Source organism: Melospiza melodia, chromosome 1 (assembly GCF_035770615.1).
Source record: "Melospiza melodia melodia isolate bMelMel2 chromosome 1, bMelMel2.pri, whole genome shotgun sequence".
Taxonomy (NCBI): Eukaryota; Metazoa; Chordata; class Aves; order Passeriformes; family Passerellidae; genus Melospiza; species Melospiza melodia.
The window spans coordinates 155,900,717-156,024,658 of NC_086194.1; the positions used below are offsets into that span (position 1 = coordinate 155,900,717).

Consider the following 123,942-nt stretch of genomic DNA (forward strand, 5'->3'; position numbering starts at 1 on the left):
GCATCTTAAAAGTCATCAGTATCTACGTTATTATAAAGGAAGCAATTAAATACCAAGATTCATGCAAGAAATCAATCTCCTTTTCTTCTTGTCAAGCACTATCCCAGCAATTAGTAATAACTGACATTTTGATTACATTCATAAATTAAAAGAAGTTACAAGCTGAATTGTGTGGGATTAAAGCAAACTAATTTTTACATTTTTCTATTCTGGAATTATCAAAATTGTGTTTTATTTTGGGCCATTGGGATAAAAGTTAAAGCCTGTGGCATTGCTGGAACTGTTACCCTTTTTATCCAACAGGATAGTGGCCAGGCATTTATCTCAGATTCCTTACAGTCTCCTCTTCTGTCTGGAGAAATTTAAATCTGCATCTCTCTCCTCCCAAGATTTTGCTCTAGTTATATATTCATGGTGACATACTCAGTCTTTTTGTTGGTGCTATTACACTTAGTAAAAAATTAAAATATTTCTTGTAAGAGTACTGGGTCCTAAATATCTTACAATTCAAGGTGATTACCACCAGACAAGGGAGAAAGCAGACATCAGACAACATTTCCTGCTAAGTCTGCCACCAAATAGGATTGTAACTCCACAGGACTGTGATGAGTATTCCTTGTTCCCTCTGGGCAACAAAAACTAACCAAGGAAATGCAGTTCATTTCTCTATTGATATTTTGGATACAGTTCTGGGAAGGAAGACATATTATTCCTATTTCCTTCTTCTATCATGGAGAATCTTCTCTAGATTAGAACAAACTGAGTGGCAGAAGCTGAAATTGTTTCCATGCATCATTGCACAAATTAAGAGTAGAAAGAGAGACTCCAATTGTACCCTCCTGAAAAGATTGTGCTGTAAGTTCAATATGAATTTGCAAATAAATTCACAAAATTGTGCTTTTTCAGTAAATAAAGTACAGTGACCAACTTCTTCACCTGTAATGCAGCAGAGCAATTGAAACTGCATGTGTGATAAATACACCAGCAACACCACCCATTAATCTTTCTGAAAATAAGTAATCTTGGGAAAATGTCTGTGATGACAGAAAATAAATAAGAAATAAAATACAATATGTGGTTCTTTGTATATGCACTTGTCTTTCTCTGCTTTAGTTCAACTGTTGCTTTTTCCAGAACTGCTACATGTAAATGGCCAAAAAAATGATATAGTCATTATGAGAGAAAGCCATAAAAAGAGATACCATTGACACATTGAGGCGGGGGCAAGGATAGGGTGAAAAAATAACCTTCAGTTGCCTCAGCAGAAACAACTTAATTGCATTTGAAAACTGTGTTGAAAAAATAAAATTAACATGACTCTTACAAAGGAGATAAGAGCTGTCAGGCTCAGACCTGCACATCAATGGCAGTACACACATACATGCAATAAATGCAAGGAATTCTGGCAAATCTGCAAGAAAATGCCAACAAATTTGGTGATCTGGTAACATGTTTAAGGTGAAATAAATAAAAAAAAAAACAGAAACAACAACTTTTAGTATTAGAATCACAAAGTTTATAATGAAGTATAATTGTTAAAGTACACCTAGAGATTAAGTTTATTGTAAATGATAATGCTAAGTGACAATAGATGCAATATTGCAGTTCTCTGCAAATAACTCCCTTCAGCAGCTGTATCCATGAAATAGATCCATGGATTGGTGCCTTAGATCATTAATTTAACTGAAAAACAGTTTGGAATGTATTTGCAATGCTATTTGAGCTAGTATCATAGGAAGAGAGAACTTAGGACCGGCCAGGAACTGCACCATGTAGTTCCTCTTATCAATACAGTTCCTTCTTAAAACTAGTAACATTTTTAATCTCCCTTACACTGACTGGGAGCCTGTTCCATAATTGCTACTAGTTTCTTCTCATTTTAGGCTAACTAAATTTCTGACTCTGCTATGTGCAATTTTTTTTGGCCACTGTTGTCTTCAAATTCAAAAAGCTTTTAATTTCTTCTTGGTATTGGCCCACTGGCATATTTTTTACAGAGCAGTACCAATAAGACTATTAACTATGTATGCAAGGATTGATAAAAAAATCACCTTCAACAAGAATAGTTGCAGAAGTGAGGAGTTAAATATTTAATTAAGCAAAAGAAAGTATCATGCCCCACAGTAAAATGTGTCATCTCTGGTGCTATGGTTTGGCATCAAAACTATGCCAAAATATGAATCTGAACTACTGATTCCTGCTTCTGTGGCTTTCCAGCTACATTATATCACAAAAAAAATTTGTTTTGATACCTTAGTCTTAATGTTTTCAATTTCTTCAAGAATTCTCTTCATTTCTGGTTTGGGAGTTTGCCCAACCTGTAATGCAAAGCACAAATCCTGTATGTTTTTCATCATGTTCCACAGTATTTGAAAGAGATTCAGCACATCCCATCTGCCACATTAGGCAGCAGCAGTCTCAGAGAATCCAGTAGGGACTGACAGAAAATTATGTGTTCAGAGAACATCCAAAATAGCAGACTCCAGTGGCTGGCTTTGCAATTTGGACATGTGCTGAAGGATGCTAGAAGGCATCACGCCTGTCTGAGGAATGTGCTGCACACTCAGTGTCACTACCCAGGGCTTAGCCCTTGGCTCCTGCTTCAAAAGAAACCCCCAGCCACCGTGGGATGTCTGAGCACTTGGCAAAGTCTTGATAGCCTGAAGGGCTGCAGTTCCTGCAGACACTTCATCCTGCAGCACGCACGCACACAGATCAGACTTGATGCAAGACATGTAATGAATTAATGTCTAGATGACCTCAAGCTATAAGGTAGAGGGGTAACTTTATAGCTTGTATTCATGACATTTAGTACTTGCAAAAGCTTTGACTTCCCAGAAGAGTGAAGGCAGTATGAGTAAGATGTACAGTTATTGCCATGTCTTGTTCCAAAATCGATTAACTTCAATTTCTCAGAAGGCAATTCAATCCTGTTTTAGTAGTATCCCAAAACCCAGTAATGGAAAATGACAAATTCAGAGAAAAACAACCACTCCTTCATCAAAGAGCAAGAAGGAAACAGGGAAAGAGGGCCAGAGAAGACAATGATACTACTTACTTTTCAAGATCTTTTAGCTGACCTTATCATGGTTAATAGGAATATAGTGGTGTGCTTTTTAAGTTGTGTTTGACAACATAAAGCTTTAGCCTAAAATAGACCAAAAGGAATGACAAAAGAATTGAAAGACATAGCATAGGGGAGAATCTGGACAGGTGCTGACCTTCAATTTTGACTAACCACAAGAGAAAAGGTCAGGTTGGCTCACAGTGTAATAGAATTAAAACAACACTGCATCCACTCTGTCCAGGGACACTGTAGCAAAATTAATTACATCCACTTGCTCTTGCTTTTACAAATGCCACTTACTAGTGATAAAACAATAAAAGGACACCTCTTCCCTGATGTGTTCAAGCTGAAATGCCCACCTGCAGCTGAATGGACTGAAGTTTCTGTACTTTATCACTATTAGGCTGTGTGCCCGTTAGCATTTCTCAATGTCCTAGACCACATGTAGATCTGATACAAGGATTACTTTCTTTCTGTTGAGTTTATAAAAAATCGATCTGAAAATACTGGTGCAGTATTATTTTGTTTAAAAATTTCTCTATTTCAAGGTTAGAATGTTGAGTGGTCTTATTTTACCATCAATTCTTTCTTTTTGGAGTAGGTTCATTGAATTCATTTTGATTCCTAGCTTGTGTGGGAATCAATGAGAGACCAGAGAAGGGAATCAGTCAACATAACCTTGCTGACAGGCAGATACAACACCTGCTAGCAGCCAAAAGACACAAAAGATGAGAGGAAACACTCAGCCTATGCAGACCCTCCTCCTCACCCAGTCCACACCACAGGAAAAGGCTGCAGTGCAGGAAAAAACAATGGTAACATTTCCCCTGGCACTAGAGAAAGAGGAAAAATACAAAAAAATTACAAAGACTGAATATTTGCTACTTACTTTCAGAAAAATTCCCACAACAGCTACACCATCAGGTTGTTTTAAAGCTCCAGCAAAATTACCGTGTTTTGGGTTCCAGTGCACCATATGTAACTGAAATCATAATTAAAAATCAGTTAACTAAAAATCAGTTAAACCTCAGTTTTAAATACAAGAAATTGTCAACAGCACAATCTTCACTTTAAATTAAATTAAGAAAATATTCTGGTACACAGTAAGTAAAGGAATGGACATGAAAAAGAAAACTCAATGTAAGTATTTCTTACTGCTGTTCCCATGCTTTTATATGCTTTTGCTTTCCATAAAGCATTGCTTTGCATCTAATTGAAGCATAGAACAAAGAAAATTGAGTTTACCACATAATATCAGACAATGCAACTATAAATAGTTTAATCCAAGCACATGACATGCACACATGCAGTGCATAAAACACCTACTGACATGCACTTCATCTCAAGTACATTTTTAGATCTTCAGGTTATGCAGATGTCAGCTCAGGGATTTACACTGGGTTGTATGTAACGCATACGTTATTGGTTTGTACCTCTTACTACTGTCAGCACATTGTACTGGAAGGGAGTGGGGATATAATCTGACATTTCTTTCTCATATCTACTGTGGGATATAATGTGCCTTTTTTCCCTCATATTTACTTTCAACAATGCTGTATTCTCAGGATATATTTCAAAATTTTCAAAAAATTTGAAAAATATTTTCAAAAAATATTTCAGAAAATCCCTGTCCAGAAAATCTCTAGCTCATGCATAAAGCTCTAGCAGTGTGCAACCTCAGATTAAGGTGCATTGGAACACAGTCATATGGGGGAAAAGAAAGTATTTTTTAAAAGTTTATTTAAAGTAACAAAAAAAAAATTGTCTTGAATATGAATGAATCTATAGTTCTCTGTTTCTTTTCTCTTGAGAATAAGGATTTCAATGCTAAGGATAAAGCTGGAGCAACCATATATCTTTGGTTGCAATGTAGCCACTGGAGCAACCATATATCTTTGGTTGCAATGTAGCCAAAGTACATATATTCCAGGCTTTCTTCCCCCATCAATGAGTACTGCTAACAAAAGTAAGATAAAAATCTGCGCTTGAACTAGCCAAGAAATAGTTTGAGGAAGCAGATTTTCTTCTCTTTGGTTGACCACAGAAAGCAGAATACCAGCAAAGATTAGCTGTGGTTAAGGAACAGAAAAAAAATCCTAAGCCATCACCGCAGTCCTCTCTGCAATGTCTGCGCACATTGACCCTGAAAATATCTGCCTCAGTTTTGTCCTGTGAGAGGTGGGCAAAGCTTCTCCAAGCTCTGGGCCTTGAGAGTGTAGCTGGAAGGCAGGAAAACAGCACTGCAGGATTTTTGTGGGCATAGGTATGTATTTTGAGCCTGTTCTCAAATAAGGTGGAGGAAGGAGGCAGCCTTTGCTCACAATTCTCTACCCTCAATAGCTAATTCACTTACATTTAGGACCTGAAAAAAATCTTCAGGGTCTAAAGCATTCATGAAATTTAACAAATTAGGACAACAGCCCTGCAGTGGTTTACATAAAAAAGATTAAAAAACAAATAAACAAAACCCAAACATATTTTCTGTGGTTCCTGAAAAGAAACCCAGCTATTTTAAAGCTGAGATGTTCAGAAACTAAAACATGTTCTGAACCAGTTTTAAGACGGATCTGATTTTGAATGTCAGCTTATCAAATGTGATTTTGGTGAGTTTTTCTATTCGTTTGAAACTAACTTGGTAACTCAAGCTATACCAGAAATGACTAAAAGCCAAAAAAACCCTTCAGCAGCTCTTCCTATTTGGAAATAACAGATTGCTTCGTCGGAAATATTTTTGAAACATTGTAAAATAGCAGCAATAAACTCTGGCGTGAAGAAATCCGTGTTAGTAGATACTTGCAGGGATGCATTTGTTGGCGGATGCGACTTTATCCCACTGCATGTTAAGCAGCATGCGCGAGTTTCACAGGCGCAGAAAAATCAGTGGCTAAACACTTCCAAGAGGGAGCATGGTTAAAGCGTTCAGATGCGAAACCAGTCGAATTCCAGCGCGGAGCGCCGCTGTTGGAGCTGTTGGAGCCCGCCCTACCTCTGCCGCGTACTTGACGCCGTCGATGACGTGCTCGGAGCCGTGCTGGTCGCAGGAGCCCCAGTGCAGGTGCAGCTGGCGCAGGCGGTAGGCGCCGCTCAGCGGGCCGCCCCTCAGCACTGCATGGGGGACACGGCGGCGTCAGCCCCGACACCGGCACCGACACCGGCACAGCCACCGATACCGACACCGCCACAGCCACCGACACCGATACCGACACCGCCACCACCCCGCGGCTCCCTCCTGCAGCCAGCACGCTCGCCACTTTACGTGGCTGAGGCTAAATTGTGTTATCGGGAGTTCTGTTCCATGGGAAAACTGTGAGTCAAGCACAGAGTCAAACCCCAGCTGCCCAACCTTCCCTTTTCTCCTGGCAAGTGGACGCACTGCGGTTCCTGGTATGGAGAGAGAAGGGGTGTTCACAGGTGATTCTTGTTAAGAAAGGGTCTTTTAAAGAAAGATTAGTGTTAGGGCCATTAAATTAACCAAAAGGTGCTTCAGAAAGTATTTCCAGTCCATGACTGGCATATTTTTTACAGGTCACCTTGTGCTGCCCAAGGTATATCCGTTAAAGCTTTCTAATAAGTACCTACTTTATTCTTTAGCTCCGTCTAGTGTCTACTCTAGGTCAGCCTTCACAAGGCATCAACACAATGGTTACACATAGTTAGCTGTTTCTAAAAACATATTAAAAATTTAAAATTATCTATTTCTTGGAAGTGAGGGAAGACAATAAAGTTTAGGTCAAGTGAGTTAGAAAATTGTTCTTGAGTCACCAAAAAGGGAAATGAAGTAGCTGTTACTTCTGCTGTGCTTAGCCAAATAATGCTGACCATGCATCAGTCTGACAGTTGACATCAACTCTGACTTTCAAAACATCACACCTGCTCTTTCAGCCTGGAGATTCTTTTGAGCAGGGACTGCTTAGAGGATAAGCTCTCAAATGTATTTTTCATTCATTACCTAAGGTTGGAATGAGTCGTGTTTCCTTACACAGAAAGCTGATAATGTAGTTCACAACTGCAGTGCCAGAAGGCCTTGTTTAAATAGCATTCAAGTTTGAACTTCTACCAATAGCTTTGAAGTTCAAAGTTAACATTGAAATCCTCTTTTGCCCAATGGTCTCAAATGAATTCTTGATATCCTACAAGTTGGAATACCTATACAGAGCAAATGTTTAACTTTGCAGTTTCCCTTTTTAGTTGTTAGGTGTCACAACCATCAAGAGGAGGGACAGAAGAAAAACACTGTTGAGACTTAAGCATGTAGTTCCTCTTACTTTACTTCTTTACTTTGTTCATACATAAATAATCATAATTCAGTATAGTATTGAGTAATATATTGAGTAATATTGAGCAAAACTTCTGTAGAAGCCTTCAATGGAAAAATACTTGTTATTATTTGACCTTCTAATATAGGACAAAAAAAGGCATAGAATCTAAGGCCCAACTCCTCAAAAGGATTTGGTTGCCATTTTACAGTGGAATCAATGGGAGGCAGGAGTTCACTTTATGTGATCTACCTACGTTTAAAAGCTAAGTCAGTGTAAGGTTTGGAAACTCATTTACCACTCATTTCTAACAGGTTGCCCTTTCCAGAGCTAAAATACTGTGAAGAACTTGAAAACATCCCTTCATAACAGCATACAAATCTCTCTAGCATAAAACCAAATCTTTCTGACATTCAAATACTTCCATGTGTTTGGAAAAAAAATTATCTTCAACTATATTTCTTTTTCCAATTTAAATGGAATCTGTAACTGTTGCTTATCCTCATCTCTTAGCACTGCAGAAGCCAAAAAATGAAGGTAGTAAAGTGGTATTTCAGAACTGTCAAGCATTGTATTTGATTCTGATCAGACATGTGCCTATGAAACAACTGAGTCTAAATTACTGCCCAGCAACGTGCAGAAGGTAAGGGCAGCCAGGAGTGACTGCACACACTGGAGCAACAGAAGTGACTGGGAGGGGAGAGACAGGGAGGAAGAGTAAGGAAGGTGATTTAGAGGAAGCGCTGCACCAAGGGCTGCCTTTGGTTTGGCCAAACTGGAAGCAGTCAACTTCTTGAGCAGCCTAAAACATTTCAGCCTCTAGGAAAGACGCTGTAAAGATAGAACAGAGCCACCATGTGAAAATGTTCATTACCAATTTCATTCCCATGCTTTCAGTGATGGCATTCATTTTATGCAGAGCTTTTGGAGGGCATTCTGGCTTTTAAACAGAACTTGTAGATAGTGACAGGGCAAAGAAGAATGTCTTCAAACTGAAAGGGAGTATGGTTACATTGGATATTAGGAAGAAATTTTTTAGTGTGAGGTTGATGAGGTACTGGAACAGGTTGCATGAAGAAGCATGGATGCTCCATCCCTGGAAATGTTCAAGGCCAGGCTGGATGCATCTTTAGGATCCTGGTCTAGTGGAAGGTGGTGATGAGGGAATGATCGGAACTAGATGATCATTAAGGTCACTTCCAATCCCAACCATTCTGTGTTTCTATGGTAATAAAAGTGCAATTTATGAGGCCGCTGTGTAGAAACTGTGCTAATGAATACTAAAGGACCATAAAAATACACAACTTAGGGACAGTTCTCATTCTAAATAGTTGAGATTCCGTCTGAGAGACATGGAACAATAACAAGCAGCTGCAATGATAAATAAAGAAATCCAGGAAAAAAGGGGACCATTAAGATAAGCAGGAAAGTGATCTTTCAATGTACTATGGATATATTTCATTAGTGATATAGCTGACTACGAACAAAATCTCAATACAAGTGCAATCAAAGCAGATGCACAAAAATACAAAGGAAAGTAGCTGCTTTCCATTAATTAGATTGCTTTCCTTCTTGGTGAAGGATGAATCAATACTGCATGCTTTTGAGATGTCTTTGCATTATATGATATTGTGAATTTATTATTCATTTTGACAGTTGTTGCCTGTCTGCATCCAGAGCTACACAGATAGAGCTCTGCAATCAAGTTTTGAACAATTTAATTTAGATCTATGAGATTGCTTGCTCTCAATTAAATAACAAAGCTGTTTCACAGTTTTCCAGAAACTATAAAATGGTATTTACATAAATGCTATTTTCATAACTTTTTCAGGCTTTGAAGTACCTGAAGAATTGCCATGCAGAAGAAATCAAGATCATAGTCAGCAGAAATGCATATACAAGTTTTTGGTTTACAAAGTGCCTCAGAGCTTTCTAAACCCCTCTGAGCCCCACTCTTGTCCCTTACACAAACCCTGAAGATGTGGTGTCTGTGTGGAAGGACGTGACATAGGGAGAAGTCCACCATCCAGCAGAGTCTGTATTTCAGGAGCTCCCCTGCAGCTAACAGCCTTTCTGTCCCCCTTCAGATCCACCAGAATAAACTCCCAGAGCACATTTTTTACGTTCCCAAGTGACTTTTCTCTGCTGGCCTGCACAAGCTGGATACTAAAGGATGCTTTTGATACCCGGCGCTTTGCAAACCTTGATCCCTAACAACCCTCAAAAAATACAAACCGACCTGATCGATCAAAAGTGTCGTCGAAGACGACGCGGCAGGTGCGCCCGTTGTTCAGGATGGTTTTCGCAGCCCCGGGGTCATAGCTGGCGTGCCAGGAGGAGAGAGAGGAGTCGTGCTGCACATCCTTGCTGTTGATCTCAATGGGCGACTGCTTGTCGCCCTTGGCCAGGGGGTAGTTTTCGTGCCAGCGCTCGGGTCCTGAGGGACAAAGACACAGAATTGTCGCCCCTGCTCAGCCGGGCCGTGCTGGCCCCGCGGTTCCCCGAGCCCGCTCACCGTTGTCGCTGTCGTAGCCCCACACGGACTGGGCCATGGTGCCGCCGCCCGCGCCCCGTCCCGCTGCCCCGGTGCCCCCCTCCCGGCCCGGGGCTTTTATAGAGCGCCGCGGCCTCGCGTCCTCCCCGCGGGGCTGGGCAGGGCAGGGCAGGGCTGGGCGCGGGCCAGAGCCGCCTTCCCCCCGGGGGAGGCCGGGGGCTGCCGGCGGGACCCCGCGGCTCCCTCCGCGCCCGCCCCGCTCAGGCCGGGACACAGCGAGCCGGGCCCGGGGCCGTGGGTCCCCGCTCGGGGGAGCAGAGCTGCCCGGAGCGCCCAGCGGCTGCTGCAGCGCACGGAGGGAGCTCGGTCCGTGAGGCAGCCCCGGGGATTCGGGACGGGCTCCCAGGGCGGGCAGGCTCCCCCGCTGCCGCTTCCCCGCTTTCACAAATGCTCCCGTGCAACAGCTCAGCCAGGCCCTGTGTCTGCCTGGAAGGATGTCTCACAGCCTGCAAAACCACCGAGCAAAGGGACACGATGGCAGCCCCAAGGAGGCCATTGCAGACCATTGGCTCAAGTTTGGGTTTGATGTTGTCCAGTCAGTTCTTCAAACAGGGAGCTTTACACAGAATATATTTCTCGTGTTAGGCAACTTAGCGGTGGGTATTTTAGTCAGGAGAGCATTTGGTTTTCAGATGATGGGGAGTTAGTGACTATGTGGTTGTGTTATTTGGCTTTGTCTGCACATCTATTTTGGACACTCAGAGCTTTTCTCTCAAATGCCAGCTTCACTGTGATCTCCCATAGCTTTGTCAGTCCCTCCTAACACTGCTGCAACTCTGTCTACCTTGAGCTAAAAACTCAAACTACAAAACTCCAACTAAATACTATTCCAAGATAAATATTTGAGAGTCAGTCAAGAAGCATCACAAACCATGGAGGTGCAGTGAACTTGTTCAAATGCTCCTTGTACCTATCAGCACTGTAATGCAGTATGGAAATAAACCTGCAGCTGTGAGAGGTTCTACCCTTTGTGTTGGTGAGGTACAAGAAAAAGGTTGAGAAGCTACAATATACAGAGCTTAGGACTAACTTGGTCCTATTTGATGTCCCAAAACCAGATGGAAGATAAAGTTTCCCCTTCTAGTTGTGCTTTGTAGCTAAACTAATAAATATCTAAATATGGACTTTGTTTAGCATAACTAAAATTGCTTTATTAAATTTGTTTAGTAATTACTTCTTCTCTGAATATAATCATAAGTAAACATCCTTAGTCCTTTGAGTCAAAGGTTGGACAAGGTGTCTCACTTAGGAATCTACATTTGAGAAAATTTCTGTAGTGATGTACATAGTATTTTTACATAGAGAAGATACATCAAATTGAAACTCGATGAACCTTAGCAACTCACACAAGATCCTTTTACTATCTTTAAAGGAACAGAGACGCATTCATCATCAAAGTAGCCTTCGAAACATAGTTCCTCATATCTTCTTTAGGTAGAATTCAATTAAGAAAATACAAGGAGGTGACTTGGGTACAATGGTATGGAAGAATACATGTTTTTGATTTCAAAAGAGAACTTTGGGACAAAAGAAAAAGAACCATTTTTTTTACTGTGTCATCAATCAAATGGATAATGTCACATTTGTTGGAAGGGCAGGCATGTACAATTGACACCTGTTGCAATTTTAATTCAGAAAGCTTAGACATTAATCCTTTTGAATTGGTTTTTACCTCATCTGCCTAGAGAGAAACACTTGTGAGTTCATAAAATTCTAATTGGAGCAGCTCATTTTCTGTCTGTATAAGCAGACAGATTTAGTGGACATGTTCATGGAAATCTCAGAGAGACTTCTAATCAACTTCATACACACAAAGAATGCTTATTTGAGCCCTTTGTGGAGGTGAGGAACATGATTTTTATTACACAGAAAAAGATGCAAGTCAGTTCTTCCCCTAGTATTTAAATTCATTTCTCCGTGTGAGAATTTTTACATTCTTCTTTATTAAAGAGTCCCATCCAACAGTGAAAGTCTTCATATTCTAGCTTTCCAGTGAGCTGGTCCTGTTGCACCCAGAGGAGCGTCTTTTTGTCAGCTACTGCACGTTGTGCCTTCCAGGCAGTAACTTACACACAAATGACAAATGTTGGTACTTGGAGTCAGCCCCAGGCACTGAGTCATCCCACAGTGTCTCACCAACTGCTTTCTTTTCCTGCTGCTTTCCTCGTCAAAGGTAGAGCAAAAAGCAAATGTAGTAGCATTATCTGCCTTAAGAGATAATCAGAATAACATTATTTTTGCATTCCTTAGGATCTACCTTTATTCTTTTCTTTTGATATTGTCTCAGAAATTCATTATTATCTAACTTGTAAAATGTTGCTTTTTCCAAGAAATAAACACTTCTGTCATATAAATGCCACTTTAATTAAGAAAAGGTCACACCTTCAAACATTTAAGAGTGGTATTATCTAGTGCATTCACAACTTTATTACAGTGATTTCTTTCTATTTTGTAAACTTTGGACATGTAAAAGCTATCAGCCATCTGAAATAGAAAAGGCAAGAGCATAACAAGTTCGATCTATACCATTCATAAAGTTCAGGATTTCAGTAATTACAGAAGTGGTCTTGCCCAAATCTGGCACTCAATCACAGAATCACAGTTGGGCACCTGATGATAACAGCTTATTCAAAAGATTATCAAAATAAGTAAAAATACCTAACTGTTGGATACCTAACACATAAGGTACTCTTCATCCAAAAGAAGAGTTTGTACATTTGTTACCTAAATGAAATTTGAAACAGAGGCTTCAGTACAAATAACACGCTACACCTGTGGAACACCATCTGTTGGATGTGCAGTTCAGATGCTGCATATGCTTCTGCTAAACAAAAAGCATAATCATGCTTATCTCACTTACAAAAATACCTTACCTTAAGTCAGAGAGTTTCTTTTTTGAGAATGGAAAGCAGGAATAAGAAGAGTCTGGAAAATGGCTCAGAGCCATGGCTTTACCCAGAGCACACAAAGCATGGACAAGAGAATGATGCATGGAAAAGTGACTGGCAGCACTTTTGAGGTCTGCCAGCCATGACTGACTTGGCCAATAACTTGAAATAACTAGAACAACCAAAATGCTGCTTCACCTCAGCGTGCCAATTTCCAGCTGTCTCCAGGAGCCAGCATGAGAGCTAGGAATGGCTGACTGTGAGGGGACACACAGAGGTAAATATTCCAGCTGCATGAAATTCAAAAATGTCTCTGCTCAAAGCTAAGGTTTTCCAAGTTTCACCATGCTCAGGGATATTTCCCATGGGTGATTTCATCCAAAGGGCTTTGCTGGAGCACAGAGTGTGCCCACATTCAGTACACTATTAAATGAGCAAAAGCATTTGCTCAGTGCCTGTGGCCAATCTAAATATAAAATATATTCTACTATATTTAATAGCTTGTGGAAGAAAACAGTACAACAAAAAGGAATCTGGTAATACACAGTATGGAAGGGGCAGCAGTGCTTTTTGACATATTGCACATTGCATGCCAGGCAGTGCAAGAAAAGCATGTCACTCAGTGCTTTTGATTGAGGGATGCCATGGTGGCATGCCACAGCCAAAAAGCCAAATTGTCATATGCCTCCACTGACATGCCATGCTATGGAAAACACTGTAGGAATGAATGGAAACCCCTACTGACAGCCAGATCTTACTGGAAGATCTGCCAAAGCAAAATAAGAATCATATTGGGTTAGTTTTGCTGGTTTTACACAAAATTAGGTTTTTAGCTACATTAACACTTTTATTTGTGTAGCACCTCTAGACAAAGATTAGGCAGACTTTTACTGCATCTTCCAGTTCAGAAGGTGTGTAACTCAGCAGTCTGCAGTTTGGACTTTAGGACCTTTCCCATCATCCTTCTGTTGTGGTTTAGAACATGCATACCATTTGCAAAACTTAATATTTAGTCTGCGAGATACAATAAACATGAAAATAATCCAGACTGTAGATTTAACAAAAGGAACAAAAAGATGAACAAGCTTTCCTTGTAGCAGTCTACTCAAATGAGCACAGATTGAGGGACAAGTACTAGCATTAAAAAAAGAAAAAAAGAGCAAATTTATTATTTATCACATACAAATCTGATACAACAAAAGTATAGTGTGTATTTCAGACATCTCTTCCAGATCTGAAAAACTAAACAGATAAACTCTGCAGGAATATGACTCTCCTCTTGATTCCCATAGGCTTTTCTTGTATGGCACTCACACTGAAATCCAAATCTGAGCTGGGCTGTCTACTTTTATATACACTGGCACAGTCTGACTTGAAATAATCCAGGTACAGGAGTTTGACCTGTACTGTTTGCTTTTATAAGGTTCATATGTGCCTGTTTGGAAATTCCAGCAGATTGGCAACTCTTCTATATTGAGGTAGAGTTTTATGTATGACCTTTATCTTGCATGATACTCTGGCAGTAGCATTTGCCTGGGAACAGTCCTAACCAGGCCACAGAAATGCTAACACGGCTGGAGGAGTTCAGAAAAGTTCTATAAGAGGCATCTCAACAAAATATATCATATAATTAATGATGCACCAAACCAGAAATACTTCATGCATATTTTCCAGTGAGATGCATCCTCCTCCAAGAGAATTTTATGAGAAAATCATGTGTTTCCAGCCCTTGAAATATGGTCTTTGCAGGCAGAAGAGTTTTCATCTCAAAGATATTTTCCAGAAATTCCGTGAGATGTGTGTTTCCCAGAGTTTTGAGAAAGTTAGTCCTTCTGAATCCATACAATTTGTGCTCCTTTGAAAGGTCAGAGCATAACATCCCATTTATCAATATCTGTGCTTCACTTCAATGGAGTCAACACTTCACTCTGAGACCACAAAGCACCTTTGAAAGAATCATCTGTCAATAACGAAAAGGTAACTGGATGTGTGTAAGTATAAACATTTTATGTGCATTGCAAGAGTAAGCAGTATGTAACAAAAAAGGACTCAGTATTAGGAAACCCATGCTTGTTACACTTACTGAGCAGCAGGTATTACCAGAAAAGAGGGGAAACAAAACTGTAACAAAAAGCCTTTAGTAACCTAGAAACAATATTGGCTGGGAGTGTTAATGTTCTTTCCAGAGCAGTGTAAGAAAACAACAAACTGATTCTATCATGAATTGACAGAAGCAGATTGAAAGAGTGATATGCAATGATCCTAAGATCTAATCTTTAAAAATCGATCTGGGGATACAATAATAGAGCAGTACCCCATTTTGCAGTTGGTAGTGCATTACAGTACATTACAGACAAAATCCTCAGATTCCATCTTCTGCATTCTAAGTCTCATTTATCTGAATTTATACTGATGGATCTTGATGGGCTCCAATGCAAGATTCAGCTTTCTCTATTAGAACCACATACACGCTTGGGCTATGGATTCTAAAATACATCTCTACTGGAAAGATGCCAGTGCAGCTAGCAGAAATACTGTTTGTCTCACAGTTTAGCATGACTCAGCACAGTAGTTTGTCAGTGCAAAAAAAAAGGTTTTGCTAGTATGTCTTTCACTAGTCCTACCTTTCTGTGTCTTCATGTTCCTCAGTCTCTTTTCAAAAATTTCTCTGTGGTCTTACTCTCCACAAATGCGTTGGTTGCTTAATGCATCTTTACATTATGTATTTTGAAAAGAAAACCACAATCCTACTCTTTTCTTTTAATCACCTGAATGGAGGCCAAGATTTCATGGCTGGTTTAAGATTGATGTCAGACATATTTTAAGTGATCCAACCAAATGTTTTCATTCTCATAGTAATTTCAGTGAACTTAGATACTCACAGCAGTGCTGAGGTGCAGAAGTATGCTTGAAGTACAGGGACAAAGTACTCAGACATTTTCAGAAGTAAGCTCTTTACTCTTGACCTTAAGGATGCTTCAGGGTATCTATAAAAGCTGTCAAATGTAATAGGCCAGTATGAATATTCTGATTGAGGGGTGTGTTTTTTGTTAGCCTTTTATGTCATTGTGGAACTCTTCCTCCTAGGCAAGGGCAGAATATTTTCCCGCATGAATTCTCCAATTTTCCTAACTTCCTAACTGTGTGCAAAGATTAGTAAGGGCTTTGATATGACAAACTAGAGGTAAATAAGGCAATTATACTTCATCCTTGTAAGAAAAACAGTGATTATTGTTGCACTAGGCTGCACTTCAGACTTTTTTGAAAACAGTATCTGCATCATACCAAGGAGTGACTCTGAGTGGTGCCCACTGATATTTGCTATTTCACTGCTACTGCAGTAGTAGTCATGGCTTATAATCCAACACATAAAGAGTTCAGTAATAATGAACAATGAAATGTCTTTTATTATCCTAGCTTGGAACTGCTAACCCAGAGCACACTGGTAACCATCTGGATCTAGAGACTTTGGCCCTCCCAGCAATGGTGATTGTACATCCTCCCCAGATTGTCACAGGCACAGATCCTGGTCACTGTCATTGGAGGAGAACATGGTTTTGCCTGTGGAAAGTAGTTGAGAATATAAATAATTCTCTTTGGCTCTTCACATTTGCCTGATGCTGGCTTGATGTCTTTCCCTCAATTCTAGTGATGCCAAGAAACTCTCTATATAGTCCACCATTCCAGACTTGCAAAATGTTTTTTATTTACTCAGAACTGAGATCAATGTAATGTTTGTGTTCAGGTGCATTCTCTGAAGACATGAATAATGCACCAGTTCACTACTGCACAACCCAGGTACAAAATGAAACAGACCTCATTTGTTAGTAGACCTTACTGGTTAATTTTAATAAATATGCTCAACTGAAATGGAGAAATAAGGATTAAATATATAATAATGAAGAATCACAGGTCAGGAAATGCCTATGAGAAGTCTCAAGCCCATCAATCCTGGCAGTTTGTATAGTCAATCAGCATCTGCCAATTTCTCAAACACCCCATGTGGACAGAGGTCTCTCATCTATTCAAAATACAGATTCCTCCAGGACAGCACAACTGTAATAAAAGGAATATGACAAAAAATTAGAAGCCATTAAATTTAGTCCCATCTCAAACAGCAATGTCCTCTGAGGAGCTGTGGTTGTCAGTCCCAGGCCACTGTTCACATTGCTGCAGCCTTGCAGACAGTACAGCACCCTATTCTCTACCTCACAGGACTGTGTTAAAGATGAATGATATGATTCTTGCAAACTGTTATTCATCAAAACAGCCACACAAGTGCTAAATGTTAGCTAACTACTCATTACAGGAACATCTTTATTGAAGGGGTAAATCTGGTCTATTCTGGGTGTCTCCATTACAGAACATCACCAACCTATTTCATTATTTTCTTGCAGAGAAGTAGGTGGTAAGCAGCATGCTGGATGGAACAAGCAGCAGATCAAGCACGCACAACAACCTGAAATTCGAGTTAATACTTGTCAGTTTGTGTCCCTAAACACTGGTGTTTGTAAAGTTACTTTCACTATTCAGTCTTCTTCCATGTGCTTCTGGCTGGGCATTCCAGCTTTAACCTAAACATGTTTTTTGTAAAGGCTCTCTACATAAATTACAGCAAAGTATTTTAAGGCATTAGACACGGAACATATTTTTCTAACCTTGCATCACTATACCTTTTTTGAGAGGGGCAATGAACCTAGTGTTTCAATTATAGGTCTTACACACACAATTGGGCAACAAGCCAACAATTTTCGACTGTGTATTTCAAGACCAATACCATTTGTTTAGCTATAAATTTGTTTAGCTATGCATTCAGAGATGCTGAATGCATTGTGTTTTTACTTTTCTGAGCTCATTAAAGGTCTGACAATGTCTTTGACAATATCTTTGAGTATAATAAAATAATAAATTGCAATCTTGTAAAAAATACCAAAAAATATTTATTATGGTAAAATAACTGATAATATACCCAAGCCACAAGGAAATACAAAGAATTTCACTTCAATAGCTGGATGCATAGTCCATGAAGTCAAGCAATCCTTACCCAACACAATTTCTGAGAGTTTAAGCACTCTCATGTGGGCTAGCAATGATCTAACCAAGTCTCCTTGTTTCATCATAGACAGACAACACCTTCATTAAGCCCTTCTGGATTTATCAGCTTTGACAGCAGTCTTTTGCTTTTGGCAATATTATGACTTTTCTTTTCTGGGTGGTAGTACACAGACTAAAATCTAATAACACTGGCTACTAAACATCCTGTCATACTGAAATACAGACATTCAGGATGTGTTTTTCCACAATAGGTTTATATTTTATATAGTCAGTCATGCTTATATACAGATCCCAATGGCAAGAGTGAAGATAAATATGAGCCATTTTGTATTACAAGAGTTCTGCTGGTTTTCAGAAAAATGATACATTAGAAACTGATGTCTTTGCTTCAACAGTCACCACTATAGCTTTTGTGCCTCCATGAAGGCAAGACATCTTCCTGTGGAAGGAAACCTCCTTTTGGATTACAGATAGAACCTGTATTTTATATCATTCAAACAGAAAACAACTCAGAAAGACTAAGATTTGCTAGACAGTCAAATATTCAGTGAGTCACTTGGTTCTATGGCATAAGAACTGAAGCTTTCATTTCTGTAGTACAATGGGGGAGGAAAGAGGAGTTCAATGGACCAGTGATACACTGCAACAGTGCTGTGCAGGATGAAATGAATGCAAGACCTTCCTCTGCTTCCAAACTGCTGCTGGAAATCTGAGTGTTCTAGTACAAAAGCCTAGCCTAACCAAGAATTTAAGCACATGAAGGATTTAAAGTTCATCACCAAATCCTTTGTTTCAGCTGGAGTGCTTATACTTTTACACTTTTTAGACACGGTTCAGGTAAATAACATCCTACTTACTCCAGATATTGGAGGTTTTTTAAAATAGCAGTTGTCTGTTTTTAAAGTCGCATAAAGCTTTGCATTTGAAGAAACTATGCATTTATTTTAAAAATTAGTGTAACTTGGTCTTGTTACTGAATTAACTTACCAGATGTTCTTTGGGTGTGCTGGGGGAGATGTGGGAGAATCAAGCCTGAGCTTCCCTGTTTATTCTATGGATGTCTCAGCAAGGCACTCTTTGTTCTCTGACAACTCTAGCAGATGGTAGAAACTGCCTGTCCTTTGTAAGACAGCATTAACCAAACTTCTGAAAAGCCTTGGCATTGCTCATAGTCCTCCTTCTTCTCTGGTGCTTCCCTCTGTTATCCATGTGTTGACAGTAAAGGGCAGGACACATTTGCTGGCTCTCTGTGAAAAGAAAGATCTCCCATGCCCCTTCACTTAGTCAGGGTTTGAACCCTTGCATATTTGCAGACTTTGAAAACTCTCTACACACAGAATAAGATTCACACAGAGGAGACACAGCCATTCTTCCTCAAGGTTTTATGTTAAAACGTGAATATTTGTAAACAATAAATAAAACAGCTCTGAAAACACTCCTGAGAATACTAAGGTTGCTTTTACTAGACAAAGGATCCTGGTTTTTTTCACCAACCCATCTGCCTTCTTCAGAATTTACAGCACAATCTAGAGATTAAATCATCATCTATAAGCATGTAAATAAAATCAACATAACTTGGTGACATTTAATTGCAATGTGTTTGTTATATATAATAAGTAAACAGTCCTTCAGCAATTGCAGCGTCATTAAAGGAAAAGTATCTGTTCCAGAAAGTTTAAAAGATTGCTCTGAAATAATTGAAGACAATACTGTTTGTTTAAGATTTGGGTTTTTTTCTGTACTTACTACATGATATGTGATCTCTGAATGGTAATGCACTTTGGAATGGAAAAACCTCAACAGTTTAAGTTAGGCCTTTGGGAAGCATTAGCTAATTATAGTTTTTATAATCCACTTCATTTAGATCTAGCCTCCTGTTTGTAATAACTCAGATCATCCCCATCTTGCAACATCCCACACCATCACTTACTGGATACTCTTTTATTCTGTAAATATACATGTCTGAACTCTCAATTTTATTAGTTTATCTTAACAAAATGATAAGTTTTGGACTGTTGGCTGTTTCACTTTATTCACATGATGGTTTTCACCACAGATAAAAATTCAGAGAACAGCCATTATCTATGTATGTTCTAATCCAAATTAATGAACTATAAAAATCATTGCACATCCATGTTCAAAATTCCTGAGGCAATGCTCACATCTCTGACTCATTCTTCTTGTCATTAATTCTGGACATATTCTCCATACAGCACAATCTAACATTCCTGAATCTGTTCATAGAAAATAAATAGAATAAACAGGAATTCAGTAGTCTTATCTAGTGTTCCAATATTTTTATAGTGACAGAGAAGTATTTTATAACATTCCAGTCACAGAACCATAAAAAGACTCAGATTAGAAGGGACCTGAGATAATTAGAAGTGACCTGAGTCCAACTTCCTGCAGAAATAACAACCTCCAAATATCTCACATGTATTTCAGAATTTCAATGTGTTTGTTATATATAATAAGTAGTTATATATAATATTATATATATACTGTTATATATAATAAAATCGTTTCTATTCTTTTTACTTTGCATAAGAGCTGCTTTCATAATTAATTATTAAAATGCTTGCTAAAATTTAATTTCACTTACTGATATAAAATTGGGAAAGAAGTAGAAGAACCAGTGTTTTCAGTAGTCTCTGGATGAAATACACTTTCAAACTGGTTTGCCATGTAAAAAGAAATGTGTAGGGGTTAATGTATATGAACAATTAATGTACACTATATGCTGATGTTTAATAAGAGTAAAACGGCAAGGGAAAATAACATATCTGAAGTCCAAAGTCTTGAATTAGACAAGATTAACCTTCCTGCAAGGACAGCTAGTTTTAGGGCAAAGGCAACAATAACTTCATATGACCAACTAAAAAAACATTGAGAGCAGTACTTCTGTAAGAAAAACAGTGGACCCAAATTCAGTGGTTGCTGTATATGGCAGAGACCAATACAAAGATGAGAAAAAGAAGGGTCATCCTTCATATAAAATTAGTATCTCCATCAAAGTACAAAAGGATTAATGTAAAGCTGCGATAACCTTGTTCTGTGTATATACATTAGAGATACTCAATGTGTACAAGTGAGGCAGCCACAAGTTAGAACTCTGATCTCACCAGGTTGTCCTAACATACATTTCATTTCTATCTTCCCACATCTTCCGATCCAGTCTGGTCCCATATTATTCTACACAGATACTTTCCTATAAATCCTGCATTTCTTGTTTGCATCTTACGGCCTCCTCTTCACTTGTTTTTTTTTTTTTTTTTGTTCAGTTTCTAAAAAACAGAAGCCAAAATATCTTTATTTAGATCTGTTTTCTTGTCACTTCAAAAAGCTGTGAAAGACTAATGTTATTGAGATCATCTGAGTGGTTTTAATCTTCCACTAAAGAAACACAAGGGTATAGTCCTTTCAAATAAGAGTGGGCATTTTTCAAGACACTGTTACTGGGAAGCATGAAATTGGGGTAAACTGCAAAGAAACAGACAGAATATTAATTCTTCACTAAGGCAAATCTTTTTTTTTTTTTTAAAGATTTTTTAACCATTTGTCCTGTCAGGTAAAGATGTTCTTCAGAGCAGAAGTGAAATGGTGGGGAGAGCCCTTCATGGTCTCCCACATTCCTGCTCTGTCAGCCTGCAATGGGATGGACAATGGCCAGGGAGATGGTAAGGGAGAGGGAGATTTTTTTCAAGATTTCTTCTTTTCTGAATAGTTAGGAGCATGAATGTGCAGGAGTGCCATCATGCACCTGTCTCCATTCAGCAACACTTTTGCTTTCTGTCTGTTGTCAAACTGAGATCAACTCCTTGGCTGCTTGCCTCCATCTTAAGTCTGTTCACATTGTTTCAGGTTTTCAAGGCCATCTCTGAGAAGAAAACAGATGAAAAAACTTACTTTAAACTGAAAGGAGACCCGCAGCCTGCTCTGTTGACCTGGGACTCACACAATTCACTCTGATGCTTTGGCAGTATACCAGAGTTTATACTGCAGCAGAAACTCAGGGAAACTGGGCAAACATGCCATATTTTTTGACATTTTGAGACACATCACAGTTTTATCAGAAATTTGCAACAGCAGATGTTCATTTAAGAATAGAAAAAATATCATGATTAATCGATTAAAAACAATTAATTCTGCCTCCTGTTTAGGAAGGGAAATCACAAAGATAGGGAGTAGGCATCACAAAGCTCACTCACATCCCAGTGGGATGCCCACTGTCGAAGATGGTTATGGAATATGTATGATTTCTTGCAAAAACCTTGTTCAATTTCTCTACAATTTTCATCAAATCTTGATCATTCCTTACATTCTCAAACTTCAGTTTACATACTAGAATTTCCCAATTGGGAATCTTGTTAGTTGCACATCTATAAGAACTCTACACAGGGCCAAGGTGGAGGGGTTTTTAGTGCAAATACAGACATGGAGTGTCTGTAGGTGACAGAGCTGTTCTAATGTCTCTGGGGTACTTGTGAATTCTGTGACATTCCCAAAGCTATTTCTGGTTCTTAACAAATATGATTATTGGATTGCATATGCAGTAGATTTCAAACATGCCCTAGTGAAAAAGGAAAGGTACCCACAAGTCACATTGTGCCAGGCTGTCCATGCACCATCAAACAAGTGGATACACTTATCATAGAAACATAAAATCACAGTGTTGGAAGGGAACCTTAAAGATCATCTACTTCCAACCCCTGTGCAATGAGCAGGGATATTTTCATCAAGATCATATTTCTCAGAGCTCTGTTCAACCTTAAGCTGAATGTTTCCAGGGATGGGGCATCCACCACCTCTCTGGGCATTCTGTGACAGTTTTACAGCACTCTCTTTGTAAAGAACTTCTTCCTTTTGTCTAATCTGAATCTACCATCTTTTACCTATAACATTACCCATTGTCTTACTCCTACATGCCCTACAAAAGAGTTTATCCCCATCTTTCCTATAGGCCTCCTTAAAGTACTGAATAGCTGTAGTGAGGTCTCCCTGGAGCCGTCTCTTCTCCAGACTGAAAAAGCACAACTTTTCCAGCCTTTCTTCATAGGAGAGGTGTTCTAGCTCTCTACTCATTTTTGTGACTCCCCTGTGTTAGACTTGCTCCCACAGATCCATGTCCTCCATGTGCTGGGGTTCCTGGGGCTGTACTCCAGACTCCAGGTGGGATCTCACGAGGGCAGAGGGGTAGAATCACCTCCCTGCTGGCCAATCTGATGCAGCACAGGATATGGTTGGTTTTCTGGGATGTAAGTGCACATTGCTGGGACATTTCCAGCTTCTGATCCACCAGCAGCCCTAAGCCTTTCTTGGCAAGGCTGCTCTCAGTCCTTCATACCCCAGTTTATATAATCCTAGGGTTTGGCCTGACTCAGGCACAGGACGTTGCACTTGGCCTTGTTGAACCTCTTGAGGATCTTGTGGGCTGGCTTCTCAAGCTTGTCCAGGTCCCTCTGGGTGGCATTCCATCCTTCAGATGTGTTAACCCTACCAATCAGCTTGGTGCCGTTTGCAAACTTGTTGAGGGTGCACTTGATCCCTTAGCCCATGTCACTGTTAAAAACCATGAAACTGTACTTGTCCCCATTTGGACCCCTGAGGGACACCACCTGTTTTTTACTGACATCAGGATATTGAATCCTTGACCATTGCCCTCTGGATGGTACCATAGTTCCACCAATTCCTCACTCAGCAAATAGCACACCCACCAAATCCATCTCTCTCCAACTGAGAGTCGGATGCTGTGGGGCACTGTCCCCAAGGCCTTACAGAAGTCCAGACAGGCAACATCCATGGCTCCCCCCTTGTCCCCTGGTGTAGCCAACTCCATCACAGAAGGCCACTATATCTGCCAGGTGAGACTTGCCCTTGGTGAAACCATGCTGGAGGTTGTGATTCACCTCTCTGTCCTCCATGCAGCAAAGCTGCCATGAAGGTCTGTTCCATTATACTCCCAGGTCGTAGGGCTGACAAGACAGTAGTTCCCAGGATCCTCTCCTTTATGCCCTTTAGGAAAATGGGTGTGATGTTTCCATTTTCCAGTCACTTAGGGCTTCATTTGACTGCCATGATTTTTCAAATGTCATGAAGAGTGGCTTGGCAGCTACATCAGCCAATTCCCTCAGGACTCTGGAATTTATTTCAATATCCCATAGACTACTGTATGTTCAGGTTCCTCAAGTGGTCACAAACCTGATCTCTAACCATGAGAAGGATTTTACTCCTCTAGTTCCTGTCTTGCAGTTTGGATACTTCTACAACTTGCACTATGCTTGTGGAGTTTAATGTGGAACAAAACAAGAGAGAACACTGCCTGTGTAATAAAATCTTAGAATAGAAATCAGCTAAACTACCACTGTGATGCATAAATATGCTTATTTGCATAGGTACAAATCTGCATTTTACATTTGCAACAAAACTTTAATGCGTTGTTTGTGAAGGTGTGTTTCCAGCAGCTCAGTAACTCAAAGAGAAAAATAGAGTAGTACCAAACAGTTGAAACTGAAATGATGATTTTTTTCCCCCCCGTTCCTTTGTTATTAAGAATTCTATTTGAGAAATTGTGAAAGAAGCACTGTATCCCTCACTGGCTCATAGATTTTATTCTTTGTGACTATCACCAATGTGGACAGTAAAATTAAAAGGTATGGCAAATTACAGGCAGAATAGTCAGCCAGTAATATAGACAAATAAGCTTTGAATTAGGTTTCAAGCCGTATTTGATAAAAAAAAGGTTCAACAATAATAAAAAGAACAATAACCTTTCCAGTAACCATATACTTTTTGGTTTTGTACTTCTGTTTTGATAGAAGAGTTAGTACTTTTTATACCAATTGTTTCAGAAGAAATTGTGAATTTTAATGCTTGATCACTGAGAAAAGAAAAAAAAATCCATCTCAAAAGTTCCTTTGCTCCTGTTTTTCACTGATGATGAATCTCTCAGGTGACGAGAAACAAAAAATATTCTTATCCACCAGATGCAATTTACAATGAAAACTGAGTTAAATACTCTGTAGTATTTTGACAAAACATTTCATATCACAAAAATGTTTTGGACAAAAAAATTACCTGATAAAAATTGTTATGCTAGAAGATGTTTTTGAACTGTTTCATTTTAACTATGTTTCAGGTCAAAAGTATTCAGGCTGAAGCTTATTGCTATTCCTTCACTGTGCTCAAGCCAACAGCAGAGGGCACAGCTCCCCACTGAAATTCTCCAAGCTGGAGATAGTGTAACTCTGCCTTATTCTGATTAAAATATATTCTATCAGGAACAACGTTTTGATTAAAACAATGCAGTTTCAATAGTCAGTGACACCTCTGAAAGAAGGCATTTCTCTTGCTATTTATTCAACAGTAAATTCTGTACAAAATAATGAGATTTGTTAATGCCTAATGCAACTTCCAGAATAAATGCTATCACAAATCACTGAAGTATCATAGAATTATGGATTGGTTTGGAAAGAACTTTAAAGACCATCCAGTTCCAGCCCTTGGAACTGGATGGTCTTTAAAACATGAGCATGGGCAGGGAACCTTCCACTAGACCAGGTTGCTCAGGCCCACATCCAACACTTGATCTTGAACACTACCAGACATTCAAAACCTTTTTGGACAACCTGTTCCAGTGCCTCACCACCCTCACAGTACTTCCTAATACCTGATACAAACCTACCCTCTCTTAGTGAACAGCCACTCCCTTTGTCCTGTCACCACACATCCTTGTAAAAAAGAACTAAAATTTTTGGAACTACAAAAATTGAATACATTTGGTTACCTTAGACAAATATCTGCTCCATGCATACAGTACCCCAGATACAGCTCAATTAGATTCTCAAACAATAGCAGTGACATATATATATATATATATATATATATATGTGTGTGTGTGTGTGTGTGTGTGTAGTTATGTATGTATGTACATACATACCTGGCAAAACTATGTTCAAACTCATCCGCAGTTCCAGCTGAAGTGTCCAAATCATGAACATGTGTCATTCAAGCAACAATTTTCAGCAAACTTCTGACACAAAAATATGATTTTCAACTTCAGGTCCAAAATGGATTCTTTTAAATGTGACAAACAACCAAGAAGGACAAGCCTGCTTGGTGAAAACCCCTAATGTAGGAAAGGTAAAATATACCAACATAACAGTCTGTCTTTCTCTTTTGTAGGTTATATCTATAAATCTGTGAGTCTGTTTCCACTATATATGATGTTTTCATGTTAAGATACAAAGTTAAAAGGAAAATACAAAAACATAAAACTACCCTGTCATTTCTAATATTGTTTAATGTTTTGTCAGTACAATATATGGCAAAATATTATTTTGTTATAATTTCCTGTCCACCTACAAATCTCTTCTGTTATCTAAACATACATATTAGTTGCAATTTAATATATTCCCTGAATTTGAGGTGCATGATGACAGCAATGAAGTTTTGTTGCTATTTGCTTGAAAATATGGACTAATATTCCTAGTACCCAGTTACAAGAAAAGATAATGAATACTTCAGTATTTGGACACAAGTTTATTCCTTGCTTCAGACTTTGGCTGTTCTTTTAATTGGGACAGGGAGTTACAGGCTGCAGTTCTATTGTTTTTATATATATTGATGTACTATATTTCATAACTTAAAATATATGCTCAGTTAGCATTAAAAGCCTAAAACTATAGGCCATAGCAGATAAAATTCCCCAGTTAAGAAGACACTTTCCCTGACACAGAGGCGCCAGGTTTGATCCTACCCGCAATAGCCAGCTGTGCACACACAAACTGAGCTGTATTCTGACATTAGCAAAGCCCAGTGCATGCAGCAGGTGTGGGGTAATATGAGACAACAGCTCTTCCATAACCATCAGGGCCCTATCTCACACCTTTATGCTGCAGACCAATGTTTACTATGACTTATTTTATTTTTAAGGTGATCCTTATCTCCTGCACCAGGATGGCCAGAGCTTCCTCAGATCAAGCAGTGACTGGTCGCTTGGAAGCACCCTCCTGTTTCACCCCAGAACTTTCATGACTTTGCAACTTTTCCCCACTGGTTACAATAGCTGTATGGGAAGATTGTCTAATACAATATTTAATTGTGACCAGACCATTGCAAATAGCAGTATCTCGATTCTCTGTAAATGTTAAATAAAAAAGGTCACTACAAGAGCTAATGAAATATTTAGCAAGAATGTTTGCAGAGTTTTTTTCACAAACCAATACACTATTGAGATATGTAGTATCTGAAAATTTAAAAATGAAAAAATAATTTCAATGTAAATATGATAATATAATATAATTAATATAATATTTTTCAGAAGAGCTTTCTGTTTTTTTTCCTGACTAGCATCCTTAAAATAAGACTACTTTTCATTCATTTCTATACTATGTTCATTTTTAACTTCATACTCTCAAATAACACCAGTAGGTGTTCTGCTGTGCATAAAATTAAACACATCTATAATGTTTTGCAGGTTCAGAGCTTTAGACATTAAAATTTTGCACACATTCACCCAGAAAGCCAGGGATCCACTTCTATTTATACTGTGAAGGCTTTGCCAAGGCTATCACATTTCATTAATCCCAGTTTCCTGGAAGGGTGCTAACAATTTCCCTGCAGAGTGGGGTAGCCTAAAATGTGTAGACAATAATCAGTGGTTGATGGAATACAGGGTTGTGTTTGAAGAAGTGTATTAACATTCATTATCCTCTGCCTTTCTATGCCCTGTTCTGCTGGGACATTTTTTGTGGTTTCTGTCTCAGCAATTTAGTCCCATAAGTTCTAATGTATTGGAAAAACATGACAACATCTGGACTACAAGAACAGTGGAAGAATGCATAAGAGCCACAAAAATAAACTGCTTTAAAGCATACTATTTTAACTTAAATATTTTTTAAAATTGCTTCCATCCTTATGGCAATTTACATAAACCTCTTCTTTTGGAAAAAATATTTCAGTGCTCTTTGAGTTCAGGTATTTCCTCCTAGCGTGAAGTTGCTGTAGAAAAAGCCTTGAAATTAGTTTTGTCAGCTAGATAAGGGATCTGAAAGAGGTTGCCCAAATGGAAAGAGCTGTGCAACAAGCTTTCAGCCACTCCTTCTAAGCTGCATTTCTTGGGACTTCTTTCTTTAAAGTCAAACCCAATTTCTTTGCCATCTGGAGAAAGTCTTATTGCACAACCACACTGTAATTTCAAGAATTTAAAAAATTGAGAAGTCTATTCAAAAAAACACAGGGCTCTTTTTCTTTGAATCCTGGCTCTTGGACTTTGCATGAGGTCAAGAGATCCTTCATAACATTAAACTTACTCCCTGCATTCATACGGAAGAAAAATGAAAAGGAGTTGACAGACAGTTTTTTATTTAAAGTTCTAAAAATCAGCAGAATCAGAATTAATTTTCTTTAATTAAGAAATACTTGTAATTAAATATTTTAACAACAGTGATAGGATCGTGGCTAAAAGCTGAAGTGCACTTAAGGATGTAGAAAGAGAAAACAGTAATGGCAGGAATCATAAGCCAGTTGTGTTGGGTTTCAAGAAGCAAAGCAGTTGTTGTGTCAGTCACACACAAGCTGCTGCATTAAACCAGAGTCTAGAATTACTTTATAGCCAGGCTGATGTGACAGTGAAAAGGTCACAGTTCTGAAATCTTGGCTCCTCTTCCCAGAGATCATTTTACCAAATGTCTGCCATCCTCACCTCGTACAGAAAGAATATTTTTCATAGTCATAAAATTGACATTGATTATCTGATCAAGCAAGAGAAACTGTGGTAATATTTCCAAATTATATTCCCATTGCATCTGTATAACAAGATAATGTTTATATTTCCTTTAGTATTATTCCTAAAACTTCATTCCTTTCTTAGAAAAATTAAAATTACCTTGCCCCACTCTTCTGTATTCTTTGTCACTGAATTTCTTTATATTATATTGTCCATCTATCATGCTGTAATGCACCATCTGTTTCAGACAAACCATAAATAAACCATAAATAAACCATAAATTTTCAAATCTCTCTGGGTTAGTCCCATCTAACTAGTCACTTTCTTTTCCAGTAGTTCAGCTGATAGTTCTTGACTGCAGGCAGAAGGTCTTTGATAACTACATATAACTCCATATATAAAGTTATAGATAGATACATAACTATAGAACTTTTATAAGTCTATATAATCAGCTCACAGTAACAAACAGTCTACAGACAACTGATGGCAGACAAGAAACTGAGGGGTCTCTCTCGCCCTGCCATGAGTGTGCACAATTGCAGATGATTTGGTGCTCTAGCTCTCTTAGAAGTAAAGGAACTTTTCTCCTCTATTATTATCAGGAGCAATGATAATTGAAATCAGATCTGGTCAAAAGTCAAAATTTCTGTTCTGCAAGATGCACATTCTGTTTCAAAATAGCTGATATCATTTTAGTAATCTGACTTGGATCAGAGACTAAGCAGTTGAAGCTGTCTTTCAGCTGACATTTGTGGTGTTAATTTTTCTTTGAACATTTTCTATTGTGATGAAACATAATTTCTGAACAACCCAAAAAAAAAAAGAACAGAAAAATGCAATCCACCTATGACTGAGAGGTACCTGAAAGTTGTCATATCCCTAATCATCACTGCAACAAGTTTTACAGGTTAGAACACAACTTGCACAATGGGGCCTGAAATTCCTGACGTCAGCTGCGGACATCTGCAAAGGCAGATATCAGTTGTTTCCCATTACTGAGAATAGCCTGTAAGAAAAACAGGAAAATGTCAACAGGTTCCAGTTTTGCAACTCAGGATGACAAGGCAAGTTTACATAATCTATGATAAATTTTATTTTATATAGAAATAATTACTCCATACACTCTGTTCAAATGTTTACAAATATGGATAATGCCACAACCACTTAACTACACTGCAGCACTTATCAAGCATAAGGTCCCAAAAATGCAATCCTGCTTTTAAGTATGCATGAGGCAGAGTTTAGCCAGGAAAATACCATATGTGTTAGTAGAACCTAGCTTTAAAACTGCCAGGTATCAATCCCCAAAAGATTGCATTGAAGATACCCAGCAGTATAAAAATGGCATGAGATAATTTCCAAATCATCTGAAGCTGGTAGGACTTGGTAGGTTTTGGACCTTCTTTCTAATTAAGAGCATTGCTGGTTGTATTACTGTAGTATTTAATAATATATTGACCATTTTCTTGAACACCGATTGTTGTTTACCACCACTAAGAGCTACGGAGATTGACTATTTTTAGTGATTTTTCAAAATCAGTATTGTAAAATCTTCTTATAAATTTCTTAAATCACTGGCATGGATTTTAAAAAAGGCTGAGCATCCACTGCTTTCTTTGTAGTCTTCATTTTTATATCATAATTATCCTTTGGGTTATTTAGTGTAAAGCTCTTTCGACAGTATATGAACAGTTAGAATGATTTGTATTTTAATTTGGCATCTAACTCACATCTGTTTTAATATTTGTACTGAATCAAAAAGTAAAGATATTCTGTAAATAAAGATAAGGAAACCACACTGTTTCCTTATTACAACCATATTACAACCTCTTATCATAGTTTCTCATGCCATTCTGGAGTCATGTGAAATCAATAAAGGCTGGTTAGAAAATGCTAATATCTTTACTGTTTGAGCAGACATATAAAACCCATTACTTAAGCTAGAAATTCAGAACAAATTCAAATCAGAGATCTTTTCTTAACAATTTTCATTGGCACCAGTAGTATTTTTTAAAAGAGGACAGCACCTTGCAAGGAGCAAAAAAGGCAAGTTTGAGCTGCAGTTATCAAGGCAACAATGGTAAAAGTAATCTTTAAAAGAAAACCAAATTTTTAATGATATATTTATTTATTTTAATTGTAACAATAATAAGTTACATGGATTATATATCAAGTATCTTTATTATGTATACAACTCCATGGGAAAGTGACATCGATTTAGTACTGGTACAGAATTAGAAGCAGAAAACTTCAATTACTTATTTTTCCTGGGACCTGAGCACTCAGACATGTTATACTCTATTGTCAGTGGAGACCTTCAGTCTTCTACAGATACTAAAACTAAATATGTTAAAGAAAAGATCTTCTGTGCATCACTTGGAAACCTTCCAGATGCAAAGAGATCATCGGTGTTGGACTTTCATTCCACATGAAATTTAAGGATAAGGACAACCCCTCCAGTTTGTAAAAAGGGGACCTGAAAAGGGGGATACAAGATTTCTTTTTTCATTCTCTTTTTAAAAAATTTATATAGAAAGAGTATTTACTTTTCAGGAGTATTTATATAGATTAGGAAATGCTTTCTAATTCTGTTATACTAGTTGGCAACACCTTTTAAATGTCAGAGAAGATCCAAATTATGTTCTTTAAGACTAGGACATGTTGGCAAGTGTTCTTGTGTCAATGGTAAAAGGTAATTTCCCAGTAGGAAACCTCCAGGATATTCACTGGTTTGGGGGGGGGAACATAGGAGGAGACTTTTTAAACATAGTTACTCAATTGTGCCTTTATTTTTTTTTAATGTACAGCTGGAGGTTTATACATATGCAAAAGTTACACTATTAACCCATAAGAAAACACTCTGGACTAAGGGGTGTCTTTCCCTTTGGAGAGTCTTATTACCTTGATAGCAACGGAGATTTCTTTCTGCAGATGTGTGATGTTGCAAATGCAACTCCAGGTACATATTTCTAAGCATCATGCACAATTACAGGTGCCTATCACTGCAGTGGAGATCAATACACTTTTATGTGCTTGTAGGGAAGGAATTAATGGTAATAACCAATAAGCAATGTCAGTAACATCTGAGTACACCTGGGGCAGCTCATACTCTAAATTCAGAAAACATCAAATACCTATAAATGTTACCTCTGTGAAGAAACAGACCTTTAAACCACTGTCATACTCTCTGGAGTAGAAGATGTATTCACATATATTTCACCTGAATTTGGAAACTGTGTCAAGGAGACTTTCAGATTTACTCTGACTGATGCACTCATATACATACCCAGGATTAAAAACTTCAATGACTTTGTCTTAACTGCATAAACTGTCAGGGTTTTTTTCTCTAGATACTTAAAAATAATCTCATGTAAAAAATGTGAATAGAGAGAAAACTCCTTGCACAGTATAAAAATCTTTGAAATCTATAACTTGGCTGTCAGAAAGACTTTATTGATTGATAAAGTTTTTACCATACTTCATGCAAGGCTGACTGGAGGACCCCTTTCTGGATCATAAATGTTGCAGCAGTTTCATTTCCATTCCAAACTAATGAGCAAGACTCAGAGCACACAGTGGATGGAAGGAAATATGCCTCAGAGGCAATGAAAGAAAATACAAAGTCAAGTTTTTAAGGTTGTTCACATACATCATCCATGGGGAAAAAAAAAAAAAAAGCATTTTTAGATAGCTTTGGTAGCTATTTTATTTTCCAAAAGCAATACCATCCCTGCATGTGCAACGATGACCTTGCAAAAACAAATTGGGCTATGTTGACTGTGCTTATTAAGCTAAATTTAAATAATCTAATCCATATTTAAATAGTGAAATAGGGCTGTAAGGTACAGGTATAAAAGTAAATAACCTCTGGTAAATGTTTTAAAGGTCACTGTACAAGTACATTGAGCTTGATACTACATCATCTGCTTTTTAGAGAGCCTGACCACCCGATGCCCCACTATAACTGGAGCTGGAGCTCCTCAAAGCTACAAGCATGCTGATCACTGCAAGGTGGTTGGGTTTGTTGGTTTGGTCCTCCTGGCTTTTCAAGGAGAGCAAAAAAGAAGGCAACACAGAAGAAATTAATGATGCAAAGAGGGGGAAAAAAGTTATCTAGAAAGGGCTCCAGCAGCTGTTCCAGTACATTAAATGTATCTTCAGATAATGAAGCAAGGTCTGTTTTACAAAAATTTAAAACCATCTCTAAAATAACAGGTTTTGTTTTCCAGTGCTTTAAAGTCCTGCTAATAGTCATCAGCATACAGAAATTATTAATGCTCTTTCTATGTAATATTATCTTTGGCAGCTTTTTAGATTTTATGAACATTCCAACATGAGAAACTAAAGACATGGATTATACATTTTCTATCCAGGATTAGGAACACACAGTGAGAACCATCTCCCTTTTCTCTTGCCAGAGTGATCAAGTTATCTCACTTGATACAGCCAAGATAAGAAAGGGGTGTCCCCTTAGAATTGCTTTCAGTTGCAAAGAGATAGTGCACTTCAGCTGTGTATAAGCAGTGCATGATTAAGTGTTTAATAGTTAGTTTGGAATCAATAGTTTAAAGTATGTTAAAACAATAAAGATATTAAGTTGAAAATATAGCAATTCTGATTTAAAATTAAACAGAATTAGAAACAAAAAGGGATTGAAATCAGAATTTTAAGATTATGTCTATTACATGATAATTCCCATGTTCTGTTTCTATATTTTAGAATCTCTTTGTATTTTAAGAAGATTTTATATTTTCTCTTGTGATATTGCTGAAACATTATACAAGTAATCCAGGACTAGTCTATTGCCATTACTAAGAATTGCTAAGCATATTCATAGGTCAGATGGCATTTAAAGAAATTCTTATGCTTTCCAAACTGAAAGTTCATATTCCACAGGAAAAAAAGGGGGGGAAAAAAAGCTCAAGATACAATAATACAATATACAACACTAGACTAAACATAATTCCTTTAAACTCTATGACATTCATGGACATACCATCAATATTTTGCAGTAAATGGGACTATTGTGGGTAAATATGACACCATGTGTAGCAAAGTGGTTACACTCCTCAAAATGCTATTTATGTGCTACATTTTTAAAGGCATGCACTGCAAACTGTTAGCAGCAGAGTTAGAAAAATGTCTGTCTTTTGTAAGCTGTGCTTGTCCACATCTCTGTGTACTTACCCCTTAATCGTCTTCAGGAATCCCTGCAGTTCTGCCTACCCAGGGCAAAGCCTGAGTGAGTCCTGAAAATGCCAGGGCAATTCATCTGACCACCATAAATCTGCAAGCATTCACAAGCACATTCTCAGTTTCCTCAGACCCTAAGAGTGCAGTGGCTTTTCTATTTCTCACTGATTGTGGCATTCCTTTGTAATAGAACCAGCAAAATTGATCCTGTTAATTGGTTTTTAGCTTTATCTCATTCACTGGAAGGCAGACAAGAATTTGAATGCAGCTGAGGCTTTCAACAAGCTGGATAGCTTGGCAATTGTCACTGTTTTCATGGAGGCTGGTTACTGACATACTGAAAAAAAATATCTTTCTCTTCCCTTTCCTTATCAAAGCTGCAATGATGAGGACTAGAAAAAATACACCTTGGTGTTAAGCAGGGGGAGTTGATTGACTCTTATGCTGATACAGCAAATATTTCCACCTTTGCCCATGCTTCCAGATGGATGTTTTACCCAAATGCCCACAGACCCCTCAAGAAGAGCTGTATTTTAAAACATGGATTTTAGTGAACTTGTGTTGTTTGATTTACTTTTGTAACAAGAAATGTTTACACCTTTCATGTTTGTTTTCCACCTTATTTACAACAATATGGACTTTCTCAGACTCCACAAGAACAACATAAAGCATTAAGAAAGAAATTAGATTTCTAGTCAACCCCCCGCTATGTAATTGATGTGGTTTTTGTTTGAAATTAAGTACCTGCCTTAAATTATGTCAGCAAACACCATGTGTTAGGGTTTTGTAGCATGTGTTGCTACAGACAGAGCTACTTCTTTTACATTTGCATGCCTCTGACTATATGGCCATGGTGTAAACATTTACAGGTCTTCACACTTCCCCTATAAACTACAGTGAAATTTCAAATTCCTGTTCCAAACATATTCAAAAGCTGAATTGTTTTAAATAGAAAATAGCACCTCTGCGGCAATAAGCTTCACGCAGTGAGCCATACTCACAGGACCACCTTTTCAGCTAACCAGTGTATGTAGCCAGCAACTGGACCACCAATGCCTTGGCCAGAGACATGCTACCACAATGTAGTAGCACAGGTATAGCAGAACCTGTGAAATGAATGAAATTATGTTATATCTGGTTGATTTGTGTAGCATTGCTGTCCTGTGCCATTAGCTTATTAAGCATGATGAGAGAAGTCAATAATAACTTAATTCAATGTTATGCATTTGTAAAATACACAATGGAATCATACTGTGCCCTGTCTTTATTCTATTCCAAAACAGGCACTATTTTATGAATAATTTTTCATATGAAATAGATTTTGAGATATCACAAATAATTTACACCTGGAAAAAAAGAAAAGGAGAGATCATTTAGTCTTATTCTCCAGGCTTGGAATTAAAGAAAAAAATTGTTAATTGGAAATGCAGAAGAGAGAGCACAAACTGCAGATAAACACATAGCAGCTGAAATGCAATAATTCAGCTTAGCCTTAGACCTCCACCTTTTTTGTCAAAAAAATTGTATTTTCCTAATAATATCAATCTCTGATGCAGAATCATGAACAAAATGGGAGCTCATCTATGAACATGGGAATGAGGAACTCAGTATTCATAAATATTCTCCACTTCTATACTAATTAAAAGGCAGACAAGTAACATTCAGTCAGCTATTCCTGCAATACTCATCCTATTACCTTATTAAGCAAAACCTCTTTCTGTTTGTAAGAAAACATAATAAAAACAGTTATGAAGATACCCATAATTCTCTGATATTCTCTGATATAATAACTGATATCTTCTTTATGAGCAATCCTGAAACCACAGTGCTTTACTCTGCCTTGCAGCAGCATCATCCCTTTAACTGCCAAGAACCAAAGAATGATCATTTTCACGCCTCTCAGTTCTTCAGAAAAAAAGCTGATGGTGCTTGTGGGAAAAATGAGAACAGGACGCAGGTATATAATTTTGCCTGGTTTCAAAGCAATTACCTTCCTAATGATGGCAAAAAAATTAAACTCCACAAGTGGAACGCCATTGACAAATGGGAACAAATTTGTTAGGCAGAACAGCAGCTTTCTATACAGAACCGTTTAATTTATAACCCCTTTAAAAATGTCTCTAATTGGCTATGTCCTGTAATTTCTCAGATTTAGAGTGGACCTGAGCTGCAGAGCTGTGGGTTCAATAATTTGAAAACCTTTGCATGCGTGCACAAGGGTGAAGGAAGTAGGTAGCTGCACCTACTGGTTTGTCTCAAGTTAATTTCCAACATAAAGACTTCACCCTTCATCCTTAAGTGTAACTCCTTCAGAAATGACCTTTAATAAAATACAAGTGCAAACATTAGGTAGAAACAATTTTGAAAATCAAATAGACCTGATTATGACAAAGAAAATGAATAAGTGATTGACAGCCTAGGAAATAGTAAGGAAAAGGAAATGTCCTTAATTTGATCAAGAAAAGGCAAGCTAATTTCACAAAATGTCCAGACTTTGACTCACAGAGTAGAATATTTATGAGAATAAATCTCATTTATAAGAGATAAAGTCTCTTATCTTTATAGCAAAGAAGGATGATAAAATACAAACAGGATTGCAGTTTAGCTATCACTATATTGACATCTAATGGGACTTACTGGCAATATAAAAGAGTAAAAGAGATGGAAAGGAAGACTACCCAGTGTAGTAATTTGAATGGGAGAGGAGAGGAGAGGAGAGGAGAGGAGAGGAGAGGAGAGGAGAGGAGAGGAGAGGAGAGGAGAGGAGAGGAGAGGAGAGGAGAGGAGAGGAGAGGAGAGGAGAGGAGAGGAGAGGAGAGGAGAGGAGAGGAGAGGAGAGGAGAGGAGAGGAGAGGAGAGGAGAGGAGAGGAGAGGAGAGGAGAGGAGAGGAGAGGAGAGGAGAGGAGAGGAGAGGAGAGGAGAGGAGAGGAGAGGAGAGGAGAGGAGAGGAGCTGGAAAAATACCATCAGGATTCCCAGTATACAACTCCCTGTGTTATAGTAATGCATTTTATCTTCCTTGCAGGCCTTATCGAAGTTTTTCTGCATTAGCAGAAAGCTCAGAAAAAAACATTGGGTTTTTTTTTTTTTTTGACTGTTTAAGTCATTAAGTCTTTTGTAATGCTCTGAGGTAACCAAGTAAAAACTGCAGCCTGAAATGAGCACTTCCCTTACCACCAATGTATTGCCACCTGATGATCCCCTTTCAGATATCCATTACCTTCACCTCCCATTTTTTCTTTGGAGAGCTACTGCTCAAATTTGACAAATCTGTAAAATCTAGAAGCTGGAATATCTTAGAATCATAGAATGGCCTGGGTTGGAAGGGATCTTAAAGATCATCTATTTCCAAACCCCCTGCCATGGCCAGGGACAATTTCCACTAGACCAGGTTGCTCAGAGCCCCATGCAACACGGCCTTGAACACTTCCCAGGATATCCATTATGTCTCTGATACCCATTGAGTTGGGTGATGCGTAACTTCCGCTTAATTTTCTCATACACATACACACACCAGGGTGGAAATCTAAGACTGAGCTGGGAAAAGTCCCAGACCAGACATAGCAGGGCAGGGGAGTAGCATACATCTGCCAAAACTCTGCCACACAGCCATGGTGACCCAGGCCAGGCCCACAACACCGAATTCAGCCACAGCTGAGCCTGCAGGGCCCACCCTGTGGAGACCAGTGCTGACTTTGTCAGCACCAGGTGAGACAGTTTCCTAAGCACCATTTTTGACCCTTTGATCACAAAAGCCTCAGCTATTCACAGAAAACCCGGTGGCACAAGGACGTGCCTTTCTGAGGCCATAGATGTGATGTGTGGTGGTGATTTGGCCTTGTTGCCACGAAGGAATCTTATTGCCACTGGAGTCTTTGGCAAACTGCTCATTAGCCTCAGCTGAACAGGATAAAGAAGCGAATGGGGCCAAAAGATTGCAAAAGTCTGGCATGACTAATGCAATTAAATATTAGGTGAATTTGGGACATTCAGCATCCAGACCAATGTTATAATATGAATCTCTAATGGTTGGAACTGCTGGTATTAGAGGACTTTTCCAATGTAAATGATTCTGTGATTCTAATATGAAAGATCAAGACATGCACTGCCAATACTTTTAGAAGTGGCACCTCAGAGGATATCTTCTCCTGCCCTGCTGTAAGCTCGATCCTTCAGCTGGAGGGTGTTAACCAGGAGACAGCTGAGGCCTGGGGCAATCTGGTCATCTGGGCTGTCCCTTGAAACCAAACTGCTTCCTCAAGATAAGAAGATACTAACCCTTGGCACCCCTGCAATGTGACACCAGGAAATGTTTAGATTTACCCTTTAAAAATGTGTTAGGACAGATTTGGTAGTAGTGGCGCAAAACCGCTGTCAGCAACTGACGTGATAGAACCACCCCTGTCTTATCAGGAGGTTCCCCATGAGGAAGAGCAAGGAGGGGACATCCACAGCCCTTTCTGTGCATGTCATCAGGCTTCCCTGCACTCCTCAGGGGAGGTCAGATCTGCACATCCCCTCTGTCCCTCACCAAACTGTGAGCTCTTGCATTGATCTGCACCATTGTGAAGTGTGGTCTAACAGCCTCTCAAGATCCTTTATTCTTAATTATCTTCATGGAATTATCCAGGTTGTTTCTGCTCCATATTTTGGAGTTATGGTCCCATGGATCCATTGTGTCTTCTGTCTGTAAAAATGCACGTATTTAAGAGAAATGCCTGAAAACAGCCACCCTCAGCTATTCTGAGTGCTTTTAGCCCTTGAACAAGTCCTGCAGGGTTAACGTTAAGGCAGGATTTCCCAAGGCTGTCAGCCAACAATCTGGTGCTTTGCATTTCTTTTACGTATCCCGCCACAAACTTTGTAGCATGAATTCTTTTGTTATTGGGTCAAGAGAGAGAAAGGTTCCAGGGATAGCCTCCAGACAGCTTTAGATAACTATTGCAAAGGAAAGCTCCACCAAGACCTACAGAATTGTTTCCTATTTCACTCACTGTGCCCTGCTTCACCTCCTAGGTTCCCCTAGCATGAATGTTGCTGTCCTATCCTGTGATCTTTTAGTTCTACTTCCAAGCATTTGCTGTAGACATATTTCTTTCCTCAACTGACATTTTAACTCATTTGAGAATATCTGATTGATGAGAGAGAAGTGGAGAACAGATACTTGGCTCAAGCAGTTGCATGACCAGACCTTTATGTACAGGAGATCAAGCTCTAGATATACTTCTGAAATCTCATTTCTGTGGTACTACAGCAAGTTGTGTCAGTTGTGAAAGGAACATAGCTGGAATTCAAATAAATTATTCAACAGTATTATAATTATAAAGGACTATATATTAAGACTTAATTGTATTAAAGGCTGTGACATATATTGTGCTCTTACTCATGTTCTTCTATATATCTGCAAACATACAGGGATATAGTTATTCCAGCGAGATGGTTAGACTAATAATAAGACTCAGCAGCTACTCCTGAGCTCTTGTTCTTAAAGGTTATGCCTTAAAAATCTCTAAACACCATAACAGAATTGATCCATAGGGCTGGGGTGTCTGTTAATTCAGAGATCTTCTAGGTAGTCAGTACTTCAAGGAAATGAAAAGCTTCTTTTTAAATGGCTAAACAAGGAGTTAAGTATCCAGTTGAAAGTACTGACATAATGTGAATCCTGCAAAACTACAAAGAAAAGTGGTGAAAAGTTAGAAACAGAAATGGATTCCTGCACAAGACTCCCATCCTAGACATGGCTCAGTCCCCTGGAGCAGACCTACCATTAAAATACAGCTTTCTAAAAGCACCTTTCAGTGCTCTCTCTAAAACCAGTATGTGACTTGTCCTGGCATATAATCAACTCCCTCTAAATATCCAGTTTTCCATGCTGCAAACCTTTGCCCAAAGAGAAAGAAGAGGGGACTCAATTTCTAATCCTTGGTCCCACCCTCATGCTCCTGGCTCAGAGCACAGGAACAGCTGATTCTAGTTTGACTGCATACCTCACAAAGACAGTGGGTAAACAGCATTCACATAAGTGCTGGCTTCTGTGACACAAAAGTCACAAAAATCTGGAATTTCTGATGAAAGTCAACATGAATGACTTCATGCTAGACAACAGTGAATGGGACAAGCATTAACTGCAAAATTTTGCAAATAGGGAAAGGCACAAGAAAACATACAACAGGTTCCAGAAGATGCATTTTGGCACCTGTAATGAAAGTTAGGATGAATGCCAGTGGCTAAATTCAGTAGAGAACTCCAGAAAGCAGACACCAGGCTGCCTCTCTCATTTATGAGACATCTAAATACCCCTGTTGTGCAGGAATGCCATGCACTGCTCACACAGCAGCCAGCTTGTGGAGACCCAAGTGCCCAGACAGACTGGGGACAAGGTGTCACACAACCACTCCAGGGGGATTTAGAAAGAGGAGAGGTGGTGGTGAAGTCCTGGGTCACACTGCTGTATGTGGCACCCTAAGCACATGTCAGAAATGTTAGTTCCCAGAAATTTTAGTTAGTTAGTGCCTATACTAACAGCTGGAGAATGAAGGATTTGGCCATGGTCTAGTGGAAGCTCCCCAGTGTGGTTTTGGCAAATGTCAGCTAGAGCTCTCTGCAAGAGAGCCTAAATTCACTAAACCAAGTGAGATGATGGTTTCTAATAGATTGTACGGAATAAAATGTGCAGAAAATTCAGCTGCACAAACTCAGGACATGTTATGGCCCTTATTCCAGGACCAGAAATGAGTCCTGACTTGTTTTATTTACCCTGAGAGGCACAGATAATAAGTTCCCTGCAAGGCACAGCAGACATTCTTGATTCCACTCTGAAAAAGCAGGGAGTGTTGGTAGCTAGCACATTAATTCAAGAAGTAGGTGGCTCTTCCCTGCTCAGCCTGAGGCATCCCTGTTGCCTCTGCAAGAGCCTTGATGGGCAGCTTTTGAAACAGCTACACTGTTTATTAACAGGAACTGTTAAAACCTGTCTTTTTGTCAGTCAAGACACTGATGTAACTTGGTAGTACTTACATGGTGAGTGTGATTTCATGCCTTGCTGTCAACTCAAAAAAAGTGTCAGCAGACAAGAATATACAACTAATTATAGTTATTTTTAGCCATCTAGCATCTCTTTTGGTTAGTGCTTTTATTTTTTGCTTAAATAGCTTTTCCACAGCCAAATGAGAAAAGTAACACTTAGTGCCAGTGAGAAGAATTAGCTCATGTGTGTTCCATGCCTACCACAGTGCTAGGGAAAAGTGCCAGGTACTGGAAGTGAAGCACATCTTAGTACTCAAAGATGTGCAGGCTGAAGTTGTCCCAGGCTGGGATGGCTACTGATTCTAAAGGGCTTTAAGCCATAAAAGAAAATTAGTTCACTATAGACATTTAAATAACAGTATGTAAAGCACAACTAAACTGGAATATACACTCTTCCGGAAAACTAAATGGAGCTTTCTCTATTACAATAATAAGTTGTTCAGTCAGTCTTGTTTTCCTCCTGCATGAAATACTGGATGCAAGATGCAAGAGACCTTAGTTGAGTTGTTTTGTGTTTTTTTAAATCTCAACCCAGTTCAGCAGGAACTTAGTGGGAATGCCTCTACAGGCACCTCTGAACACAATGTTGGGATGCAATGCACCAGTCACTAGGGAAACCTAGTGCACAATCATGAGACTTCTGTATTATTTATGCAATATCACTCCTAAGCAGCATGTTTACCCAAGTGCTGTTCAGCTCTGATATCCTGGGTGTTCCCACTTGGCCATGGCTGCACTGCAGGGGCAGATTGCTGGATTACATCCTGATTGCCATAACCCAGAGGAGGGGCCATGTAGGCTGTGTATACCCTCTGTATGCTGACACAAAGGAGGAAATCCAGAGCAGTATAAATGACAGATATGCAAATAAATTAAACAAAGAAATGCAGCCAAGGACACATTTGGCTTTCTGGGCTGTGGGTACACATTCCCAGCTCACATCCAGCCTCTCATCCATCAGGACCCCTAAATCATTCTCGGCCAAGCCGCTCTTGATGTGTTCATCCCCAGCCTGTGTTGATACTAAAGGTATCAACCTGCCCTGGTACAGGTGCAGCACCTTGCACTTGATCTTACTGAGCCTTGTGAGATTCCTATGGGCCCACTTCTTCAGCTTCTTCAGGTCCCTCTGGGTGGCAGCCCATCCTACAGCTGTGTCAACTGCACCACCACTCAGCTTGATGTCATTCACAAACTTACCGATGCCACTGTGTCATTGCTGGAAACACTAAACAGTACTGGTCCCAGTATAGACACTCAGGGACACCACTTGTCACTGATGTCCATCAGGACATTCAGCCATTGACCAATACCCTCTGCATGATATGTGAGCTATTTTTCATCCACTGAACAGTCCACCCATCCCATCAATCCCTCTCAAATTTAGAGTGAAGGGTGTTGTGTGGGACTGTGTCAAAGGTACTACAGAAGTACAGATAGATGACATCCATGGCTCCTCCCTAGTTCACTGATGTAGTCACTTCAACCTAGATGCTGGGCATCTTAAATTGCCTCCCTGTCCTCCCTGTGCCTCAGAGGATCTCTTCCATGATCTTCCTAGAACAAAGGTGAGGCTGACAGGTCAGTAGTTCCCGGGGTGCTCCTTTCTACCCTTTTAAAAAATGGGTGCAGTCTTTCCTTTTTTCCAGACACCAGGGACTTCACCTGACTGATGTGACTTTTGAAATACCAAAAAGCTCTTTTAACACACATTTACATTCACATTTACAGTGTGCTTGTGTGAACCAAGGAGCCTGCCTTGAGTCCTTACAGTGGTATTTAAATATCTCATAACTGAGAGAGACAGGTAGAGAAGCCCTTTGTGGAACCTCACACAGAGAGTGAAGCAACAATGGTGCCATAGCTGAAATGAGCACCACCATTCATCTGACTCAGAAAACTGAAGCAGAATCTGGTTTAAATAACTGATCAGATTTTCCATATGAATCTTCACTGAACCTTTTTAAAAAACCCCACAACTGGTTAATGATGATTACCTATGTTCAGCTGTATTTACTGTATGCATGAATTTGTCCTTGCCCAGAGCTTGCAGCCAGAATTTAAGGCACTGGCATAGTCTGCCCTGCTGCCCATGATTTGCCCAACAGCTTTCCATGGGCTCAGGGATGTCCAGCTAAGCCAGAATGTGCCAGACCTACAGAGCCTGCTTGGTAGTGCTGATGTGGCCGTGCACCATCCAGGCTCCCTGCACACAAATGAGTGATTTCTTTTTTTATTTTAATTCTTTGGGAAATTTCTGGCACGTGGCTTTAGGCATGTGTGAGACTATGTAACAGCAATTGCTTATGGAAAACAGGGGAGCATTTAAATGCATAGGTTCACCTAATAATGTTTGGGTTTTTTTTAATCTGAGTATCTTTTGTTATGCAATTTTTTTTTCACAATCTTGTTTCACTTTTAAGAAAGGAAGTAAATCACTATCAACAGCACATCCTTAATACATGAGTTATATTGCATACTCTTCTTTCACAGGCTGAGCCTTCAGGACAGCATGGGTCTCATCCAGGATGTGTGTTAGTGGGCAGGTGACCATTGCCTTATTCACAGTGACATCTATTGGCAAAAGCCATGTGCAAAGGGCTTCTTTTCCTATTAAAAGGCTTTTAGAGTACCTCTTTTATCTTTAGCATTTTTCTTTATCATCTCCAAATCTCACCACTCAGTTTTTCCCAGTCAGTTCAGAATTTTAGATTACTTACTACAGCTTAGTCTGTTATCATTTTCTCTAACACAATATCCCTGTTCTCAATCAATCATTCATCTGTTTCTGACAGGGGAAGATTTTATATAATCAGCACCATTTGCCAGTTTATTAATGAAAACATAAACCATAAAAAAAGTGGAAGCTTCAACAGACCAAAGGGAAAACATAAATCAAGAAAAAATTCTCAGAAAAACACCAAGAATGACTTGGTTAACTTTTTTCCTCAAAATCACCAAAGCGCTGCTAAAAAAGAAGAAATATTAAGGCCACATTTTTGTCTGTTGTTCATATAACTGTAGAAAGGAAAAGAATGGAAGCAGTGTTGACATTTAAACAGCTGATACTTCATTCAAAATATTTACAAACCAGAGACAGAGAAATAATTAAGTCAGATATTCACAAAACATATATTTTTTCTACCTGTTGCATGCAACCTCCATGATTTTCATCTGATGAATGAAACTGTCAGTAGTATCTACAAATTATTCAAATTTATCTACCCAAGTATGTGGGTGAAATTTGATAAAATAGAAACAGACACAGAAATCAACAGTGCAACATATCATCTCTGTTAACCAGAGGCCGAGAATCTTTGTTTTCACATGACAATCCAGTGTCTCCTGTCCGAGACATTCCCTCTCCTCAAATTCTGCTGCACAGGAGAAGAGACACAGATCACACATGCAAATGTTTCATCACAGTAAAAACTTGGGCTTGGCATAAATGATGGAGAGGTTGATAGAAACAGAAAAAACCCCATGAATTTAGAAATATTTTTGTTTCAGCATTTCAGTATTGTCTCCTGTCTCACAAAAACAGCAGACATACAGAGAAGGTCCCCTGTCACTGAGTCAGCTACTTCACAAATAAGATACACAGAAATAACAGTATCTAAGAGATTAAATCACAGAGCAAATCTCTGTATTTTGCATCTATAACTAGAAAGCAAGATCAGATTGGGTGGGAGAACAAAAAAATGTAACAGGTAACAGGTAGGTCAGAAGCTAGCTGCAGTCCATTTAGTCACAGAGTGATAAGGGAAATTGTCACCATGGTTTTTTTAGACTAATTAATAGACAGTAAAAGAAAGAAGCTACATCTCTTGAGCAAGATTCCTCTGGTATTCATACTTTCATACTGAGCTTACAACCTAAAGGTGCTCCAAGTTTCTCAATTATTTGCAGCTTTTAACATCTGAAGATTTATCTCATAATCTGTCCCTTGCCTATGTAAAGCTACAAGAATCTAAATCCAGAATTTCCTTTCCATTAAGTTTATAGAAACTGTATAACATATCTATTTCATTGATGTTATTTTATTCATATGCCATATTCCACTTTTTTTTCTTTTCTGTGATATTTATTATTTGATGACTTGGGGTTTTTTTCTTCAAATTCATTCTTAGAATTCCTTTAGGTCACATTTCATGTCTGGAAGCAACTGAGAGACAAATCTCTAAACCAGCAGAGAAAACATAGGTATATAGCAAATGGGTGTATGGCATCAAAGAGATGTCTGGTGTATCTTCAGCCCACTGTACTCCAGAAGGGAAGAGCGCTACTTCTCAGGTTTTTGTTTGACATAAAGAAAATTCCCAGCTGATGTTAAACATGTGCAACATTAAAAACATAATGAGAATGATGGCAAATGCTATTAGCATAGCAGAGCAGACTGCTTCCCTCCTGTGCCAAAACCAGCAGAGCTGACCCCAGGGCTCTGCTGTGGCTTATTTAATTCTGAGAATAAGTTTATGGGTGATCAACCTTCCAGCAGTCCACAATTCTTGACAGCTACTATTTCCAGCAAATACACTCTATGTTTTGTTTTTTTTTTTTGGTCACTGAGCATTTCGTTCTTCTTAATATAAAGGCTCCAAGTGTGTCAGAGAGTTAAGAGTTGATCAAAGGGACATGTGGCTGCAGGGGTTTTGGGGGTGATGACATATTTCAGCCTCAGTTGCTGTAGAGGACAATGTGGAGCTCATACTTGAGATAAGATTCTCTGGGAGCACACTGAGTAGTCTGCTTGAGGTTCGTTGTAGCTTGGGCACACAGGAAATTAGTGACTGAGGTGCAACCAAGGGCTCAGAGCTGAGACTGTGTCCAAATTCTCACTTTACGGTTGTAGGGGATGGATAACCTGAGAAGCTGTTCCCAAAGGATTTCAGGTAACTGAGCATTTCTACTCTTTTTCAGATGCCACCACTAACTTTCAGCTAGGCCAATCCAACATGAACATGGAATCTCCACAAAAGGGGAATTACTTGAACGATGACTTCCTCTAAGACTTATTAGCATAACTATAAAAATCATCAATAGTTCAAAAATGCACTATCAGAAACTTGAAGAATGGATTACATGTCTTACCACTACCAAAAATATTTTATTTGGAACATAAAGACATACCTAATACTACACTACCCAAAGACAGGCTTCAAATGATGGGTGACAATTTTTTCCAAACCTAAAGCTGCAGCTGTTAATTATAAAAGTATAGACTTCTCTGTAAAACTTTAGTTTCTTCAATAGAAAATACAAGACACATTCATAAAATCCATATTTTATTTTGATAAAACCCTTATAAATATAAAAGAATTAATCAACTCCACTGTTTACAATATGTAAGAAATATGTAAAACTTCTGTTTACAATATGAAGAAGTAGCCTTATTCCTTTCTCTTCTGAGACCAACAAATCCTTTGTATCCTTCCTGCAATTTGTAAACATTTTTTCCACATTCTGTAGCTACTCACATAACAGGGAAACATATGAGATCCAATCCTAAGTCTAAAAAAGAGAGTGAAAACATACAACACACGCTCACTTTTCTTTTTAGTGCTGCTAAATGCCTTTTTTTTTCTTTCAAGTTTGTGTTCTTTTCTTCAGAAAATATTCAAAAGGCATTGGGAGGCCTTGCAGAATATAAAAGCTATATTCTGGGGAGGAGAAAACAAAGAATTCCACATATCTTCAACTACGATAAAATACCTATATCTCTATATCTAATTTATTGTTCTAAAACAGCATATAAAGTCAATCCCAATTGTGATTTCCCTCATGTTTGTATATCTAAGATCAAATGACCCATTGAGGTAAAAGGCAGAGCATATAAAACCTATTTAAAAATTAATTAAAGGAGAGCAGTTATGGAAGATGAATTTATCAGAAGTACTACAGGGATTGGTGTTAGTTGCTGCCAGTAAAACCTCTAGCTGCCTCTTTCAGCTATCACTCACTGGATTTCACTATAGTTCTCACAGTTTGAGAGTAAATCTAATTCTATCCTAAGCTACATCCTATGGCATGTTCATTAATAAAAAATATTTGGTGTAAAAAACCCCAATTATATTCAGATAAAAAAGGCTCCTGAGAGAAACACTGGCTCAAGTCAACTTATAGAGACAGAAGTTTCAACATATAGCTACCAAGGGCTGAGCTTTTTATTAGATGTTGACTTGATTCCAATTTCTTTGGCTGTCTCTGACTATTCTCTTTGGTCTTAGAATATAAGTGCAACCACTGAAGTTCACCTATGACAGCAGAACATCAGCCAGCACCTTGACACATTCTATACCTGGGCAGTACTGTGCTGCACAGTGAGATGAGAGGTAAGCAGCATGTGGGTCACACTGCAGCGTGCAATGGTCTGGAACAACAGCTACCCCTGCCTCTTGATTTTAAGGGGCAAAAGTGTGATGCTACATGGATATAGTGTAATAATCCCTTATGTTTCACCAAGTGCAACAAACTGGGTTTAGGCACAAACAGCTCCCTCTATACCCTTCCACCTTGCAGTTTTCAGGTTTCAGGACAATTTCATCTTGTGACATTGTGAAATTCAGGAATACCTAATCTACCTGACATAATCTTGCAATATACAAAACCTTTACTATTTGCTTTTTAAAAAACTATCAATCATTACATGATTACTGCTATGAAGCAGCCAGAATAACAGGATCATATAAATATCTGTCTTACTTAAATGCTGCTAGTCATTACTACTTTTTGTAGGAACGTAAATACAGTATTGCAGAAGTCAGCAATGAAATTACATCATCCTTGGAACTTTTTTCCTTGAGAACTGCAATGTGAGGTTTATACAGAAGCTAAATGTTATGTTAGAGACCAGAGGAATAATCCCAGAACATCCCAAATTGTCAATAATAGCAAGGATCCTGTTCAGTAATTTGGTGGCAAAATTTGGGCAACTCCTTCACCATTTTTTTAGCAGTGACCTCTGTGTATGCAATGCTGATGGCTCAGTACTTCCAAGACAATGCACTCAAACCCAGTCAGACCTGTTAACATCAATGAACCTGTGACAATTCCAGACATACATGTGTGAGAAATGACTGCATGGAAACCACTGACAAAACAACACCTATTGGTTAAAAACAACTCACAAAAAGAAATTAAACATCACAAAGTATATTAACTATTAAAATGAATTTGGTCTTTGGTTTCAGAGGGAGCCTACTCTGGATTTACTCCTTCAATTCCTTCTGACTTCTCGTCCCCTCAGGGGCTGGGGAGGCCGGAAGTTTCTCAGCAAGCAGCAGGCGACCTCATCCTCAGCAGTGCTCAGGAGGCTGCGGAATTTGGCCAGCTGTAACCAAAAGACACATCAGGTTCAGCAGAAAACCCTCATGCAAATACTCATGAAAAAGCATGTAAATAATAAAGACATTTGTAACTTTTTTCCACCTGAAAGAACAGAACTGTATTTTATTAAGTCATGGGGGAATGGCAATTTCACCATTTCTATCCTTGTAAATGAAAAGGGGGATTACTACTGAGAAAATATCCCAAAATACATGAAACTGTGTATAAGGATTACTTGTTTCCTTTATTCACACTTTGTCTTCCACAACCTGATCTAAACCAGGGGGTGTTTTAGCTGGATTTCATAGTTTGGAGATTCTGAAATGCTTTTTGCCAAAAGATAAGATTATGTTTCTTTATCATACAAACATTCTGTATATGTTTCCTTCTTCAAAGAGGATATTCACAATTAACCTGGAATTGCAGGTGTGGTGCTACAGAAAGCTTCTGCCACTAGCACTTACTCAAACCAAAAGAGACTCTAAATTCTTCCCTTGTGAAGAACTTATTCATAACTTCCAGGACAAGCACTTACTCATAACTCAGCATATGCTGTTCTCAGCAGAAACCCCATCAGAGCTCCACGTCTAAACCTTGGGAAATCTGAGGATGATTTCTGACCTAAGTATAGAATTTTGTTTAATTCCTAATCTTTACAATAGTTACTATTTCTATATATCACTTTACTTCCCTCCTAGGTTACCAATGGTAGGACAGTACCAAAACCATTCCATTATAATACGGCATTTAGTCGTAATGGCACATTGCATCATAATGACATTAAGAGCAAAAAATATCAATGCTACCTTGCTTCACCCCATTCTGAAGCTAACATTTGTATTCAGAGTCCTGTAAGTTTTTAAATAGCTTAAAATCTATTTTAAATTTCTTTCAACCTGAAAAGTGCGACAAAAAGTATGTAGTAAACTCTAAAGCCCTAAAGAAATCCAAACTTGAGGAATAAAATTAAATGGTAGAACAATATCAGTCAGGTGCTGACTGAACAATCACAGTGGTGGACATTAGTGGAAACACTTTAGCTGCATGCATGTTTATATTGACAAGAATATAGCAATTTCTACTTTAATACGTAAGATATAGCTAAAGTTTATGAAAAATTACTAATAAAGGATCACTATACTGGACACTTTCCCACACCATGTTCCTGAGCCTGTTACATGGCTGTTTGTATGCAGCATTTCACATTTTAGAATGTATTTATTACAGATTTGCCCAAATAGGAAGCTTTTAACCTGAGAAATGGCTTATCTTTGGAAAGTTGATACCTTAACACAAGTTTCCAATCCTAGATCCAAACAGTTGCAGCAAGCCTTACAAAACCAGATTGAGGGGAGTAAGGAAGAGATATAGGTGAGAAAAATACACACATTGAGCAAATAAATTACTTCCAATCAGTTGTAAACAGAAATTTGAGGTTTCCCAACCAGCAACCCATTCAGGGAACTGTCTTAACACTTATAGCAAAGACTGAAGTCACCATTTCTGCTATGTGTTCTCTACTCAGAAATACCTTACACCTAAGAGGATCAGCCCGCTGGGTGTCACTGTTGCCAAGTTAAGATACAGCATGAGGCTTTTACAAGAATTGCAAATAGACCCTTTTTTGTGGAATCACAGCTTTCCTAAAACTTCAACTTACCACAACAGTATTCCCTCTACATAAATTCATCAAGTTATATGTATTTAGAATGGAAGAAGACATTTACTACTTGTCTGCCAGATAAAAATGCCAAAGGCGAGGTTTGAGCTGGATATACAAATAATTAAATCAACTGGAATTCCAGAATTTCTAAGCATCATCTGAACTCTTTTTTTAGGTTCCATATGAATTATTTTTGTTTCTTAATTGTTAGTGTATGCAGATTCTTTTTAAAAATTAATAATAAATAGCTGTTACAGCAAGAAAGGCACCTAGTCAGAATAAATTTGATAGAAAAATTTTGACTTTTGAAAATCTTGTAACATCTGCAGTGCCACCCATAATATTGGGTGGCATTTACAATTTCCATTCTTACAAAAGCAACACTTCTATAGCAGTGAAAAATCCAATGATACCTGTTCAGAACAAACACTTATGGGCTCTCTCAGAACAATCCAGATGACACTCTCAAGAAGAGGTGGAACAGTGAGAGAGCCAAAGTAAGTCCAGTAGTCCAGGGATGTGGGAAGCAGACAGCTGGGATCAAAGTTTGTGAATAGTGCTTTTTTCCCCTGGAAAGAAATAAAAGAAAAATACCAGGGCAATATTATTTAAAAGCAAGAGGCCAGGGTAACTAACACCAAAGGAGGTAGAGCTTGTTCCACTATCAGGTGGGCTGGCAGCATCTTGGGTGATGACAGGAGGTCCTCATCACCGCCCTTCTGATGAGGTCTTACCTCAGAGACAGCTTTGCTGTGACTTTCCTTGATGCCAGCAGGACACCATGAGAGGTGTCACGTTAGAACAGGCTCCCCTAAGTTACAGATGACCATGAGATGGAAGTGGTGGGGAGAAGACAAAAGATGTTAGACTTTCAACATGGTCTCTGTGGGGCTGGCAGAGTAACCCCACAGGTTACTGCCACTAGCTTCCCTCCTCGCTCCTCCAAGGAATTACTTCTGTTTCCCCCTGTACTGGACACCAGACCACAGATGTCTGTCTGAACATCATGTTGGGAGTCTGGCTAATTTCTCTTGCACAAGCAATGGGTTATTTCTCATCCTGTACCTCAGCAAAACAAGGAAGGAAGTATTTTCCTCATCTTTTTTATAGCTTTCCATAAAGTATGTTTTTCCCCTGTTACTATCTTCATAGCAACAGATATATCAGAGACTGGGTTCTGTGAGGAATTAGCTGTTTCCTCTGATCTTTTGCTGTGTAAAAACTATGTTTTGTCTACTTAGTTTCAACTTAAACAGAATGCACATAAACTGACTCAAATCAGGTATCAATCATTGGGGATAAGGAAACATGAAGGTACAGGGAGTAGCAGCCAGGTTTCAAAAAATAAAAAACCTGACCAACAAAAGCAACTACCAATATTAGCTAGTATTCTTTTAGAAGCACTTGCTCACCTTGATTCTGATGGTGTCCAAGCGGTCAGTAATCTTGTTCAGCTGAGGGTTGCATTCACCAATCTATTAACACCAAAGAAAAAAGAAACACTGGAGCTCCAGAGAAAAGCAATAAAAATTAATAAAAAAGCAAATGCATAATGAAACAGTTTATATAACTGGAGTGACTGAAATATCTGATGCATCTGCTGTACAAACCCGTGACTAGCTGGTCCTTAGAAATAATACTGGTCATAAAGAAAATTCAGTCCCTTGCTAATAGTATTCTGGCTACTCATAGTAATTGCTTCAGCCACAAAAGAATTACAAACTTTTCACTACAGGGGTATAGAAATTATTTATCTTTCATGTTTTAATATGTGGGACATTAAAAGTTACAGACTGACATCAGAAATTTAAACTGCTTATAACATTGAAAACAATGTTCTTACATGAGAACATTACAAACTGAATTTGTGTGCTAAGAAATCCAGTGACACTTCCTTTGAGTCATTGTAATGCAAACTGGAAAGATGGAATTACTGAACTGCTGAAGCAGTTCTTTGCAACTGTGGCACGGAATGGCTCTCTGACTGTGCCAGCACCAGTACTAGCTGTTCTCAGGAAGCTGTGTCAGCCACCAGAAACCACAGAATTTACCAAAGCCCTGTCCTTTGCCATAGATTGTGAGAATTCCCCATCTGCTTCTTCATACAGAATTCAGTGAAGCTGCTGCACAAATCTAATCTTAGAACAGGGAGAGAAGGCAAAAAGGTATATAATAATTATTAGGAAATTCTCCAGTTTCTGGCTCTGCATTATTTAGTTATTATTATTTTCTAGAAGAAATGACCAGCTTAGAAACAAGCCATTAAAAAACCATTTAAATCAAGCTATCCCCCTAACTGAACATGTTAGTCAAGAACAAGTTACTGGGATCCAAATGGGGGCAGCTGAATAAAGTTCCACATCTAATGTTGTTTGGGCTTGCAGACTAGGCAAACTGAAGAGTCTGACTGTCTTGAAAAATCTATTAAGCTGATATTTTTATTCTTAAAGGCAGCACAGCTTTCTATATTGGCAGGTAAACACTACGAAGGAAATAAATATAAAACAAGTTTCTCTTTAGCGATGCTTACACAAACCATCACTGTTATCTCTTTGGGCTTGTAACGCAGATTTATTATGAGGGCTGAAGCATTCTCTTCTTACCTTCAGAAATACAGCCATAACTGCTAGTCCATCTGACTGACAAGCTGCTTCAACAAAACTGGAATACTTCTCTGCATTCCAATGGACGACATGAAGCTGGAAAGCAAAAGACACAGACAGCATCAACGCTCACTGAACTCAAGTAGTGGCAAATAAATATTACAACTTTACTGGGTTTGACACCCTATTTCACTCTTTTGTATGCAGAATCATTCAGTGTTCTAAATGCAGATAATTCATGAAATCAGTAAATATGTAGTTCACACAAACGGCAAAAGCATTTCCAGTGGCTAAGATTATTAAAAATTTAGTAGCAATCGGCATACCACAGTGCCTATCAAATTGCTGTTGGGTCCCCAGATTTTGAACTGAGAAGTTAAGACAAAAAAAAGCCAATGATTATATAACTGGAGGTTTAAAATCCATTTTTAGTACAGCTGATTTTAAAAAATGATTGGAATTCATGAGGATGTCATTATTATTTTACTCTTTTTCTTTAATCAAGCTTTCAGCAGCATTAATCATCCACATAAATAGCTAGAAAATAGGCAAATACACATAAAACTTGCACTGACCCCTTTTCCCTTGTTTAGCTTAAGGGAACATCGGCATTTCATTTTTGACACTTTTCAGATGTTATTTTCTATGACTACTAGTAGTGATGCCCTTACAAGCAGCTTGATTATCTCAGGTTTGAGCATTTGCATTTCCAACATGCATTATTCTGGAAGTGTCCCATGATATTTGCCTAAGAAGCTTAAACCACCCAGCCAGGAGGGAAGATGAAAAGCTTGTGATGTCTATTTCCATGCTACTTAAGTTTAAAAATTAGGTTTCCTAATTCCTGACCACTCTTCATTACGAGAGCTCCTGGTTCCTAAGAAGTTCCAGGTTGTTCCAGCCTTGAGCAATGGTCTGGCTGCCAAACTGGAGAGAGCACACTCACACAGCACTTAGGTCTGACTATTTCACAAACATTAATTACTTTCACGAATCCTCAATGGATTAGTAAATCTTATTACACATAATTTTTAGTTAAAGATGCTCAGAAGCATGGCATGAGATTGTCTTTTCTAAAATTGGTGACCATCTTTTCAGATTTTGAACTTCAAGAATGAGGAAAAGCAACTCATTGAATGACTTAAACTGGGACAAACCCATAAAAAAAGGACTTCCTTTTGGAATACAGCACGTACAGGACAAGTAAAGTAAGAACAATTTAGGAAAACTGAAATCTGCTTTAAAAGATTTCCACATGAAGCAACATGGCTGCATGGCTGAAATACGGACCTGGAAGTATGAAGACTTTTATTCTAAATATCAATTCTTGCTTAACTTCTATAAGTTTCAATTTTCCATATCTATAAAATGGAACTCTTACTTGGTCTTACTTGACATCAATATTTTAAGCATTTGGGCTTTAAAGTGCTGAAACATTACTTGCAGCAAGTAAGGAATCCCACTGTCATCAATAATAATACATGTACAGCTATGATGACACCCATGCTGTCTCACAGCTTCAGAAATCCTTGAAGGAAAGTTGCTATGAATATTATACACTAAGCCAGGAGGAGAACATAGTCCACTAAACCTTTCTCAAGTGCATTAATATCCTGGAGTTCACAGTGTCTGCACTGCTCCCTATTATAAATTCACAGAACCTATGCTGAACAACTTTTAAGCAATTACATTTTTTCATACACAAAAAGGAAACAGATACTCTCAGTCAGAAATTACCTTTATTGTGGACTTGGGAAAAAAAAAAAAAAACACCATCAAAAACAACCCAACAAAGAGCAAAAAGGAAAATTCCCACAGCTACTAATTCCCACTCCCTCATAGCTTTGCCAAAAAACCCCCAGAAGGTAACCCACCAAAAACCAGAGCCCCTAAACAGAGTGTGAAACACTTCTGGGTACAGACACGTTCTCAATGGCTTGTGACTTCTCTAAGGAATATATCCTGTCTTACCACCGTGGTGTCACTGCAGCTTGTGAAGAGACCTTGATCAGCCTGTATGTTGTCACAGAGAATGGAGCCATGGGTCTCTTCTGCTTCCTGGAGGGCTTAAGGGGCAAACCTTGCAGTCTTCTTTACCTGTACATGAATTCTTTCTTCAATTCAGCCAATGCTTTTTCTTCAAACCTTGCACATCTTCCTTACAAAGGTGAGCACTGAAAACATCTTCATGTCTCCTTCTGAGGTATTTTCTTTTGTGTGAACAATATTCAGAAGCCTTGGTTTTAATTCTGAGTTTCTTATCCCAAAGCCAAAGTGACATCTAGAGAGCTTCTTGTGGAGGGTTACCCAACCAACAGGTAACAGAAAGGCCTTTAGACTGGCTAGAAATTCAGAGATATTTTCTCCTTCCATTTGGTTTCTTAGATGGGAAACATGTATTTTCTCAGCTAGAAATTTGGGTTTGGTACTTAATGGTTTTAAAGCACCTCTATTAATTCTTTATATTCCATCTCACCTGGTTCCTGTGGAAAACATAAGCCTTTAAACACTGCAAATGTCACTTTTCCCCATTAGTGTTAGAAAATCGATCTTTTTTTCCTGACCAGTATCTCTTATAGCATTTCCCGTAAAATCTGATCACACCACAGTGCATACATTACATTTATTTCTTCTGTAGTATTATGCCTTTTATTTGGCCATTTATTTTTATACTTTTTACTTTTTAACCCCAGAAAATTCTGACACTGTCTGAATCACATGTTTTTAAAGACCTCAATCTCCTGAAAATATTCCATGGTACTTCCATTTGCAAAGAGGAATGTCATACTGAGAACTTCCTCCTGCAGATTACTCAGATACAAAGGAGACAGAGCAGGAGTGAATGCTCTATGCCAGAGCAGATGGTGCACTTCTCCCTTTGGCACACCACCTCCACTGAAGCACAATCCCCACAGACAGCAGGCATCCCACAGATATTAAACCATGGTTCTCAAAGTCATAACCACCACATTGCTAAGACAAAATGCAACATTCCTATGCCTTGCATAAACTTTACAATACATAGGCCCCAAATCCAATAATTCTGTGGTTTGTCATTGAAGATGACTTTGAAAATATTCTCCAAGGAGGAAACAATGAAAGACAAAGTTTAAAATAACTCTTGAACATTAAGTCTCGCTCTTATCGAGCTCTTGTCTTCTGTACTCCTTTTTTAATCCTCTGCAAAGCTTTCAAAGAGGTTCTCCTTTGAGAAAGGACCAAACAAGCAACACTTCAGGAAGACCACTTTTCAATAAAATGAGGTGAAGATGAAAAGCAGGAAGAGGAAGGGCAACATTACTCTTGTAATGGAAAACTAGTCACAAGCTTAGAGGTACAGATGACTCCATGTAAAGCCTTACCTCTGCCGCATACTTCATCCCATCCACCGTGTGCTCAGAGCCAGCTTCATCATTGGACCCCCAGTGGAAGTGGATCTGGCGCAGCCTGTAGGTCCCGCTGAGTGGCCCCCCAGTCAGCACTAGAAATCCAAACAGAGGAAAAGGCTTCACTGAGAGAATGGAGTCTCTATCCATATCCTCTAACCTCACACCAGACTTCAGTCTTCGGACACTCCTCTGCTCCTGCTCATAAGTTGTCTCAGATGGCTTTCCATTTCTTGGAAGTGCTACAGAAACCCTCACCTGTCGAGGATATGACTATGAAAATTGCATTTATGGGCAGATTAGTGGGTTATGGTCCACTAAAGGGTATGCTGTTATTGTCAAGGTTGGATATTTCTCTGAGAGTGGGAAAATACTTCTATTTTTCAACACTCAAGAGTTTCCTTTCTTGATTATATTCAAAAGAATCACTAAGAAATTAAGCTCAAAATATAGGTTTTATGAATAAGGAGCATGATCATAAAAAATTAATGTCAACAGAATTTATTTTAATCTTTGAAATTTGGTGGAAAATAGGAGGAGCTTAAATTTTCAGGGCTCTTTCCTTCATTTGCAACTAGATCCAGTTATATCAGATTGAAGTCTGAGGAAAAGGAGTTTATATCAACATAAATAAAATTAAGCCAATGCTACATGTGCATTACACAACTGCAACATTACTGACAATTAGCCAGGGCTGGAAAGCATACCGTATGAGGACCAGCTATGTACTTTGGGTTTTTCTAGTTTTGAGTAAAGGAGGCTGAGGGGTATCCTCACTGCTCTCTGCTTCTGTGGAGGGCAAGCAGAGAGGGAGCTGCAGGTCTCTTGTCTCAAGTATCCAGTGACAGGACTCATGGGTAAGGCTCAAAGCTGTTCCAGGGAAGATTTAAACTGGATGCTAGGAAGCATTTCTTTACCATGATGATGGTCAAACACTGGAACAAGCTTCTTAGAAAGGCCGTCAAAGCCCCAGGCTTATCAGAGTTTAAGAGGCATTTGGACAATGCCCTTAACAACATCCTTTAACTTCTGGTTAGCCCTGAACTGCTCAGGCAGTTGGACAACACGATCATTGCAGGTCCCTTCCAACTGAAAGAATTCTCTCCTCTCCTCTCCTCTCCTCTCCTCTCCTCTCCTCTCCTCTCCTCTCCTCTCCTCTCCTCTCCTCTCCTCTCCTCTCCTCTCCTCTCCTCTCCTCTCCTCTCCTCTCCTCTCCTCTCCTCTCCTCTCCTCTCCTCTCCTCTCCTCTCCTCTCCTCTCCTCTCCTCTCCTCTCCTTATTTCTATTTCTATTCTGTTCTGTTCTATTCAAACTAACATGCATATGGGTGGGTTTTTCATTATTTTGCTTTTGCAAGCACTCACAATTTTCTTGTCAGACTTAGAATCAAAATATCTCCTCACAGAGCCTGGAATGTGAATTACAGTACCCAGAGAGATTCCTTATTCACAGCAAAACAAATCACTCCACTCGCCCAGCTCTGTATGTCCTCTGACTGTTTGGGATTCAGTCTGGAATAGTTTACTGGCTCATTACAGAAATTTTAAGGGGAAATGAGGGGAGATTTAACCAGATGCTTTTTTTAAATTAAGAGCAGAAGGGATGACAATAGCAATTTTTTCTCTTCTAGGTTTAGTGCAAAACCTACACTTTCTTAGGAACAAAATCAACCAAATAAAGATAAAAGAAGAATTTTTAAGTTGCCTATTTGCTAACACAAGTAGCTTGGATAATGAAAAAGAACTGGGACTGTTTGTTCTGGGGAAAAATATTTAACTTCCTTAAAGCTTTAACTCAAAAAACATGCGTTTACACAGCCTATAAACTTAGCAAACAGAGGAGATGGGGCAGTGGCAGTTTAAAATTCTTTCTTTTAAGGACTGTAAACTTAGATGCAAATGATCCCAGAAAAGTGTAAAGATCAGTGTTCTAACTGGCTGAGGAAAAACTATTATGTAGAAATGCACCAGCATGAAATATTTATGCTGAAAACTGTGGAAAATGGCCTGTTGATGTATTTGTGCTGCATCACACAGCAATGGTAAAACCATTTAATTTCAACAGTAATTAAGGAAGAGGGTACTCAGAAGTTTTTAAGGCAAATATCAGTATCTTGAATTTTTAAAAATATTGGAAGAAGATCAATAGAGCAATTTCAAAGAATGGAGCTAATGTGGTACCAAACAGCATAAACAGACTTACACAAACAGTTACAGACTTCAAAGCCCAGTTCCAGTGTTGACCAAAGTGAGGAAATGGTTCGTATGGGAGTCAGTTAATAATGCATTAGGAGATGCTAATGTATTTAGTACCAATTAATTTGATTTTGTTTTCATGAAACCAACACATGGCAGGAGTTCTTACTTCACAGAGGTGCCCCAGAAGCCAAATTTGGGCCCTAGAAAATTCAGTATTTTTTGAGCAATGACCTGAAAGAAAACAAAAACAATACTGATAAAGTTTGTCAGTGACAAATACTAGGGGAAATAGTGAATTACTCCATTTATGTTTGTGGACTGAAGAATCTGGTCCATGCATAGAAGACATGGAGTCTAGTGAAGGAGACTGGGTATTCCATCTGTTAATTATCTGATCAACATCTGTCAGTGCTTTGACACAATATGAACTACATCCATGGAGATACGACCTGGGGAAAGCAGTGAGAGGAGGATCGCATTACCATTGCTTTGGTACCAGGAGAAGCCTACGGAAACATTGCTCAGGCCCTGTCACTTCATGAAAGGAGTTAAGAGAGTGGAAGAGGTTCTTGGTGTATTCACATTCATTAACTTTTTTTTCTTTTAAACTGTGAGGGTAATTAACAATTAGAACAACTTACCAAAGGCTGTGGTAGGTTCAGCATCGCTGGAAAATTTGAAATCAAGATTGTGTATTTTTCTAAGAGATGTGCTTTAGTTCACCAGCATCTACTAGGCTCGAAGCAGAGATTAATTCTGGGAAGTTCCGCAGCATCTGACACAAGGTCAGACTGATCATTGATGGTCAGCTGGTGGCTTTCAGGCAACATCCAATGTTGACAGAAAGTTTAAACCTAAGACTGTTCAGGAAACAAAAACATGATGCTGTCTTCATCTATGTCTCTCCCTCTTGCCACTATGAGCTAGTAAGTCCTCAGGACTAAGGGGTCATCAAAAAATTAGTGTCTCTCTGGCTTTGATGCTTTTATGAAAGCACTATGGCCTTGAATCCTCAGCTAAGCCTCACACAGCCACAAAATTATTTTATTGCTTGAAGATTCTGCACTCCTACAGCTTGAAGAGGTGCATGCTACCTTGCCCAAAATCCAAGAGAAGGTTTCAAAGATGAAGGCAGTAACATTACAAAGACTATAATACATCAGAGAACTTCTAAATAAGAATTATTGTTTGCAAAAAGGGAAGCTACATACTCCTGGAAAAGACTTGGGCAATAATACTTTTCAGAGAAGAAAAGGGATTACTTGGGATCTATTTCACTTGTTCTGTATTCGCTCTTATTGTCATAAGAAGGCCGAGTATAGGTGATAAAAAGGGGGAAAACATATAACCAAACCTGCAGCTAAATTCACATAAGAGATTTGAGTGATTCAGTTGGAATGAACCTGTAATGAGACACAAAGGATTTATCTGCAGTGAGAAAGAGAGAGCAGCATTTGAAAACTTGTGCACAACACTGTTCAAACCGGGAGCTGGCACTATCCAGCTGGTGCGGGTGGATCAAACCATTCCTGTAAGTAGGGAATCCCAACACTTGCTGAGAAACACAACCTCGAACTTGTGTCCAAATATGTTCCCACTCTGCATCATGCTGAAAGGCAGGGAAAAAGGAATCTCTCATCCAGAGGAGTAAAACCTTACTGTTTATTAGGAGTTCACACCCAGCAGTGAGACGTGTCCAGGCTGTAGGCATTCTATTTAGGAACTGGTGGAGAAAGTTACAGCGCAAGAGTAAAGGAACAAACCTGATTTGTTGACGGTGTCATCAAACTCCACACTGGTGGAGTGCCCGTTGTTAAGGATGATTTTAGCAGAAGCTGGATCATAACTGGGATTTAGAGGACGGAGGGAGGGATCATACTTGGTTTCCTCAGTTTTGATGTCAATGGGTGACTGACGGTCTCCATTAGCGACAGGAAAAACCTCCTTCCAGTGGGCAGGCCCTGCAATGCATTGGAGAAGAAGTCTAAATTGCTGACAGCAACCTCATTGTTATAAAAGAAAACTCTACTTGAATTGTCCTCATCTGCATCTTTTAAATTCAAAAAGGATGCATCAGGAAAACACAGATAAAACATTCAGCTACTTTTGCTCATCATGTTGCAATAGCTGTTCTCCAGACCCCTCCACGTACCTTGCATGCACCTTTAAACAAGGCCACAGTATGTAGACAATTATTCCCAGGTAAGACTCAGCTATGCACAAGACACAACAAATGCTCACTCAAATCAGGCATCCTGTATCCATGGGCACTATGTCCCAATAACTTTTTGACATGCCACTTTTGCCAAATATCAAGTCTCATTGTGTCTTTAAGGATTGCCTCTTTTCTAGGCAGAAATTTTTATGCCTTATTCATTTACTGCAAAAGACCTGAGAACACATCTTGCACTGATCACTCTGAATGAGATGGAGAGATGTCAAAAAATGCTGAGTGGTTCCTGGAGCCTGATGGCAGTGCCTGGAACCTAAACATACTGCTGCACCTCTGATCATCTCCTCCCAGCCCACCAACTGTGCACACCAGCTGTCACAAAGAAGAGAGACTGCCACCCTCTAATCATGAAGTGTCCATGCACACAGGCACACACACACACACACACACACACACACACACACAAGTTTAGCACTGCCAAAATCAAATAACAGGAACACTCAGGACAGTGGTGCCTGCATGAGGTTTGTATTTCTACTGCCTTCAGCTGATGAGAGTAGGTCTTCCAGACACAGAGCCATTGACCCAACTTAGGTAGAAATTATAGGACTAAAGAAACTGTTAATCAATACCAGTCATCTCAACCTTCCTCTCTCCAAGCAGGCTAAGCCAACTTTTCAGCCAAACCTGAAAAGTTAATAAATCAATAATATGGATATGAGAAAATAGCAAATAACATCCTAAAACAGTAAGAAAATCTTCACTGATAAGATGTGTGAGTTATCTGTTGTTACCTACTAAGCATCAGAGAGTTCCCAATAATTCACAATTAGAGTATATGTGCCATTGTTTAACTATATTTGGATAAGAGGGTAAAGAAAAATATGAACAGCCTGGGGAATATATTCTATAAAGACAGAAAATAAGGTTTAGGATGGAAAGGAGGGGACAGCAAGGGGAAAGAAGAAAGGAAAAAGAGAAAGGTGAAAGTCTGCAGGGCAAACGATCTTTCAGTATTAAGAAGAACACAGAACTTGTTTTTCCCCCAGGCTTATAATGGGTAAAAAGCATAATAAATCAATTGAGAGACTGGATATTTGAAATACTTAATATGAGCATCAGAACCTGGTCAAATAAAATCTGCATCACTGGAAATCCTCATAACTAACTCCCTATACTGAAGATAACTGACCTCAGTGCAAAAATTGGGTTTGGGTCTTTCTGCATGGCTTAGCACTTAAATAAAAATGATGACAAAAAAGGACGAAAACGTACGATGCAGTGGTTAATAGCCTAACGTCAAAAGCTGTTAGGTATTTTTCTTTCCTTGACTTCAGTAGAAGTGAAACTCACAGGTGCTAAAAGCACCCATGCACCCCGGCAGTAAATCAAGGAGGAAGCGCCCACAGCGCCGGGGGCTGCAGCTCACACAGCACCTGGGCAGAGAATGATTCTCCTCTGAGCAGCACTGAAAAACAGAAGGGGGAAAAACTTTTAAAGAATAGCCTAAGACTTAAACCTCAGAACAAAGACAAAGGCCTTCAGTCCTGATTTTAAAAAAAGTACTTTTTTAAATTACTTCATTAACTAAACTCAATAAAGAAATAGATTCTAAGGCAGAAGATAAAAATCCTACTGGTTTGAAACATAACACTGTTTAAACTTAATTCCTCTCAGTTCACAAATGGTCATCAAAGCTATTCAATATTCTAACTACTTACAGTTTAGAATACAATTTTAATTGTGTTTTGATCCTAATACCCTGTAGTTAGGGATGCAACACAAAATTTTATTTGAAGAAGCCCTACTCCATAATTTATACCTCACTACCATGATTTGGAACTCCTAGAAAAAGTTTATTGCTACTTAATTTTAATAATTCTAACAATCCTTAACTGAGAAAAGCCAAAAATATATTTATGTGCTTAACTACTTGATCTCCTATTGCTCTGTCTCAGAAATAACTGTAGTTACTTTAATTAAATTATATGGATGACTTGTATTCAGAAATAATACAAAGTTGCCAAAAAGAGGACCCAAGGCTGTGATTCTGTCACTGCCTAATTACTTAACAGTAATACAATATTCAGTTCTAAAATGACATTATTGTTGCTTTGGCACTTGTTCTTGGCTCAGATGACCAAAATACTGGTTTGCTATGGTGATTAAACATCTACCAGTAACCAAACTACCAGACATCTGACCTTTCAAAACATACAGGAAGGTATCAAGAAACTTCAGCCCATTTTATACCACTAGGTTATATCAACAAGTATTACTTTCTATGTAATCTATTAGCAATCTAGTACAATTACCATGCTTTTGTCCCTCTAGGAAAACTGTGACTCAATTCATTTCTACAGATCCCAGCCCAATGCAAACTTTGTGTATGACTGTTGTAAAAAAAAAGCCATTACTATTGAAAGAGATACTCAAATACATGTCTATAATCAGATTTAAGCCAGCGGGATCTCCAGGGTGAAAATTTTTTTCTGAATTAGATGCCTCCATATTAAAATAATGTACACTTCAGTTTTCTAAATATGTACTTTCAGGGAGTATAACTCATTAATTCACCTCCTTTCATTTTTTCCTTTACTGAATGAAAGTGATTAATATACCAATTTTTGAACTTATGAAATCCTCTCCTGTTGTTGGGAAAATGTTCTCTTGCTAGAGGCAATTTTCTAGTAGCTCTTAACAATCAAAGCTATTGTGACTGAGATTTATGACTAAAAACTGAACCATCTGCTCTGAAGATTTCATGCCTTTATTTTACACACCATTACCACAGGCAATGAATTGTCTGACACTTTTAGGTCAGACTATTGCTGCACATACCACTCACCAGCATTGCACACGGCCAATTCATGAAACAGGTCTCACAGTGAAGGCAGTTAGGAATTTGGCAGGAAACAGAACTCACTATAGCACCTCACAGTGCGGCGTTTTTATCCAGCTAAAGCTAAATATTAAAAATTTCATCAACAGGACAACTTGAGACAAGCCTAGTGAACACACTACAGGATACAGCTGAATTCTAATGAGCCTCTATACGCGCATAAATGGAGCATGTACAGGTAAAAAGGGGTTTGGGTTTGGTTTTTTTTCACAGTTTATTATATATAGAAAATTCATTATTTTAGAATGGTCTGGCCTTGACAGGATCATATCCTCATTTTGTCGCAGACATATTTTATGAAAAATCCTTTTGCCAGGATCTTTTCTCCTGAGAAGCTGAGAAGCTTCAGCTTCTCCAGGTTTTGCTGCTTTGGAATGTGATCTGGAGAGTTGTTACCCAGCATGTAAAATTGTTACTTGATGACCAATGACAGCCACCTGTGTTGAGGCTGTGAGCAGTCCCAAGATTTTATTATCATTCCATTCCCTTTTCCTTGCTAGCCTTCTGATGAAATTCTTTCTTCTATTCTTTTAGTAGTGTTAATGTATCATTTTTTTTAATATATATCATATAATATATATAATAAAATTATAAATCAGCCTTCTGAAACATGGAGTCAAGATTGTCTCTTCCCTCTTTCCCACCACATCATTTATTTCTAAAGAGAATCCATTGCCCAGTTTGTCAATCACAGAGTGTTTAAATTTATAAACTTAGGTTTGCAAGTAATACAATTGCATATTAGGTTACAGGAAGATGAGCTCAAACAAAAGCAATTGAAAATTCATTATGGGTAAAATTAAGCACCTTTTAAAAAGCAGATATTGAAATGACGTAATTATTCTCAGAAAAAAAAGTATAAGGAGTTATGGCTCAACTGAATTATCTTAAAAGTCATTTGCAATCTAAATGATTCTATGAATTAATATCCCTTTTATTTATAAAATGCCTCAGCATTACTGTAGTAACTAGATCAAGAGAAATTTTTGCTGTAACAGACAATACATGTAAATAATTACCATATATTTCATTAAATGAATAGTAAACTGAAGTCAATTGTTTTCCCACTGTGGTCCCTTTCAACTTTACTCATTCTTTGATTTGCCTTTTAACTAAACATGTAAACAAAAAAGGACTCAAGGGGCAAGAATATTCCCATCCTGATAGGAACCTTGAGCAACAGTGAAAAGCATGCATGATACCACACTGAAGCCAGTCTTCAAGATTTCAGTATTATGCCTCTATGTATAAGCAACATCAAAACCGTGAGATAAGAAAAGTGGCAAGAAAGCAAAGGCCAAGGTTTTCACAGAAATAAAATAATGCCTTCATTTATTTCAGAAATAGGTGCATCAAAGTAAAAGTAATCAAAGTAAAGAGAACTTCTGCGTTAGGGGTGTGTGACAAGATACTGGTAGCACGGAGGCTGCAGGTGTGGCTCCTGTGAGAAGCTGCTGAAGCTTTCCCCGTGTCCAATAGGGCCAGTGCCAGCTGCTCCAGGATGGACCCGCTGCTGGACAGGGCTGGGCCCGTCAGGGACAGCGCTAGCACCCCTGGGTAACAGATTTAAGAAGGGGAAAAAGTTACTGTGCAACAGCAGCTGAAAGAGAGGAGTGAGAATATGGGAGAGAAACAGCTCTGCAGACACCATGAGGAAGGGGAGGACGTGGTCCCAGAGCCAGAGCAGATTCCCTGCACCATAGTGAAGACCAGGGTAAGGCAACTGTGCCCTGTATGGAGGTGCACAGTGAAGCAGAGATCCACCTGCAGCCCATGGAGGGTCACAACTGGAGAAGGTGGATGTGTCTTGAAGGAAGTTTTGACCTCATGGACAGCCTACACTGGAACAGGCTCCTGGCAGGAGCCCATTGGAAGCCCAGGCTGGAGCAGGTTTGCTGACAGGATTTGAGGTCCCCTGGGGAATCCACACTGGAGCAGTTTGCGAAAAACTACAGCCTGTGGGAAGCCCTCACACTGGAGAAATTCATGGAAGGCTGTTTCCATGGGTGGGACCCTATGCTGGAGCAGGGGCAGAGTGTGAATAGTCCTGCTGCTGAAGAAAAAGGAGAGGCAGAGACAAGACGTGATGAACTGACCACAGCTGGTGCAGGAGAGGACACAGAGAAATCCTATGGAGTGAAGGAGTGAAGTTGGGCCGAGGATAAAGGGAGGGTTGGAGGGAAGGTGTTTTGTTTTCTCATTGTCTGGCTCTGATTTGATAAGCAACCAATAAAACTAATTTCCCCAAGTCAAGTCTGTTTTGCTTATGAAAGTAACTGGAGAGTTACTTAACCTCTGAGCATTTCAGTCTATTTTCTCTGCCCTGTCCGGCTGAGGAGTGATACAGTGGCTTTGGCAGGCACCTGGTGTCCAGTCAGTGTCAATACCTAAATCTTTTAATTCTTTACCTAACAGTGAGCCCATGTCCTTAAACATAGATATTTCATATATGCAGACATGTATGTTTTAATATTTGCCCGTTTACTTTATGCACATAATGATTTATGTTGTGACTGTAGTGAGTAGCAATTGCGGAACTCAGAGTGAACACAGATGTCTTTTCAACTCTTCAGGCAGTCAACCACACTATATAACTGCACCACATTTAATTTATTTCGCTTTATTTCTGTCTGAATTGCAAAAAGTAATCTTAGTTTCAGAGAAACTATTTTCAGGACCACAAAGGCAAACAAAATTTTCAAGAATCAGAGAAATTTCCTTCACTTGCCACTCAATCAAACAATAATAACAAGAAAAATCAGTAAAATAAATGCAGTAGAAGAGAAAAAGCTAAGAAATAAAACTGATGCTAGGGAAGAGCACTGAAGTGTTCGATATCCATGCCTCCCTCCTCTAATGTCCTGTGAAAGGTGTGGTGAAGGGCGTGGACTGATGAGGAACTATCCGCCCCACAGCTGCTCTGGGGCTCCAAGAAAGGAGTGAAAGGCAAACTCCCCCTCAAATATGTTACCAGGCAGGCAGCAAAAAGAGTTTTATAGGAGAGACAGGGCCCCAAGCACGGTCCAGGGCCACCCCAGTAGAAATTCTGGTCGCTTCCCCTCTCTGTAAGTTGAGAATAGCAAACAAGAAGAGACAGGATAAGGGAGGGAAAGTGGACTTCTTATCTGGGCAGTGCAGGTGAAGCTCAAAGCATAGAAACTCATGGAGAAAAAAAATTGAAAAACAAGACCCATTTACGTCTTCAGGGGAGGGGTAAGGTAGACTGCACAACAGCAGATAACACACCCAATCATTGCAACATCCCTGTGATCCACCACCACTACCCAGTTTTTCAGGAAAAGTAAATCCATCCAGAAAAGATGGAACATGAGGGCCAGGAAGGAAAGATAGTACTTTCTATGCACAAGCAGTATTCCAAAGTCTAAGTAATATGCACAAAGTCTAAGAATATGCACAAAGCATATTCTTATAGGCATTAGTATATGCAAATATATAGCTGTCTCACTTTGCTGTCACAGCATTTCATTTCTTTGTGTACAGACAACATAAGATATTCCACGTATTTTATCAGAGTTGAGCCTACAATTTACAAAAACACTTTTATTTCTACTTGCATGACTTGTGAGACCGTCTGCACACTGGAGCAGCGTTTGCATGACTGAAGATGCAAAACAGAGCCAAGTCTTTAAGCCTGCAGATGAGCCCATCTTGGGACTTCAAAGACTGACAAGATGAAGGAAACCACTGAACAACTAAAGTCCAAAAGCATCTCCTCTTAGGTGCATAGTTATATATTTAAATAACCCAGTCAAGTAACTAGGATTTCCCACCGTGTAGTACAAGCAGAACAGAGCTGGAGTCAGAAAAGCACGGCTGGAACAGCAGTTCCGATCAGTGCAGCTGTCAGCCACGTACTCGATCTGTGCACGCAACTGTTCAGCTGAAGGAGCGAACGAAATCGCAAGCGGGAGCGCCACAGACCGGACCCGGAGCCAAGCCCGGCCCGGCTCTGCAGGCAATGCCGCACGCATGGACACCTCTCAGCCGCCTGCCTTGCAGAAAGCCGAGACAAAAATCGGCTCGCTCTCACGCTGCAGAGCATTTCAGCTCATCCAGCTCTCCCGAGGGCGCTGGGCTGCCGAGCCCGGCGGCGGCAAGCGCTGCCCGCCGGGCCCCGCTGCCCGCCCCGACGGCCCCGGCTCGGCCCCGGCCGCTGTTCCCTACCGTTGTGCTCGTCGTATCCCCAGTGCAGCATGGCTCTGCTCTCCTGCCGGCACGGCACGGGACAGGACAGGACGGGCTGGGATGGGACGGGATGGGGCGGGAGAGGCGGCTGCGCCCGATTTGAAGGCGACGGGGCGGCGACGCCCCGATCCTCGGGCGCTGATAACGAGACCTGCAGCGCTCCGGCCTCCTGGCCTGTCCGTGCCTGTTGTCGCCTCAAGCCCTTCGTCACCCAGGCTCTCCCCAGGCTCCCCCCAGCACCGTCGGGGTGGCCCGGGGGACGCAGTGCCATGTCTCAAGAGCCCGCTCTAACAGAGGGAAGGTGGCTCCACCAGCCCCCGTCCCGCCAGAGCACGAGTTGTGCGGCAGTGCCCATTACTGGGGTCACCCCCGCCACTCCCGAAAGTAAAGCCAGTCCGAACCGCTGCATCCCCTCCCGATTTTCTCCCAGAGGTGTAAACCAAATTCCCTTTGGAATAGGTCGCAGGAAGATTTCACGTTTTCCGAAGTGGGGCCGTGAAGGCAGAAGGGTGTCCCACTACGCACTGGGAATTTATCCAAGCGCCGCGTGTGCCGGGAGCTGCCCGCGGGCAGGTGCTTGAGGCAACGCGGAGCTTTGGACTCAGCGCTTGGGCTACGGGCGCGCGCCAAGGAGCTCTCAGCTTTCCCGTGCTGCAAAAGCTGGGTGCGAAGGCGCGGGAGAGACAAGCAGCGCCGGGGCGAGGCTGACTCCGGGACCAGACAGGGACAGGGACAGGGACAGGGACAGGGACAGGGACAGGGACAGGGACAGGGACAGCGCCACTCCGCCACTCCCGCTCCCCGGTGCGGCTGCACAGCGCCCTCCCGAGGTCGCGCACGCCCCCTGCCGGCCCCGCGCGGCGCTGTGGGCCTTTGGTGGCTCCGTGCGTCACAGCCGCCTGTGACGTCACCCGCCCGCGCGCCGCTGCCGCCGCCATGGGCAAGAGCCGCGGCGGGGCCGCCAAGGCCGGCAGTGTGTTCCGCATCGCCCGCAGCGGCGTCCTCAAGGCCAAGGCCAAGGGCAAGGCGCGACCCGTCACCTCCGGGCTGAAGCAGGTGAGTGCTGCGGCAGCCCCACCACGGGGAGGGCCCCTGCCCTGCTGCGGCGCCGCGGGAGGCCTCGGCCCGGCGGGGATTCCTCCCCTTCGACCTCGGTGCGCGGCGCAGCAAGCGCTCGGAAGTGAATAAATCGAGCTGTTTTAGGGGCAGTGTGCGTCCGGGCACAAAACGGCAAAGTGCACGATTATCACCCGAAAATTAGGTTTGTACGTGGATGTCATCTGGAAAAAGAGGATCACAGGAAGTTCATTTGACTAATCCGCAGGCATATGCCACAGGAGGCATCGGGCTGTGCTTGAGGGTGCCGTCTGGGAAGAGTCTGACAGTGTCGCGCCTTGTCCTCGGGAATGCGATGCTGAAGGGCGCATCCGCAGTTCAGCGAGTTCGCCTTCACCGGACTGCATTCACAGCGTCGCTGAGGGTGTAATTCAGGGTAGAGTTTAACAAAATGCCTTGATCCGAACCACTGGCCATAGTTAGTACTACTAACAAGGGGAAGTCCTGCTCCTTTCCATCACGTTCCTTGTCCCAGGAAGGGATCCCTGTGCCAGGCTCTGGGCTACATTCCCACAGCTCTCCTTGATGCTGGCTCAGGAACTCTACGCCCACTAGGTGACTCAACTCGCTAAATCAGCAGTAAAAGGCATTAAAAATACATTTTGCATTTTTATGTGCTGGGTTGGTGAGTTGAACAAAGTTAATTTTGAATGAATGAATGCAGAGAGAAGCATTTTGGTGGGGAAGAACCAGAAAGGATGGAGCCTTTTCTGATCCAGTAGCTGTTTATTTGCCTCAACTGTCAAGTAAAACTGTCAGTGAGATGCAGTGAACATAGGCTAGGAGTGTGCATTGCTGGATGTTTTGCTCTTAATTCCTCTCTGCCCCTTTTTTTGCCCCTTATATGGCTGTGGTGCTCTGTAGATGCTTCTGTACACCAGTTTAACATATTAAAGCAATAGAAGAATAAAGAAGCAAAAATAATGTTGTTATTTTGGTGTCTGTAGAAGAGCACAGCCCAGAAGAGAGAGAGAGTGGGTCATGGAGTAGGGAGCAGTGCAGGGGAAGAGGGATGGGGGTGATCTAGGCAAGAGTTTTCCTGTTGTGAGCAGTGAGTCATTATATGTTTTCTTCTCAAAGCCTGCCTCCAGCCTGAGGTGTGTGTTCTGCAAGAGTTCACCTGTCCTTCTAGAAAAGCATCTGGTAATAGAAATAATAAAAGCAGATAGTGGCTTGTTTTCTCCATTTGATGCAGTTGCAGTCTGCTAGGGAAACACAAGTAAATGGCTTTTTAAAAAAAGGCCGTTTCAGATTTTCTCCTGCAAGCTCCACTTGACAAATTAATCTGGTGGACAGACAGGAGCAAACTTTACAAAAAACAATTTCATGTTGCTGGCGTCACATCTCCTCTTAGTCTAGACTGTTCTGTATAATAAAGGGAGAAACAGGTTTAAAATCATATTCATGAAATGTCTGAGTTTCATAGTCTTGAAAAGCTTATTAGGAGTAAAATTTTATTCTCTGTGTTTGAAGCTCTCTGTGTTCTTTAATGCATTAAGCCTTTGGGCTTAATGTGATTTACTTATTGTTAAGCAGTATAAGAAGATGCTCAGAAAAAAAAGTTGCTAAAATGAATTTACTCATTAATAGCTATAAGCTCATTGTAACTGTTCAGACAACTTTTGATGTAGGTACCATGCTAGCTATAGAGCTTCTTTCTGTGAACAAGTCCTGCCCGACTGCTTGAGGATATCACCATTAAAACTGACTGGAACCTTCTAAAACCCCTGTGAAGCTGGAAGATGGTGACAAGCCCTGACTGAACACGTGGTCTTTGTACATCATATTACCAACAGTCCATCCACTCTGATCAGAGCTGGGAGCTGGGGCTGTATTTCTCCAGTCACTGTCCCAGTGAAAGTGTTCATCTGAGCAGGCCTGTTCTATCAGCCTCATTGCCCACTGCTTCTTATTTCTGGTTTTTGTGGTCAGTGAGAATGGAATTGTTACTGTATAGGTGCTCTGAAATTATGGAGGCTTTGAAAGTAAAATGAATATGTGTAACCATTCACAGTTTGCTCCTGCCTGTTTAAATTGCTCGGAGATGAACTATGGGGATGCCCATTGAACAGCAGTAGGTATGCTGAGATTTGGGGTTGCAATAGGTTATTACCTGGCTGTGATCCTGTTCCAAACTTTGGAAGCAACAGGTGCTAGGGCTCAGATCAGCTGAATCTTCCTTTGCTGCAGTAGTGAGAGTTTATGCCCTCTTGCATCCACCCTGCTCTTCTACCACAGACAGCTGTCCCCAGAGTGCAACACATGTCCATATTCTAGCACTTCCTCTTTGAAAGTAAAATCTTTGATGAAATAACTTATAAAGGCAGACTTGGGCTAAAAGAGAGGCTGCCCAGAGATACACATTCCACTCTGCTACAGCTGCAGAGTTTCCTTCAATGCTGTGGCAAAACCTGGTAGACACTGTCGGCCAGACCTACAGTATGAACAGTTAGGATGCAAGGTGTGATGGTGAAGGTAAGCTACTGGAAGAAATTCAGCATACTAAAATAATTTACAAATTGTATTTGGTTTGAGGGGCTACAGGCTTGGCTTCTCTAAAAAGCTGCCAGAAGCTTCCCTTATGTCTGAAAGGGCCAATGCCAGCTGGCTTCAGGATGGACATGCCATGGCCAAGGCAGAGCCCATCAGGTACTGGCAGTGCCTCTGGGTTGATGTAGTTCAGAAGCATACCACCAGCAGCAGTCAGAATAGGGGAGTGAGAATTTTTTAAAGAAACAGCCCTGCAAACACCAAGGTCAGTGAAGAAGGAGTGGGAAGAGGTGCTCCAGGTGTCTGAGCTGAGATTCCTCTGCAGCATTTGTTTGACAACAAATTAAATTCATTTTCCCCAAGTTCAGTTGAGTCTGTTCTGCCTGTGATGGCAACTGGTGAGTGATCTTTCTCTGCCCTTATCTCTACCCATGAGCCTTTCATTATATTTCCTGTCCCCTGCCCAGCTGGAGAAGGCAGCGATGGAGTGGCTTTGGTGGGCACCTGGCATCCAGCCAGGGTCAGTTCACCAAAGAGAGGAAGGAAGGAACCCTTCCTGGGACTTCATTCCAGCTAAGAGGAGCTGAGGCTGGTGTAGCAGTGTAGACTTTTGTTTTCTTTGTGTTCTCCTTCTGGATCACTATGGGCTCCCATTCCCGTAGAGCAAGTTTAACTCTTAATTTTGAATTTATTAGTACACAGCTAGATGACCTAATGAAGTAACAGGTAAAACACACCAAAAAGCACGTAACACTGGCTGCATAATAATTGCACAAAAATGGGGCTGTTTCACATCAGTGGAATTTTTGCTAAAAATACTAACGTATGTATTTTTTTCTCTCCCAGATAAACATTAAAAATGCTGAAAAAGTTAGCACAATAAATAAAGCATTTGCTGAAGTTCAGAAAGAAATCCGGCAGCTATCAAAAGGTACCACAGCAGAACCTCAGAACACTCAGCAGGTAATTTCCCTTTGTAAAAATCTGAACAGAATGAAAAGAATGTGTGTTTAAAGCATTATAATGTGTCTCTTAGGCTGCAGGCAATAGCTCAGTTGGTCAGTGTGGTGCTGTGTTACAGGGCTTGCAAGGGTTCCTCAGGGGTGAAGAGACAGACGAGAATCTTGACTTCATGATCAGAAGGCTGGATTTATTAATTTATGATATATAATACATTAAAACTATACTAAAAGGAATAGAGAGGAAAGTTCAGAAGCTTGCTGTCTAAGAATAAAATAGGAATGAATCAACAACAGAGCTCTCTCTGATCTGTTCCAGAGAGCGCTTGGCCCCTGATTGGCCCTTAATTGTAAACATGGAACATGGGCCAATCACAGGTGCACCTGTTGCATTCCACAGCAGCAGATAACCATTGTTTACATTCTCTTTCTGGGGCCTCAGCTTCCCAGAAGAGGGAAAAATCCTAAAAAAAGGATTTTCCACAAAGGATGTCTGTGACAGTGCTGGTAATACAAAGGTGCTGAGTTCAACCCTTTTAATGGCCATTTACTTAAGAGTTGGACTTGATGATCCTTTTGGGTCCCTTCCACTTCAGAATATTCTGTGAATTCATGCAGTTGATTTAAAGCTAGAATCTCAGTTTTATGAATTTCATTTGTGTGGCAATGCTGAAACCTAGTTAGCATGTTCAAATTCTACAAAACTACTAAAGTAGAGCGAGAAGAGGGTGGCAGCCATGCTGAAGCACACTTCAAAAGCATATTTTAAAATTACATTCTAGCTGATTTCTTACTGTTTTTTTTAGTCCCAACTCCATCCCTTGATTTGAAACTTGTATCTCTACATGAATACACACAAGGAGGACGAACCTGGCTGTTCCCTACCTGAAGCTCCTGACAGTGCTTTGAAACAAACAGTTCTGCCTCTCTTTGTTCCTGATTCCTAAGCCTTGTATTACCTCATCAGAAGGACCAACACCTGAAGCAGCAATTTCTGTAGTAGAGGTTTTGCCTGCAGCACCTGGGGTTCAAGACAGCATTTCTCTTGCCTTTCTCTAGTTTTTTTTTTTTTTTAATGCAGGCCTACCTGCAGTCTTGCACAAGAATTAATTCATAAAAGTTTAATGCCTGACAAGTTCCTCCATGTAAACTCCTTCTGCTGACTGATGCTCTAGGCACAGTTTCAGGGAGAGAAAGCAGTCCTTCAGGATGAGATGCAGATGAATCCATCCTGCTGTTGGGGGAAGCTGGAGTTTGGAGAAGTGGACATGAGTTGTCAGTATGCCTGAGGTGATCAAGTTTCTGTACAGCTGGGAGCAACTAAACAAGTGTCAAATACCTTAAGGAGAGGCTGAGGGAAAAATGAAACATAAGTGACAGTGCTGTCAGCACAGGATGAAGCCAAGCCAGGATTTCAAGGCTGTTGGAGCCAGTGGTCCTGTCCCTGCTGGCTTGTTATTTATTCCTCCAAGAATTCAGACTGTACTACTGCTCCTGTGCTAGTAGGGCTCTACACCACTCAGGCTGTTACAGTACTTTCTCCAAAGCTGCAGAAGTGTTGAGAGCAGTTGTGTTCTAAAAGCTGAGCCTGTCTCAGTTGGGCTGTGTGTGTGTTACTGGTACAACGCTCCCAAAGCACAAAGCATTTTCTGCTTACATATCAACTTCAGTGTATCCTGCAATCCCCCCAAGTTATTGAAGTATAACTGCAAAATTAGCTGAAATTAAATATATAAAAGTCTAATCTTTTGGCCAATGGATATTTATTTAGTCTGGTTTGTTTTTTTTTTTTTCCAAGCAGAATAAAAAGAAGTTGTTTTCTGCTTTAAACTGAAACTCTTTTTTTTTCCAGGTTTCCACAAATCTGGAAGAGGAACCAGCAAACGTGGATGCTGCCACAAACCTGTTATCTCAGTTGTAATGCAAAATGGACAATGAAGGGGTTGCAAGAAATGAAAGACCACAAATACTGATGGCTTTGTTTGCACAATTTTATTAAAAAAATCTTGTTAATATACAAGTATTGGCACACTTCAATACAAACTACAAACAGACCTTTCCTATCATCTAGGAAAGTGGAATGTCAGAAGTCAGTGTGAGAAACTTAAAGTGCTAAAACAGAAGGCACTTCACAAAATTGGTTCACTGAAACAATTTAGCATAACTCAAGTTGATACCCTTCACTTTTCAACTTGGCAGTGAAAGCTTCAAAATTGTTTGAAAAGTTAAAAAACAGAAAGCTTCTTGGCAGTAAAGCTTCAAAGAAAATGCTGTTAACTGTGAGCAAGAAGACTAATCATTTTTTAAAAAATGATCAAAAAGTTATGAAGTATTTTCACTTTTCTTACTAAAGAAAGCTCCAAACAGTTGGCTTAGACAGAAACACACTCAGGTGAAAAAGTGCCAGAATTTTTGATAAGAGCCCTTTTTTAATGTTCTTGAATTTGTTTTGTGAAGTAGTTAAAGGAAGCAAAAGGAAATATACTCCCAGAGTCAGTGAACTAAGAAGTTATACATTCATTATTCAAATACTTAGGTTATGAAGAAGTCTAGATTGTTACAGTTAGAGGTAGATAAGTAGTCTGGTTGACATAATATCTAATAATTTAGTATCTGCACATCAAAGAGATCACAGACTCCTTCATTATCATCCAGGTTAAAGTTGTAGTCATCTCCGGGAGTAGGAGAGAGTCGTAAGAGAGGAAAAACTGTAAAGCAGGAACAGTTTAGTTTAAATTAAAACACTTGGAAAATCAGCCCTATCACATTTCAGTACGTTTGTCATAAGGGTTAGTCTTAATAATTAAATAATCTTGATAATCTGACAAGCTCACTGAGATACATACCATGAAAACCTGTACTGTATTCAAACTAAGGCAGTAAGTGATCTATCTGCCATTTTTGGCTTGGTATTTTAGGTCAGTTTGCTGAAGTGGAGTGATAGCTGTGGAATATGGGTTTAATTTCTTCTGCAACAGAGTTCCTGAGGAGCTTTTGAAAACTTTAACCATCAAGCCATAATTTATATTTCTTTATCTATATCCCTGCTCTAGAAGCACAGCCTCTTTCCATGTTAACCACATACTGGCACGTTCACAGAATCCCATCTTGCCCCTTGGATCTTACAACCACATCTCTTTCTGGACGAGCCCAGAAGTGGTCTGCTTGAGGGGCAGATATTATTACAGGCCTTAAAGAATACAGGGCAAAAGGAGCAAAAGCAAGTTGAGTTCACCTCTTTGCCTGCCACATCAGTGACAGTGGCAGAGAGGTAGGAGCACATGAATTCTGTAGTAGCTGTGGTTCAGTGCTGCACTCATGGCCAAAGACGTGCAAGAACAGAAATGGGTGACACTTGTTCTGTTAGTGCACCACAGATAGACATGTATCAGTCTGCATCCAGAACTATATTCTGAAATACTTATTCAAAGCACAAAGCTTTAGGCAGAATAGAATTAAACCAGATTTATATTTTAAGGCAGCACACTAGTCATCAGCTTGTTCTTTCTTTTTCCCTAAATTAAGTACTGGTGGGTTATTCATGCAAGTAAGTGCTTATGGATTAAGGTTTTCCTGTTTTGTCTGTTAAATAAAACTTGCAGGGAATAGAAAGGGGAGCAAAGACAAGAGTGACAGAGGAGGCAACGTGGGAAAGAAGTAGTTTCATACTGACTCTTGGCATCAGATTTAACAGATGCCTTCTAAGTGCTGTTCACACAAAAATCAGGCTGCTACTTGTGATTATTAGAAAAGATGCTAAATACTTACCATCAGAAGACATGAGTTCATCAATAATATCTCCGCTGATATTTCCTGTGAAAGACAGGAGCACATGCTTTATGGATGTGGGGTTTTTTACTATGTGTTTATAGCAGTCAAAACATTGTTTGCATTAAAACACTGAATTGACAAGTACACTATGGCTTGTGCAGTGTAGGAGCTGCAGAGAAAGTATGCCATGTACATGTAAAATATACTTATCTTTGTCTCCCTCAGTTTTTCCCCCCAATACATTTTTCTGACTTAACTCTTTAAAACTCAAGAACTATATATATCATGGTATACCATGAGGCTTATCTGGTGGCAAAGAAACTCAATTGTTCAAAATTAGTATGCTCCCCAGTTGCTTCATTAGAAGATAAACAGAGACCTGGTTTTTTCCTCTGTGTAACTCACTGGTAATTTGGTCACAAAGAAGGGCTCAGGGAACCAGGGAAATCTTTAAACAGGAACTACTGCTTCCTACCTGCAGGCTCCTCCATCTTTGCAATGTCAAATGAGTTTGGCTTGAGAATGCAGTTGACATCCAGAGGCAGCAAGCTCTGGTAGTCACTGGAGCTGGCTGAGGCTTGGGCACTGTCTCCAGACAGGCTGGGATAGAGCTCTGGCTCCGGAAGGCTGGAATAAGGGGCGGCAGGGGCTGTGCTGTCCTGCTGGGCGCTGCCATCTACACGGACAGGAAGGCATGTTAAAGTCTGTTACAGTGAAACAGAACGCAGCACCTGCCCCCAGCTTTGTCTTTTGAGGGAGAACATGGCCAATGTCTGAGATCAGGTGAGAGGAGTCTTCCCCTTCTACAGTCACAGTCACAATTTAATTAATTGTCAATTAATTGAAGGTCAATTAAAGGTCAGTGAAGGTAATCAGGACCCCTCAGGAATGCAGTTGCAATACAGCATTTTCTTAAATCTTTTCCTATTACCTATTAATTTACTATTACTGTGAAAAAAGTACCTGATATTCAGGCAGCCTCTTACTGTGGCTATGTGGAAGAAGGTAAGCGACCTTGTGGTACAATAGCTGGAACTGGTGCCTGCATTATCAATCTCATTAAAAGGTACGCGTTCAAATCATATCCTCCTCCGTCAAGAGGTTTGCAATTTTGCTTCATAATGCATTCTGGAGAAGCACCTCAGAATAATTAACAGGATTACATCCAAAACCTGTTCAGTGTAAGATGGTAAGATGTGAGGGAAGCATCTCTTTCATCAGACAGAAGAGGTGTCTGTAACCTCCTGAGAGCTGTTAAAAAGGCCCTGGAGTAGTTTTTTAATGGACAGCTGCTATAATTCTTGATCTTTGTCTACCACCTTTCTTAACACTTTCTTTTTTCCCTCCGGCTGCCTTCCTCCCCCACCCACCAGAGACAGGAAAACCCGGGGATCCACCTGATGGTGTGTCCGCAGCTGCTGCTGGTGGTAACTCCTGCCCTTGGTTCAGCTCACGTTGTTCTGGGGGATTCGGAGGAGCTGCAGCTGGTTTAAGTGGAGTCACTGGAGCTGCAGGCTGAGATGGGGGCTGTGCAAGGTCATCAGGTGGAGGAACTGGAAACACCGTGGGCTCGGAGGAGCTTGATTCTTTGTTTATAAGCAGCACATGGATAGGTCCTGAACTACTTTTAAGATTGATCTGGTATTTATTCTGTCCATTCTGTCCCTGTAAAAATGGTGTATTATGAAAGTTAGTGTTCTTTGAGAACTTGGAACTCTACAAAGTGATGAAGATTAAGATCAGCTGTTTTAGTCCTCAACAAAAAGAAAAAAAACCAAAATCCAACATCACAGCTGCTAACGTGGGTCCTGCAGAGAACCTTACCATTGCCTGAACTGATTCAGCAGAGATGGACAAAGACAGTACCACTGATCAGCTTCATGGCTCTAGCCTTGAATGCTTTTACTGATATTAAGACTGTGCTTAGCCTCGCTAAAAATAGCTTGTGAAACTTCTCAAGTGAATTTCAGCCTTCTATAAGCACAGTGGCTATCACGCTTCCTACCATGCTCTCTCCCAGCTATGTAAACACTATTTAAAATCAAGCACTGCAACAACAACAAAAAAAGTTAAAGATGGACAGAAGTAAATAATTTGGCCTCCTACTTTAATCTTGCCAATTTAATCCTTTTGGCTAAAGTGAGATTGCAGTCTGTTTCTCTATCCAGTCTAGTACCATGAGACTAAATCTAAATTATATTAAAACTAAATCAAAAAGGCGTTTTCCATAAAGAGATCCATTTTAACAATATAACAGAGAAATTTGACACATAAAAGTCACTGAGTTCTCAAGAGAATTCAAAACAACTATGCATTATTTTGAAAGCTGCAACATTTTAAAAGCAAGAGAGAAGAAGAAACCCACTTGTGTATTTTGGTTTTAATAGAAGGCAGGGTTACCATTAGTCTATCTAAGTGTACAAAACTCACTTTTCTCTGTCTGGCCTCCCTCTTCTCAACTTAAACAATGCTACTCCTTTCTCCCCTCCTCTTGGACGTGGATAGAGATAAATCCTCTGCTCTGAAACAACTCTTCTTTGCCACTATTGTTCTAGAACACTTAGGTAAACGAGAAACCAGTACATACCATTTCAGGTCTAGGTACTTCTAATTGTGTACCACAAGGTGCTTGAATTGCTAGAAGTGTATCTCCTGGTTAAACAGCAATTTTAAAGAAAGTGTTAAGTGTATTTTTCCCAAGTCTTGTATAGTATCCACTCAAATGAGATCTGGAAATTGTGTAAGGTCACTTAAAGTACTGTGTTATTTAGCATATGTAAACTTGTGGTAGGACATGTGCAGCCCCTCTAAGATCCAAGTACATTGCATAGTATAAATCAGGGAATTCCAACACTAAGATCATAGCTGCAAAAACCTTTACTCACAACAGTACAAGATTTACCATATTCTTTACCCATTTGTCTTCTAGTTGTACATATAACAAAAGGTGAAAATATTTAACTAGTTCCTTTTTTCACAGAACCAAAGAATCATTTAGGTTGGAAAAGACCTCCAAGATCATTGAGTCCAACCTTTGACTGATCACCACCTTGTCAACTAGACCACAGCACTAAGTGTCATGTCCAGTTGTTCCTTGAATACCTCCATGGATAGCGACTCCACCACCTTCCTGGGTAGCCTGATTCAATGCTTAATCAGTGTTTCTTGAAAAAATTTTTCCTGATGTCCAATCTGAACCTCCCTGGTGCAACTTGAGGCCATATGCTCTTGTCCTATCACTGGTTGCCTGGGAGAAGAGACTGACCCCCACCTGGCTACAGCCTCCTTTCAGGTACTTGTAGAGAGTGATAAGGTCTCCCTTGAACCTCCTTTTCACCAGGGCAAACAACCCCAGCTCCCTCAGCCACTCCTCATACAACTTCAGCTAAACCAGCCCTCTGGCCTAGCTCAGTTTATGACTTTGATGACTGGTGGTACTACAGAGATTTAACAAAAGGAAGAAGAGGGGTTAATGTTCATCTTCAGTGCCAGTACTTCCAAATATCTAAGCTCATGTCTTCCACAGCACATACAACTGGGATCCAACAGCTGTCTGTCACACTCACCTGTGGCTTACTATGCACATGAAAATGTGTTGGTTAAAATTAGGGGACCACACTGATATGCACAGCACTGGCACAATACTGCAGGTTACTTGCTTACCTGCACATGATTTCCTCTTTGTTCATAACTAATTTGGAGTAACATTTTTCTTTCTCTGCTTCCTAAGAAACACTTAGGTGAAGTACTATGTGAGCATTGTGCCAACTGCCTCCATGTTTTGTAATGACTAACACCTTTTCAGTAACAGGCCATTTTTGTTAAATTCTGCAGTAGTTTTCTAATCTTGCGTTTTTATTTTTAAAAAGTCTTCCTTGTGGCAAAGAAAAGACAGTTTTGAGCCTAGCTGGAGGCTGAACAACAATCTTCCCTTGGGTGCCCCAGGATCAGGAGATGATGTCAAGGGAAGTAACCTCTGCTAGCACTTCCCAGCAATTTCTTCCAACCACCTGACAGGAATCCTTTAGATTTAGTAGCAATGCCCCATCATTGACCTTCTGCTGGCTTATTTATACTACACCATCACAAGCTCTGTCTGGTCACAGTTGCTACCAGAAAATGATGCAAAATTTAGATCTTCCTGGTTCTTCTGGAGGATTGGACCAACAAGTCCTGTCTCTGGTTCCATGAATGGCCCATGGCAAGCTGCTGAAAAGTATGAATACCAAAAAAGAAACCAAAAACCAGGACTCCAGCTGAGCTTCCATTCTATTCAATCTATGACTACAATTAGAAAATGCCAGAACCTGGTAGCCATGAACATTATGAGACCTCAACCTAGTAATGATCACTACTGAGTATTTCTTAATTCAAAATACTTGCAGGAAAAAAGCGAGTTAGTTAGCAAGTTATTTTTTAAGAAATCGCTCACTTTAGAAATACAGTCTAGCAGCAACTTACCATTGAAGCAGTTGCAGATATCTTCATGGGTGACATATGAAAATGTAATTTATGTCAAGGAACATTTTTCTTAAAACAATATAAAACTAGTATTTGCTGCCCTTCAGAAGTTTGTCCAACCTAAGCCTAAACTATAGCATTATTAAAGGTTAGAGGATTATTGTTAGAGGTGTAATCAAGGCATTATTTTTGACTTTCAGAATGGCTCATTACAAATAACAAGAGTTCTGATAAAATACAGAAAGAAAAATAGTTGTGTAGCTTGAACAAGAAAAGATTTTTCTAAAAAAGAAGAACATGTAAAACCTTGTTTTGAAGAATACCATTACCTGGCTAATTTGACAACACAGAATTCAGGTATATATCAGCATTTCCCAGAATCACACAAAAATACTGCTAGAGGGAACTTCAGAGTTCATCTACCATCCTCTGCCTCAGGGTAGGATCAATCCACTGTTCAGACATTCCAGACAGATGTTTGTCTTTCCTCTTCTGCAAAACCTCCAGTGACAGATATTCCACCACCTCCCTGGCAGATCAATTCCAGTGTCAGCTCTACCAGAAGTTTTTCCTCACCTTTAACTTCAGTCTCCTTTGCTACAAAATCCATTTTACAGAAACAGTTTCTGAACAGAAATTCCAGTAATTTTTAAGTACTTATCAGTAGTATTATAGATAGGAAGGGCACTTTACTGCTGCCATTCTCAGGTGTCTGTTTTGCAAGACAGCTAGACACATGCGTACAAGCAATGCAGCTGCAACTCTCTGCTATTTACATACAGCATGTTTTTTTTTCAGTTTGAAACCCAACAAGCTTCAGGACTTTGTTAACTCCATTTATCTTTGGGTGATAGCTTAATCTTTTCAAAAGAATGAAGCAGCAAAAAAGATTAATGTAAAGCACTGGTAACAAAATATAAATTTAAGTTCTGGAAAGCAGTATCACTAATTTCAAGTAAGACACTAGGATTATGCTATTGACTTAATAGTTACTGCTGTATATATATATATATATATATATATATATATATGCGCTAACTTATTTTCATGTTACCAATCACAGTCATGGAAGTTAAAAAGTCACATAAATAAGATTTATATCTTCTTTTGTTGAAGAAAAACCTGAAAAAATCTTGCCTTACCTTGCTAAATGCGTTACATTATGCTTTATCCATTACCTACACTTTAACTGTTGCTTTCATTCTAGATCCAAAATGCACACAATTAATTTAAAAGGATATTGGTGGTTTGTAGAATCATCCATGACGTTCTTGATACTTTGCTGAAGCCACAATTTCTGCTGATCCAATTCTTTTTCTTTTAGCTCTAAATCTTCAATTTCAGCTTCCAGATACCTCAGCCTGTCTATGACCTCTTTTGTATTGCAGCCAGCACCTACTCCTCTTAAAAAGGTACAAGGGTTCATGAAACCATAGGTAAAAATCTAATGCAAACATCCAATGATAATTTCTTAAGACTATTTTCAACATTTGGAAAATCTACTAATATTAAATATGAAGGAAATGCACATTTAACCTCCCAGTAGTTTTTTGACAGGAAAATGAAAATTCTTTAATTCAGATCAAATTTAGAATTTTCTTCTACAAAAACTTATCTTCTTTTGGAACTGTTTTGCAGGCCCTAGCTCCTTCCCCTAGAATCCTTATCTTGAGCTTTTACCTTCAGGACCTAAGAGAAAACAGGCATGGACTGTGGTAGGGCAGGTGGGCAGAGACAGTGTGTCTTGATAGGTCTCCCAAATTCCTTCAGGGAGAATTTTTCAACTACAAGTGCTAGTTATAAAGTAGCACTACAAGATTTCTGAAAGATTCCCTTCTGTGGGCTTTAAATTTTGTTTTATATATCACAGAAACAATTTAAAGGGAAAACAAATACAGTTAATTTGCAAATTTATTGTACTTCTACAACATCACATTGCTCATTGATTAGCAGTGTTAATTTTATGGTGTCATATCTAGTCAGAAGAAGTAGAGTTAATTTTTGTTGCTCTTAAGTATGTGAAAATTTGCAGAACTGACATAACTTACTTCCACTGAATGCTGTTTTTTGACTTCTTCTCAATGAGATCAATCCCCTCCAGAACGTTGGTGATATCATAGATCCTTCTCTTCTGCCTCACAGCCAGCGTATCGGCAGCCTGTTGAGAGAACAAGTATCAGCAACTTGCATGCTGAGGGAAAGCCACTCCCTTGGAAAAATGCCATCTAATGTAATTTCCAAAGGAGAAGGCTCCATTCTACAAGAGCCCAACACCAACAATGAGTTCTGAAGTTCAGCACCTGCAGGCAGTGCTACAAAGCACAGGCAGCAGTCCCCTGGCTGAAGGCCAACAGGCTATCCCCTAACAGAGAAAGGAGCTCACAGGGGTGCAAAGACCATGGTCTGTATCTGGAACATATTCAACTGCATGGAGGAGCCTGCCATGCTCTTTCTGGAGGGCAGGAAAAGGTATGGAAGGCAGGCAGCAACACCTTGCAGTGGGGCAAGCCTCTGAAGCTTGAAGGACATAATAAGTTTATCATTCCTTCCACTGACATTCAAGGTATTAGAGCCTTTGTTTGGATTCAGTGGTGCTAGGATACGAAACACGGCTGTAATTTCACAAGGTGGCTGCAGGAGAGCTGCAGTATTTAAGGCCAGCATTGTCCCTGCACAAATGCCCCTTGCAGGGCACAAGGGCTCCCCTGATGCCACACCGAGCACCAGCAGCCTGGTACAGCCGCCAGGGATGCTGCTGCTGCCACACAGCCAGCTGTGCAGTGCCTCTGAGGGCTGCCACACCTCGCCCCTCTGAGCAAAGCACCATCAGGCAGAGGCAACCACTTCATGCTTTACTTCCTTCTCTCCTTTTGTGCAACTGATGCAAGGAGTTAAGATAAAATAAGCAAGTGAGCTACTCATGCCTTCCACAGCTGTAGTTACTTGGGACACTTAAATACAAACACTACATAGGATTGTATATATTAAACAAATAGATGAAAAATAAAGAGAAGAGTAGGCAGACTTCTGAATTTGAACTAATGCAAAAACGCAAATAATTTCTGCTACAGGAACATAATGATTTATTTCAGTTTGTCCCAACAATCTATAAATGTACGCTTTTTGTAAGTATATGTGAAAGGTACAGCTTGAGACAGCCATAACCTGGAAGGAAAACGAAATTTCTTTGCTTAATAGTACAATTACCTTTTGCAACTGAAATAAAGTTGAAAGGATAAAAAGAAAGAACAGAGATTATCAAAAATACTCTTATAGCCATGAAGTTATTATAAGCACTGCCCTTCCTCCGTGACAGTAATGTACCCACTAAACACTGTTTCCACTGACACCATTAGCAGCATATATCTTTTGTATGGTCTTCTGTATAAGTCTTTTAAAACATTTTCTTAACTAACAAAAGATGCATGCAAACACATATTGCAGTTTAGTTCCCTCCAAGGAAGCAGGCTCTTTGATCACTTGTTTCAGTAGGTATGCACCTGCTATCTTAATCTGCTATTTCTGCTGCATATGTACACCCTGCTTCCAAGTGCATATGTACACTCTCAGCACCCCATACATCTCACAGCCTTCAGTTATTCTAGAGGCTGTTTACATTATTCGGTGCAAGGAATGGACAGCACACACAGATGCTATTCAACTTCCTGCTTTTTTCCCACTGCTCCACATATTTACCTAGAACTTAGTATATTACTCATGGCTTGAACAATAAAGAAACTGCTCTGGAGACAGATTTCATTACCTCTTGAAATTTTCCCAAAGGCCTGTCTACAAAATATAAATGCTTTACTAATCTTAATGTATTTTCAAACTGTACTGGTAGCAAAAGATACCAATGTACAAATCTGGAGCTATGAAACCAAAGCTTAAGATATTAAAAAAAAAGAAAGAAAAAAGAAGTTATTTCTTCTGAGTGTCCAATTTCAAATTTCAAATGTTTCAAAGTTGAAGTAATTGTTCCACTCTAAATGCTACTGCATTTTGTATGCCCAAAGCACAGCTCCCATGCATGAACACCAGCAGCAGATTCACCACGACCAGCTCCAGATCCCCAGGACAGGGGCTCATGTCATAGGAAAATGAACAGCACAGTTACATAGGTATTTGACTTGACTATCCCTGTATACAATTCAACCACTTCTATGAAATTCAACTACTTACAACAAGAGTTCCAACACAAGCTGGGGCCAGTTCCCAAGCTGAGAAATTTAATCCAGACATTCACTAGCTTTCTGGTACAGACCTTGTAATCTAATTATCTTTTAAAAATTTCACAGATATTTTAAAAAGCAATTGAGAAGTTCCTCCTTGACATCCTAGCAGTTTTCAGTGTGATACCATCTGCCAGGTACATGGATCAGAAATTAAGTTCAGTCTTCCGCAGAAACAATTCAGTAATAATTTAAATAATTAAAAGACCTTTATGACACAAATCTGCTGTCAAAAAACACTGTTATAACTCATATCTTCTTAGCCTGTGTCAAGAAAGGGACATCTGCAACAATGGCCCTGCTAACATGGGTGGACATAGCTTCCACATTCAGAGCTCTTTTATAAAATTCTTCTAATGTTAAGCTGCTGAAGTCTATCCTTATTGCTCTAATATCTCCTAATACTTTGATTAAATATGCATTCAAGCCAAGCACTCATGAGTGCATAGACAGGTTCAGAGCTGGAATAAAGTATCTAAGCACAGAGCTATGGTTCTGCATACATCCAATCGTGCAGCTCCTGGAACACAGAAAACACACTGTACAGCACAGGTTCAGCTGCAGGCAGGCACACATACCCAGAAATAAGCATACCTAGGAAAACTGAGGGCTTGTAGCCGCCCCACCAACTCGTTTGCTCCCTGGGAGCTGACAAAAGGCAGCAGAAATCATCAGCTGTCAATGTGCTTCATTAGCCCTAGAGAGAGGAGGAACTCAGAGCACCAGGCAGAGTCCTTACTGAGAACCCTAACACAGCACAAGGGCCAGCACTGCCTGCTTGCTCTCTCCATGTGTCTGTCAAAGGAAAGAGGTCCTGCATCTCCTGAACTCTGCCTGTACCACAGGACAACATTTTCTCCCTAAGAGGGCTGTCAACAGTTTGGTGAAGAGTTTTAAAGTGAATGGTGCTCTTGCCAAATTGCATGTAGAAGTACTGAATGTCATTGCAACATAAAGACTAAGGGAATGTAAAATCTAATAGACAGACTCCTTCTGTGGAGTACAGCAAGTGTAAGGCAGTTATTTGCTCCTGACCAGCACACTTCTAAAACAAGTAGATTTTAGTTTTATCTCATGATCAGAAACACTATTTAACCATCATTAGAGCAGGGATGGTATGACAGAAACGAAGCCCACTTAAGAAATTAGGGCACAAGTATTGTACAGTATGAACAGCATCCATTCAGGTAGCTTATCCCTTATTCACTCATCTTGCTCTTCTTCTCTCTTCCCTGCAATTCATGGGTTGCTGCAGATAGAAATCTAGTTTTCTTTCCCTTCTATATCACTCCATAGCGTTTTACACTTAATTCCATAACTAAATCTCTTTATGTAGGGCTATTCCATGACAAGTATATCATTATTTTAGAACCGCTGTTGGATTTTAAAGTAAATACAAAATTCAAATTTCAAATGAAGAAAATTCTCATTTCCATTCCCACAATTTCTCAGATGCTACCAGTGTCCAGCACTAAAACATTTTCACAGCTTCCTCTTACACCCTGCTAAACTATAATTATAGAGGTATTAAAAATCACTACAAAATGTCCTATAGAACAGATTTTCCTTCTCAATTGCTAAATCACAAAGCTGGAAATCCACCTGTTTCCAAATTTTATTTTCTTTCTAGTGATGGTTTTATTACAGAAATACCACTCAGCAGCACAACATCAGACAGTCAATACCAGCCAGCAGGGACACACTTAAAGGAGTCCACTGCATGAATAATTTCTTGGAATGCTCTGTTCCATTTCAAGGCTGTCCTGTTCTTCAGCTTCCTGAGCACACTGGCTTAACACAAACACACAAACTGGTCTTCATTTTTGCTGAGATATATGGCTTATTTAGGAGAAAACCAGTTTCAGAAATATAAGTTCTGACTCACTGCTTATGAAAGTACCAACAGTTTATGCACAACAAATTGTAACACTTAATTCAGAAACCAGTCTCCAATAGGTCCTGAGCAGAAATGCCTGTGATTGGCTGCAGAGCCCACTTAACTCTTCTGTGGCTATCAACCCTTTCATTCCCTGTGAGCAGGTACCTTTCTCACTAAAGAGAACAAGAAGCATTGCTGCATCCCACTACACAGTCCAACTTTATTGTTCAAGTCAATTCTCTCTGGCACTTAAAGCCAAGCTTTTGGGCCTGACGTCTTTCAAACCGAAGTTCTGCTTCTCACATTGACCTGGAATATCTCTCAGGACTTGACAGACACTAAAGGAAGCTGCACAACAATCCCAAAGATCTAGACATCTTCATTCTGTTTTGCTAGATACAGACACAACTAATATTAAGGAGTTCATCAACCTGTCCAGACCACAGCATAACTAAATGAAGAATATAAGACCTATCAGTGTCCTTCCCTGTACACCCTGAAGTTTCATTAGCCAGAGTAACATCATCAAAGTACATCTGCTCTGAACAGGGATGCGCAGAAAAAGCTCTGAGAACACCATTCACCTCCTGGAGCCTATGCAGAGTAATCAAAAAATAGGTCAGTTTTCCAGAAAGGACTTCAAGCAGAGCACCAAGCCAGCCTCTTGCTGCACTTTGCTAACACCTGAGCTGTTCACTGACGACCTTAACCACTTAGGCTAACACCTTTGCTTCAATGCACTGCACACCCGACAGCCCAGAGGGCCCGAGCTCCAGGGAACTGGCAGGACACAGCGGCAAGGATCCCTCCTGCAACACTGGGCCCCACCAAGGTGGGCTGGTCCCAGGGCATCACTGGAGAGGCTCCAGACATTGCACCCCAAGGCATGCCTTGAAGGGCAGTAGGCTGGCTGCAGAGCTGGGTGACAATCATTTGTCACTCCTATGCCAATTCAGCGTCTTTCATTTACACATAATAGAAAGCATAAGGCGGCTATGGTCTGTTTTTTAACATGGTTTTCTCTTGCTTAAAGGAGGGGGGTGGGCCAGAAACAGGTTTAAACAGCAGCCCATACACTGAGTCAGTGCAGACAGCAACACAGGGCAGTCAAAGAAATCACAGTATTGTTAGGGCAGGAAGGGACCTCTGGAAATCATTTAGTCCAACCCCCACCAAGGCATGGGCTCCCGGAGCAGGTGCACAGGAACTCATCCAGGTGGGTTCTCCATGTCTCCAGAGAGGGAGACTCCACGACCTCCCTGGGCAGCTTGTTCCAGTGCTCTGCCACCCTTAACACAGCGAAGTTCTTCCTCATGTTGAGGCGAAACTTCTGTGCTTTAGTTAATGGTCATTGCTCCTCGTCCTGTCACTGGGCACTATGAAAGAATCTGGCACCATCCTCTTGGCATGCACCAATAGGAGATATATATATATATATATATATATATATGTATATAGATATGCACTAATGAGACCTATTCTCAGTGTTTTCTTTTCAGACAAAACGGGCCCAGCTCCCGCAGTCTCTTCTCATAAGAGATGCTCCAGACCCCACATCACCTTTGCAGCCCTCCGCTGGACCCTCTGCAGTTGCTCCGGGTCTTTTTTCTACTGAAGAGCCCAGAACAGGGCATAGTAAATAAGACCGCTCTCAGCAAGTTAAACTTAACACACGGTGCCCCTTACACCCCTTTATAAAATGCCGGAACGCGTGTTTTAGCCGACGGCGGCGGCTGTCAGCCATCACCGGGCACCCGCAGCCCGTCAGCGGCCGGGGGAGGCCCCACCACGCCGGGCGGGCGGTAGGGGGAGAAGGAAGGGAGGAAGGAAGGAGGGAGCGGGCGGCCCTGCCCGGCCCCAGCGCTGCGCCGCCCCGGCTGCAGCGCGGCGGGCCCTGTGCCCGGCCGGGCCCGGCGGTGCCGCCGGCCGCCCCCCCGCCCTCGCACCGCTTTGAGGTCCAGCACGCCGTCCTTGGCCTCCTGCAGCAGCGACACGAACTTGGTGGTGAGCAGCCCCAGGCTCTTCTCGTGGCGGCTGCTGCCGCCGCCCGCCGCCTCGGCCGCCGCGGCCATGCCGCCGGCGGGGCCACGTGTCGCGACCGCCGCAACGGCCCGAGCGGGAGCGCGGCCCCCGGCCCAGCGCGGCGGCGGGAGGGGCGGCCCGCCGGAAGTGACGGCGCCGCCGTTGCCTGGACACCGGCGCGGTCCGGCCGCGGGGCTGCGGCTGCGGACGGGCCCGGCCCCCTCCGGCCGGAGCGGGGTGGGCGGCCCCGCGGCCTGCGAGAGAGCGACTGCAGTCCTTGGCTGGCTCGGGCTGCTCCCGGCTCTCGCTCAGGGCCCCCGGACGGGTAGCGCAGGCCTGGAGTCGGCCAGATACGTACCGCGAGTCTGCCTATCCCCGCCTCGATAGCTCCTTGTCCCTCATTTCACCGTTTGCATTTGATATAAAAACACTTAGATTAATTGCAGACGCTGTTCTTCACACCTCCCAGACCAGGTACAGGACACGCTGATGATCTGGCCAGGGGAACAGGGAATTTTGGATGCTTACCTAGCCCCTTCCACCTCTTTCCCTCAGTTAGTGTCGAATAAAAGAAGATTTAAAGTCTGTACTGTGTAAGAACTTCGGGGATGTACAAGAAGAGCAGACCCGCAGCTACCATCACACACGGCAGTGGGGCACGGTACCCTGGGTGTGCCACGGCACGCTTGAGCTGCACAGGCAATCCCATGTTCAGGGCAACATGTGCGTGGTAACACACTCTGGACCTGGAACCACAGCCCTGCTGGTCTCAAGTAACCAAGGATTTCTTGATTCCATACTCACATTGATTGAAACAGATCATTCTCTAGTCGAGAAATGCAAACAAAGTCTAGTAATGGAATTAATTTTAAATTGTCACGATTAATGCATAAGAGCATGCTTTGCATCTGACAAGATCAGTGTTCACATTTTGTTTATATTTTTATTGAATTAAATTTATTTATTGATTTTATTAAGTTATCTCTTTCAGTTATGCTGGGTTGAAACTGTGATTAAGTAAATTCAGTGCAGCCTTCACCTGCACCGTATCTTTATTATTTTACCATTTTGAAGGTAAAAATCATTTCAACACTTATTAAAAAGCTCTAAGGAAGCCATGTAAGCGTAAAGAGGGAAACAATGCCAAAGATGGAGTCATCTGCAAGGAAAACAAATGTTCCAAGTACTAATAACAAATGCATGTTCCCAAGTACTGTAATATGAAATTCCAGAGCCAAGAGCAAGGAATAGAAAGAATTCATGTTAAAACTATTAACAACTCCCTATGATGAAATCAGAAAGTTTAAGAACAACAATTTTGGAGTTAAAACTCAGAAGAGATGTTAAGAAATTGAATCAGGGCAAGAATAAGTTCTTTTAACTTCCTGGTGCATTCCAGGTATTCAATTACTTCACCCAAAGTGCTTGGTCAAATAATAAGCAAAGAAAAAGAAGTTCCCCAGGAAACACTTGATCAACATGCCAGAAAAGCACTCTGAAGTGGTGCATGATTTCTGCAGCAATGATAACCATGAAAGTACTATTGAACAGCTTTCCAGGTGAGCATTTCCCTCACATATTGTGGATGGAGTATATAGAGCACAACAGTAAGAAAGAATTCTTCTGTTTTTAGAAAACTTATAGTTAGGATTTGTTCTTACACTCTGCTAACCATTACCAGTATTTCTTAATTTTCACATATTATAAACCAATGGCACAGATTCCAAGCTCTCTTAACAGCTCTCTTCTACCTTACCTGAGGATACCACACTGCAGACACCCCATTATTGCTGATGGCTCACTCCTGGTGTTTTCATGGGTGAGGTGTGGGAATTCCATGCAGGGAGTCAGAGCTGAAGCAGGTGTCTGCTTTCTGTCCCTTCCACAAATTTGGAAGTTTACCCTTTTCTAAGACGCTGCAATCTCTGGCCAAGTCCCAGCCCTACACACCTCCCCCCATGCAAAGCAGAGTGGGGGGGTGTTTTCCCAGGCTCTTGCAGGCACCTCATTCTGTTGTCAGGCTGCCATTTTTAAAATTTTGCTTTGCTACTGCTACTTCCATTTTTAAATCAGAGTTTGTTCCCGGATTTCAATGTTGTGCTTTGTTAAAGACTAGTCACTGATCATCAGGACGTTGTTTTCACTGCCATGGCTTCTGCTTTTAACTTGTGGCCATGTTTTCAAGGCCTTTGTCGTCCCTTAAGCTGCACCTCATAACAAGAAGCAGCTGGTATCAAGCTCTGGTTCACACAGCAAGCTTTCATTAACAAATTAATAACAAACCCAGCAGGCCTAACACAGTTACCCAAAGGCCAGGGCTTTTTACTAGCACTAAATAAAGTACTTTTAAAGGGCTGCTGTGCACCGAAATGCACCATCAGTTGCACTGTGCCAATGCGCTAATGCACTGAAGCTTGGGTTCTAAACGACTGATGGCAAAGTCAGCTTAGGGGCTGCCACGGTCACTGGAGCAACAGGACTCTGCTGCAGCTACAGCGAGGTGCAAGGGGAGAGGAAATAGCTCCACCTGGTGTACCGGCGTGTTCCCGTGATTTTACTGCTCACGGCTCCCTTCACTTCAGCAGCATCAAAGTGCTTGAGGATGGGGTTGTTTAGTAGCAGTTTAGGATCTTCTGGGAACAAGCAAATGAAGTAAACACCTGAGTACTGCAGAGATGGTAAAAACTCCACCATGAAATAAGTCTAACAATATATTAACATAACCCTTATTTTTTGCTTCCTTAAGAAGCTCTTAGGTTATTATGTCCTCTATTTCAAAAGCCTGGTAGGGAGCCTATTGCTGTGGAGAAAACCAAACTACACTTCCAGAAAAGCCACTCTGAAGTGCAGGAGTTGCACATTCTTCAGCAGTGGCAAATTAAAGACATTTTCAGGTACAAGAAAGATGGAGTCTAGTTACAAGGGCGTGTTGTGACTGGACAAGGGAGAATGGTTTTAAACTGAAAGACAGCAGGTTGAGATTACCGGATAGGAAAAAAATCCTTACTGTGTGGGTGGTGAAGCACTGGAACAGGTTGTCCAAAAAGGCTGTGAATGCCCCATCTCTGGAAGTATTCAAGGCCAGGAAGGATGGGGCTCTGAGCAATCTGGTCTAGTGGAAGGTATCTCTGCCCATGACAGGGATGTTGGAACTGGATGATCTTTAAGGTCCCTTTCAAAACAAGCCCGTCTGTGATTCAGTATTCTTGGTTCTCCTATTACAAGAATCTACCTCACTGAAGCAAAGCTTCAAGCTTTTGGCTTAGAACTTTCCAAGTTTCTTTTCTCTTATTAAACATGCTAATTCCTAATTTCATATGATGCTTTTCATCTATATGTGTTTTGACCTATTTTGAAAGCAGTTAAAAATAAACAAAGGTTAGAAATAACTATTTATTATGAAAATAATGTAAAAACACTTGTTTGCTCCCTGAACTATTAAACATACAACAAAGACTTAATTCTCTAGAAAACAAGGACAAATGCATTGTAGTGGATGAAACTGCTTGTGTAATTGTTGGGGAATATGAAACAGTAACATACATTTTAATATAAATATCAATAATCCTCAAAGTCTTGTTGAATATCATTCAGTGCATTTGTAAGTCGTCGTATTTTATTTTCCATGGCTTTTTTATTGTTTGCCATTTCTTGCAGAAGCTCCCGCATTTCTTCTTCGACAGAATAGACCTGAAAGAGCACACAGAGATGAAGTAGAATTCTTGCTTTTCTTAATACACCTAAACCCATATAATCTTGGCAATTTTTAACACTGATAAGCAATGCAAGAGTTACATGCTTATGTTTGAATATGCAATGCATTACTCTTGATATTGGATTCAAAAGCAGAATTTTTTCTTCAAAAAAATTATTAATCTGCTAGGAGGTAGCAAGTACTGTATCAATACAGAAAACTTATTAAGGAAAAAAAGCATCAGCTGTCATGCTAAGGAAGAATGGAGTAGATGACAGAAACAGTAACAGTTGAGGTTGGCACAGGTGAGTTAAATGGATTATCTGGCATAGTCAACACTACTCTTGCCTGTATGGATAAGGAAATGTTTAGCTATTGATTCATAATAGCTGCATAGCATGGAGCTTTACTCTGCTTGAATATAAAACATTACAAAGGCACAAGTCTAGAGATTTTCTTGCTGTGCAAAGATTGAGTACTAAACCAGGACTGTTTCCATCCAGTCAGCCTGACAGATTCAAACAGGAGACTTCCAAGCACCACTCTTGTAGCAGCTGTAGAATAAAATGCAAATACAATAAAAATGTATAAATTGAGTGTTACTTTTTCATTTGCTGCTTCAATTTGTTTTTCCTTTTCATTTTCCAGGTGCAAGAGTTCTTCCTGATGTGCTGCCAAAACTGACTCAAGTTTTTTTCTGAAGGCATTATCCATTTTATGAAGCTTTTCCACAGCAATCCTAAAAAAATTATTGAAAAAAAAAATCACTGTCCTGCAAACAACTGAAGTATTTTGCTCTGTCCAGTTCTGCCTTTGATAAGGTTTTAATAACATAAGCATGAATACAATTACGTATTGGCATCAGAAGTGTCCTGTTTGTTCAAGTACAATTTCTAGCTTTATGCACTCTGGCATTCTCTAAGGAGAGACACTTAATCACTAGCAAAGGATATGAAGATTGGGGCTTGCTACTGTCAACATGGACAAGAACTCCACGTATTTTCAAATATCTCCTTCTGCTTTTGGTTCCCAAGAAGTGAATGAACTGTGTGATCCTGTGAACAGCCTGTGAGCCCGTGTCTCACAGAAATAGAAAAGTGTCTCCTTCACCACAAAGAAGCATTTCTTTAACTGCAAGCAAATTCTGCTCATAAGGGATAATTCTTAAATATGCAGGAACAAAATGCAAGGCAATTTTATACAATTAATTTACAAGAAAATTCTGAAACAAACCAGAATTATTTAGAACAAAAATGTCATTTTCACTATTGATCTTCTGCAAGTTTCAAACCCCAATACTACTGACTGTTTGAGGTGGTTTGTTTTGTTTGGCTTTTTTGTTATTGTTGTTTGTTGTTGATTTGTTATGGTTCTGTTTTTTTTAATTTTTATGCAGTCTTATTAACTAGCTGGTATTTTTTCAAGAATAGTTGGGAGGAAGGAAGAAAAACATGAGAAGGGGGCCAAAGAATAAAGTGAAAATCATCAGTTTAGTAAACTTCTCCATCATTCCAGAAGCATATGAAATAATTTTTCAGATTATGAGTACTAGTTTCTGTATCATCTCATATTTAACTATTAATTAATTGAAGAAATTGACAGTAAGAGGAACAAGAAAATAAATTTTTAATCTTGCTATTTGTATGGGAAAAGAATGATGGGTAATTTAGAAACAGTCTGTCACAGACTGAAACAGTGATTAACAGACACCAACTTGGGCCGGAGTGTTGATCTGCTGGAGGGCAGGAAGGCTCTACAGAAGGGATCAGGGCAGCTTGGATTGATGGGACAAGGCCAATTGTATGAGGTCATTTTCAAAGAAAATGGAAATAATGATGTTCAGATGCCAAATGCTCTAACTGAATGCCAATTCCATAGAGCTGCTCTAACTGAATGCCAATTCCATTCCATCTCTACAGCAAGAATTCCTTCTAGGCCCAGTTTGTAACTGGGCTCACCAGGTAGTTAAAAAGGTATTACATATTGTTTCACCCCATAATCAAGCACTTCTGCACAGTTATTAATAGTGCAACTCTACAGTAACTGAGTAGTCACAAAATAAATTATTAGTGTTTACCTTTGAGTTTGAAGACTTTTATTTCTCTCTTCAATCAGCTTCTTCTCTTTGAAATCAAAGTTCTCCTTCATTTGTTTAACCTGCATCTCCAGCTGGCTTAACAGCTCTCCTTTACCTTGCCACCTCTTTTTCAGTGCACTGAAAAGAAAATGCACATACTTACAATGAATGTAAATACCACTTGTTAGGAAGGCAGAAGAGTTTCACATGCTTCCATTTTTCCTCATTTCTGTGGGTTTTTATAGCAAGCAAGAATAACTTCAGAGCAGTGTTGCATACAATGATCCCAAAGAATTATTGTGATATTTATGTATTACCTGTGTGCATTCTTAATGTCATCAAGTTCTACTTCTTTTTCTTCTAGCAGTTGCTTTAATTCCTCTTTTCTTTCATTTTGCCTTTCTAATTTTTTCATTAGGTTTTCACATTCAGCAGCTTTTTCATCCAACTGTATTTGAAGCAATTTCTGAGCTTCCCGATTTTCTTCATGGTGTTTTTTGATTTGTTTATCTTTTTCTTGTAAGCCCTTTAGAAGACAAGTATTTTAGAACACACAAACTTCCTTAACTTTATTGTTACCCCTTAAGAGTATGTGTTTAGTCTATGATGGAATAAAGCAAAGAACATAAAAGTTTAGTCTTCTGAATCTATGAAGAACACTTAGTAAAGTGATAGTCAGTTACTTCATCTTCATCTGAAAGAAGTCTGAATTTTAAAAAAAGTCATCAAAACATAAATCTGAAGTTGAAAGCAAGATAAGAAAAAAGTTATTTTGAACTCTTATTCTACATAAGAGTTGAATAAACAACTTATATGTAATCTACTGAGCTCACAATCTGTGTAACAATTACTAATGCATCTAATTTTGGCATAACATGCTATAAAACTTTGATTATTAGGCTAAAGTTTTAAGTCTCTAAATGAGACAAATGGAATTACTGGGACAAAACATATTACTTCTGATGCCAAAATACTATTTTACAAGAACTAACTAAATAAAAAATATTTATGTTATAAAATAAATGTGAAGCAAACTTTTAAAAATTATTTTTCCTTTTCTTTTAAACACTCAGAATAATGCTATCCTAGTTTCACCCCTCGCAAAATCATTATCAAGAATACACTGAAGCAAAGAGAAGAAAGTCTGTATATAAATATGGTTCAATGAGAGATTCAAAGTAATATCACTGTGCATCTATTTAATAAAAAGCCCTCTTCTGCTCTCAGTGAAATGAATTGCCACTGACAGCCTGATTGTCATTTGTGAGTCAGAAAACTCTAACTGCAGACCCAGCTTTTATCAAAGGGTTTGTCATAGCTAAAATTAAGACTTGCAGTGAAAGTTAAGCACACAAATTGTCAGATTTACTTACTTCTTTTAGTCTCCTAATTGTTTCTGTCTGATCATCCACTATTTTGTTTTTAATTTTTATGGTATCACTGTCTTGTTCCTTTTGCTTTTTTAATGTGTCAATCTCATTTGTTAAAACTTCAATTTTTGCCTCCAGTCTCCCCCGATCTTGTGCAAGATGAGCTCCTGGACAAAACAGGATATTGATGTCAAGATGTGGAATGTTGGGAGATTGGGCTGGGGGAGGCAAAGGTAAGAACCTTACAAACCAAAGGTTTGACTGTTTTTCCCACTGGAAACACTGTAGGGATTTACTCTGTAGGTAGGTAACACTTAAGAGGAAATGTAGAACTGAAGGTCTGTGTTTTATCCTTTATGAAAACTTCTCTAAAAATAGTTGACAATAATTATTACTAAAGACCACAAGGTGGTGCTGAATCACAGGAATAGAGAAAAATGAAAAATGCCCAAACATTTTTTCTCCTAGCATTTAACACTGTTTTAAGAGATATACTGAAATTTCCATATTAGATTTCCCTGCTAGACAAAAAGCATTACATAACATTATTTACAGATCCTTGTTTTGCTAGTTTCATGTTTAAAAGTTCTTTGTACAACTTCATGGCATTTTCACATTTTCAGGAAACAGATAAACTGTATTCACAGCTGACTCCCACAAGTGCCGTTACAGATCCTGTATCAGCCCATGTGCCACAGAACATTTATTGTTGCACATCATCTTTACAACTGGGTAAGATCAGGAATGCATCCAAGGACCTTGTCATGATTAAAACTCTATTGGAGTGTTTATCTGAAACATAAGATATTGAACACCTTTTTTTTCTCCTGCAAAAGAAAAAAAAACACTATTTTACCCTGTTCTGCCAACTCCTGCCCCCATATTTTTCTTTCCATTTTTAATCCATCAATCACAGATTCCTGGGCTGTCAGCTGGGAAACAAGTTTAACATTTTCCTTTTTTAGAAGTTCAACTTGAACAGCCTTTTGTTTGTCCTCCTCAATCACAGTTTCAAGTTCTCCAGTTCGACACTGTACAAACAAACATTGGGAAAAGACAGTAAGATCATTTAAAGCAATATGCAAAATTTCAAATCAATACTAAGGGATTAGGAAAGTAATCCTTATATACACCAAATTAAGTTAACTGAGAAATATTCTGCTTGCATTCAGGGCTCTATCTGCACCTCATTCCAGTAGTGAAACACAAATGCTTTCTTCAAACAGACATACTTCAGTCCCAGAAAACTGTAAAGCTGACTTCTAAATACCCACTCTAAAGTATTAATGTCATAATAAAAAGCAGTTTAGAATTATAACTGCATAAGTCAAGAAAAGCAAAGTAAAATAAAGATATTAAACACTGAATCAGAAGAAGACAGAAGCTGTGACATACTTTCATTTCCAAAGATAAATATGTATCTTCAATTAGCCCAGCCACATGTTGTTTTACAGATTACAGCTATTTAATATAGGTATTTTTCAATTTTATTCTTAAAAGCATCACTGACTGGCAGAATCATATTCTGTACAACAACAAAATGTTTGGGCATCCTAGCAACAACAACATGTAGAGGGGAGATTAGAAGCAGCTGTGTAGGGGTTCTATTCCACCCAAGTTTTAGCACAAAGCTAGACTGGATCACACAACCATTCAAAAGTTATGTCCTTTAAATTAAAAAAAAATATTTACAGATAATAGTGCTAGAATATGTTATCACAAAACAACTGTGCCCACAGGATTTAAGATTAAAATCTGACACTCAGTAGATAACAAATAATGCTAATATTATACAACTAGGAGATACTAAGCTGCTAATAACTACATTGCATTATTTGTTCAATTAGTTTTACTTCGTATAAGTGACCAGTGCAGAAGCATGTTCCATTTCTTTGAATTTATAAGGGCTATTAATGTAGCCCAACTGATATGTAAAAACTTCTACTGCTCAAAGGGCAAGGAGTTCACTTTCCAAAACATGAGTGAGTTGACATTGTTCTATATGGGGAGCAGTGTTTGTGAGAAACAGAAGTGCAAGATGCAAGAATAAAAGCTGGTGTGCACTACTGCATTTAAGTACAATAGGAAACCTGTGTGTTTTAGTTAATCAAGCTTGTATGGAATCATTAACTTTTACAGATGAAACATCACAAAAAATAATCTGGGTAATTGAAATGTTTTGAAACAAATACCTTTAGGTTTGCTGTAGCTTCTTCATTTGATTTTGTTAATTCTGCAATTTTTGCTTTCTGTTCTTCCACTAAATTTGTCAGGTCTTGGATCAGACTTGCCATGTCTTTTTCCCTTTGTTCCAACTCAAACAGGGCTTGTTTGTGTTCAACTAAATCAGCAGAAGCTTTTTCAAACCCCTGCTTTACCTAAAATTTTAGAAGACAAGACTTGAAAAATGCTACTATTTGGAAAAAAGGTGCATATATAAACATAACTGACACTCGAATTTCAAGTGAAGACACAGAAATTCATCAGCTCTATAGGAAATTAGTGATAGACTGGAACCAGTTTTCTTCTGGTTTATTTGTGAACCTCCAACTTGAAAAACTGGTTCTGCCCAGCTGCGTACTTGTAAAAAGACCCCAAACCCAACAAACATAACAAAAAACTCCAAACAAACAAACAAACAAAAAAAAAACCCCAACACACAGAAAAAAAATTATGGGTAGATGGGAAGCAGAGCAGAAAAACCATACTTGGGAGCTAAAAACAATGCCTTGATTTAATCTCATTGTTAAAACTGACATTAAAATCACAAAAGAAGGACAAAGTTAATTCAAGACTTTTCTTTCTTGCAACAGAAAGTTTTGAAGGGTAAAACCCCTGTCTTCTCCCAATTTCCCATCTATTTAAATCAAAGAAAACCAAGTTTAAGGTGAAGAATTTAATATTTTATTTAACATATGAAAAAATGTAAATACTAGCCACAGAAAAAAATTCCTTGAGGAATTTAGCAAGCAAGTTTTGAATTTGAGTTTCAAAATATATATCTAAAATTCAATTTTGAAAATTTACACAATAAGGAACTATATTACTAAATACACTTGTATATATATATTTAATGATAAACTTATCAAAACACAAACCAATAAAGAGGTTTTACTGTAATTGAATATATTCTAATTGAAGGTCAACATATTTTAAAAGAAATTAGTAACATCAGACAGAAGGGGTTCTTAAAATTTCTTTTGATTAAGTGATTGAGTTCTTCATATGAACAAAAATGTTGGGGTTTTTGAATGCTCACTTGGCATTTGCTCTCATTGTTCTAATCACTGATATTTCAAATCTTTCTACCAGTATTCTTGCATGAATCCTTGGAGCAAAGATCACAGGAATAAACAACCAACCCAGCAAAACACCAAAAAACCACACCTAGAATATCCACCCAAACCCAACACATTTAAGAGAACTACAACCCCACCTAGTGTGAGATAAAATGTTCTCTTAGTCTTACCTCTTTAAACCTTTTTGTTTCCATAGTTAAAGCTAAACGAAATTCATCTTCTAACTCTCTGTACTTCTGGTTTGACATGTTAATTTTCTCCTGCAATTCTCTAACACACTGTTCATGCCTCTGCTCCTCTTTAGCCATTTCTTTTGACAAAGCATCTTGAAATTCAGGTCCATTCAAAGCAACTCGGGTTCCAAGTTCTTTCCTGAAATTACCAAGCATACACTTGAGATATGAACTGCAGGATCTCACAATGCTGTTTTAATTAATTTCCTTGGTCTTACTGAACAAGGATAATGAATTACATAATAAATAAATACATAATAAAGGCTGTCATCTCACAGACAGCCTTCAGTCTTCTCTGACAATGGCCCTAGCATGAAGAAAATTCTGTTGACTACTGTTAAAAACACCCAAAGGAATATCCTTACTTTTTAATTCAAACATTGTAGAAATTATTCAATTGTGCTTTTGCTGGGATTTAGCACTTGTATGCTTTGCTGTTAACAAACAGCATGTCTGGAACTGACATTGGAATAAGGGAAAGCCCTGTACAGCCAGATGCCCTACTCTGCAGTCAGTCACCAACAACCCAACAACTGCTGCTATTCACTCAGACCCAAAACCTGCAAAGCAGCAGCAACAGGGACCTAAAAGGACAATGTTGAAAAAAATGTACCCTGTACTTCAATGCTACTCTGTTCATCTACTTTAAAGCAAAAGAAAAAAACCCACTGTCCTTCACATTATATCTTTTGGAGTTTTATGAGGTAATTATTTTAAGTTCTCAAAATAAAGCTGTAAGATTCTTCCTATCTAAACCTGCCATTTTTGTGGTGACAGTACATTTTCCCTTGTACAATTAGCAAATTTAAATAGCTTATTTTATTAATAACCTCCCTTATATAATGCTATACCTTATGGTATTCTTGATATAGTTTTTACACACATCTGATTGTATTAGCTGAACACCACAGAACTTAGCCTCAAGTATTCTCCAAAAAAGGGAAATTTTCAAAGAGGAAAACAGCCAGGCAAGTAACTCACACGCCACCCAACAAGCAAGGTTCTGCAGAGGCTGCAGAATACTTTGTGTTATTGTAGCATATGCAGCTCTTCAGTCAGTAATTCAAATATGATTTTATTTTTATCTGATTATTCCTGGATTACAGATCAAGTATTTAAAATAAAGAATTTGGCCATATTGTAAGAGAAAAACCTTTCACATGAAAGGCTGGAAGTTGCCTACATGAACTTACGAGTCAGGAATCTACAAGATATTCCTAAATGAGCAAGAAAATGTGTAGGAAGACATCTACGTTTTCACAATGACCATCTCTCCCACTTATCAAAAACCCCAAAACAAACCAAACCCAAACAGAAACGCATCCATACTTTAGAACACATTCAAAAAACCATGCTGGCAACACAAACGTCTCTACTAACTTGTGAAAAGAAAATAATGACCCCATACCTTTGCTCTTGCTCTCTTAATACAAGAAGCTCATGGAGTTGTTTTACCTTCTCCTTCTGTTGTCGGACAGATATTCGAAGTAACTGTACTTCTCTTTCATTTGCTGATGCTTTAAGCTCTGCTTCTTGCAACTGTTTCATCTATGTCAAAAAGACAAGAGCAAGATTTTCTTAAAACTGTAATCTAATTGTCACGTTTTTTACTAGAACACAAAGGAACAGGTACCTTCTAAGAGTTTTTGCTTGGGTGTTTTTGTTTGATTTTGTTTTGTTTTTTCTTAATATATTGTAACACTTGAAGAAATCTAAGATAAGACGTTTAAAATAAAGTCTTAACTTCCTACAACTCAAACAGCAACCTTGATAAAGAACCAATGGCATTTACTTAATTTGTAAAGAACTTCAAGGTGTCCTGCAGACGTGGAAGAAGAAGGGCATTGGCAGAACAATTTCTGCAATTGGAAACTCTTTTATTATAGTACTTGTATTAGTTTCAAACAATACATTTTTTGATGTATTCAACATTAACTTCATTTTAACACTCCGCTTTTGTCAAAAATCTCCATCTTTCTGATTTGTACAGTTTAGAGCTGCTGAACAGAGCTGCTTTCTAATGATTTTACAAAAAATGCAGAATTGGTACAAACAGCAGATGGCATACTCCACTTTTCCATTCGATGCAAGCTTTTATGAGTAATTCCATTTTATAGACTTAAGCCTTTTAAATACGAAACTCTTTTCTGATTCAACATGAAGAAAAAAGATATGAAAAAAAGTTATAAAAAAGGTTTTGATTACTCATTAAATGGTAATTCAAAATCAGGACAATTCAGAAGGCTAAGTTTTTATATTCTACATGTTAAGCCTTTTCATTAATAATTTAATGAGTAACTTTTAGACACATCACACTGTATTCCTTTGTTTTGTGGAAGAAGTGAAGGAATTCTCTCCTAAACTGAAGCACTTAAAAATGACAAGAAAGAACACATTTTGACAAAAATGTCAAGGAAGTACAAGGGAATAGGGTACACATTTAGATGCATAGTAAACTTACTCATCTTGAATCTCTTCAAGAAGTCATCTAGTAATGCTGACTGAAGGCCTTAAATAGTGGTGGCTACATGGAGTAACCGTAATTTACCTCTGAAAATAATTGCTGAAATATACAATGAGAAAGCTCTCTGGAATATTCTAGAATTTCTTAATCTTGGAATTGATAGAATAGGCCAAAGGTATATTAAATCTGAACATTCAAAAAGAGGATTTAGTTTTGAGAGCACCATGATTATTCTTTAAAACATAATTATTAAGGAGTATTTGCTACAGGATCTTAAGGACAGGAAAAAAAGATCTTCCCTTAATAAAAACAATGTTACTACCATCAAAAGAGATGACTTATTTCTACAAACTCATCAAAAGAAAAATAAAAAGCCTCATACATCAATGAGGTGTTTTCATTCTTATGGGATAGAAAAAATCACACACACACTAAATTTAGTACATTTTAAACTGACAGGCAGACACCTGATCTAAACTGAAGGTCACTTCTAGATTCCATTATAGCTCCAGGGTGTCTACAGCTAAGGAAGAAATGGAAGAGCCACTCAAGTCCCCACCAGGAGCCTAAAGTAGAGGGTGCTTGGATGGGTTTGTCGGGACACTCCCTGATTTTCATTCCTTTCAGGGAACCTAAACATCAACACTTCCTAGAGCACCACACTATCAGTTCAAAGACTTTTCAGGATGGATGTGTTAAGATTCATTTTCTCTAAATTAAGTGCCATAGGAATGGATTAACACAGGAATATAAACAAACAAAAGGAGTATTGGAGGACACTGAAAATTCAACAATTAATTTCCCACAAAGAAATAGTGGCAGTATCTGGTCCAGCATCTTGATCTTATATATTTGTATACTTAACAAAGAGCCTCTGACTACAAAAGCATCATTATCTTCTCCAGCTGTAAAAATAAAACAAAAAAAATCCCAAACAAACAAACAAACAAACACAAAACATCACAAAAACTAACCAGAATCTTTCATGTTTTCAGCAATTACTGTTTTGCTCTGGTTGCAATTAAAAACATCTTATTCTTTAGGCCAGTGAAACAAACAGAACCACCATATTTCCATCCCAGTAGTAAGACGTCTGTTGATTTTAGCAACTTTAGAAACTTGTCTTTATCACTCTGTTTTCAGAAAATATCAACTCTTAGTGTTAAGTACATAGGACTTGTTCTCCTTTATCTTAAGGCCACCATAAAATTTATATTTAACATTTATATTTATAAAATACATTAATGGACAGTTAAAATGGATACCTGTTACTAACTACTACTATGCAGAAAAAAAGTCCCAGGTTTTATTTTGGAAAACTCAGACTCAATGTTGGTAAAATCTAGTACTTCTTTGTATTCAGGACTATGGTAGCCACCCTGTTGCCACTGCATAATTCACTCATGAAAATATTTACCTCTGCTGCTCGCTGCTGCAACCTCTGTGTCTCCATCTTGGATAGTGTTTCTTCTAAAGCTTGCATGGCCTTCTGATATTCTGCTTCTTTATTTCTTGCCTGATTTAGCTCATTAGTAAGCCTTTCAGTTTCACCTTTCAACTGTTGGACATCTTCTTGCAGTCTTGCTTTGGCATCTCTCTCTTTCAATATCAATTCCTTTAACCTGAGAATAAATGCAGTGAAATTGTATTATAAATGTTTTACTTGTAAGTTTCATGCCAAATACATTGAGAAAAAGGCATTCGTAGCTGTTGTAGCTACACATCTTGTTTTTTACTGTGTTTTACTATTTATATCACTGTCATATAAAACTGTTTAAAGAGATAAAACTATTAATAGAGTCATGTGTAGCATTACTATATGGAGATTCATTCTCAAAAACCTGAGAGGGAGACAACCTCATAGATGTATTTTTTAGGAAATTACATTCCAGTATTACATTTCTTTACAGGAACATAAAAAGCCTCTTAGAGAAGATGGTATAGATGTAGATAGGTATAAAATAAAGGTAGGAAGTGAACCTAAAACAAAAAGGGAAAAAAGGCAAATATTCACAGTCAGTTATGGATGGTAACTCAGGAAGCACATGATTTAGTTCTTCCTAAAAGAAAATGAGGCTTTGATAAATACAATACAGCGAAGAAAAAGCCAAGTGGAGCAGACATCTCCAAGAATAAGGAGATCTTTGGAAAAGAAAGGCTGCCACTCAGAACACACAAGGATGACGACATCTTCCTCTCTGACGATGTGCTAGGCCTGCCTGCACAATACATTGCCTATGGGCTAACTCTAGGCCTGCCAGAAACATTTTTGTTCTAATGTGCCGTGCAGAAAAAAGCAAAGAATGCTCTAGATGTATGTGGAAAGGGAGACTGGGACACAGAAGGCAGAAGTATGATATGGGACAGCTACTAGAGCTTGAACTGAAGGTATAGTTGTGATACAGGTTGTTTGCAAAGTAATGGCTAGAAACAGAGGAAAGTGGCATACTGATACTGTTCTGTGACAAGAACAGGAAGAAAGGTGCAGAAGAGAATTTCACTAGGTAATACTCAGAGAAATTTTAGCACTACTTCTTGATGCCTTATTTTCCAGTATATTGTTTAAAGCTGTCCTTGTTTCTTAAGCCTACAAAATGAATTATTGGAAACTAAAAAAACCCACCATAACCAACTCTTAGACTATAGCATTATTTCCCTACCTGTCTCTAGTGAATAAAGCCATACTCTGAATATTCTTTTCTTCTTTTGCATGCTTCTGTAGCTCACTGACATGCTCTAATAATTTCTTCTCTGCTTGCTCTGCTTTCCACCTCTTTTCTTTCTCTTGATCCAGTTCTTGAATCAGTGCCTTAGCAAGAATGTGACAATCATCAACTTACTAGGAAACATTCAAACATAGCCAAAAATGATAAACAATATTTATAATTGTAGAAAAAGACTTTTTTTGTCTTTCTGGAATTCATGGATGACAGAAGAAAGTGCAAGTGACCAGGCCAAAAACTCCCATAAAAGTGAAATAAAACACATCTCCCAAGCTGGCACTACAAGAACTCCACTATTTTTGATAATATCTACATGCAATTATTTTTGTAACCTACAGTTTTAGTTTGACCAGGAGACATATGTTTGGCTTCAGATGAAGATATATTTAACTGGAAATTATGCAAAACCTACTCGGTATGTTGATTCCTCTATGTGATTTGAATTACATTCTTCTACTTTTTCCATATTGCTCTGTCTTCCAGTTAGTATTTCAGCTTTTCTTCCCACTACTTTAAAATGAGAGTCATTCTCACTGGAGCATGAACACTTTGAGGAATTTTTCTTCTCTTCCCTATATGTAGACCTTAAAGAGTAACAGTGGATTCAGACACTTTTAAATGAAAAAAAAATTACAGTTTAGTGCAGCAGTTAAATACTAAAGAGTTCAAAACCATTTAGAAAATAATTTGCAATCAGACCACAGAAACAGCTAAATTCAAATATTCAGCTCTAAAAAGATACTTAGAACTAGCAGATGCTGCCTAAAGCCATCTCATGACCACACAGTCACAAAATAACTTTAGAAGAGTAGAGTAGCTGTAGAGCTGCAGTGGCTGACTGAACAAATATAATCCAATTTGTATTGTCTTCTACTCATCACTTCTGATATTTACTGTACAAATCAAACTAATCACTATGGCATCCTTAGCTTCATCAAAAATATATATTCTTGACTACTGTTCTGACATCATGAATCTTTTAATTACTGAGTTCCATCTGTGGAGAATTCTTTTGCCACCACAATTTAAAATAAAGACATAAACATAAGCTGTTAGGATTTCCAAAGTGTTTAGGAATCTTCAGTTCAATTTCCTTCTCACCTGAAGAAAGTAACAGCTCATGTGGAGAAACAACGGAATGAAGCCTCAGTAGCTACTCATTTTCAGGGTACTATTAATTGACTTAATTTACTCAACCTACCACTTTCAGTGAAATGTTTCAATTTTCAGTGTTCATGCTGACAATATTCAGTTTCATTAATTTTGGCTTTATATAGTAAACACTGAGATACCTGCCAGTATTTTTTTTCTTTAGATGACTTGCATGACCTTTTGTAGATAAGGCAGTTTTACGGTAAGTGGGGATCTTGCTTCCTTTCATGACCTTTCTGTTGTTCTCTTTTCCACTTTCATTGTCACTCTCAGAAGTTGGATCTGTGTCTCTCTTAGCTTTGAGAGCACTTGGAGCAGCTTCCTGTCTTGAACTATCAGATACCTAAGAAGAGATCAAAGTTTTAGATATAAATTTTACAATTTTTGATTGGCTAACACTTATTCAGGTGCAATTTTTAAAAAAGTTCATACAAAATAATTTTGACAAAAACTGAACAATTGCTTCCAGTTCTTTACTTTTACAATCCCTTCCCTCCTTGCTGAAATATTTTATTGTTTTAAAGCTAAAGTAAACCCAGGATGCTTGAGAACATATAGTTGTTTCCATTTGAAATACCTGAAGTTTGGTAAAATCCTTAGGCAGTTGGGGAAAAATGTGAAACAAACACAGCACTTAAAACCAAAAAAGCCTTGCAAACACCAATACCAAGCAAACCTGACAAACTTATGTTGTCTATGTTAACAACAGAAACTAATACATGAGAAGCATATCAGACCAAGTTGACCTATTGGTGAAATTAATTTTCACCAACTGTATAATCCAGGCACTTTGGTGCACTTCATGTTTTACTCTGGTTCAGCTAGTACATGGATGGTTTCAGGATTTAAAAAAAAAAACAACATAAAAATAATTTTCTAATACAACATGATCGGATAGCTCTGCTAGTCCCATACACTACGGTTTTTATTCTGTATGGAATGATTTAGGATTCATGATACAAAATGCAATCTTCAATTTTAAAGACTCATTTTTATTTTATTCCCAGCTCCTCAAAATGATTAAGAACACATTAGCACAGTCAGCCCATAATACCAGTAAAAATGCTCTAGTCTGGTTCAGCAAATTTTTCATTATCAGAGAGGCACACCTTATCTTACAAACAAAACTTGCTGTGCAATCACAGAAATAAAAAAAAAAATCACCTTTTGCAGTATCTGTAAAATCTGATCTTCTATTTTTTTAATCCTCATTTCACTGTGTATTTTATCAAGCTGGGTCTTCTCAGGTTCAGAAGATGAGAGAAGCTCTGTGGAGGAGCTGGTGGCACCTTGCACTGGTACCCTTGAACGCTGCCGAAACTGAGCCAGCGCCTGGTCAATGTGTGGTGTCGCCAGCGGTAAGGGAACATTGCTCTATCAGGAGATATGACAACTCTTGTAGCATTAATATGCTGCATGCAACATAAAAATAGAATGTGTCAATTTTAAAACTAGTACACACAAACTATGGCACCTGATCTCGGGTGGAAGGGCACCCAGATGAAACCAAAGAGCCCAAAATGTCTTCTGAACACTGCAAATCCGAACGGTTCTCTTCTGCCAGGTCCACTGGCTCACCAGAAGTATTTCTTCCATCCAGAACTGTTAGCTGGGGCAATGACTGAAGAACAGTTTCTCTATAACCTTGAGAAAAAGACCACATTTAAATTGAAATCAACCTTCCAAGAAGACACCTGGTGTATTTTAGGTACCTCATAATCTTAAACGATTCACTGCATTTTTGAGGTAATAAAAAAGTGGTGAGTTATCTACAATTGTCTCACCTTTCCCCTCCCAAGGCTTTCAACAGACAACATTACAAATTAAATCAACTGGGAAGCTGCCTGCCTAGTCCTGATCTACACAGGGATTTCCCAGCCACCATCAGCACACTGCAATTGCACAGACAAGGTTTCAACATCAGCCTACTGCACCCAAACAGCTGTACCAAGGGAAGGGTAGATAAATGTAATAGAGAAACAAGTTCTGAAAGGGCTTAAACAACTTCATCCTTTGTCAGTGAATGAAGTAAAGTGTTATGAAACTGTAAAGCACCAAAGTTAGCACTTTTAATTGATTAGAATTTGGGCTGCTGAACACTACAGTTTTGAAAGTGTCACCGAAGACAGATATGAAGAGGTACATAAACACTTGCAGAAGAAAACTAGTGGCATTTTCTAAGTTAATCAGATAACTTTAATAGTCCTGTTACTGTTTCTGTAGTGTCTCAATGTATTTGTAAAACATGATGAGTGCATTTAAAAACATTACTTAAAACCTTATTTGGCTTTCCTCAGTAACACCTGGTGTTTCTTTTTAACTGTACATACATTACACCTGTATCAGTTGTATGCTCATATGATTGCTATTTTGTATGGCTGTAATTCCTACTGTCCCACTCTTTCAAATTACATTTGAACTCTTGCAAAAGCATCAATCCTCCACTTCCACCTTCCTGTAAGAGACTTTCCTCTCTTATACACAAAGAAAATATAAAATGCTACAATTTAACTTGTTTGAACTTAGACATTTTAATGAACCATAACATTTTAATGGCCTGCGAAACCTACCCCTAAAGCAGAAGCTCAAATGCAACTGAAAGTGATGCATCCACATGCATTCTCTAACTTGCCTCCAAGCTGCCTAGTGAAACACCTGACACCTAATTGGATGACAATGCTAATTACTGCAGAGTATCCAGAGTTTGTCACTGCTAACCAAAGCAGGGGGAAAAGAAGGAAAAGCTAACTGGTACTTATCTTTCTCTTGCAGTCTCTAGCAGTAGCAGACTACCTATTTCCTGTGTCTGCCCTCTGCCTAAAAGTTCAGTATCTCTACATACATTCTTTGAGTTCTCCACCTTTCCAGCTTATAATATTAATACTATTGTTCTTTCACGAGACTACGTGGCTCAGAGCCCCATCCAACCTGTCCTTGAACATTTCCAGGGATGGGGTATCCACAGCTACTCTGGGCAACCTGCTCCAGTGCCTCACTACCCTTCACAGTAAAGAATTTTTCCCTAATACTAATCTAAACGTACTCCAGTTTGAAGCCATTCCTCCTTGTCCTGTCACTACATGCCCTTGGAAAGAGTCTCTCTCCTTCCTTCTTTTAGACTCCTCTCAGGTACTGCAAAGACACAATTAGGTCACCCTGAAACCTTCTCTTCACCAGGCTGAACAATCCCAATTCTCTCAGCCTCTCCTCACAGGAGAGGTGCTCCATCCCTCCAATTATGCTGGTGGCCCTCCTCTGGGCTCACAGGTGAAAGTGTTGAGCCTTATCAAAGCATACAATTTACAGTTTTGAGAATATGCTGTCAGGAAAAAAAAGATTTTTTAAAATGGAAAATGAAATCATTTTGACAGAATTTAGATTTCTGCAGGCTGGCCAGTTTACGAATGAATTTGCAAGCTTCAGAAAACAGCTCACAGCTTAAAGGAAATCACTGAGCTAATGAGCACAAATTATCTACACAAGACCAGATCCATACCTGCTATGTGACAAACTGGATTGGCTTTTCCATTTCTTTCCAGCGTGAGGTTTGTCAGACAGCGCAGCCCCTTCGTGCACTGCAGTAAGTGATTGATATTGCTTACACAGTTGCTGTGAAGGTCAATGTGGCTAATCTTATGTCTGGTTCCATGAAGGGATCGAAATCCTGGAAATTTCAGGAAAAAAACCCCAAAAAACCACAAAGTCATGTTTTCTGCTACAGTCCTAGACTATGAGGTTTAGAACAAATGGCATCTTGTTGAAAAATATTCAGTAAATAATATATCATAACTAGAAATGAGAGAACTACACTTGCTCCATATTCCTTCTCTACATGTTAATTACCTATGCTGCTCTACCACAGAGTACAACACTTAAGCTACTTATGTGAGCTAACTTTAAAGAAACAGATTAATCTCTGACTGTTAAAAAGCATGTAAAAATAAACCTTTTCCTTCAAGTTTCATTTTATAACACAAGCTCAATAACAAAATTGATACCAATGTTCTTTTGATTTTCCATTACAAGTTCTCATGATTTTGTAGCATGAAATCGTAAGAACAACTGACCACTTCAACAGAGATATATGAGAACTTCCATATCATATGGAAAATTGCATTTTTGTTCTATAAAAATGAAAGATATGAATATTTTGGAACTAAGTCTGAAATGTTTACTGTACTACTTCCTGGACAAGCTTGGCCTCACCAAACATAGAAGAATAAATTCCAGTTCAGAGTAACCTTTGGTGTTAAAAACTTTAAAGCTGAGAAGAGCAGCAATTGCCACCTGTATTAGTATTATTCAGTGAACTGGCACTTGAAGTGCTAGAAACTTCTCAAAATACACTTGGTCAAGTGTTTCAAAATTAAAGTGAGACAAATGCTTTGTATTGCACAGCACATGGCAACATCACTTACCAGACAGATCATGTATGCGATTATATGACAAGTTCAGCATAGTTAAATTAAAGAGTTTTTCCAGTCCTAAAAAAAAATGTAGGGAAAAGTAGAAACAGGAAGATTTTCAGAAAAATGCATTTTTTCATCAAATTCAAAACTTGCAAAGTGAACCTTTAAAGATCATAACTACAAGTTATGACATTAATCTGTAATCATATTACAAAAAACAGGTTTTAATTCTAAGTTAAGGCATTTTGCTATGATAAGGCTTATAAAGTCTACCCATACTCATCTTAAAATTCACTTTATAAAATGGCTAGCATACTAACTCGGTATAACCTTAATTATAAGCTAACATTCCAGAAGTAAACCTTAATGCCACTCTTAGAAAAACCTTCGTAACTTGCTAAATGGACAGAAATGAACACTGCAGACCCTCCACTTTGGTGAGCAGGTTGCAGGACAAGCTCAGGGTGCGCAGCTCAGCCAGGGAACCGAGCCCCTCGATGCGGCGGATCTGGTTCGATGACAGATCCAAGTGCTGCAGATTCCGGAGGTGGTCGAGCCCTTGGATCCTGGCGATGAGGTTACAGTGGGCGTTGAGCGTGTGCAGGTCCGAGCTCAGGGACACATCCCTCAGGCTGCGGAGAGAGGAGCCCACCGTCAGCCGGCAGCTCGGCCCTGCGCCGCGGCCTCCCCTCTCCCGGCCCCTCCGCACTCACCTCTTAACGCCCTTATCCATGAGGCTGAGCTCGCCGGGGATCCCTGCCATGCCGCCGGGCCCCCGCGCTGACTGCATCTCGCTTCGCTGCTCCCTCGTCTCCCACGGCAGCACTGCCCGCCTTAGGCCGGGACAAAACGCCTCATGGCCCCGCCGCCGCCGCGTCCGCTCCCGCCGCGGGCAGGCGCGGCCGCGGGGAGGGAGCGCTGCCGGAGCACGCGGGGCAGCGGGGGACGAGCTCCGTGCTTCCACTGCGCTCCCGGCCGCTCCCTGCCGCTCCCTGCCGCTCCCTGCCATGGGCCCAGGAAGGGGCCGGGTTTAGAGACTGGACTGCTTTGCGTTCTTCTCGAGGGGACACGGAGGGGGCGTTGGTGTTTGTTAGCGCTTAAGAGTGTCACAGAATCACAGAACATCCTGAGATGGCAGAAACGCACAGGGATCATCGGCGGCCGTCGCCAGGAGTCACACCGTGTGCCTGAGAGCGCTGTGCAACTCTCAGGAACTGGGCCTGGAACTGTGGCCACCTGCCTGGGGAGCCTGTCCCGTGCCCAGCCACAAAGGGATAATGTCAGTGAGGTTTTTGAGATTAGGCAGCTTTGTCAGGAATTAAAAAAAAAAAAAAAAATCCTTATTAAGATGCTGTTTGGGAGATTCTGTGAATGCTTTTCTTGTACTAGAAATCAAACGCTAGGATGATCAGTGAAAAAAGTTGCATCTGTACTTTAGGATTCCATTGAGCGTAACATTGATTTGTTCTAAGATAGTGATCCAAATCCAGCTGTACATGGCAGAATAAGAGAGTTGGAAGATTGCTGGATATCACATAATATGTGTGCATTCACAGAAAAGGAGACTCAGAAAATAAAAAAGTTACTTATTTCAGCCATGTAAAACATATGCTATGCTGAATTTCCCAATCATGAATGCTAGATTATTAGTATTTTAATTATGAATTTTAATCATGCATGGTAAATGCATACCTAAATACATACTACAATTTAGGAAATTAATAAATGCAGTTTAAAATGTATGCAAGTTTTAGTAAGTAGAGGTGTGCTTCTTGTAGAACTACAGTTTTTGTCGTCTGTAAGATGAAAGTATTTGGAGAGTGCTGCAGGGATTTGGAGAAAATGGAAGAATTTTCTTATGGTTAGAGGCTGCTCTGGGGCTGTAGATTCTGTCACTGACCACGCTGCAGAGCTTCTTTGTGGTGAAGGAAACTCACTTCAGGTCATTGAAACAATTAAAAGAGCAGTCCATGCACATGCCTATTTTAGCCATAGGTTTCTTACATGATGGCATATTATATAAACTAATTTTCAGATGAATTTATTTTGTATTTGAGTGGAAATCCTGCTGTTCAAGACTGGTGTGAACCACTCTGTCTTTCAAGTTGGCCCCTGTGAAAGCATGAGTTTTGTTCACTGCACTGCTGAGCTTTGACCTGCAGGAGAAAACTGGTTCTGCCACTTTACTGACAAAAAGTAAGAACTTTGCAGTTACGAGTTTGGGCACTTACACAGCCCTTAGGGTTCATGCTGAGCTTCTTTTCAGTAAGTTTTCTTCTTTCTGCCCATTTTTCTCTGCATCTTAAAAAAAAAAAATTACATTTTTGGTACAAAAATAATTTGTTTGTGGCATCTCCACATCTGATTGAAGAGAAGCTCCTAACACAAAATATGCAACAGATAAGTATGTAGAAAAATCAGCAGTCACACCTTAAAAGACACATGCCACACTAGTGGGAACTTCCAATCTTCTTCTTTCTGTTCCACAGGTCCCATGCACAAATGAAAATTATGATACAGCTTCTTTCCTTCCCTCACATCAATGTCTGAAGACTAAAGCCATCTTAGGACATGTTTGAATACTAGTCTATCCTTGTGTGCTCAGAAAAAAACTGGGAATAAAACTGGTAATTTTCTTTCTAGGGCAATGTTTAATGAGTGAAGTATAAACAAGCTCCAATATACCCAGTGACTGATGAGATTTTGGCAAAGCATACTGGTGATTATTGGTTATCACTGTCCCTTTTCTGAGTAGATGGTGGAAAAATAGAGGCAGGCTGTTCATTTAACATCCATGTCACTGTCAATAATATATGGAAGGTTGATTTCTTTCCTCATGTTGCCATATCCTTCCTCTTTCCCTAAGGTTGATGTAGAAGTCACATTTACTTACCTCTGTGGTTGTCTCTGAAGATGTACATTAAACAAAATGAAATCTGTTGATGAAAATCATCTGAGAAATGAGAATTTGCCATGCATTAATTTTAATGTTGTTTTCTTCAAAAATACCTGCAGGCCTTATAATTTCTGAAGTACATATTAAACCAACATGTACATGATTTGCCAGTGTTTCTTGAAGTATTTGGTTAATTATCTTCACACAGGAGACATCAAACCCAAAGTATGCTTTCTTTTCTGAATGATTAAGCCAAGCTTCCCATAACATTTCACTAGCAAGCAGGGCTATGACAGACTGCTGACAACAAAGTGAAATCTGCTGTGAAAAAAAAACACAAAAAAATGGGAAAAGAAGAAAACAATGACCCCAAAGATGTGCAAAGAAAAGGAAAAGCCAAGATTCAACTCAAAAGAAATATAGGTTATTTTGATGGGGTAAGTTTTATTATAGGATCAATTGTTGGAGCTGGGATCTTTGTGTCTCCCACAGGGGTGTTAAAACATTCCTTACTCAATGTTGGCGTTGCACTAACGATCTGGACCGCGTCTGGGCTGGTTTCTCTGATGGGTGCCCTCTGCTATGCGGAGCTGGGAACCGCTCTGCCCTTCTCCGGAGGAGAGTACAGCCACATTAAAAGAGGCCTTGGATCCCTACCCGCCTTCGTGTTTATCTGGACAGCAACGTTCACCAAGCCAGCATCAAATGCTGCTCGAGCCTTGCTGTTTGCTGAATATGCCACACAGCCATTCTATGGCATTTGTCCTGCACCAGATGTGCTGAAGAAGTGCTTGGCCTTGGCCGTTCTCTGGTCCCTGGGGATTTTAAATGGCCTCAGCGTCAAAATGTCTGCGTGGGTGCAGACAGTTTTCACTCTGCTGAAGATGATGGCCTTGTCTGTGATTGCTGTTGGTGGCATAGTTCTCCTCGTTACCAGGCAAAAGGAGAGTCTGGCCAGGTTTGAGGACATGTTCAGCTCAGAGATCCCCAACGCCTCACAGATTGCCGAAGCCTTCTTCCAGGGGCTGTACGCGTACGGCGGCTGGTGGTCCCTCAACTACATGGCAGGTATTCTGCTCCTCTTCTTTAGATTTAGTTCTGCAGTTCTCATTCTTGTGTTCCTTAGCTTGTTTTGGGAGAACTTGTCTCTGCTTCAAGACCACAGGGTCCTTCTCATTTTACGTAAGTGTTTGTTTGGGCTGGTAGAAGAGGCGTTGTTCCTCTCCAGGAAAAATTCCTGCTTTTTGTGCAGAATGAAGCTGACATTTTCAAGAAAGTACAAGAGAAATCATAATAGTTAATTTTTTTTTCATACATTAAATATTTGCATTTTGTCTTTCTCAGTGTCCATGTAATGTATTTTTAGGAAAGTGTCAAGTTATCCATGCCAAACTACGTGTGCATAGGTAATTTCTGTTTAAATATCTGTGCCTTATCTGTGGTTATGCAGCTGGTTTAAACAGGGTCAAATTAATTTTGAGTTTTGTTAGAATGTAGTAATTTTATGGGATATATTTTCCTGGGAAATATTGAAGTCCAGTAGAGGGTAAAGAGAGATCTGTGCAAGGTGGCATAGATTTTTTCATAGAATTTGTACTCCATTTTAAAATTCAAAAGGTTTTTGAATATCTGTTTACTTCCCTATTCTGGATCTGCTGACATATGGCAGTAATAAACTTTTTCATTAAAGCTACAGAGGTGATGTTCATTATGTTACGTATTCACATCACAAGTTAAATAAATAGAGTTTTATAGTATCATCAGATTCATGGAATTATATTGTAAGCAAGCGGATATTGCTGTTATATCCTTAACCATTTGTGTCCATTGACCTCTGTCATGTAAAATATTAAATAAATGGAATGTGTTAAATGCATACCACAAAGTTCAGTGGTGAGGATAGTGTGAAAATTTGGTTAATGTTTAAAAACCTGACTGTTGTCTTTATAATCCAGGTACTCCAGCTTTAAAAATAGGCTGCAGTTAAAAAAAATGTATATAAATCAATAAAGTGTGGTTTTGAAACCTTAGGTATTCCTTAAAGACAAGTACTTGGCTTTGTAAGCCTGAGAAAATGCAAGACTTCTGGTAAAATACAGATTTATTCTGATCAGTTAGCAGTACTAATAAATGCCATACATTGGGCAGCACAGCTGTTTAGACAGATGTAACATATGCAATTTTTTCAAACTGACCTGAGTTTCCTATGCTTCAACAATACCTTCATTTCTGTGAGCTTCAGCTGATGCATCAGGTGTCAGCTGGCTGGCAAGACTGCAATAAACAACAAAACAAATGGCAAGATAAATGTAAATTGGATATTTTGGGGATTATTCTCTTCTGAGCTCAAAATTACTAAGTGTATTTTTTATATCTGAAATAAATCCCAAATTTTCTGATAGTATCTGAATTTCACTATTCAGATGGTCCTTCAGTCTTGTCTCCATGCACTACAGCCAGCACAGGGATCATGGCTCAAGGCTGATGTCCTGAGCAGAAGATAGAAATCAAATGTAAAGCAGGAAGCAGATTTCTGTCTCCTAAAAAGAGTTTAAGTAAGCTGCACATTTCACTTTTCACTTCTTACCTCTTATCAGTTATATGCTGGTAATACTCAGGAAATTGTCTGTAAATGCTGAGGGAAGTGGGAAATGGTGAGGGAACAGGAGGAAGGAGTGAAAGAAATTTAAACAAACCTTTCTGATTGAGGGTGATTGAGATTAAGCTTCTGGAAACCAGCTCCATCTTTTGCTGGGACTGTGACATGCCCAAGAATGTGTGCCTGTGTCTGAGTTATATACCTGCAAAATTCAGCTTTTTTCTTGTTTGGTAAGAGTAGTTCTAAGCTATCAGGCTTAGCACTAAACAGTTTTCCTCCACCATCTTTTCCCTGGAAAAGATGATAATAATCAAAATCCATCTGGGAATGGCCCCCTTTTAAAGCCACTGCATTATTGCTCTTATGTCTATACCTTTGGTTTTTTCTGTTACTTCTGATATAAAAGCAAAGAGAAAGGTTTTGAGAAGAAATATGCAAATATGCTCACTAAGTTTAAGATCAGGATTCATGAGGTGACATGAGAATAAATAATGCGACTTAAGAGTCTCATGTTTAAGCTAGTGATTTTCAGGTAAGGCTACTTGAAAATTTTCTACCAAATCACTTTTCTAATGTAAGTCAAAGATGTGATTAATCAAATCAAAGGGAAATTATCACTCATTTTTATCACTTTGTGAATCAATCGGCTCTTCATCCAGCCCTCCTTCCAAAATAGTTAAAAATAGCTAAGTAAAACAATATTGTTTAAGAATCTTTGATATTAACCTGTTTGAGAACCATGTAGGACTTCACAAGCAGAGAATTTAGCAGCCATGATTAGGGATTGGGGCAGGAGTTTGGCATCAGTTTGTCAAACTGCACAGCTTCACCACTGGAAAACACTTGCAGAAGCTACACTGCTTGCTTCATTTGTTGTTTTAAATTGTATTTTTCAGAGGAGATGAAACGTCCCAGCAGAAATATCCCCTTAACTGTGATGACTGCTGTTCCTGCAGTAATTGTTTTTTATCTACTAGTGAACATCTCATATCTGACTGTCCTCACACCTAAGGAAATTGTCTCCTCAGGTATGTATTTAATATTTTTTTAATTAAAAAGAACTGGCCCATTGACATATCCATCTGATGTCAATGCCCTGGGTTACTTCCGCTCACCTAACTTCCCAGTCCAGAAATTTGGGTTCATTTTCCTTTCACAGAGAATTCTTTAATTTTAGTGTATGACACAAATGGGATGAATGCAGGCAGATTGTTGAAATTGTTGGCTTTGTCCTCCACTGTCTAAAAAGAAATCAGAAGTGTATTAAAACCTGGAAAATAAGGTGAAAGTCAGGTCCCAAGTATAGAGATGATCTTTGTTTTCCTTTGTTTTATAAAGAGATAGTTTTAATCCTATCTCTTCCTTCTTTCTCTGTCTCATTGAGTCTCAGACTAAAGCCATCACTCTTTAGGAGGTGGACAAGTCTAACATGTTCAAGAGTATAGAAAAGACTATGGACATAAAAATGTAGCCATTTTGGGTGTGTATTATTGGGTGTGTATTTGGGTGTGTATTATTCATGATAAATACTTCTCAGAAGAGTCTATACAAAATCCAGTGTGTATAAACCCTTTCTCAGATCCTGTATCAATAAACTGGCCATGTAAGGCTCCAAAGGGAACTATATTTCTCCTTGACTGTCCAAGCAGCACATTTTAAATTCCATGGTAATGACACTGAGCTGTCAGACCTTGCCTACAGGCCTGACAAAAACCATACCTCATTTGAATGGATCAATCTTTTTTTTTTTCCTATTATAAAAGCTCACTAATATAAATGAGAACAGTGTACCAGTCACTCAGTAACCTCATATTGTCGCTCAGCCACTGTCAGGCTGTCTGCTGGGAGACTTGGATCATTTGTATGTTACAATGAAGGAGGCAGCAAATATCAGACTATCCATGAACTACAGCTGCCAGCTGGCATGACCAGCTTCATGCATACCAGGGGAACTGTGTTTACCTATGCCAGCTCAGAAGATAACCTTAAAATGATAGCACTTTTTTAAACATTTCTTGTTCCTTCACTATTTTTAGGTTTTTTTTTTTGAGTTTGGGGGCACTGTTTTCTCCATCTCTAACTACTTCCTACACTGCACAGGACACTGCAAGACCCATGTTCCTCATGGCATTTGATTATAGACCCACTAAATATTGTTCTCACTACAATATCAGCTGTAGCTAATTTCCAAGCAATATTGAATATCTCTTGTTTAGAAACAATCTTTCACATTTCCCAGTTCCACCCAAAGCAAAATCTCATTAATAGCACATTTGTTGACTCAACTCTGACTGTACTGACTGTAGATGTGGTCCTGTTGGCAGTTTCCTGTAACAGCAGATTGTGTCAGCACCATGGTTATGTCAGGGATCAAGGAGTTAATTTTCTTTCCTTGCCCAGGTGTCTGTGCTTGTGATGAAGGATGTGAGATGTGACTCACTCCTGCTGGGCAGTCCATGACTGTGGTATTGGCCCCAGCAGGTTTCCCTGGCTTGCTCTGGCAGGCAGCACTTGTTGCTGTCATCCTCCCAGGAAATGTTTAGTTCCTGAATGAAATACCTTTAGGATTGGATTAGTGTTTGACTACTGCAATGAAAAAGCAGGCATTGCTGGTAAATAATAGGTGCTTCTTGTATTTTAAGTTTTTTTCCTGTTGAGTCTGTCTCTTATTCAGAAGATGGTCTTTGTACTACACAAATTCTTTGCTTTCTTGCAGTTGCTGTGGCAGTCACCTGGGCTGATCGAGTGATCCCCTCCGTTGCCTGGATCATTCCTTTCTCTGTTGCTGTCTCAATATTTGGTGCCCTCAACTGCAGCATGTTCACACTCGGTCGATTAAGCTATGCTGGAAGTCAGTCAGGACATTTACCTCTTTTAATATCCATGCTTAATGTCCACTCCTGTACGCCAGCACCAGCCATGATTTTTTCAACCACCATTGCATCCATTTTTATCATCCCCTCTGACCTTATTATGCTAACAAATTACTTTGGATTTTCTGCCTGGCTTATGACTGGATTGACTTGTGCAAGCCTGATTGTACTTCGATACCGGGAACCTCATCTACACCGACCATACAAAGTAAATGGATCTAAATTAAAAATATTTTTATATATTATTTTTTGAGTCCTGGGTAGCATGCAAAAGTTATAGAAGAAGTGCAAATCTAAAGTGGATCGTCACAAAATTACAAATAATAATCTCAATGCCTCATTTGAGCCTCATTTGAAAATTTTGCTTCACGGTAAAAAGAAGAGAAACAAACAGATGGTCTCTGCCCCAGAGAAGGTGAACACATGAGATGGTTCTTTGCAGAATGGGGGAGATGTGCAAACAATGTGGAACCATACCACTGTGGAGCAATAACAAGAACAGTTTAGGACCCATTGCCCTTTAGTTCATTAAACTTCGATCTGCTCTCATCTTCCTTGACATAATCACAGGCATTAAAGATAGGTTGAATTTCTTCTTACTCCAGCAGTCAGAAAGTTTGGGTTAGAAGTGCATGTTCATTGTGAAGGCTTCCAGGCACCCAGCCCTGAGTGTCTTATGGGAACCCACATTATCATATGTGATAAAAATGGATTCCCAATACTGCCTGTCTCTCCCCTTTGACAAAAGAAGGAGCCTAAACAAATATTTTTAAAAAGATTCCTCTCTTATAGGCAATTTGAGTCAGATGACTCTTGTCCTGGGTGAATTTATAGCAGCATGAGAGGTGGTACTGTACTGTGACAAACACATTGTTACTCTAATGAATGAGGCAGAAAAGTCAAGTTGGTTCGTTTATTTCCTAACCCACTTTTTTTTCCTTTCTCTTACAGGTGTTTTTACCAGTTCCATTTATGATGGTGGCAATGTCTTTCTTCCTAGTTCTAGCTCCCATGGTCTGGTCTCCAAACATGCAATATGTTTACGCTTTCCTGTTTATGCTTGGAAGTCTCATTATTTATCTGCCTTTTATACATTTTAAATTGCGTTTTCCATTTCTTGATAAAATTACTTGCCACCTACAGCTCCTGTTAGAAGTCTGTCCTGCTGATGGACCTGCTGAGGGCAAATGTGAATAATGGCAGATATTTAATCTCAGTACAACTAAGAGCCAACAGAGGATTTTGTTTAACTGAGGCTATAAACAGTACAATTTAGATGTTGGTGTGATACGTAGGTGTGCGTGCATGCATATACATTTACAGATGTATACACATATATTGCAAACATGCACATACATGTATGTATGGGCACAGAATCACAGAATGAACTAGGTTGGAAAAGACCTTTGACACCATCAAGTCCAACCTATGACCAAACACCTCCTCATCAAATAAATCATGGCATTAGTATAAGTTAATATGTATATGTTTGTATAAATACATAAATATATATGTATACTATTTTAATATGTCCAAAGGATCTCTCTTAAACTTGCAAAATCTGTAAAATGCTCTCTGCTGCTCCTGAAAACACAGTTAAAAGTTGCTTAGAGTCTTGCAAAAATGGAAATAAGACTCAATCACACAAACACAAATAATTATCAGTATTATCATACAATAAGTGAATAAATACATAATAGCATAATTATAAAAATACACTCACACTTTGAACTAAATTGTCTGGATTATTCTTAGTTTGCAGTAGCTCATTGATTAGAACTTTTGGTTTTAAAGACTTTATATTTTCTTCATCTGCTACTTTTTTTTGGCATTAATTTATTTTTATTAAAGACCTTGAAGACTATCATAAAGTTGACTGATCATTTTAAATAGCAAGAAAATTTGACATGGTGCATCTTAGCTATTTTAGAACAACACAAAAATTCAAGGTGAAATCTTACAATGCATCAAGACAATAAAAATTATTTATCCTTTTCATCACAGAAATAAAAGCTAAAGATATGTAGATTCCTTTATTAAATCATTTACATCTTAGCATCAATATTACTTTATTCCTTGTTTTAGTTTTGGTGTTATTGAGAAGTAAAAGCTTTTTTCAGCCCCCTTCCCTCCATTTAAATTTTGTTTATGAAAACAAGATAACTGAATTCTTTTTTCTTCTTATAATTGGGCCATATAAAGTTCATGGAATATTTAATCTTAAAAATAAATTAAAAGTACACACAAACCATCATTTGGAGGGGATTATTAATATATGCTGCCATTTTTATAATTACAATAGAATTACAAATATAAAGTGATTTTCCAAATCTGGCAATGAAAGATCAGCAACACAACCAGCAGATGGCCCCAGCTGATCACTCTCCACCGTGATCTCTCTGGTCTGATGGGTGTTGCATTGGTGAAATTGTCTTACAGGGCACTGTATTATAACACAGTGGAATGAAAAAATCTTGCTGCAATACTCGATTCACTAATGTATAACAATTTTTGAAATAACAATGACAAATAAAGAGTTCTTCATAGCTACCCAAAGTCTAGGGTGGCCATCAATAAAACCAGGAATCAACTGAAGGTTTAAGAGGATTTGACTTTGCACTGGAATGAGCCCCCAAATTAAAACAAATATATGTAGCAAGCGGCTTTTCTCAAGGTGATAATGGACACAGAATGAAAATTTGAAGAACACATTATAGCTTTTAACAAGCTCTATGAAGAGAAGTTCATACAAACGAGGACTGCAATGTATACAGCTGAACTGGAGACTGGATTCTGCTGAATGCAAGAAAGGAATCAATGTTTAATTTCACTTAATAGTGCTATTGGAAAAACATTTCTCTTGCTGTTTAAATTCAAAACATCATGAGACTCATCAACATTGTAGAGGAGTTATATTTTAAAAACTGAATTGTAAATGGAAGAAATTATTGTACTGTGACTAAAGCATCCATCAGTGATTTGTAAATACAGGTGTGGCAATGCCACAGATTTTCAAATGAACTTTCAAGTAATTTATTTAAATCTATATTTTAATATATAAAAGAAAAGTGGAAGTTTTAAGGAAAAAAGTTTATGTAACAATAATAATATATTGTACACCAAATGATTAGAAAAAGCAAGCATCGGGGGAAATTACTCACTTGGGTGTGTTATTTCCATGTTATTTCTTATCTTCTTAAATAGATAGTTTGTCAACTATCTATTTAATTCCCTAATGAGTTGGGTACCCACTGATAACATATGTCAGGGTATGTTTGTGTAATTGGAGCATGTATTTGTTAATGATACAAACTTCAAATATAAAGGTTTAGCAGTTCCAGTCAATCAGGGAACTCAAAAGTCCCAAAGAAATTTAATATTAAAAAAATTGCTTTTATGTATCTTTCTGGAATATGAAGTAGATAGTTTTTTTTTAAACAAAAATCTAGGAAATGGCACGTAAATGTACAAGATGAGAAGATTTAGAATAGATCAGAATTAAAAATGTCCATGCAAGTTTAGCCCCTCTGCAAAGGCATCTTTCAATGGCCTTGCATTATTAGATCATAAACTGTTCTTTCTATATACCCTTACCTCATTTATTGGAATGAATGGATGGTGCCAAATAATTCACTATCATATTCTCCCCATTTCAGCATGTGATCTTGCATTTTGTTTGTCACTCTATGCTCAAATGCTGCTTTTGACAGACATTGTTGATATCTTACAGACTTTTCTATGGTGTTCCTCATGTCAGCACCTAGGCCCTTTACAAACAACCACTAATTTCTCTGGACTGTTATGAGCTGTGTCAGTGGTATCATCTTTGCTTGCTGAAAGTAAGTTAAGCTGATGTGTAGGTTGCACAAGAAATCAGTTTTGTGATGTTCCCTGAGATCCTTCAATTCACATCAAATACCTGGATGGATAACCATTTATGGAGATTCGAGTCCAAGTATGGATGTTTATCTTAGGAGCAGGGCAAAGAGCCAGGGAATTGGTGAATATACACTATTCAGACACTATATACAGATTTCCATTTCCTTTCATTCCAGTTTTTAGATGGAAACAAAGGAGGCATAACCAAAATTGCTCACTAACTTTGGATTCTTAAGACAGGGTACCTTGGAGCTGATTTTTCATAGTAAGTTCAGAATGCCTTTAGTCCCCTGGAACTAAGTTCCAAGAATACTATAAAAAGGAAAATAGGACAAATTATAACAGTTACTTTGGTTTAGATGAATAGCTGGTATCCTTTAGCTCAACTTCTGACTTAACTGTGAATAGCTGCAATTCTTTTAAGATTTACAGTCTACTAAATGTTAAATTACAACTATGAGATTTTTTAAATTCCACAAATTAAGCATGAGGATTTAAAGTTTGGTATAGAAAATGGGGAATACAGAATTAATTTCAATTTTCAAAAATTGTGATCTAAATTATTCCAGTATGGCCATGGAATTTTATAGAGAAAGAATAATGTGTATTCTGGGCCATACTTAATTCCTAAAGTGCTACATCATTCATTACATCAAATTCCTCCTCTTCTACAGTAAATGAGGGATTGGCCACCTCACATTTAGCATCTTCTTCAACACAAATGTTGACTTATTCCTAGATCCAAGAGAGACAGGATTTTCTGAAAAAGAATGCTCATATTAAATGACCCCTGTTGGAAAGGGACTCACACACCTGAGCTGAATTAGCATCATAAAAGCAATCCCAGATATGGTATTGCCCATCCCCTGAATTTGAGTCACTGATGTTCTCTTAATGCAGATTTTTTTTTGTCTGAGTGTTTCAGAACGCTAAATCACAAAGAGGCAAATACACTATTAAATGTATAAAGATTTCTTATTGTTGCTGGCTCATTCCACATCTCCAAGCAGTAAGCATAAAGGAATAGAATTCAAATTTATAACTCATGTTAGCTACTCTGGTCAAGAGCAAATCAATATTTTAACATTATAGCTTGTTTCAGTTGGTCTCAGCTGCTTTCCTACTTGAGTATATCCCAGAAAATGCCATATGGAAGTTGACTTTTATTACTAGACTATATCAGAAATTTATTCACATTTGTAATTATTTTGTCTTTGACTTCATAATTCTTTTATGCTTATGCATGCTTGCATATTTCAGAACTTCAGCCTTACAACAATTAAATAATTTTTTTATCGATATTGTACTGACTGGTCCATTTTGACATTTAATCTCCCTATATGTTTTTCTAGATTTCTAACACAATATTTGTATGTATGTTTGCACTGCCGTTTTTTTTTTTTTTTTTTGATCCTTTATCTTCTTAAAAAGACAATGTAAAATACAAAATTACTATCAATATTATTAAAAAAATTACTTGCAATTATACATCATGCTTATTCCACATGTGCTGACTGCGTTACAAAAAAAATCGCCCTAAGGCAAACCCCAGAAATTGTACAAAGAAAGAAAAACCACGGCAATTACTTGTTTTACTTTCCTTTTCATAGTTAATGTTAACTGTGATTCCAATAAAAAGATGGAATCAGAGCTAACACTGAACAGCTGTACATGATGTTTTGTGCTTTGATGTGGTGATATTTGGTTGGAACCTCTAGGTTAATAGTGAAGGATGTATGAAGAGCTGCCTGTAGCTGTTAGGCCATGAGTTGTTCCGACCTCCCAACTTCTGTTCTTGTGTTTGCTACATGCACTGTGGATATTGGTAAGGTTCACTATATCTCAGTTTCCACATATGCCAAACCAGAAACAACTGTGTTTTAACAACTAACAGGTCAAAGAGCCTGTTAGTGGTGGTGTTCTCCTCTGTATCACAGAAGTTATTCCTGTCATTGTCTTCTATGGTTTATTTCAAGTGATGGGGGATCCTGGGCATTCCCATTCTTACTGGCTTGATTTGGAGGGATAAGAGCTGTATCTGCTTCAGGAACTATTTTTACTTTGGAACAGGAAATGAAACATTTTAAATGAGCAGGTTTGAATAAGCTGTATCCTACAG

General features: G+C 39.3%; 6 protein-coding genes across 11 annotated transcripts in view; 2 read left to right on the forward strand and 4 right to left on the reverse strand.

The window, feature by feature from the left end:
* LOC134427276 (carbonic anhydrase 3-like) overlaps positions 1 to 9,919 on the reverse strand; it is a 13,530-nt gene extending 3,611 nt beyond the window's left edge. The window contains exons 1-5 of the mRNA XM_063172983.1: positions 9,839 to 9,919; positions 9,563 to 9,760; positions 6,054 to 6,172; positions 3,957 to 4,049; positions 2,253 to 2,318 (exon numbers count right to left, since the gene is read on the reverse strand). Of these exons, the coding sequence (XP_063029053.1) occupies positions 2,253 to 2,318; positions 3,957 to 4,049; positions 6,054 to 6,172; positions 9,563 to 9,760; positions 9,839 to 9,875 (513 nt within the window). The 5' untranslated portion in view covers positions 9,876 to 9,919. The remainder of the gene's footprint in view (positions 1 to 2,252; positions 2,319 to 3,956; positions 4,050 to 6,053; positions 6,173 to 9,562; positions 9,761 to 9,838) is intronic.
* A 37,985-nt stretch (positions 9,920 to 47,904) lies between these two features.
* On the reverse strand, positions 47,905 to 67,308 carry LOC134427279 (carbonic anhydrase 13-like). Of its 4 annotated transcripts, XM_063173021.1 has the most exons (8): positions 67,205 to 67,308; positions 59,708 to 59,905; positions 57,949 to 57,984; positions 55,723 to 55,841; positions 52,361 to 52,456; positions 51,170 to 51,232; positions 50,171 to 50,326; positions 47,905 to 48,098 (listed from the first exon to the last, which is right to left on the reverse strand). In XM_063173021.1, exons 1-8 carry the CDS (start codon positions 67,233 to 67,235, stop codon positions 47,985 to 47,987), a joined length of 813 nt encoding a protein of 270 aa, XP_063029091.1. In that variant the 5' UTR covers positions 67,236 to 67,308; the 3' UTR covers positions 47,905 to 47,984. The 4 variants fall into 4 exon arrangements, with proteins under 4 accessions (XP_063029091.1, XP_063029066.1, XP_063029082.1 ...); XM_063172996.1 differs by lacking the exon at positions 57,949 to 57,984; XM_063173012.1 differs by lacking the exon at positions 67,205 to 67,308 and having other exon boundaries at positions 57,949 to 59,347; positions 59,708 to 59,791.
* An 828-nt stretch (positions 67,309 to 68,136) lies between these two features.
* Positions 68,137 to 73,810, forward strand: RBIS (ribosomal biogenesis factor). Its single transcript, XM_063173075.1, has 3 exons — positions 68,137 to 68,281; positions 71,678 to 71,794; positions 73,643 to 73,810. The coding sequence occupies exons 1-3, from the start codon at positions 68,162 to 68,164 to the stop codon at positions 73,709 to 73,711; spliced, it is 306 nt and encodes a 101-aa protein (XP_063029145.1). The 5' UTR covers positions 68,137 to 68,161; the 3' UTR covers positions 73,712 to 73,810.
* Positions 73,768 to 88,205, reverse strand: E2F5 (E2F transcription factor 5). Its single transcript, XM_063173061.1, has 9 exons — positions 88,080 to 88,205; positions 82,071 to 82,180; positions 81,262 to 81,425; positions 80,023 to 80,064; positions 78,149 to 78,213; positions 76,959 to 77,226; positions 76,037 to 76,237; positions 75,559 to 75,603; positions 73,768 to 74,498 (listed from the first exon to the last, which is right to left on the reverse strand). Exons 1-9 carry the CDS (start codon positions 88,203 to 88,205, stop codon positions 74,389 to 74,391), a joined length of 1,131 nt encoding a protein of 376 aa, XP_063029131.1. The 3' UTR covers positions 73,768 to 74,388.
* A 3,329-nt stretch (positions 88,206 to 91,534) lies between these two features.
* Positions 91,535 to 110,447, reverse strand: LRRCC1 (leucine rich repeat and coiled-coil centrosomal protein 1). Of its 3 annotated transcripts, XM_063173048.1 has the most exons (19): positions 110,290 to 110,447; positions 110,003 to 110,208; positions 109,586 to 109,651; positions 108,664 to 108,831; positions 106,642 to 106,811; positions 106,332 to 106,541; positions 105,308 to 105,510; positions 104,428 to 104,599; positions 103,953 to 104,101; positions 102,710 to 102,914; positions 100,237 to 100,376; positions 98,766 to 98,967; positions 97,489 to 97,674; positions 96,153 to 96,327; positions 95,300 to 95,463; positions 94,244 to 94,452; positions 93,927 to 94,064; positions 92,453 to 92,588; positions 91,535 to 91,845 (listed from the first exon to the last, which is right to left on the reverse strand). In XM_063173048.1, the coding sequence occupies exons 1-19, from the start codon at positions 110,364 to 110,366 to the stop codon at positions 91,714 to 91,716; spliced, it is 3,108 nt and encodes a 1,035-aa protein (XP_063029118.1). In that variant the 5' UTR covers positions 110,367 to 110,447; the 3' UTR covers positions 91,535 to 91,713. The 3 variants fall into 3 exon arrangements, with proteins under 3 accessions (XP_063029118.1, XP_063029111.1, XP_063029102.1); XM_063173041.1 differs by lacking the exon at positions 110,003 to 110,208 and having other exon boundaries at positions 110,290 to 110,404; XM_063173032.1 differs by lacking the exon at positions 110,290 to 110,447 and having other exon boundaries at positions 109,971 to 110,127.
* Positions 110,448 to 112,723: 2,276 nt separating this feature from the next.
* SLC7A13 (solute carrier family 7 member 13) lies at positions 112,724 to 120,961 on the forward strand. Its single transcript, XM_063173089.1, has 4 exons — positions 112,724 to 113,540; positions 115,968 to 116,099; positions 117,788 to 118,152; positions 118,896 to 120,961. The coding sequence occupies exons 1-4, from the start codon at positions 112,817 to 112,819 to the stop codon at positions 119,139 to 119,141; spliced, it is 1,467 nt and encodes a 488-aa protein (XP_063029159.1). The 5' UTR covers positions 112,724 to 112,816; the 3' UTR covers positions 119,142 to 120,961.
* The last annotated feature ends 2,981 nt before the right edge of the window (positions 120,962 to 123,942 follow it).

Excerpts from the sequence above, each read along its gene's own strand:
- LOC134427279 (XM_063173021.1), bottom strand. The coding sequence starts at position 67,235 with ATGCTGCACTGGGGATACGACGAGCACAACG. Across the intron at positions 55,842-57,948 it reads TGAAGTCTGTAACTGTTTGT|TGCTGACTGGGGGGCCACTC; the intron begins GTAAGTCTGTTT and ends TTGGATTTCTAG. Across the intron at positions 48,099-50,170 it reads TAAGTGTTTGTTCTGAACAG|CTGGCCAAATTCCGCAGCCT; the intron begins GTATCATTGGAT and ends TTTTGGTTACAG.
- RBIS (XM_063173075.1), top strand. The coding sequence starts at position 68,162 with ATGGGCAAGAGCCGCGGCGGGGCCGCCAAGGCCGGCAGTGTGTTCCGC. Across the intron at positions 68,282-71,677 it reads TCACCTCCGGGCTGAAGCAG|ATAAACATTAAAAATGCTGA; the intron begins GTGAGTGCTGCG and ends TTTCTCTCCCAG. Across the intron at positions 71,795-73,642 it reads AACCTCAGAACACTCAGCAG|GTTTCCACAAATCTGGAAGA; the intron begins GTAATTTCCCTT and ends TTTTTTTTCCAG.
- E2F5 (XM_063173061.1), bottom strand. The coding sequence starts at position 88,205 with ATGGCCGCGGCGGCCGAGGCGGCGGGCGGCGGCAGCAGCCGCCACGAG. Across the intron at positions 82,181-88,079 it reads GCGTGCTGGACCTCAAAGCG|GCTGCCGATACGCTGGCTGT; the intron begins GTGCGAGGGCGG and ends TTCTCTCAACAG. Across the intron at positions 75,604-76,036 it reads AAAGATGGAGGAGCCTGCAG|GAAATATCAGCGGAGATATT; the intron begins GTAGGAAGCAGT and ends TGTCTTTCACAG.
- LRRCC1 (XM_063173048.1), bottom strand. The coding sequence starts at position 110,366 with ATGCAGTCAGCGCGGGGGCCCGGCGGCATGGCAGGGATCCCCGGCGAG. Across the intron at positions 109,652-110,002 it reads CCTGCTCACCAAAGTGGAGG|GACTGGAAAAACTCTTTAAT; the intron begins GTCTGCAGTGTT and ends ATTTTTTTTTAG. Across the intron at positions 94,453-95,299 it reads CAATTAGGAGACTAAAAGAA|GGCTTACAAGAAAAAGATAA; the intron begins GTAAGTAAATCT and ends TGTCTTCTAAAG.
- SLC7A13 (XM_063173089.1), top strand. The coding sequence starts at position 112,817 with ATGGGAAAAGAAGAAAACAATGACCCCAAAGATGTGCAAAGAAAAGGA. Across the intron at positions 116,100-117,787 it reads TAAGGAAATTGTCTCCTCAG|TTGCTGTGGCAGTCACCTGG; the intron begins GTATGTATTTAA and ends GCTTTCTTGCAG. Across the intron at positions 118,153-118,895 it reads ATCTACACCGACCATACAAA|GTGTTTTTACCAGTTCCATT; the intron begins GTAAATGGATCT and ends TTTCTCTTACAG.